The following is a 144,179-nucleotide window of genomic DNA, read 5'->3' as shown; positions in this document are numbered from 1 at the left end:
ATCCATTGTTTGAGGTGGAATTTTTATATAAATTCCATCAAAACACTGTAAATATTTTCATATTTTTTTTATTTTTCAAATATATTTAATATCTAGATGAGTTCATCGATATGATTTTATTGTTGAAATTTTGATATATAAATTAACATGAACTACTAATTTTCTTAATTTATTCTTATAACATAACTGGAAAAAAACATATTAGAGTTGCTTTAAAGGCACAGCTACTGCTCTGTTAGGAGCATTGGTATTTTGTTCTATTTCCCAGATACAGTTTGTCCACTCTTCTACCCAAGTAGATGAAGCTCTAGCTGAAATCTGCTGCTTTGTGTCTGAGAATGGAATTACTGCTGCTCTCTTTCTATAGCTCCAAATTAAAAAATTTAGCTAACTTTTCAGTTCTTATCAAGTTCTCAGACATCTTATAAATCCATAACAAAGAAAAAAGGCTATGATCTCCACCCCACCCCGTGATCACTAGGTGTTTGTTTTCTGTTGTAAGACATTTGTTCCTACTACCTAAGTCAGATAGCTATATACTAGTCATCTATCTTTTACCTCTGTTGAAGTTGAAATAAATGAATAAAAATGTTGACCTTAGTATAATAGAATATTTATATATTCTTTTCTGTTCTTGGAATAGGCTTCAGAAACCTGTTCTGCTTTTTATCTGGTTTTGAGTATTGTCCATTTTCCTCAACTTTTTTTTCTTCTTTATGCTAATTTAGTCTTTTCCACAAAAGATCTATTTCTAGAAAATAAATAAGAGTGCTCTTCATCATATTAATTTTTCATACTAAAGCCTCAGTTCTGTAAGAAGAACTCTTGCCAATGCCATTTAGATTTTTGGTAAGGAGAGCAGCTTATTTAAGTGTAATCTCAGTAGGAACCAAAGACAAAGCATGTATTAGTTTCTTATAAATTAGTTACCTCTACATAAGGAAAGATGGTTTGCTAAGGAAAAGGAGGTAGAAATAGTCAGAGCTGGGACTGAAATCATCTAAGGTGAGAAGGGTTCAAGTGAGCACAAGATCTGAGAATATTTTTAGTAGGAGCAACCAATGATATAAGATATGATTTGTGTGATACCTAGTTAACAGGTAGAGTTTTATGTTGCACTATTTTTTTTAAACTCTCTTTAGAAACACTGGTTAAAATAAGGCATTTTTAGCATATGATTCATGTTATCTACATGTAGATATCTGTTTTTCTCTAGCTACAAGAAAGGTGAGCTGAATCCCACCTGAACTGTCTACTCTTTTAGTGCTGGTTAAAGCTGAAAAAGTTAAGCTATTCTGTCTGTCAGTTGATCTAAAATGTTTGTGAATTTTTTTCATTGGAAAAAAAAAAGTTAATTTGACATTGTAAAACGAACTGACGGCTAGTGAAGTTTTAATGTGTGCATTAACGTAGTCTTTAATTGTACAATCACATGATTTCCCCTCATCCACCCACCCAGCAGTCCTGGCTGTTGTGGATAGGAAATAAGAGTGTAAATTTAGACTGTGTAGTGGAAGAAGGTACTGTTTGACCCTTTGCACTGATGAGGCAAATGAAGAATAGCAATTATCTTAATTAACTGTGCAGGTGCCAAGTGCTAGTTGTATAATAATACCTTTTCTTCGAGCATACACACATGTATGTATGTATTAAATGTGTGGAAATGATAAAGATGTAGATAAGGTCAATGTGTCTGTAGACAGAAAGAACTGAACCTGATTTTCTCAGGGAATTTCAGTCAATCCTTTCACCTGCTTGTTTATCTTGGAGTTCTAGGTTCAGTAGGGTATTTATGGAGCAGATACTCCTCTTTTAATACAATACTTTTCTCTTTTCAGGATATTATTTTGAAAAGTTTAAGTTTAGGATTGAGGAAAATAGAGCAGTTTGGCAAGAAGCATCAGGAGACTTGGCTACAATTACTATGTGCATCTCTGAAACAGAACTCTCCTTCAGTAGTGCTCTCTTCTTACCTCTGGGCAGCTTACAGTAGACTTTATTTTCTTCCCTTTGAACTTCTCATTCTTTTGTGGTTAGGTTGAATTGTGGGGTTTGGAGCAGTGGTACAACAGCATCTTTTTTTTTTTTTGAACTATCCTTTCCAAGATCTGTATGGGTCTTGACTTTTGTACAGAGAGACTTGACATGGTGACTTTTCTTTTGGCCAAGTGCTTACATTGTGCTTAAATTTCTGCAAAGCGTAAATTTTTCTGTTTAATGAAGCTGCAAATCTGATGTGAATTGAATAATCTTTAATCTGTAAAAGTGTGGAATTGCTAAGAATTGTGTGAAAATACTTGGGTTTTACCCAGAAAAAAAAAAAAAGTTTTATGTTAACTTCAAGTTTTCTAAGTTATTTGCAGGAGTCTTGTTCAGCCAGAATAAGCCAAAACAGTAAAGTCCCTGGCCCAGTTCCCTCCATGTAATTTAACTAGAAACAATATCAACAAGCTATTTTTCCTCTGACTCAATTCTTATTCTTACCTAGTTCTACCCAATTATTTTATATGAATGTAGATATGCAGAGTGTCATGTGATGGAGGTTCTCCCAACTACAATTCGAAAATTCATCTTCAGAATTTAATGTGTACAAAATATACCTTTCTCTGAATTTGTAAGGTTACTTTTTAGGATAATTCAGTAGGAGCGTGAAGGACACCAGTAAGCGTAGAGGAAGTTGAAAATGAGTCATTGTGTCAGTCTTGGCTGGGTGACCTGGAGTAATAAAGCCATGGCTTTGGGTTTTTGACAGAACCGTGATTTGCAGCGTTATAGATGTATCTAAAAAATTCAAATGTAAGTGCCAATAGCAGCTCAAGAGGTCAAGATCTGTGAGTAAATATGGAGTTGTTTTGTACTGTCCATAGTGTGGTTAAATCTGTGGTGTCTGAGCTAGATAGACTGATGTTAGGTTACAGTCAACATGCTGCATTGCTGCTTTGATCTGGTTTATAAACCTAACTAAACAACAACAACAAAAAAAACCCAAAACAACAAAAAAAAGCTTTTGGGAAGAGATATGTTCTGATGTAGGAGAGTTGAGTGGTTCTTTTAATGCCTTATTTTCTTTGCCCAAACTCAAGCAATAGTAAAACATACCTAATGCTTTCTGCAGATAATGGACAAAATTATTAAGCTTTTAACTCAGGGGGGTTTATTCTGTCTTTCACGAAGTCTTAATTAGTCAAGACACATTTGCTGAAGAAAGAGATTAACAGAGTGTACCTTTGTAGCAAACAGTGATGTTTATGTGGTCTAATTACTATCTATTTAAATAAAATTGAAAGCAGATTGGAATTTTGAAGCACCTTCACAAAGCACAAAAGACTCAGAAATCTAATAGGCTATTAAATGGGAATGCATGTTTGAGTGAAAAATGTTGTTTATTCTTAACAGTTTATGAGCAAAACAGTAACTGTAGGTTTAAAAAATGTGCTCCTCTTTGAACTTTAAGGAAAAGTTAGTTTTGTGTTGCAGCTCAGAGTATTATTAAATGCTGAATTCATTACCTTATAATCGTTGGGGTTTTTTTATTTCTTAGCGAACTAACATGTTGGACAATACTTCTATACTGCTGTTTGATTTAAAAGATCAAAGCTGTTCTCTTTGATTAACTGTGAAGACTGGCTATGTTCAACATTAATAGGTATACTAAAGTGTTGCCAAGATTAATGTGGAGATGACCCTGTGCCTATTTTCAGAATCGCAGGGGGGCGAATTCTGTCAACAGTGAAGATGCATTTGATAAAAGGCCGAAGCAATGGGGATCCTTTCTGTCAGGCAGTAGAGGAAGTTGTACAAGATTTGGATTTGAAGATTAAAAATATTATCGATTCACAACAGGAAATCTTGACTGCTAGCACTACTGGAGTCAGTCCAACACGGGTAATGGGACTTCTTTTGTTCTTTTAACTATTTACCTTTATAAGAAAGCAAATGTCTTTCGCCTGTTTTGTTTCTTTTTCATTTTTTAAAGGACTATCTATAGCGTATAATCTTTTCCTAACACTACTGAGTAGTGTAATTTCCTCTACACTGTGGTTTTAAACTTGTTGAAACACTTATCCTTGAGGATTACACTGTGGATTTCAAATAGTGGATTTGCTTAAACTGAATTTCTTACCTCAATATTGTAAATAAAATACTCTCCAAGACTTAATTTATTTGTGCAATTATTATAGATGTAAATACTTAGACGTGTTGGGTTTGCCACTAATTTAAAGGCAGTTAATCTCTAACAAATTTCCAAACAAAAGAACCTCATTGAAGTAGAATTAATATTTGAGAACATGTATCAGTAATTTTTGATTAAAATACACTGGTTTTAATTAGTTCAGCATCAAGTATTTCTAAGGGTAAGGCATTCAAAATAAGGTTAAATATGAAAAAGTCTGAAACATGGTGAAATGTGGACTGGGAGGGGAATAAAAATAAAAACCTCAAGCATTTAAAGTATAATTTTTTTGGTGTTTCAAGACACTAATGAAACTATTAATGATTTAAATAATTTTAATGATTTTATTCATTTTAATCATGGAAGGAATCAGGATATTTAAAAATCTATAAGACAAGTGTAGAGAGCACTAAATAAAGGAGTCTGGGAAGAAGGGATGGAGGGGTTCTATTCTGATTAATTGGCACTAAATTACATTAATTTCATAAAGTCAAGTCTGTTTTGCCCATGTTGGTAAGTGGTAAATGAACAACCTGTTCTCATCTCCACCCCATGAGCTTTTTTTCCAGATATTTTCTCTTCCTATTCTGTGTAGCAGGAGGAAGGATAGGAGCAGCTTGGCGAGCAACTGGCAGCTAGTCAGGGTCAACCCACCACAGCCCTTTGGGGTGCCCAGTGCAGGCCTGAGGAATTAGAGATAAGGACATTGGTTGTGAGAGGTAATGGGCAAAATGTGGACTGAACACTGATAGAGAGCAGTGTAAGCATTTTTTTGTAATTGTGGAGGGATGAGAGGTAGAGTGTTTGTAAATTGTTTGCCTTTGTCAGTGTTGTGTTTATGCTATTTTGGTTTTGGTGTAGGAAATTCTTTTTGTTGATGTAAATGAAGTCTTGTGAAGATTTGTGATGAATGCATATTGTAATGATTGTTCTTAAACATGTGATTCCTAGAGACGAGGGGTGGAAAAGGGAGATTAGGCAAATGTTAAGACAGTGATATCAAATGGCATATTTTAGTGGAGCTTGGTGTGGAAGCACATTTTACTAAATATGTAGAGCAGTAGGTTACATTTTGTAATGAAAAAAGAAAGCAAAATTGAAAAAGTCCCATAAGTTTTCCAAATTAATTAGAACTCTTTAAAAAAAAATAGAGCATCTGTATTGTTCCATTAGGATCTCAGGACAGCAAAGATTAACTCTTTGTGCTGAGTTTTACATAGAGCTTGGGGTTTTTGTTTTGATTTTCACTTAATAAAGAAACCCCCAAACCCTGATGCTATATTTTTTCAGAAAAAGTTATTATATTCAGACTAAGTTCTGGTTTTGATAGGATGTTTTGTTTTTTTCATATGTAAGAGATTGAATTATTTCTTTGAGTGCAAATTTACAGTATGATCTTAAATATAGAGGTGAAAATTATGCCTCCACTAGCTCCTGGGAAGGCTGCTTCCTCATAAAATGTACCTGAAAAGAGTTACTTTGTTAGAAAAATATTTGCTTTTCTCCTGGCAGTGGCAGTTTTCTTCCCTCATTGCTCAGTTTTCCTGCAAATACCTGTTTTATGAGAATCTAGAGCTCCAGGAATAGTTATTACTTTATTCAGCAGGAAGCACTCCTTCATGTTGAAACCTGCACGAGTGGAATTATGGATTAATCATGGGAATTATGATTAATTTCTTCCTAAGAAAATCACTACTGTAAATGGAATCTGGCTGGTGTTTCTGGAAGTAACTAGAATAATCTGGAGTAGCCAATGGTCATTAGCCTTGAAAGACTGAGCAACTATTTTATTTAAAAAATAATTTGATTCATGATTTTAAGCTTACTTATTAACGAGGGTTTTTTTTTATTACAGGGTTTGTTGTCTTACCTAGAGTTCTTATTGTGCCTTGGACAATAAGATTATTGTCCATGGTTAATTCAACGAGGCACCGTTGTTGTTGTTGTATTTGAGATTTCTGAAGGTTATTTTTTGGTAGTTAGGAGGTCATGGTATTTTCTAAAGATTATTTTTTCATTTTTTGTATTATCAGTCAAAATGATTCCAGATTTATACTTTTGTCATGAAGACAAGTTTACCATGACACACATGGCATTTAATAAAAATCTATGTTGTGGTGATGTAACGACTGTAAAGGTTCAGAATAAATTTTGAGGAAATTAAGCAGCACCAAAATAGGCCAATTCTGTAAAACCAAGTAACAACCATTTCTGTAATTGCTATTTCTAGCTATTGATTATAACTTATAGTGGCTGACTGACATGTGTTGCTATGGTTTCTTGAAAGCTACATACACTAATTGATGTAATCAAATACAGAGAGAAATAGAATTTTATCTTTTCAAGACTGTGTTTAAAAGCAGTTAACTGATTAGATAAATGCAGTTCGCTGCTTCTCTTGTCCTTCAAAATACAGTCAGAGTATTCAATGTTTCTGTGTATTAGTAAATAAGAAAGCCTATAGTTTTTTAAAAACTACTACTGTGTACTAAGCCCTAAATTTCTCCATGGAATTCCTAGTACCTTTAAAGAAAAATATAGCAAACTTGCAATTCTTATAGTCCCACAGTGGCTATGGATTTCTCCATCTGTACTGCTGACTGTTGCATTGAGCACTTCCAGATGTGGATTATTATTTTCTTTAAGGAATTCTTTATTCTTGTGGAAAATTGTGAGGAATTCACCCTGTTTCAAACAACATGAAATTGTGTCAAAGTACCTCTGTTGTCAAATATTGATGGAAATCTCACTTTTAACCAAGTGCTTTAGCAGATTCAGTTAGTCAGAGGGGTTGGTTTTCAACAGAACGTGTTTGTGTACCAGAGAATAGTATGTTAATTTGTGCTGCACAGTTTCATCACAGATTTGTATATTTTTCTGTGCGAATTGCTCATCAGACTTACTCAGTGTGTAGTTCTAGCTGGTGGTGATCTAAACTCTATGAATTGCATGGGATAAGAAAAACTTTCCCGTGGAGAGGTTTGCCATGTTTACTGCGAAGGGGAAGGAAGGGGTTCTCACACCTTATGCTGATGTGGGCAGCTTTTGGAGCTGAGGTATTGGTCTGACTTGTTGACCTTTCCTGGTTTTTATGTTCCTTCTTGTTTACTTTCAGCCAAAATTGCATGCCATAAATCATGGCACTGCATATTGTGGCAGAGATACTGTAAAGGTCTTACTAGTTCTTCTGGATGAAGAATCCGTCCGTCCTCCTACCCAGAACAAAGCGGATCTGTTATATGACAATGAAAGCTTAGATTTGTTTGGAATCACCTCTGTTTTGACACTCTTCAGGTGAGTATTAAAAGGTTTTTGTGTTTGTGTTGTGCTAGTTTGTTTGGATTTTTTAGAAGATCTAATACTGAGAGTCAAACAAAGTGTTGATGTTTCTCACACAAGGCAAAAGACCAAAGTGCAGGCTACTGTGAAATTAGAGGTAAAAGAAAAATGTTTTTAAAACAGTCTTGAGTTTTCAAAAGTATTCTGCCTCTTAATTTGCATTTTCTGTAACTTCAAGACACTTTTGTAACATGGACTTCTAGTACATTTCTGGGCTTCACAAACCCCATGAAGATAATTCTGTGCAGCAAACATTCCAGGTCCTCATCTCTTGAGTTTGAATGCCTAAGTTCAAATATGGGCTCTCCACTGACAAATTAGATTAATATTCCATTTCAAGATGCCTAAACTGGAAGATGGAGGATCTTAAAAGCTGAAGAATTGAAGAGTTCCACTAGATTTGTTGTTCAACCCCTTTTATGAAATGAAAGGAGCAAGCACATTCTGCTAAAACTTTAAAAGAAATTTTTACTATTAAGAATTCTAAAGAAACCTATAATAATTTTAATACAAAAGACAGTATGTAACACCATACCATGGAATATTCCTTTCACTTCTCAAATACCTGTGGATAGCTTTAGCTATACGTTCCTATTTCATTATGTAACAAGCTTAAAATAACCCTGATTTCAGTCTTTTGTTTTTCCATTGCTTCAGATTCAGGTTAATGCTCTATGTGAATAGAATCAAGACCCACCTGAATTCTTCTGAAATAAACACTGCTATTCAGAGCTAGAATCTTGACTTTTTTTTTCTCTTTAAAGCATCTCTTCAAATTAAAATAGACTTTAAACCATTTATTTCTGGAAAAGATTGCCCAGTGAGTTCTTTGGTTTCACTTACCTTACTTAATTTTTCAGCTGAATTAATTTTCTTTGGATATTGCCCAAAAGGATAAGACATTTGTTTAACTTCTAATCTTCTTGATGTAAGTGCAAGCAGGTACTGCTGTATGGGAATTTATATAATAATCTTGACAATTCTTGTGGTTTTTTTAGTAATTTTTATTGGTCAATTTGGTTTAGATTTTATGTTCCAATATATAACTTCTTAAATATCTTAAATATCTATCTATGTGTTTTTACAAATTGGATTTAGGATTAATTTGCTCTAAGAATTGAAATCTTGATCCTACATAATTACTTCAGGAATAAAAAATGAAACTTGCAAGCAACACCTATCCTCAATTTTTATCAAATCTGTGTTCTTCATCTATCTAGCAGCTGTAAGGTTCCAGTTTCTTTATGAATGCTGAACACTTCAACATTCCACTTGATAGCAGCTAAGGGGTCACTCTGATTTGTGTAACTGTGCAGGCACCCCTACAGTTCACTATCTTGTTAATGCCTGTGTCTCAAGTATTTGATCAAGAATTTCTGCAACTTTTTTTGTCAATCTGTTATTAATAGGAAATCTAGAACATTTTCCCCTGTCTGTGGAAGTATCTTTGGAAATCGACATCACCACAGTTTTCAGATTCTCGCTAATCTGAGTTTGTGCATCAGATGGTTGGTCACCTCATATGATAGTTTTTGGTTTATGCTTCTTGATCATATAATAGTTATTCTTTTGAGGTTTTTCAAAATGCTTTTTTTTGTTTGTTTCTAGAGATTTCATTACTCAAGAATCCCTGAATATATTTAATATGTTGTGAGTAGTTTTGTCTGGATTCTGGTTGGAGAGAGTAACAGTTACTTTTCAGGTGAAGACTGAAATTATATGAGAGCATCTTTTTTCTCAAAATGTCAGCATTGCAGGAAGTTTTTTTCTTTGCTTTACTCTTAGTAAACTTCTAGATAGATTGGGTAGATTTATCTCTCCGCACTGAAATCTTGAAAAAAGCTGCTACTGACAAGCGGCTACTCTGTTTCATATTTTACAGGCTGTAATGACAAATATTTTATGTAGTTTGGAAATGCATGCTTACTTGGAAACTGCAAATATAAGCCCTGCAATACATCCCTTTGTTTTAGAACTTCCTAAACCAAGCTGAAGTTTTTCTTACTTAATCTACCCTTTATATCCTTCACATATTTTCCTTCTGCAAGCACCTCATTCCAATCTGCTGGAAAGTATTCTTCTTAGATATCGTTATAGAAGTTCAAATAAAATTCTGTTAATATTTTTATTTTGTATTTTGAAGCTCTATGCAAGGCAGAAGTGTGCTATTTTTACCATAGTATTTTAAAATTTTTTTAAGCAAATATAAAAATGTAGTGATATTGAAATCAAAGTAAGGAGATTCTGATGTAATTAATGATACTATTTATGTTTTAGAGTTAAGTTTTGCATGACCATGGATTAAATATTTTCATGACTTTTTGCAAAAAAGGTTGTCTCTTTCTATTTTTTTGCAAGTTCAACAGGTATTCAAGATTTGAGGCAACGTCGCATTTGCTGCTGATTTTTATATCCTTCCCATCATCTTTCTGTCCTGCTAATGTTAAAACCAGTAATTTAATCCTGCTCATTTATTTTCTTGCTTTCTTAAAAATTTCCTTTTATTTAAAGAATACCCATGTTGATGTGGTGTTCTAAACTCAGAATCTCTTCAAAACCCATTTCTGTGGGCACTGAGAAGAAACTAACATATCCATGCACTGAAGAAGCAGCGATGACTTAATTAGTCGCTTGTCTTGAGGAAACATCAGTTGTCAGAAAAAAAAAAGATGCTCAGAATTTTTTTCATGGATTGCAAAGAGGATTCAAGAACCAGAACCATAGCATGGACATTAGCGTGATGAAGCTACATCTATCGGCAATTAAAATAGCAGAACCATTGCAGGACCGTGCAGAAGTTCCTCACAACAGACAGCTAGAAATAAACAAATAAAGAAATTTTATTTATGGAAAAATTGGATAAAATTAGCTAAATAAATAAAAAAAAGAATGAATTATTGTTAAAAAACTTGTCCTCGTACTCACACTGGTCTACCATGAGCATTAACAGGGAAGCAGTTATTGACAAATGCACAGATTCGTTCTTTTTTCAAGACCAAAAAAATCCTCCTCTATATGCATCAATAATTTTTTACCTTATATATGCATCAAATATTTTCATTGATGTAACTATTTACATACCGCAACATAAGACGGTGGAAACATTTTGTGCATTTCTATTGAAAAAATCTGTAAATATGAGGAAAGTTTTGTTGAATATCAACAAGATGCTGTTGAAGGGGGTGTAAATAGAATGGTGGCTTGGAAACTCATCACCAGTATGACATATAATAATCCTGTGGCTGCAGAGCTACAATATTGTAAACATACTGCAAAATGGTACCAGAAATTGGAACTGTAGGTTTGGTTTCATTATACTCTCTTCAGTTGTCACAGTACAGGTGGTTACTTAGTAGGGTAGAGAAGATACTTGCCTTCTTGTTCCTGAAGAACTTGGTATGGTAACAGTTTTCCTTAACTAATTGCTTACATGTTCTAAATACTTCCTATCTCCTTTTAATTTAGATCTCCAGCACAATCCAGTGGATCTTCTCCAAAACCTCTTAGGCAACGTATTCAGAAATCTATGGGAGAGAAAGTAATTAAGGTACTGTCCAGAAATTGCTATGCAAATATAAAGGCACTAAAATAATAGAGATAAAATGAAAATAACAGTGTTAAAATACTCAAATACCTGGCTGAAATGTATCCCATAGCTAAAGAAATTGTAATTCTGAATAACTTGTGGTAATTGGCCCAACTTGAACAGTGTTGTAATATGACTGGAAATATCTAAAATTCCAGAAAAGAAAGGCTTTAAACTTACTAACTCTTCCTAATGAAGATTTCTTAATGGAGGTATACTGGTTTAATCTTTATCTCTTAATTTACCCATCTGTGTATTTCAGGACCATAGCAATAAAACAAGCTATCTGAAAACAGAGGTACAATGGAACACAGGCACCTGATTTCAGTTCTGATGATACAGGCATTGCAGAAGTGTAGTAATGACTTTTTCATTGCTTTTTTTTCTTTAGATGCTTTTTGTTTGCACCAATCTGAGGACATTTCCATAACATTGCTCTCTGAACAATAAAATAAAGATGTTAATGTTTGCTATTTTGTAGATGAAATGGAACATTACAAGAATATGTTGGTATTGTGAGAGACACTATTCAAAAGAACAGCTTCAATGTTTGTGAAAATTGCAGTCTTCCAGTATACTGCATTTTACATAGTCTTTTTTCTTCAAAATTGCCAAACTTGCATGTTGTGACTATGAAGGGAGGCACAGCTTGTCTTCCACGTTGTTTCAACAGTGAGCTAAATAAAAGTAGTGACATAATATTTTTTACAAACTGACAACATGTAAAAACACAAACCTAATTAGTATCTAAGGAAAGGGTGTTTTAAGCCATCAGAATTAGGTCCAGAACAATGGAAAATATCTTTCTCTCACTGGACATGAGGTAACCTTGAACACAATAGTACATCTTTAAGAAGTAGATAGACATTAAAATGAAAAGCACTGTCAGTATTTCCAGCATGCATTTTAAATATGCTCGAAATTCATTCTGAGGGATTTTTTTGGGACTGAGTGAATGATGGGCATTTTAGACACATGCACTAATTATGGTGAAATTTAGTTTAAAACCCATAGGCAAATTATGGAAGATTGAATTTTATACAGAATTTTCTTTATATTAATTTTATATGAAAAACATATTTAAATTGCAGCTTTACTTAACAAATAGCAAAAATGTGTTATGGTGTTTGCATAAAATAGATAATTTTCTTATCTAAATTGAGGTTTTGTAACTGGATCCATGAACAGCTGTGTTCAGTATCTAACTGCAAAAATTATTATCTAAAAGTAATTACCTGTCACATTTGAGGCATTTACTGGGAACATATAATTTTTTTAACAGAAACAATCAAAAATATGAGTTTAGAGACTGATTCATATTACAAAATATTTTAACTTTTTTTGAAACAATTTTATTAATTTAAAAATAGATTAACTACTCCAATTTCTGTGCAAATAGTAGTTCTTTCAGAGGTCTCTGAAAGAATAGTCAAATGAGTTCTACGTCAGGAGCAGGAATTGCTTGCATAAGTTCATTATGACAGTCTGCTGTGCTGCTTTTGTGGTGCCTGACTCTGATAAGGGTTCTGTAACTCCTATAATCATTGTTAATTTAATACCTGTCCTAGCCTTGCCTTCACGGTGATTGATGAAATAGAAGTACCTGTAGCAAAATAGAACAAAACACCTAGTTTTAGCCAATAAATTTTGACATTTTCAGTCAACTGTAGAACTGAGTTTGATGCCCACCAGGTGCCTGATATAATCGAGAAAGACTATATTAAAATTACCTTTTGTCTTATGGAAACCAAAATTCAAAGAGAACAAGTGACAGGTCTGAAGTCTGTGGTTCACACTCCTAAACTTAATTTGGCATCTTAGAAGACTGTAAAAGTTGCTTAGTATTATCTTTTCTAGATTAAATTAGTGATGGTGAACTCTCTTTCCTACTTGAGAGCGTGGCTGGTAACGTGATCAACATGTTGAGCTGAATAGCTGCTTGGGGCTATGCAAGTCATATCTTAGAGCAACATGTAGCCTGCTTAACTGCCTCTGGTAATCACAATCAGTCTTCTTGATGGTCTTCTTCCATTGTATCCTATTGTACCAGTGAGACCATGTATAGCATCAAACTGAGAACAGATATCTCAAGATGTTTTTCCATTTAAAAAAGTGAAAATAAAATCGTTCCGGTCGGAGTGTAAATATTCCTCAGTTATACCCTCAGTGTAGGGTCCTCCTACTCAAGATAAGATGTTTGAGTGTTTCACATTATCATTGCAATTCTTTTTAGTATGTATTGGCCAAACATGGTATCTAAATTACACTATATTCCTGTGAAGTACGGAATTATTCTTCTGGTATTCCTGTGCTCACCTTAGTCTTGCTTTTCCTTCTAGTCAACTAAAATGGCTGTAGCCAAAAAATTAGTGGCTTTTGTAACTAAAACTTGCGTAGTTCCCTGCCATTCATATTTGATCTCCATCCTCTCACATAAAATCTTACCTTCTTTCTTGAAATGTTGATCTTCCATTTTGTCTTTTTCTGGTTTTTTCTCTCTCTACGTAACAATTTTTACATTTTCTTTTGCATGTTTCTACCCCTTCCTTTTCTTTCTTTTTTATATGAAGACATTTTTAGGTCCCTGTCTTTATCTTCTCTTTCTTTGTGCCTTCTTTGTGGCTGAATACATCTACAAATGGAAGTTCAGCTATCAACAGTTCACACACCTACATCTGACCTAAGTGTCTCTTGTGTCAAAACTGACATATTTTTTTAATTCTATACCATCTTGTGGATACCCAGCTCTTGATCTTGAGGTGATATGTCTGTCTTTCCTGATATGTTTAACACTGAAGATTGTATCATACATGTTGTATTTCCACTCCATAACACCTCTGGGATATGCCTTTCTCTATCTGTATGGCTGCTCATCTGTAGTTTATTAAGTGCTCATTTTACTTTTTTGAGGTGCTGCTGTGTATTTTTCTTGGACTTGATAGTTGCGGCTTTGACCTACCCTTCTTCACTGAGATTGCCATACAAAAAGTTATAATCAAAGGGATTAGACACTAGATGCCATTTACTGTTTGTATCTCAATCTGTTCCCTGTTGTGGTACATATAAACCTACTTGTTTTAACTTCTCCAAATCCATTGATTACTTCTGATTTGCTGCTTTGAGGTATCTGTTCTTGTATACGTTTGGCCTGCAATACAGGTATTCATTGTTCGTTTGTTAATTTTCCGATGAGCCCTTTTAGCTGTCCTTTATACTGTTTCTTATGGCTGAAGGGATTTCCTATAGTGATCTGCAGAACTCATTATACTCCTTTAAAACTTTTTTCAGTACCTTTAAATCAACCTTTCCCCAAATCTTAGCAGTGCTTTGTGTTGAGATGGATGTCTATTACAGTGACTAATTTCAGTTCCTTACTTTGTGAATCCATATATTTCTTGTCATGAATTGTATTGTCTCTTAGTAGAAATAAATTTTCTTCTGTCCTTACTGTATAGCACATAGCACGAAGAAGTTCTTGTCCATGACCATAGATCTGAAGTCCTGTAGTAATATGTACCACCTTCATACACTGAGTATCAGTCGTCATTATTATTCCATGCAACCCTCTTGAAACGGGTACAGGTTGCTGGTAAAATTCACAGTTATAAATTTTGTTATGCAGAATGCACTTGTGTTAGCAATCAATTCAGAAGAGATACCAGACATTAGTTTTTTGAACGAGAGAATAGCAGTATGATGTTTCTTTTCAAAATCTGTGATTCTTCAGAGAAGTTTCTTTTACTCTATGTGTGATGGTAGCTTTAGTTACAAAAGATTGCCCTAAGGACCTTTTTACCATGCTGCCTCTGATAGGTGTTACATGGTTAGTCTATATTAAGATCTCTCATTAGAACTTGTCCCACGAAAGTTTTGTTTTCCATGATAGTTGAGAGAAGAAGAAAAACACACTTGTGGTGATTAGTTTGCTTGTATGCTGAGTCCTGTCAATATGTATGTGCTGAATAAAGAAATTTAGGAGAATCTAGAAATTAAAGAGAAACAACTAAATTAAAAATAAACTTTTTTAAAAAAAAAAGAGAAAATCGTTATGTCCTCTCCTTCTTTAAGAGGAACTGATCTCTCAACTTCCATAGAATTATGTGGAGGAACGCAGATTGATACTATTTAGACCTAGAGCACACCATCACGCATATGTGTTTTAGTATCTGAAAATATGGGCAGTGGATAAAATAAACAGGTAGTTAGTTATGAACTGGAATTGCTGTTCAAAAAAAAAGAAAAACCAAACCAGTCTGTGGATATTTCCATTGTGCCAAAACAAATGCCTGGCAACAGTTAGTGACAAAGAAATATTTTTGTCTTTGAATCCTCATTAAATACTGGAAGAAATGCAGAAAGATCACCTAACTATAATGGCATTTATTAGGAAGAAAAGCTGTTGCTCTTACTCCTTGATGAGAAAGAAGTCTGGGGAACAACCGTGTTGCATTTTTTCGTTTTCTCTAGCAGAAGTAGGTAAGAAAAGTAATAAAAAACTCCTTTCAAAGTCTACCTTTGGGAGATAATTTAGTTTCAGGTTTGTTATCTATTGTTTAAGTAAAGTGTCTTCAGGTAAATGGTACTTTGTAGAAGGAATCTTTAGTACAGAAAGTTCTGTAGAACATCTATTGAGTTATGTCTTGTCAGCTGTCCTTATCACTCCTTTCTGCTTTACAGAAATATGTAGAAAACTTAATTGTATAGGAGAGAATTAATTTATCTGAAAAGGGTTCATCCAGCCTTATGTCTGCTTCTTTGAATCATACTTCTATTTATATGACATGGGTAGGTACCCCGTTGTCTGACTATTTTGTTGATTTCAATGGGGTTATTAAAGTCCTGCTTAGTGGTGTGAAAGGGGAATGGACAAAGTGCTACAATAAGCTGCTTTATTTTGGTTGAAGAGCAATTTAGGACAACAAAAATATTGCATAATGGGATTTTCATGTTTCTTCTGCACTGCAAAATATGAATGAAACTTTCAAGTTGTAGGTAAAGTGCTGTTACTGAACTAAGGGGATTGGGTGAAACTGAGAACTTCAGGAGTTAAGAAGGGAAAGACAAAAGTTAGTAGGCTGTGAGCATGCAGTATACAAGAGAGTAACAGATCTTTTTTTTGTAAACTCAAGATTGTTTTGGCCTTTTGATATATTGCTTTAGAAATCCTGCTGCATTGTTAACACACTTACCCTGAAACAGCTGCAAGGACTTTCAGTAGTTTGGCTTGTTTTTTTTCTTCATGTAACTGGAGACAACCTTTCCTATATGAGGCACTATTTCCCTCCAGTTGGGAACATAACTGCAGTTTTAGTTTTAAAAAGAATTTGTGGCTTAAGAACTCTAACAAATCTTGGCATGCTTGAAGTTCATTGTAATTTTACTGTGTATAGAAATCCTTCCAAGAAGAAAGCTCCACAAAGCAAAAAATCTCTGTCTGCCTTTCTCATGTGACTTTTTCATGTCTCTATAAAATGACTTAATATCTAGCTTCATGCACTACTCTTATTTTTCATCGCTTAGTTCTCTAAATGCTGTTACTTGAGAGAATTGTTTTGCTTGTTTGTGATTCCAGTACAAATAAACTATGACTTGGAAAACTGTCAACAGGAAGTTTTCAAGAGGTTTCTTTATGCCCACTGTAATTGTGAACAGAAAATTCATAGCAATAGAGAAGACAATCTTCCTCAGGTAGTAGTTTCATCTATTGTAGCAAGAAATATTTATTTCCTAAGTGGACTATAGTTATGGATAACAGAGAACACTAAAGTCACTAGCAGTTTGGTAGAGGATAGAAGGGGAGGAAAAGGTTATGTTCAGCACAGTATCTGAAGAAAGACTTGGTGTCAGTTGATAAACCACATTTATATAGAAAACACCATTTTTTTTTCTACTAGACCCCTAAATTACTTTATTTAGGATCCATGACTGTGAGTTTTGAATACTTTCAAAGGCCAATAATGAAATGATTTGAGATTTATGTTCTCAAAATAGTAGCAGGTTATTTTGGGATAGCACAAGGCTGGTACAATGTCATGCTAAAAAAAAATAAAGTTATAGTTTTGGTACAATTAAAACCTGGGCTATTCAGGATATATTTTGTGTTTGAATAACATGATGTCTTGGTTTGGCAATGATACCATTTATTGTTTTGTTACTCTTCCCCTTGGACCTTCTTCCCTTCTTCAACTTTCTCTTTCAACTTACCTTGAATATTTTTTTTCTAAAAGGACAAGGGTAAGGGTGGAGAAGATAAATTTTCTTTTTATCTCTTTTTCTCATCCAAATAGTGCTCTAGTTGTTTGGCTAGAAAATAAAAACATGTGTTTGTTGTTACTGATGCAGGTTTTCAAATTCTATTATGCCATTCCAGTGTATAAAACCCAAATCTCAACATTCTTAGTGACTAAATATTGGCAGTACTGTCTGCATGCAGATGCTAGAAGGAGATCTGGAATAGATTATAATCTAACTTTCAGAAATAAATAGAGCATGCACCATTAATATTTCATATAAAAATGAATGTTTTATATGGGCATCTCAAACAACTGCAAAATTGCTTTCGATACAGATATCAAGGTGGAATAATGTCCTGCTTTATCTACTCATTAAGACTCCTAATTGACCTACTTGTGCTGAAACGCTGCCTTAAATTCTATTATACTTTCTTCCAGCTGAACAGTGATAACAGTGAACCCTTTTTTTCTTAAATGCAGCAGTATTTCTTTCTTTGTATAGGGATAACAGCAACATCCCACTTGCTTGTAAAGAGGAGGGGGGATACTAAATCTTGAGTTCATTGCATGCCATTTGCGTGCAACTACTCAATTAGCAAACTGATCTCCCAACATTTTTTCTCTCCCAGAGCTGTGGATCGTTGGGGTGGTGCTCTTAAAGCAGTGGATTTCAGAGAATTTAATATAAAAGAACTCTCAGAGCTTTTTCTAAGAGTTTTTTTTGAAGCTTTTTTTTTTTATTCTAAGAGCTTTTTCAAGCTGCTGACTGCCTTCATTATGTGTGCTTCAATCAAGTTTCAGGCTGATCTTTCTTAAAAACATTCCAGTGAAGCTCTATTTCCTAATTCAGTGTTAGGCTTGTGCCCCTTTGTGCTGCCTTCAGGCTGTTAAAATTTGCTTATTGCTAGCTCACCCAGTGTAATACAGTTCTTTTTATTGCTTAATATACATTTCTACACTAGTTAAAAAGTTTGACTCCTTCAACAGATTGTGTCTCACACCCTTTAAATATACCCTCTAGATTAGCATTAGCATCAACAGTCTGATTTTGTAGAGCTTTGTGTACTGTTTGCAAATGACTAAATTGTATGTCATGCAATACAGAGTGAAGTTTTGAGGCATATTTCAAGGTTCAGTGATGTTGAAACACATGGGTTTATGCTGCAAGTTTTCCAGTGACTGAGCTTGACTGCTGTCCTTTGACTCCACATATTCTACCCTTGCAAACTGAATCAGTGAAGTGTCAGATGGGAGTGGTAAAAAGAAACCCTGATGTTCATAAAAAAAAAATAACTGGATTTATTGTTAGTTATAGAATGGTAACTCTCAGGCTTGCTTGCTCATGTTTGGTGTTCTTCATGTTATATTTATTATAGATTCATCAACTCAGCACAAATTGTAGCTTACTTGCCTCTTGGAATGTGAATATGCAGTAGAAATCTGTGCAGGTTATTGTTGCATGATTTTTGATGTGTGTCATTTGATGAACAGTAACTGAAAACTGAGGAATTTTTAAAAGAAACATATCAACATTTCTTCAGAAACATATCAAACATGGTTAAATGTTTTTCATTTATATTACGGTAACCTTAAGCTTAAAGGAAATGTAAGTCCTTTGTAGTCTTAATATTGTAATTGTACAATAGGATGTTGATTAAATTTAGACTAGACAGCTGCCCTATCCTTAAAACACTTTCTGAAAAGAGTATAAAGTTAATGATATATAGAGTCTACATCTTCCTCACAGGGGGAAGCGGAGGGGCAGACACCAATTTCTTCCCTCTGGCAACCAGCAATAAGACCTGAGGGAATGGCATGGAGCTTTTTGAGGGCTTGGATTGGATGTTAGGAAAAAATTTTTTACCTGGACGCTGATTGGGCACTGGAACAACTCCTCAGGAAAGTGATCACAGCACCAAGCTCAACAGAGTTCAAGAAGTGTTTGGACAATGCTCTCTGGCACGTGGTGTGATTGTTGGGGCTGTTCTGTGCAGGTCCAGGGGTTGGACTTGATGATCCTTGATAGTTCCTTCCAACTCAGGATATTCTATGATTCTACTTAAAGAGTCAGTGAGCTGAGGCATGATCTTAAAGCGTATAAAACCTTTTAAATGTATAAGCTATGTACATGGTCTTATTTTTTGCTAAATGTTTTAAGTATAGAGCAGATTAACATTGAAAAAATATTTGATTTGTTGAGAGTCGGGCTAGCTGGCTCACGCTGTTAAATCTGCTTTTCTTTCTCGATCTGTTATCTGGCACAGATAAATTGCAGGTTGGGAGTGATGGACAACGGGGAGAATTGGGATGTTTTAACTCTTGGAGGGAATACCGAGGTGTAAAGTAAAACTACATATGTAGAGACATATTAAACTAGAAAGATCAACTATCTTTCTGTAAATGAATGAAAATATTTTTTGCAAATAGACTAGGTGTGTTCACCCAGCCAACAGCAGTATCGTGAAAAGATAATTAAGTTGCATTTCGGTGATAAACTTGGGTCTATTAGCTTATATGCGTGAAAGCAGTATCTGATGAAAGCGGAATAAATTGTGACTGAATTTTGGGGATGGAATCCTCTGTGAAAGGAGGCTTCTGAGAACACTATTTTCTTTGCTTCTGTCTAAATCCAAGAATCTGAGTTAGAAGAAAATTATATCTCTGAGGGTCAAATCCAAACTGTAAGTTTTAATCATGCTTATGGCTAAGAAGAAAAGTAGACTTGCATAATGCAATCTTTTTAATCAGAAAAGTGGCTATAAACCTCTTATTTAACAAATTACTCCTGCTATCCATTTATATAGCAACATTTCTTCTGTAACAATGTTTCTTGCTTGTTCTTTTTCCCCATGTTTGTATTGTAGCACCTGTTCAGCTCAAATTTATTTGAATTTGCCTGTGCTGTTGTAATGGAAGTATTAGCTAAAAATCAGGATTTATTGTAATTATCTACTCTGTGCTATATGTTTCAACATAATTTGTATAATCCAGTACACTTTCAAACTGAAGTGGGGCAGATTTTGACTTCCGGAATCTGTAGCATTTATGATCAGTTGTACAGAAAGTACAAAGCTTGACCTAAAATTCTAAGCTGATGTGAAGCTGTGACTTAAGTGTAAACTGTGAAAATTTGACCTGTAACCGTTCATTCCATTATATATATGGATATACTGAAAAATTTATTTAATTTTTTTATATTTGAGCCAAATATTTTGATTTATCTGTGCTATGAGACTAGGTTCCCTGCTTCCGAGACTAGGAGGTGGAGATGAGCAAGCAGAATCAGATACAGGTTCTTCTGTACTGTAAATTTCTGGCAACTTAAGCTATTTATTTTAGGTGTGTTCTGACAAACGTGGAGTTAGACACTGGCATTCAGTGTTGAAATGGCTTTGTGAATAAATGGGAATCTGAAATCATACTTTGTGTTCCACTTTTAGATATAATATAGAGAAGCTTAGTTTATATTATCTATAATTCATTTTCTGTGTTATGCTTTCCTCTCTGTATAAATCGGTTAATTGGAGAGACTCATCCTATATTTGGCACCTGTGAACTGACATCTCAAAGATGATGACCTATAGAAATATAAAAATTGACTGTAGTAGCTATGAAACTGAAATAGTTGTCTGCAGCTTGTCAAAAGAAGGGGCTAACTTAAGGCAAAAAGCCTTAAATTGAAGCTCTAAGAGTGTAACTTTCTCAAAGAGCTGAAAAAAAGATTTTTTAATTATTCCAGGACTTTTAATAGCATAATAAATGAGTATTCTTGAAAGCCCTTACCTTTGTAAATGAACACGTAGTTTTTTGTTTTGGTTTTTGTTTTGTTTTGTTTTTTTAATGTAAGCATACTCTGTTTTCTGGTATTTTATGTGAAATGAATGGGAAATCTTATTTTGCTAATCTTGCAGGTGTTGTTTTTTTGCTTTTGTAAATACTTAAAGCTAACAGCAGGTTGCTATTTGCAGATGAAGCAATCTTCAATCAAATCCCAGTTTGCATGTACATATAAAAATGATTTGAGTGAAATGAGTCGCCATCGTTCCCTTGAAATTCCAACCTGCAAACATCCTGCACCAGAGCAACATTTGAAAGCCAGATATGGGACAGGTAGGTTGTGGTAGGATTGATTAAGTAAATGTGGGAGCTAATATTTCAAATGTTATCCAAAAAACCTTTAGTAGAACTCAAGTATAACTACGTTTTCAAGAAAAAAAGTGTATGCTATAATCAGTTAAATCTCTTTGAATTAAAATTGTAATGCTAATGCTTTGAAAATATGAATGTTTCAAAATTGCGTGTTGATGCTATCTTGAGGTAAAAAAGTTGTGTTACATATATTACATAAGGTTTGTTCTTTTTTTAACAAAAGTAAGCCAAAATAAATTTGTACTTTTGCCATTAAAAGGGACGAGAAATTTGTTTTAATCCACTACAAATTATATCGTACATAACATTTCTATGCCCTTAAAGCCTCTTTTCCAATATCCTAAAGTTATGAATTCACTTCCCTAAGTTAGTTGCTATTACATGTTTTTGAGCAATGTCATTTCAAATTGGCAATACGGTTATGAACACATAGCAAATGTAATTGCCGTGGCCAGCATAGCTTTGTTTTATTGAGGGAACATTAGTTTTAGTTAAAAAAAATAACATGGCAGTCTTGGTATAAAAAGGATGTATATTTCCAGGTAACTTTTTATTTCTGCACATATTTTTTTTATATTCTTACATGACAGAAGGTACAAATTCATATCTTGATGTACCAGTGCTTGGAACTATTTCTGAAAGTCTTCACCAAACTAGAAGTTGTACAGAAATGGGAAAGCTGAGTTGTCAGCCAAGGAACAAAAACTCCAAGAATGAACAGATGGATCTGAATCTGAATAATGACAAAGTAATCTGTGACAAGGAAAGTGAACCATCTTTGCAAAAAAATGCTAAAAGACTTAAGACTTCAAACAACTCTCAGAAGAAATTGGACAGTAAAATTAGTGGAAAAAGAAAACAGACCAAAACTTCAAGTAAGAATAAGCTGATTGCTGGTCAGGCAAAATTAACTGAGTTTTTTCGAATATAGGTTTTTGTTTTGACATTCAAGGTATGTCGACAGTTGTAGAATTTTGTGAGAAAAAGGGTGAAATTCATGAATTGTTTCCTTTCATACTGAAATAACTGCAAGTAGCTTGTGTACAATATTAGACAGCTTATTACAAGTCTGGATTATGCTGAAGTCTTTTATTTTATAATAGCAATACATTGATAGTAATTGCAATTTGCTGGTTTTGGTAATGAATTATGTATCCCTCTGCAATGCGATGGGAATTTATTTTTGGATGCATATGTATAGCCACACTAAAACACAGTAATCAAATTACATTAAATTCAAAATAAAATGTGTAATCTTCAAAGATGGTGGTGCAGATCAGTAGTTTTCATGCTTGCCAACAAGGTCGATAGACTCTTCCCAGCATACACCTGAGGACTACAGGAGAAAAAAAAATGGGAAGGTTTCAGTCTTCAAAGAATGAGAGTTCTTATGGCCTCTGAAAACATTAATTTAAAAATGCTCCCTCCCCTGTGCACTGAATCACAACAGACATGGAGTTTCTGCATGAAATTTTATCAAATTGCTATATTGACATTACACTATACTTTACCAGAATGAAATGATTTTTTGAGTAAAAATAGAATTTATTTACTGTCAAAATCTCTTCTTCCTATAGGGAATTTAGCTGAATTTTCTTCATCTGTGGTTTCTCTTTCCTGTATTGACCCAGTATTTCGAATTTCAGCATCAGCTGGAAAAGCCATGGCTCCCTTCAGTAGTTGTTTCCTACCTAAGTTGATTGGCCTAACATGATTTAAGAAATCACGTCTGGAACCTGTGTCCTGTTTTGAGGGAAAACAAGAGTAGTGGTTTATCTTTATTCACAGTCAGCTGTGTTCAAATTTTATACTTTATACTTCACAGTGCAACTACTTGATATTGCAAGATCATATGCTGAAAGTAATGACCTGCATTACATCTTTGGCTGAAAAGGTTTAATGGTAAAGAACATAATGAAATAATGAGCCTCCTGTTTGGTGAAGTTAAAAACCTGTTGCTGCATATAGGGACATGCTGAATCAAACATAAATATAGGCTTTTTTCCCCCACAAGCTTTGGCTACATATAGTTCTGTAAAAATCAGATTTAATTCAACTGTCCAAGTTACACATTCAAAATCCTGGCACTAGATACTTACAGCTGAAAATTTATTCTTGACTATGGTATGTTAAGCTGATATTTTTGTATATTTACCATGTTGTTGCTTTAAATTATTGTGCTTGTTTTCTAAAGGGGTATAAATAAATTTCCTTTTTATAATTAAGCCAAAACGTAAAACTGAACTCACCAAAAACTTCATGTTTCCATCATTCTTTTCATTGAAAACAATGCTGCCTTCTGTCTTGTAATGCTTCAGCAAGGGTATAGCTTCTCTGTTCATAGCTCTAGCTCCATTTTGAAGAGTTTTTCCTAGGTTTAGTGTGGTTAGCAGCATATCTTCATCTTCTACCTCTTGCAGAGATTTTGAAACAGAGAGTAGAAAACCTTGAGAAAAAAGAGAGAGAGAGAGAATTAACATGTATGATGAGATACACATTGTAAGTTATTTAAGGCTTGCATAGAAGTTCAGCAGTTCTCAAATTTTAAGAAAGCTTTTCCAGTTGTAAATTAATACGTTCTCCATTTGTGCCTGCTTTATATATTTTACAGGTTGAATGGAAACTACTTCAGTGGCTGATGAGTTCACCCTTTTAAAATGACTCATATTAAGAAGTAACCTTTTCTATAATCCTCCTAATCCCATCTGTTGTTTAGAACTAAAACTTTTCTTTATCATGGATAATTTGTTTCTTTGTGTGTTTTCAGAACAGCGCAGATTAGTTCCTTTTGATGGGTCAATATAACAAAGGTCACAGAAAAGGTGATGTCCATTTGTGATGTTTTTAAAGCCTTACCTCCATTTAAGGCAGTTCAAGAAAAGGAACTAATCTACTTAAGTAAGGAAGACTATTGTAAAGATGTGATCTATCATAGCTTTTGATCAAAACTTGATTCACTAAAGAGTTGAAAATCTTGAAATTTAATGATAGCTTAGACTGCTGCTTTGTTAGAGCTGAAATCATTAGTTTGTACTTTGATGTCCATTGTATGAGGTTGCATTATTCAGAGTTAATGTCTAGAGATATTTATTAATACATAGTATTGTCTTTGTCTTCATTTACTTACTGAAAGTGGACCTTTCTCATCTACAAATATAACATAGTCAAATATGCTTGCTAAGACTGTAGAAAGAAAAGTAAACTTCAGTTTTTCATTTAAAAAGGTCTTTAAAATGTATCTGTTACCCTGTGGAAGGAAATGTAGAAATTTCCACATGCCGTGTGTGGGGTTTGCTCTTTTTTTTCCCTTATCTGGAAAGCAAGTGGGCCAGCTGAAATGTAGCTAATCTCTTAATGTCAGTGATACAAACCACCTATTCAGTGGCTGTGTGCCTCTTAGCTAGTAATTCATGTTTGTTTTATCTTTTAGCTTAGTGCAGGGTATCAAACATCCTGCTATTCAATGCAAACCACTAGGAAATTGAGCACTGATCACTGGTTACTTCCTGGACAAGCGTCTACCTTGCCAAAGTAACTTCCTGATAAGAAGGAAATGTGTCATCTAATCTCCTTTTGCTGCTTTGTGTTTTTCTCACATTACATATTTGTATAGTTTTGTTCAATTAATAAAGCACTGGAGGAGTGCTTTGGAGCTGTGTTGGCAGCAAACTTTTTACGTTCTGGTATGCATTAGGAGTTGGGGAACAAGCTCTCAAGCCAATAACTGTGTGCGTGAAATGAGCTTATCTGAAGCTATAGCACCCACAGGTAATCAGTGTCTATCACACATTGTTCACTTTCAAATACTTCTCTTATTTAATACAAAAAACAGTTCCAATGAGTACAGGTGGCCTGGATCACCATCGACAGTGTCTGTCTAGTTGTGTAATATGAGATACGAGCCCATGTATGTGAAAGAATATAAGATCAGGGCAGATTTGTGGTATTCCCCCCAGTATACTCTACTGCTTCTTGAACTGGTTGTTAATTTTTAAGTTTTGTGGGATATCTAAGGTGGTTCTAGTGGTACTTAGTAGAACCTTCTGATTAGACTGCTAAGAAATCAAGAGCATATGTCTATAAATTCAATGACATATCTAAACTGCTCTGAGCAGGCATAAAACTTTTGTACAACTGCAGATTCGCAATGTGTGTGGCCATGTACAGCTCTTCATAATGCCTGATACTCTATCTACATATTTTCCTTTTCATCTTGCAACTTTCAATTTTAGTACAAATGTATAATGTTTTAATACATCAGCTTCTATGTTTATCATTGTTTATGAAATCGTTTTTTTAAGATTTTTAAATAGTAAATAGTAATCCAGTACTGCTTCCAGAACAATAACAATTATTTTGAGAAACTCTTCTTGCTTCTACATTACATCTAGTTACAACGAAATAAAAACTCTTAACATCCGAAATCTCACGTTATATGTGAGTAAATAAAATCCAGGTGACAATGTGCCTGGTATTTCTCCCATACTCATTTTGAATTCTTTTAGGAATGGGTTACAAAACAATTGTTATGGTTTCACTTAGTCTTATAACTACTGTAACTGCCATATGCAAGTGTTTAAACCTAATGCCTAGTATTGACTGAACGATAAATAAACCAGGTATGTACTGTATAAAGTCTATTTTGTTTCCACCTATGATCAGAATTGAAAAACTTTGCAATGCGAGAGAGTCTATTAAAGCAACCTTAATAAATCATTTTGGTGAACTGTAAACTAGCACAAAAATACTTGGTCAATATTAATATGCCCAATGGCATACTACTTCTGTTTTTAAAAGGTGGTTTGGGTTTTTTTTGTTTTATTTTTAGTTTGGATCTTGTGCATTTTATGCAAACAGCTGTATTTTAGTCCTTTTAGAGTGCAGTTAGAAGATATTTGACATTTGAAGGAATGCCACACATACTGAAACTTTGGAAGACTAATTTAAAACCAAACCCAAACTCTTCACAGTAGTTGTTCATTTGTGTGACCCTCTAGTAGCAGAGGAGGAAGTGCAGACTCTTTCTTATCCCTGCACAGTGTAAAAACATGGAGTTATGTGCATGATGTGTATTTCCAGGCTACTTAAAACATTTGGTTATTTTTAATAACAGCGTAACATCCTCTTCAGTTGATAAATAACTGAATATATTATATTTTTGTAGCAGAATGAAGAAATCTGTGGCATGCATTTTAGTAAAAGATCAGTTTTAGCAGTAGAGTTATCAGTATACATTCTCTATTGTGTCAGATACGTATGTGACATTGTTTTAATTTGTCAGGCATAGATTTTATTTTTTCCTGATCCTTTTTCTTGTGATATTGGACTCAGTAAAAAGAATAGAATGGTGGTATAAATTGATCTGTGCGTTTTGATTAGCACTGATGCAAATGGAGGTAAAAATGTTCCAGAAAGAATTTATAGAATCTAGCAAGTACATTTGCCAAGAAGCTGGCTATGGCCACTCAGTAGGAAGTAATGAGGTTATGAGTTGTATCTGAAAGCCTAATCCTTTCCTGGGTGTTAGCTGTATCAACTGTATTTGCTCATACATTCGCTCATTTTGGAACCAGATCCTGCAACTTCCTTAAGGAAGTGGGTACTTGCTTTCAGTACCCCCATGATACAGGCTGTCCATCTAAATACCTAAATGTTTTAGTTCCAAACCACTCCCACCCCAAGTCCAACAAGCAGGTGCTGAAGTGGAGATTCTCTGTGCAATAATGGAAAGAACTTACTAGCTGTTCACAGGACATATCAGAGGTAATTAGCATGCTTCATTATATTGACTGTAGGAAATTAAGACTCTTGCCTAGCACCATTTTGTTGTCCCTCCCTGCTGAATTGGTAGTCACCTAGAATCAGCAAGTTAATTTAGTGTAAAGTAGGCACAATGATGCTTATAATAGGACAACTTTGAGCTCATGCAGGGGCACAGCTCCAAATATTTCGAGAACTTAAAGTCATTGTCTGTATATGTGCCTGGAGAATGTACAAGGAAAGAGTGGGGGTAAATCCCCACAGACTAGATGAATTTAAGTGAATTTCTGCCCAAGATCCAGAGTAGCCATTTCAGTTCTCTGTTGAATTATTGTCTATGTGTTTATAGAATGAAATGTTGCATTTGTTTGTGTTAAAAATTAATTTCACTGTTGGAAAAACTTTAAAATATTCTCTGCTGGTTTTTTTTAAAGGCATTTCATAATTTCTTTTGGAGAAACTGCATAGAAATGTACATAATGTCCTTAATAATACATTGAAATGGTCTGATGTTGTAGGAATAATTTGCCAATATGCTGTATTTAGAATTAATTGAGTTGTTCCTTTTACTGTTTAAAAATAATTGAAAAACCTCTAAAACCTGTGTCATCCCCCCCAACAACTGAGTTTCTTATTCTGAAGGACCTTTTGCAAAACAGTCCATATGTAAGTCTAGTAAGGGACTCCCAATTAATCAGTAAAGTGGAAAGAGGAGGAGGGAAGATTCCTCAAGCAATATTAGCTTCTTAATTAAGAAAAAAGCAGTGGTGATAATGCACGTGCTGAGTAAAACTAGACTACTAGGCAGAAATTGAACAGCAGAATTATAAACATTGACCTGTTGGTTACAACAGATAAATTTTTATCTGCTGTTGGCTTCACAATTAATCTGTAAGCAGAAAACCTTATTAGTATCATAACCTAAATAATAACTTTGGACTTTAAAGTATAGATGAAATTGTTATATCATTTTTAAAAGAATTATTAACTTCAGTTTCCCTTTAGAATACTTTGCCCTGATTTTATGTTTATCTTTTTAGACTATTTTGTTTCTCTTCATTCAATTGTACTTCATAAACAAGCTGTATCTTTGTAGTGGTTAACCCTGGCTGGACAGGGGAGAAAAAATATAACTTTAGGCTTGTGGGTTGAGATAAGGGCAGGGAAAGATCTCTCAGCAATTACAGTTGTGAGAAAGACAGACTCAACGAGGGGAAATTAATTTAATTTATTCCCAATAAAGTCAGATTAGGATAATGAGAAAATAAACCCAAATCTAAAAATCACCTTCTCCCCGACCCTCCTTTCTTCCCAGGCTCAACTTCACTCCCCATTTTTTCCCCTTTCTTTCCCCCAGTAGTGTAGAGGGATAGGGAATGGTGGGTTTGGTTGGTTCGTTAAATGTTTTCTCTGCTATTCCTCACTCCTCAGCAGCAGAACTCGGATTCTTCCCCTGCTCCAGGGTGGGGTCCCTCCTATGGGAGACAATACTCCATAAACTTCCCCTTCCAATGGGCTGCAGTTCTTCACAAACTGCTCCAGCATGGGTCCCTTCCATGGTGTGCAGTCCTTTGAGAACAGACTGCTCCAACATGGGTTCCCCGTGGGGTCACAAGTCCTGTCAGCAAACCTGCTCTAGTGAGGGCTTCTGTCTCCATGGACCCACATTTCCTGTCAGAATCCTGTTTCAGACTGAGCTTCCCATGGGGTCACAGCCTCTCAGGCATCAACTTGGTCCATCAGGGGGTCCTCGATCTGAAGGTGAATCTCTGCTGCCCTTTGGACCTCTGTGGGCTGCAGGGGGACATCTCCTTCACCATGGTCTTTACCACGGGCTGCAGAGGAATCTCTGCTCTAGTACCTGGAGCACCTCCTCCACTTCCTTCACTGAACTTGGCGAGTGCAGAGTCGTTTCTCTTACATGTCCTCATTCCTTTCTCCAGCTGCAGTTGTGCAGGGGTTATTTTTCCCTTTCTTAAGAACACTATCAGAGAGACACTGCCACTGTTGCTGGTGGAGTTCAACCTTGGACAGCAGTGGATCTGTCTTGGAGCCAGCTGGCATTGGCTTCAAGGACACATAGGAAGCTTCTGGCAGCTTCTCACAGCAGCCACCCCTGTAGTCCCCTCTGTCCCCACTACCAAAACATGGTCATGGAAACTCAAGTACAATTTTATGTCCCTGTTTGCACTTAAATTTATATTCTCTAAAAAGGTTTTGAAATATTCTAGTTTCATGTAAAAATTTGTGGTTCTGAGAGAAGTCCCTAGTGCACAAAATTATTGTGGATGAGCCACTGTCAATTATCCTGAAACCCATCAACAGCAGAAACTTCTTATGAGAATAATAAAGAGAATAAGAAAGACTGGGCCCCTTTTCTTTGCAGGCAGATGAGAGGATTTCAGCCAAGAAAAAATACAGGAAAAAGCAGGAGGTACAACTGCAATTTTGAACTTTGAGTACAGGATATCTGGGAGAGGCTATGAAGCTGGCTATCTGGTACAAGTCTGCCAACATTCCTGTGATTTCTACTCATCTTTACTGTTCATATGGTTTTGATAGTGCTGAGGTGAGTCTCTTTTTTGCACAACTAACACTAAGGCAGGAGAATTTCTTTAGAAGTATTGTCTCTTGTGTGTTCTTGACTGATGCTACTGGGACTGCTGGTGGATTAAGACCTCTAAAGGGCAGTGAATTCTGTTATTAACAATCATAAGACTGACCATGGCTTGCATTTGAGAGGAGCAACAGTTCTCTTTGCTATTACATGAAAGAAATCCAGATAAGGTAAAAGAATGTTGTTACCAGGGTTGTCACAGGTCTTATCCATAAGTTCTACAGAAGTTGTACTTTTATTCCACGCAGGTCAGTACAGGTTCTCTTACTCAGTTGAATCCTCTGTTTGCATGATGAAAGTTGACATGCTGCTCTCGTGGGCCTATAAGAGGAATGAAACCAAGTCTACCACAATTTTTTTTTCTAAGAGCAACTGTACAGTAAACTGGCTCTTTGTAAAAATCCAAATAACTTGGCAATATTTTTTTATCCAATAATGTTAATTTTTATTTAGTTTTTTTTTTTTTTTACATTTCATTCTCTTTGAAAAATGAATTGCATTTTCATCTAAATTGTTTCTACTAATGTTTTTTTTTCTTATAACAGAGTATAAACCTCAATTGTTAAGAATCTTGTTTCTTGTGTAACAATAACATTACAAGTCCGTGAAGTACTTTTACTCTGCTTTGGATGTGAGGTACGTTTTTGAGATATGCTATTTTGTAAGTAATTCTTTAAATAAACACAAAAGTCAGAGGTGTTTACACACAGAAATGCTCTAGTATTCTTTTAACGTGGCAAACTGAGTCACATACCTAAGGTGTGGTTCTGGGTTTTTCCTCCTGCATTCTGGCACAAGGAATCAGTTTTTTTTAAATTCTGTATTGTGAAGTAAAATTCAAACCTACAAAGGACCCACCAGGTTTTCTCTCTTTGCTTTACCACACTGGTCCTTGACATTGCTAGTCTACTGTTTACTCCACAAGAGGTGTGGAACTAGATGATATTTAAAGTCCTTTGCAACACAAACCATTCTGTGATGTTACTCCTGCCATCCATATGGTATTTAGCACTATGGTGTACAGAATGTTAAAATGTTTGTGTTCTCTTGATTATTGCAATGCTTGTGATTGTTATTCAAGGTGTAGGAGTGATGTTATGATTTAGTGACTATTGTATCCTTGCAACATATTTCTTTTACTGTTGTCTATGCCAGCAATCTAACCAAAATGTATTTGCTTCAGTTATACCAATTACAGTCAGGTCTTTTTCATCCCAAGCATGTGAAGTTTGTATATGATTGAAACATCTGTCTCACAGACTCTTCCTCGAGTAATTGCAGTCTGTTAATCGTGCAGTTTCTGCTCTGTATTACCTTTGTCTACAGATGAGACTGTGCCACCACTGATGCTCAGAAGTTCAGCCAGATACTTATGAAAGTTTTCAAGCGTAACTGCACAGAATGGCAGTCACACTGGAGGTTCTCATGGAAACTGTCCAGGAGAAATCAGCTAAGTTTCTGGACAAATTACATACCTTTATGCCAGCGTGCCTTGTAATTCCCATAAATGAGGGCCTGTTGGAGTCAGCCAAATTACTCTGGCATATGTCAACTTCTTTAGTGTTGACAATTCAGATGGGTGAGTTGTTGCTATCCAGTGCTTTCTGCAAGCTTTGAACAAGTCTATAAACACTGGCGCCAGGATTAACTGTGGCAACAGCCCACTGGACAGATGAGCATAAAGGTCTACAAAGATCAGTGCCACAAGGTCTAATGTTCTTTTAATCAGGGATGTCCTTTATGGAAGATAGCATTGTTAGTGAAATAGCCATTATTATTTGCATTGATCTAGAATCAAAGTTCATCTTATCCAGAGTTGTGTACTTTATAAGACTCAGTCATTTCCAAGCAAAAAATTAAAATGGGTTCGCCTAGTATATCCCTATGTTTAGCATTTGTTTTGCATACTTTGTATTTTGAATATTGAGGGTCATTTTCCCAAAGGCAATCAGCAACAGCTATGTTCTTTGATAAATGTGCTGCTTCAATAACTTTTGCCAGACATTATGACTTCAACTCAGTCATTCACTTAGATGCCGAGTTTTGGTGAGAAGTATTATTTGCAACTGAAATTACTCTGTCTCTCCATTTTGAGGGATGCTGTCTGCCATTTCTGGTTGTATCCACATTGATTCACATTCAAAGAATAATTATTTGCCAATTACTTGTCTGATTCTCTGACGTTACAGCATGCATCCCATATCATACTCTTGTTTTCATTTTTACTGGCACTGCCTGCTATGGACATGGAGTTGTGACTTTTAAGTGAGCAAAGTAAGCAAGGGTTCCTGCCCTCTATGCTGTACATTTGGGCATGAGGCAGCTGAATATACATGATATTTCTATATGAGATCTAATTTTTTTTTTTTAAGTGGAAGTGCTACATATATGCAAAGAACAGAGCCACCATGGATGACAGATCCAACCAGAAGACTCGTTGCTACTTTGCATGGATAGTGGTTCTTTTTGAATACATAGGGATTTGCCAGTGTTGTTCTACTTAGTACCTGAATATTCCTTACCATCTACTGAACCCTTGTTTACTGTATCCCACTGCAAAGCGTCTAGCCCTTTAAAATATTGGGACTATTGGGGGGGAATCCCCACCACTGTCTTTATTGGTATTATGAAGGGATGGTACAATCTGAAATCTCACCTATGTTTTTGACATATAGTTTTCTTGACCAAAATGTGAGACAAAGATTGCATTTACCCATCACTTACCCATGCCTAATTGAAAATATGTGGAAACTTGAGCTACTAATAATTTCACAGATTTCATGAGTAAATACTGCTGTTTATTGAAATTTTAGCCTTTAGCTATTTTTCTGAACTGCTAAAATTGGATTCAGTTGAACTAATTTAAAATTTCTAAGATATTACTAATATGCAGTCATGGTCAAATTTAATGGCCACTACCTGTTGGTTCAGAGTTGCCATCTCTAATAGTAATAATTACTTTTAAATAAACATGTTAGGCAATTTCTGGCAAGGGAAATGCAGACTTTTTTATCATAAAATCTAAAAATTCCTTTCTGCTGGAGGGGCAACACAGCAGGTCACAAGCATTCCAGAAGACATCTGGAGTCAACTAGTGATGCCTTCTTTGACACAGGCTGACTGAGGAGCTGATGAGGTGAAACACTCTAATGGGCCTGGTACCAGTAATTAGGAACTGGATGTGAAGATTGTTATGTCTTTGGCTGAAGTGGCCATAAATTGATGGTGTTCAGGACCCTGAGAAAAGATAGCGGGGCAAATAAGATCACAACTTTGAGTTTCAGAGGAATGAACTTTGTTCTGTTTAGAGTTCTGCTTGGGACAAACCCATGTGATTGTCTAGGAGGGAGGAGGGATCCGTGATTGCTGGGTAACCTCCTCTAAACTCGAGACTTGTCCATCTGAAAATCAGGAGAAGTTGATGGGAGGCCTCTGTTGGTCAGTAAGAAGCTCCTAAGAAAGCTCAGTCAAAACCATACAGGATGTGGAAGTAGGGACTTGGCAGAAGAGAGAAATGCTGCTTGAGTGTGTGTGAACTGGCTTGGAATAAACAAAGACTAGATGGAATTGAAGCTCGTGAGGGGTGTGAAGGGCAAAAATAAATTCTACATCTTTACTGGCAGAAAAAGATAAAGAATTTGGAAAATATGTGTCTACTGCTGAATAGAGAAGGGTGCTGGGCACCAAGGGACACAGAAAAGCTAGGATACTCAGTGCAGACTTTATAGGATTTGCCCTCAAGGGTCCCACGTTCCTGAGTCCAGGGGGAGCATCTGGAGTAGGAAGAACTTTTCTGTAGAGAAGAATCAAGTTGGCTGGGGGGGCCTTTAAAGAGAGAGGACGTACATATGGGGGGGGTGTCTCTGCTTTGAGCAGTGTGTTGGACGGGAAGATAACAAGGTCCAGTCCAACCTCAACTATTTTAAAGTTCTGAATTCACTTTTACATCACAGTGGAATATGTTTGCTAAATTTAGATTTTCCTAAAAAATAGTATGCTAAACATTAGTTTAACTTTTTTTCATTTCTATCTCCTGCTTCAATAGATCTATATTTAACCTGTGTTGTCTACCTGATTTATTAGTTCATCTAGAAAAGAATCTAATATTCAACAAAAATGCTTCATTTAGAATGTAAAAGTGAGTAGAAGCAAGTTCAATAACAACATGATCTGTAAGTGATTAGTGATTGGAGTGAATTGGTTTTCTTTCTGATCTTTTGTAATGAAAATTATTCTCATTTATTTAAGTAATGAATAAATGTCTGAGTTTGACGTTTAGCATAAACACTTTTAACCTGAAGTGATCAACTTTTTCTCTGTCTTGCAAGTAAAAAATATCTCTCTATCAATATTGCTGCTCCCTGCATGAACCATTTTAATAATTAACAACTTTTTTCAGCATTTATACTTGCGAGTTCTACCTTGTACACATTTATCATGATGTTTATGTTAAAATGTAATTTCATTAATGTATTTTATGTCAATATATTTAATAAAGCCATAGAACATTCTAGAAAATGTAACACAAGACTTTTGACTATGGAAATATTATGTTTATTTGTGGGAAATGATGAAGAGCCACATATATAGTCATATATATTCACTAGTGGAAAGTGGCAAAGAGCTTTTTTGTCCCCATATTTAATGAATGTGCAACAAATTCATATTTATTACATTCATGGGATTGTTGAGCATGACTAGAAACAGAATTTGAAGAAAATAAAGAGAAGTTAACTCATGTGGTATAGTTCTATACTTTTTGTCAGTTTTGTACAAAGAATATGACCAACTTGGCTTCTGAATCTGACTCGATTTCTTATTTGTGCATAATGTGTAATATTGGCTCTAAACTGGTGGCAAGATATGAAAGTGTCCAGGTTAAAGGTCAAGATGCTGCATTTGCCTCTTCCTCACACAGAGAAGTTGAAAGAGAAAAAAAAAATGTTTATTAACATTATTGTGATATTTTGATAGTAAACTACTGCTTAAGGGCAATTACGTATTAGTCCTTCTTTGGAACTCTCCCTGCAGCATTATTTCTGATTACATAATCTCTTGAGTATTTTTGTAGATGAAGTCATAGATAATCTAAAAAACCAACAGTGTTTTGGTGTTAGAAAAATGTGTCAATTGCAATCATCTAGATTTTTTCCTGTTGTCGAATTTTCTTTCATAAACAGGCAAACATTTCTAGAATGGTAAGGAAATTGTTTATCATCAGCATACTAAAACGGATGCAAAAAGCTAAACAGTTACATATGACATTGATTATATTGAATAAGATCATCCCTGCAGTATTTTCCACATGATGATTGTGCAAAATCATGCTTCCGATGACTTAATTGCAGTTCTTTACATAATTTTTCATTAGAAATAGTCAAGCTCTACATTTTGCTAGGTATTGTCATTAACTTTACATATTTTTGTGAGAACTGTAGTGCTTAATGAAAAATTGGTTTCAATTACCAAGGGAAGCTGAATAACATTTCCTTCCTATTTTAAACACTCACTTGTTACTTCTTGTAATAATTTAGAGATTAGGTTCATCAAATCAGTAAGCATTTATCAACCAAAAGAGGTCACCGAAGTGAAACTTATAATTAGACATATATCAGTTTTAGAAAACAGCAGAATTTGATCATCAGATATTGAACTAGAATAGTGAAAATGTGGTGAAATAGTAGGGTTTACTAATATAAAATTAATTGTTAATTATAGTTTAAAATATAAATATAAGGCATTTTTTGGATGGGATATTTCGTTGTTTATTTATTTTGATAAGTATGAGAAATAATGAACTAAGCCTGCAAATGAAAATGCAATGTAACCTGTGTGTATGTGCCAAGATTTACAATAATTTGCAAACACAATGGATCTCTGTCATAGAGAAATTCCATGTGTGGGATTCTGAGCTCTTAGGGTCTCAAAGTGTCAAATCTATGACATATGTAAGTAGAGTCATCAAATACATTCTGTACATACCATCTCCTACAGAACAATTGTTTTGAGAATTAAAAGGTCTGAATGCAACTTTCTTACATTCCTAGGTCAAAAGCAGACAGAATATTTAATTAGTATTAGTCCAAAAGACCTCAGATGTAGAAAATTAATATAAATGCAAAATACTTCTGATACTGACCAGCAACAACTTTTCATTAAAGTAAAACTATCTGTGTACACATACACATAATAAAAACTATAGCAAATTTAGTTCTCTTCGAGTAATCTGAGACTGGAAAATGGGTCTCATTGAGACTTTTGCATTGGCCAGACAATGAAATGCCTGATCTTAAATGTTACAATGTCACAAGCTTAGAAAGAAATATGTTGGCATATGACTGCAGAGAACGCAAGCTAGAGGCAGAGTATTTGGTATCTGAGGAGAATTCACAGGGAGAAGTGTAAATATTTCTCTGTCACAGTATTTGATACTAATAACAGCAGTTACTAGCATTACTTATTACCTTACTGAAATTCCCAAATTCTAGGCGTGTTAGTGTTGACAAAGGGTGTCAAAAGGCAGATAATGCAAAGATCAGTAATAAGTTTTGTAATGTTGCATCCTGTTTAAGTGTTTTACAATACTGGATCTTGGAGACAGCTGTCTACTTTTTTAAAAGAGTAAGATATCAGATATGTATGTCAGTATTAATTGTAAGAGTGAGTTTGTAGGAAAAGGTTATATTTATCTGTGGTTATAAGTCCTTTCTTGAAGTGACCCCTGCATGCTGAACAAACAGAAGCTCTCCCTACCTACTGATAGTACCTTGTTACCTGCAGGTCTAACATCATTTTTGCAGCTGTGAAGAGAACCATGGTTTCTTTTTTTCTTGACCCTCTCAAAAATTATAATTCCTTCATTTTTCTGTAATCACTTCTTATAAACATATCTTGTTTTTAAGTTGTATGTTCTTTCCTAAGATTCCTGGTTAGCCTGTAAATTATAATCAAGAATGCTTATTAGCTCCAATATCAATGGAACTATATCTTGTTTAATGCACTTTAGGAAAGAAATGCACTTTTTGAATTAACATTAAGTTGAAAATGCAGGATAACTCTGGAAGTTCATGGAAGATGGCCTTGTTCTTTTGGGAATTGGTGAACTTTCTTTGATAGATCAGTCTCAGTTTAATCAGAGGTTCATATAGACACCTATGGTAAATTATGCACTTGCTGTTCTTGTAAGTTTTCCAGTTAGAAAGGAGATTTAATTGGCAAATCAATTTTAACACCAAAAATAGAAGTAAACACAGAAATATATTTATTTTCTCTGTTTTATCATATAAAGCTTGAGTCAGCAGGAAGTATATTCTATGCAGCTTTTCATATGGTCTTTGATAGTCACAAAACTAATGAGAGATCACCCCTCTTTAATCTTTGCAGTCCCTGTATTTGGAGATGAACTGTCCAAATGGCTGCACTAACAGCAAGAAACTGAACTGCACAGCAGTTACATAAAAATCGTGTTTTAGCATGACTGACTGCATATTCACCCATTGGAAGATGTATCCAATTAACAGAACAAATACCAGCATAGATGATTAGGTGCATATACACATATCTGTGGGCAAGACTGGAGCCCAGTATTTGCTTTTTTCCATGTAAGCAAAAATCTTTGGAGTTAAGAGAATAGAAGGTGTATTTTTGAATGGTAACAGTAACAACCAGAGATCTTCTGTTTTTCATCTGCCACAGGTAGGTATGCAAGAGGTGTTATATTTGATTTTGCATATATTTTTTTGGCATACAGTATACAAAAGTTTGTTTCCAGATATTATGAACCATTCACTCACTTCTACACCTTGATTTTTCTCTATATGTCCTACCATTTCTTCATTAGTGTGACATGGTCCACTTTTTTCTGTATTATATATTCCTAGAATTGGAATGCTCTCTTCAATACAGCATCCTTGCATTTTTTATAAGAAACATTGTAGTTTTAAGGTTTCATGATAGTTTCTGGCAGGATGGTGGGTTTTTTTTTGGTTGATTGGTTTTTGTTTTGGGGGGGGGGTTGTTTGTTGGGGGGAGTTGGTTTGTTTGTGTGGTTTTTGGTTGGTTTTTGTTTGTGTGTAATAAAACTTGTAAAATTCTCCAAATAATTTCTGTATCTGCTCTAGTAATTTGCCATTATTCTAGCATATTTCAAATTCACTTTCAAAAATCTTAAGATATGGATTAGACTGTTTTAACTATAGGATAGTGAAAAACACGGGGGGATTGTAGTTGCCTATGTATACTGTATCTTTTACAGTTATAAGGAGCAGAGGTTACAAATAATAAGGCAATATTAAAATTATAGATTGAAATAGGTTAAAAAGGGATTTGGGGCAATAATTCTGACCAAAAAAAAGAAGTTAGGAAATTATAGAACACATTTTATTCTTTTTTTTAAGTCATTTGTTTACCACATAATGTATTTGCAGTCCTTGAAAATTCTCTGAGTTTGGAGCGTTAGGTCCTCTAAAGTAATAAGGCAATGAGTAATTCAGTGGTAGGTGTTTAAACTATGAATGGCAAAGTTTAAAAGAGGAACTGGACCTGTAGTTAGCTAATAAGAGAAGCTTCGAGCTATATCCTATAACTTCATTCTTTTATTCTTGACCTCCCTGATGTGTATGGTGGTTTTGGCAAGGTAAATAAGATAACTAGATGTTTTGTAATTTATTCATAGGGTTCATTTCTCACTTTCAGAAGTGAAATGAGTTAGTTAAGCACTGAGCAGAAGAGTCAAAATAAGGTCTGTCTGAAGCATTCACAGATATACAGTTATCTTCTTTTAACAAGAACACTTGTTGTAGTGTGACCTTTCATGTGAAAAAGAATTACGAATTTATTCTGTTGAAGTGTATTTGTGCTAAGTGCTTCTGAAAGTGCGAAACTACTGGTAGCAGGAATACTATTTATGAAAGGGATGACAAAGAACTGCTGCAAATGAGATGGTAAATAATCACTTTTACTTCATCCTGTTTAGAGAATAAAAAGCAAAATGGATTTATATCAACAAAGCACTTAACCCCATTTCTAAGTTATTCGTGTCAGTAGCATAACCAGTGATTAATTCTTATAACTCCTGCATTCTACAGTGGTAGTGCTGTTTAAACACTCCATTTACAATGATTACACTGTTCTATTGCCATCAAATTTCCTAAAAATGTTTTTTTAATGTCACTGTATATCTGCTATAGTATAGCTGGGGCCAGTAGTGTACTACAGTAGGATTGCCAGCAACGCTGTAACAGTCCTTTCCCTGTTCCATTTGATGATTTCATACCTAATCAGAGAAATATAAGTAAAATGATGGTGAATATTATTTCTTGTCACTGACATTTAATTTTATCCTTAAAAGAAAAATGTTAATGTAATACTATCCTACGCTGATTTGAAAAAAAAGTGTAGTTTAGCAAAAAGCTGGGGAACAATACTTCTCTCTGACATGCAACATCCTGTTCAATTCTTAGATTTATATCTATCTGGCTCCAGAAACTGATAGGAAGTAAGAGCATTTACACTACATGCTTTAGATATGCTTCACTAGACCTAGGTGATTATTCACCTGTAGATTATTCACTGAGAAATGTACTTGTGGTTTAACATTGTATCTGAATAGAAACTGAATTTATTAACTAACCTTGTCTGATCTGCAAACAGGGGGGAAAAGGCACAAAATTAACATGATGCTATTCCCTTTCTACCCGTGGCTCAATGGTCAGGCAATTTGCATGTTGTTTGGTTTTGATGGAACATATTTTACTTCTCACTGAGTGAAAAGAGTACAGATGATCACAGCTCGTGTTCTACCTGATGCAGAAGGTCTCGTCCACTAGTTCTTCCTTGCCAGGTTGCTTAGAGCAGATATTCAATATCACTCACATAGATCTGATCTTTAATTCTAATTGTTAAACTCTTAGTTGCCTCCATGCATAGAGGTCAACTCCACTGCCTCATCTTCCTGGCTTGTCCTTCCTAAAGAGCCTGTTTCCATCCATTGAAACACTTTGGATACACAATCCATCATACCATGGTCATAACAAGATCACAGTCCTGCAACTGCACACAGATCTCTTAATTCCTCATATTCATTACCCATTCATCAGGCATTAGTGAACAGTCTGATTTCCCAGAAAGGGTTTGAACTTTTTTCCATACTATTGCTTTACAAGCACTTCCCTGCTTACATACAAATTATTTAGGTGATTCTACTATTTTGTGGTCATTCACAACACTTCAGACCCTTTGCCAGATGGGCCCCTCAGTCCCTCACACACCAGCTGGTAACTCTCTCCCTCCCCTGTCAAGATCTAAGAGCCTGAATCTCTCCTGAAAATGGGTCTTCATTTTCTGTATTGCTCAGGTGCTTTTGGAAGTTTTACAGAGGAGATGTTATAAACTCACTAGTAAAAATCATGCATGTCACATTTGTTGAATTCATGTCTGTATCTGGAAGACTGGGGAGAGTGAAGTTCAGCATCTAAAATGCTTTCCATGTTAATTTCAAAATTGTTTGTAAACATTTAAAGCCACAGTAGTTCATACGTATCCTAGGTGATAGAACTCCACTTACTGATTTGTGCCAGACGTATCTGTAAATAACCTTCAGTAAGGATCTTAAACATCTCCTACATCCTTGTTTGAAGATTCAGTTTAAAGAAGAAGCCCCACTCTGAAAGTGTGTTCCTTAATTCTCATATGAGTTTATTCAGTTTCTGATCATTAATTTAAATCTCTTTGTTGGCTAACTACTCTGGAGAAAAAAAATTGTATTAAACCCTTTATCTTCCTATACTTGAAAAAACTACATCATCTTTTAACATTTATTACATTATATAAGTTGAGTTTCTATAGTTCAGTGTCTAACGAAAAATCTTGATTTAACTGCATAAGTTGCAAAGTTTATTGTCATAATTAAGCCTCCAAAACAGCAGTTGAGATTCCTTTGCTGTAAGTAGTGAAGTGTAAGCTTCAAAACCTTGCTAAACCACCTAAATATACAGTGAAATTAAGAACTTAGAGAAATTTTGCTCATTTTATAACTTGTTGTCATCCTGTTGTTTTCATGTAATAACATGCATAGACTTAATATACCTGGAACTTTAAACCTGCAAATTGAAATATTACATTTTGCTGTTGCTCACAATAAGGCAAATATTGTAAAACGGTAGAGTCATAAAAGTAATAGAAATGTATTTTAAGAAGGAAAGCATTTATTGTGTTCTATTGATACACATTCAAATCTGTGAAGTAGTGTACCATATGCAAGAATGCCACAGTTTTCCAAATATTAAATCATAACTATTCACTATGACAATAACTTTAGGGACAAAATAAAACTTTGAGTGTCATTAGTTTAAACTTATGTGGAAAGATGTTTATGGTACTACTGGAAATACTCCACTGAATTGCTCTTATTTCCTAGGTTTATAGTGGGCTAAAAGAAGTCATTAGCAATCTGCATTTTGAGAGCATTGTTGGTACAATATGGTGGTGTGAGTCACTAGAGCCTTAGTGTCGTAAAAATTGCAGCCTGAAGGAAAAATAATAATAGTTTGGCCAGAGTAGTGCATCTCATTTAGTGTATTATACTCATTGCCTTTTTATGTCTTTTTTTTTTTTTTTTTTTTTCCAAAATATGAATTTAGTGCTGGTAAAAGGTACTGACTCAGAGTTTTGCAACTTTTCCCCTGCCCTTGAACAGACACAGCACAGGCAGCAGCAATTTGTGTCTGTATATAGGCAGCAGAATTGCAGTCTTCCCCACATGATTGAATGGTATGCCTTGACCATGACTCTAGATCAGTGATGGTGAGCTTCTGGGCTGCATGCTGAAGCTGTCATGCTTTCCTATTGTCAATAGGACACAGTGGTACCTCTGCTGCTGCTGTGTCTGAGTTCACTTTTCCATTTCCTGCTGCTTTAATGGGTGAGAGGAACTGATGTGATGAGGATGATGGCAATATTAGCAGGTGATTAAGAAAAGTTAGTCTTCAGTTAAACCTTAGTTCCTTTAAGGGGCAAGATAACCCCTAAGAAGACTGGGCATATCTTCATTTCTGACTTACTGTTTGCTTTTTAGACAGTCTATAAATGTAACCTCCAATGCTTTCTGATATACACAGATCTTTCCCTTTGTGATTTAATTTGTGGGGAGCAAAAAGAAAATCAATTTAGGGTCCATCCCATGGTAAATATAGTATCTGTTAATTGAATAAGTTACAATATTTTGGCCAAATACAGATAAAATAAATTATTTTGGCAAAGTAATAAGCTTTGATTATCATACACTAGAATTGACACAACAGTCCCCAATAGGATGATTTTTATGTAGATGGGGAATGTTCAGTATAACTAGATGTAAACCTGTAGCAATAGATTGTTTAGTTGCATCTTGAGATGTGTTTACTGATAGGTATTATTTATGAATATATTTCTTATTCATGTCTTGTGGAAAACTGAGAGGATATCCCCCACACCTATTTTAACCTCTCAGTTATTTCTACTCCAGACTTCATGAACTCTTACTGTACCCAGTGTTCATAACACTGCTATGGCTAATTCTTTTTTCCTGGAGACTTCTTCTGTTTGCAGCCATGTAGAGAATGAAAAAGAAGGGATAGTATGAGCTTTTTTAGCACAGGCTCCCCAGACTGCACAGTAATAGGAAAGGCTGCTGCTAAAAATCTCTGCTGCTGGGAGGCCTCATGTACCAAAAGTAGCACTGTTGGAAGTCCATCACTGACTTTGTAGATTCAGTGATATGAACAGCATTGAAGATACATATTTTTGATGGTTTTGTGTTCTATAATCATGTTACGTACTGATGATGTTATTTCATGTTTCACGACAGTTCTTGATTTAATGCTTTATGAGTAATTTTTATAAGCACGGATACTTTAAAATACATTTAATGGAAGGGGAATGTTCTCTGGATAGCTTTATTTCTTTAATGTTAAGCTGCACTTTTGCAAAGTGGGATTTTTATTTTTCCCTTACACATAAGTAGCACACCAGAGAGCAACTTCTTTTTCTTTCAAGGCAAGTTATAATAGAGCATAAAGCATGGCAAAAGCTTGTTCCTCACCATAAATATTTCCACAGTTTCTCTCTCTAAGAGAGGATTTATAGCACCAGCTGCCTAAAGGAGACAAGCAGATAACTTCATATATTTGTGCAAGGTCCTAACACCTCACAAAATTGTGCTTACCATAAGCACTTAAAACATTTATTAGAATTTATACTATTCTAGCATCTCTTACAATGTGCTTATGTGCTGGTTTATTTTAAAAATGTTTTTTTATTTCTTATAACACCAAAACCAACCAAAATCATACTCCAACCCCAAAAATCCTGATCAGTGTGCATCGGGTAGGCCAGAGCTGCTTAAAGTTAAATTTAGACTTGATTGAAACTGGGCTCCAAATCTTGTTTAAAAGTGCTCAAGTATGGCCCAAAAATACATCTTTGGAATATGTCTAGTTGCTTAAACTACAGTATTTGGAAGCACAAATAATTACTCCTATTGGAGTTATTATGACTTTTAAATATATTATTTTACAAGTAAAGATAATAACTTTGCTGTAGCTACTTCCTGCTGCTATGTACTAGTGAACCTGGATGACTATCAAAAAATCTAGAAAGTTACCAGAAGTCTAAGAAGGCGAAAGGCATACTTAAACTACAGCTGAGTTTTTCAGGTTAATAGCTGCATGAATGGAAAATCCTCATCAGTTCTTTATGGTAAGCTCTGTGTAAGAATTGTGCCTGTGAGACTTGATCTGGGAGATGAAGTAATTGTTGGGGTTTTTGCTTTTTATCACTTAAGTTTGCTATTGATTATGATAGCATTTTGATAGCAACAAAAATGAGCATCTTATTTCTTTTATTTGGCAATTAAGAGAGTCTCATTTTTCTTCCTTTTCATTTTTTTAAGGAGATCTTAACTTTTTTCTATTTAACACCAAAAAGCTAGTCAGAAGAGCATTTGCACTGTTTGGCTATTTTGTAATTAGTAGAATAATATATTTGTTTTCTTGGAGTACATTGTGGATTTCAGTGTGATGCAAAAACACTGAAAAAGATTGTAAGAGAAGGTCACAGAATTGCTGTCTGTAGCAATCTCTTAAGTCAGTCATGGCTATGTTCATCAATGTCTTTTAATTTTACATGTCACTGCTTTAATGAAATAAACATCTGACCCCAGGATTTTAGATTTTAAATTGTTTTGTGCCAGAGACCTTTCTGTCGCTTTTTCACATGAATGCATAGTTAGGCCAATTCATTAATAAATAATATAGTTAGCCATATTTTGTGCCAAAAATAATTAAAGGAATTCAAGTTTAGAACACGGATCCAACAACTAGATTTAGTTTCTTCCATTTTTTTTCGTATTTCTGACTCATATGTCTTCCTTTCTTTAATTTTTGAATACAGTCATTAGAGGTCTATCTCTCTTGTCTGCCCATAATAATGTTTATTAAGGAAATTTCCTAAAATTTGAAGAATCAATTAAAGCACTAAAAATTTCAGATGTGGTAAGAATTAGTCATACATATATATATATATGTATATAAATAACAGAATTTTTAAAATTAAAATCTTGACTTGTATGAAAATGTAGTTTCCTCCTTGTGGTTGGAGGAAATACATTGAAACACTTGAAAATTGGCCATAATAAAGGAAAAACTATCTTTAACAGTTTTTCTCCTACAGTTACTATGTAGAACTTTGTCAGAGACCTAAGTAGTTCTTTATTTCTTTGGATAGTCACCTAGCTTCTACTGCATTGTCTGGTTTCGGAGGTTAGCGTGGGCTTTTGGGTCCCCAGGCAGAGGGCAGGATCTGCAGTCATAATAAATTTAAGAAAGAATTCCATGAAAATGCTAATTAAATAATGGAAAGCAGGTTTAAAAATCCATGTTCGGTTTTCTAATCAGCTCTTTCAGAATTTAGGAACCAGCCCAACTGTGAACAGCAAAGTCAGAAAAATGGAGCTTGTACTTCGAAAACCTTCAGCTGTGAATACCAAGGTGGAATTTTCCTGAAGCAAAACTATTTAAGATCACTGAGGTTTTATTGCATCTCCTATACCATGAGCAAATGGAAAAGATTGTCAGGAAAAGTGGACTATAAGGTTAAGTGAGTCCTATCAAAAAGTATCTAGTTCAGATAAAGTCCTTACAACTCAGAAATAGAAGTAAGTTGTAAGACCTTAAATCAAGACTCAGGTTCTGTCTGCCTCTGTCAGGATCCATATAAAGTCTGGCAGCACTTTTGGCCTTTCGGAAAATACACCTGCTGACCTACCAAAACTGATCTTATTTTGGAAGACTCATATAATATCATCTGTCCAAAACCAGGCATAGACAGCACAGTGAGGTGATTTTTCTGTCAGAGATAGATAGTAGAGTTGTTGCTTCTTATTTCACCCTGAAGGGCTTTTGACCTCTTTAGCTGTTGTCAGTGAGTTAAGTGTTTATAGATTGAACTTGCCCCAGCTGTGACATAATTCAGTCAAAGTAAAGTTGAAGAGTTCTTTTCTTGATTCAACTATTACAGAAACTGCATCTTGGACTTTAAAAAGTTTTAAAGACTATCTGTCAGGTTTGTCAGTAATCCCAAAGAGGCTTTTTTTGACAGAAAATGTTGCTCTCCCCTTCTTATCTGATCGATTTCCCTTAAGAAGTTTAGACACAGTGATGATACTGCTCAGTCATCTCATTGGTTTAGAGTAATATCGACTGGGTTAAATGTATGTTCAGAAATGAAAAATTCCAGCTGTAGTTTATATCAGAGTTCTAGGAGCCTATGTGATAGGCAGATAAATTCTTTAGGATTTAAATGTCTTTCATGACATCATTTTGTTCTTGGTGACCTGAGTTTGTCTAAAGTGTTCACTTATTCCCATTTTTTGCCCTCCCTTTTTTTATTAAATGAGTTTCTCTCTAGTTTAGCCAATGTTCCTTGACTATTCAGAGATGATCCAAACTTTGTAATGCTCTCTCACCAAGAAATCTAAATTTCTCTTCTATAAAACTATCTACCCAGTAATTTTTCTTTGTGTAGAGTATAAAATCTATGTTTGAAAATAATTCATCATTCCTAGCTTGTAAGTTATATATTTCTTTAGAGAACTGTCACTTACAGCAGCCATTGTAATAACTATCTGCAGATTTATCTTCATTGTACAAATCTGATAAATTTTGAAAACTGCACAAAGGAGTTTACTTCAGTACAACTACTGTTTTTTTAAAAGATGTTAAGTGCTACAATCAATGTCAGTATTTCCAAATGTGTAAAAATTTGCGACAAGATTCAATTAATTATTTCTCTTAAGATGGCTAACGTCCTGTATTTCCTCCAAGATTTTAGTATGACTTCATCCTGCACCATGTCAAATTATGTTTCAAGTCTAGGCCGACAAACACTGTGTAAGAACACATGTTCTTGACTAATTAATTCTTGATTGATATTTATTTTGCTTTTACTTTTTTTTTTTTTTGGTGTTGGCATTTTCTCTGCCGCAAAAAAACTCCAGTTTTCAATCAAATATACTTGTGTGTTTTAAGAAAAATTGATATTTCTTTTAGAACAGAGGAAATTAGCTTTATTCAAAAGATTTGTAGCTGTCAGTGGAAATTAGTCTCAAGCAGAAGAAGTTAAGGAAAATAAATTAACATTAGTAAATTAACTTAAATTTAAGAAATCTCTACTTGGATGTTGTCTGATTGCAATTCCTATTTCCTACCAGTTAACTGAAAGCTTTATATAATTTCCACTAACACGGGAGTCTCAGCTCGTATTGTTTGGCCCTTAGCTGGATTTCTTCTAATTTCTTTTCAATTTTAGTCAGAAACCCTGTTGGCTTTTTAAGAGATTTGCAATCTGTAGCAGTCATATTATACAGAACAAGAGGAAGAGTCTGTGCTTGGTCTTCTGTTTAACAGGAAGGCTGTCTTCAACAGAAGTGCTCCACTGCTGTTGCTTCTGCAACATATCATTACAATCAGTATCATTTGTTCCATGATTTTTCAGCATCTGTGAAGCAGCAGCTGGTTACTGCTTTCTTCATCATCAAAGTGCTTTCAAGGACGTTGGACTAGAAACTTCTAGGAGAATTTTATTAATTTGCAAACACGGGAATGTGAGTATTTCAATGTTGGTTTCAAATGTAGGTCAAGTAAGATCTTAAAAAATACTGGGGAAGGCTCATCCACCATGGGAATGTGTGTATTGACCAAATATGAAAAATCTTCTTGGAAGCAATGGAATATTCTTCTTATAATTTTGATGACTCTCCATTATTTTGATGGATTTAATTTTCTTCTTTATGACTTCATTTTATTTTGCTGGGGAAACCAGAAATAAAACTGGTCCCTTTAAATTTTCATGTCGACATAAAATGTCTACATTTGATACACGTCACTCCTGCGATTTACACAGGTCTGACACAAATGAATTTTCTTCAGAGGCATCTTGGCACATTCTAGCCACCTGTAATTCTTCTGCAACGTTGAACATCTACAAATTGCACCTAATTGATAACAACCAGTCTACATTTAACTTATGTGAAGTTTGGCAGTAAACCCAAAAAGATTTGCGCATTTCAGCTTAGAAGGCATCTTGCTATTGGCATCTCCTTTGCCTATTTGTTCTCACATGGAAGTGGAATTCCATTTTTTATGGCAAAGCTATCAAGATATATATCAAGAAAAGGCAATTTCTGTCTCAGCTAATTGGCAACTTCTTTTTAATTCAACATAAATTTGGGGAAGTTCAGATACAGAATGAGAATGATCAACACTGAAATTCTTTAAATAGGTAAGAAAAGGTAGTAGAAGCCCTATGGGACAGAAGAATATTAGATCATAGTGCTCTGTTACATTCTTCATTTAGTAAAGGCCAACCCACTGCAGATGGTGTTAACAATAGCTAAAGTTGGATACCATCAAATATACGGCTAAATTGCTTTGAACATACTTTAAGATGACATGTGTGTGCTACTTGTTAGACCTAGAAATTAAAATTAATTCTTGTTCTTTTAGAATGGCTGAGACTGATTGTTTTGGAAAGAGACACAGTAAATTTGCTGTTCAGATTTGTCGACCTACCAAACTTTTTGCTAGTGTCCATAATTCCACTGCACTTCCTTATTAAGTATAAATTCAAGTAATTGATTAGCTACTATAAAATCCTAGAGTATTGAGGTGGTAAGGGAGCAACCTCCCTGCTCAAAGCATGGTCAACTACAGCACATTGTTCATGTCCGTGTGTAGGTAGGTTTGAACATCTTCAAGAGTGAAGACTTCAAAATTTCTCTGGGCAACCTGTTCTGGTGTTCTTCTCTGCTATTAAAAAAGGGGTTTTTTTTACATGTGAGTGCATTTGCATTATTTTATGATCCACTATCCTCTTTAACTTTCACTGTTACTATTGGAAATCGTCTGGCTCTGTCCTTCTCTACTGTTTTGCGTTTGATATTTATACAATTTCATAAAATCTCCCCTGAATCTTTCTTCTCATGGCTAAGTGGTACTAGCTCTCTCTCTCTCTCCTCATATATAAAAAATTGGAAATTATTCTGGTAGGTGAGGAAACTATATTTTATATCTATCTAGTACAATTTTAAAGTTGATCCCAACTCCTTATTGATGTATTTTTGTTATTCCTAATAATTTTATTGTAGATGTGTTGATCCTAACAACATCACATTCTTCTTTCCTCCCCACTTATTAAAATATCTCCTATTAACTCTGCATGTCTCTTTACTGTGTAAAGTGAAAGAATATGTATAATCATAAAATGTATCTTGTTACAGTAAAAAAAAAAAAAAGAAAAAAATTATAGCAAGTGTCTGCAGTTGTATTACACTTAAGTTGCTGTAATTGGAACTAATACTGTGGAATACTAAAGTACATTTACTTAAAAGGTATTTTGATTTCTGCCACTAGGAGGTATGTGTCCTTTCCCATAATCAGCTCTAGAAAAATCTTGTTTTGGTTCACCCTGTTCATAAGACCATTTCCCCTTGGTTCAATACTCTGTTCTTCACTCCCTCAAAATGGCCTAAAAACATTTCCTCGCTCTGGCTTTTCTTGCATTTCTGCATTACTTTAGAAAATAAAATTAATAATTAAATCTCCAGTCTAACCTTTCTAAATTACAAAATCACTGACAGAAGCTATCTATGTTTTTCCCTAACCTTTTTTTCCAGTAACGCCTATCATATTTCTGACTAGCCCTCCTTATTCAAAATTTCATTCCCCTGAATTAATTTGCAACTTTTAAGGATAAATATTCTCTAATTGCAAGTTTGCACTGATATCTAGTCTCCTCTATGTACTATCTTTCAACAGATGAAGTTCAGTGAGGGGCAAGAAATGTGATCTCGAAATAGATCAGGCAAAAGACTTTCATGGGACTTGAATGCAGTAACAAGTGCTAAATGTTAAGACTTTTTAATGCTAATTCAGTTTCTTACAAAAAGGCATCTCCCTCTGGTCATGCATCTTAAAATCTCATTCTGAAGAAATTTGTAAAAGACTTTCAGTCCCTTTCTTGCAAATCTTTGTACCTACGAATGAAACAAAAAAAATCAATAGTTGAACACTTAATTTCTTTTTTATTTCAATATGACTTAAAAAACAATCACTATTTCATACAAATTGCAGGATATAAAAATAAGTAATAAACACATTACTCTGAAATAAATCAAGGTGTTGATCAAATACTCAGGATTAAGGATACCCCATCTCCCGTTCTTTCCACATTGATTTCAAAATGTCTCTGAACTCCATTTAGATGTTAAGAAGAAATTTTTCACCGTGAGGGTGGTGAGGCACTGGAACAGGTTGTCCAGAGGCGCTGTGGATGTTGCACACCTGGAAGTGTTCAAGGCAAAGTTGGATGAGCCCCTGATAAACATGGTCTAGTGGAAAGTATCCCTGCTCATTGCAGGGGGGTTGGAACTAGATCATCCTTAAGGTTCATTCCAATTTAAGCTTTTCAATGTTTAGCTGTGGAATTAGAGGGGGTTTTTTTCTATCTTACTGGTTTGTCCCATGTGCTGTTCTTCATGTTAACCTTTTCATTTATCAAATAGAGCTTCATTTAGAAACTCTCTGAAGATAATGATTAAAATCCTAATATCCTTTATTCCCCCCTTTCCCTTTTCCCCTTCCCTATGTGTTTATGAGCTTTGCTGTTGTGGGGAATGTTACATTATCCTTACAACATTTTTCAGTAACTGCACGATACTGCAGATCTTGTCTTGCATCAATCATATCAAGCCAAAATCTATGATTTATAATCAATAAATTTCTTGACTATAGTGGGAGTTTTGCTCAATTTAAGACCTGCAGCATTTGGTCTGTAGTTTTTCCTGTACTAAAAGAACTTGATCATGTTTTCATGAAATAAACCTTGTGTTCTTTTCTATTGGTTTTTCCTTTCCAGGATCTCGTTTCCTCTAAGACATCTGGCATGTAAAATTGGCTGACAGGAATGTTGCCTGGTGCATGAGCCTTGGAATGTTAGCACTCTAAAGCTCGGTGCCATATCATGAGCATGTTTTTCATAATGTTGGGGAGGATAAGTTTCCAGTTTATTCTTGTGCACAGACTCAGGATTTTTCTTTTAACAGTGTCTTCACCAGTTATATGTAGGAGCTAAACCTGTAGTTGGTAATGTACAGAGAGCCACTATGTGCTCAATTAGCCACTCTCAAGACACCAGAGCTGAAAGGCTTGATTTCTTATCTGAACTGAATCCCATGAATACATTCAAAATTATTTTAGATGATTTTCCCCCAACTTGTGTTTTTACTTATCTGTTACAAAGTTGATGGACTGTAAAAATATTTGCTTTGCAGAATAGTCATGCTCTATGTCTTTCTAGCAAAACAAATGAAACCCAACACCAGTTGACCTAAAATCATTCTTTGCTTCCATTAATATGAGAGATTTCCATTGGTCATACTACGTCTTGGATGGGACTCTTAGGCAGGCTTATAGCTGACCTATTTTTAGTTTTCTAATATATAAGAATATATCATTGAAATATTCTGAGCTGCTGTCATCTGCTGCACATATATGAGTGGTATTCCATTAGTCAGACTTACACCGTATTTGAGTTGTAATACATTCAGATATACTGAAGTCAGAGAGCTGCAGCTTCTCTCAAAACCCTCTAAAGGTTCTGTGTCTGTCATATTAGCTGGTCAAGTGAGTGCCAAGTTCGCTGAAGCTCACTGAAATGAGTACACTCAGGTTAAAACGACTGTGAAAAGTTAGAAAAGTAAAGCTACGGAGCAAACAGGCACAGTGTGAGGTGGCGGAGGAATAAAAAAGCAGGGCTGAAAGCAAGCAAACAGAAAAGGACTTGCTAAAATCAAGGAGGAGAGAAACCAAATGTGCACTGCTTAAGCTTCCTCAGAGGTAGTCTGGTCAGTCATCCCTGGTATACCTTCTTATGCACCAATTTCTCAGGCTCTTCTCTCCTTGGTATCACCGCTCTTCTGTCTTGCTTGTAGCTGGCTGATGCTTTCTCATGTGTAGGTTCCCACTCTGTTGGCATATTTGATTTTCCTTTCCTGTATGGCTTTCCTTGATTCTGCATCATGCAAAGATTTTCACTTTTGACTGCTTTACATCTGTGGAATTACAAGGGGAGAAGTCAGATTTTTTTTTTTTTTTTCCAGTCAACAACAAATATAACAGTGAAGCATACTCTACTAACTGTAAATATCTTCACACTGCCTCTGCAATAAGTGTTTAAACTTCTGGTATTTCCATTGCTATGAAGGTAGGGGGCTTGATATGTGTGTTAATGAAAGATAGCAAGTCACCAAATTATACACTTTTTAAAAAAGTCTTATTTTAGAGAGCTGAACATTTTGCATGTCGAGCGTAGCCCTGAGTCTCTGCTGAGAATTTGCTCCAGAGACAGAACCTAAAATAATATAGCCACAGAAAGGATACTGCATGAATCTGATATCTCTGTCTGCTTCATATTTCAGCTACTGGTTTTACGCAAAGGAAATAGTTTCCCGTTTGTCAGATGTAAAATAAGGCTTACTATATTACAGATGTGTACAGTTTAGTGGAACATCTTTTAAAAATTTGAAGGTAGGTTATTTATAATTTCCAGTAAATTACATAGTTTTTCAGAGTGCTGTGTACATAATGGATTTCCAAATTTACAGTAAAAGCAGATTTCAACAACTTCTCTGTAGAATGAAAAAGAAATGTGAAGAATATGAATTTTGACCTCAAGTACTCATATCTATAATATTCTGCTAAATTTTTAATGTTTCTTTTGCAGTGTTCATTTTTATCATTCATTAATGCCACTTGCCTGTCAGACAGTGCAGTTAATGGGATGCAACAATCTTTTTAATGTGTTTTATTTCCTCTACCATGTCTTTCCAAGACTAAAGAAACCCCAAGCTGTTCATGTTTTCTTGTATGTCATGTTTCCTAGACCAACAGTCATTTTTGCATCCGTTTGGTATTTTCCGTTCAACACCGTATATGGACCTTGATGCAAAAACTGAGTACAGCACTCCAGTGGAAGCCTCATGCTTCTGAAATTGCTATATTTTCTTTCCATCTTCCACTCCTCCCCTACTTTCAAAGATGCATTTTACTATGAACCAGCTCCATCGGAAATGAAAAAAATAGTTAAGTAAATTTAATTTGTTAAAGATGGTTATTTCTTCTCATACAATTAAATTTATGTGCTTTCTTTTTCTTTTTTTTAGTGTTTTCTTCACTGTGATCTTTTAGTATTAGAATGTGAGAAATTCATCACACAGGGGTTGTAATTTTGAATCTAGACCATGATGTTACATGAGTGAAAGTTGTTCTTTGAAGTTGCTAAATGAGAAGGCTTATTAAAATTTCTCAGTCCTTGATTTTGGGCTGGTAGAGAGGTGAAGCATTAATATTTAAAATGGCTCATCCTCGGTATAGCAGGATAAATTTATGACACTTTCAGAGGACAATTTTCTCCACTGTTTAAGAGTAAGGCTTGAAAACTAAAATTTTCAGTAGTTGCAAGTAGTTGTGATGAATGAGTGCAAATTCACCGTGGAGAAAGATAGAAATTTCTTGGAAATTTCTCTTGCTTTTTTTCTCTAGTGAATCAAGCAGATGCTAAGCTAAAGTTGGAAGTTAAAGTTAGCAGAAGTGACATGTAATAAAGAAATCAGAAATCACTTTTTCGGTGTTTCTCTATGTCTAGATATCTACAGAGAGATAGGTGTTCATTTGTTTATATGGATGACCAAATTTAGTACTTTAACCCCAAAGATGTAACTGGGTAAGCTGGCATTCTTTTTCAAGTTTCTCCTGTGGATTAACTCCTCTGTATGCCCTAGAACAACAAAATGAGAATGCTGAAACAAATGTTTTCACCTCAAAATGCTACTTCGCCAATACAGCATAAGCTACGCACATAATCTTCTATATCAAAACTTTTTTTCAAAGACAAGTTTAAATTCTTGAAATGTTCCATAGTGTATTTTCCAAATATAAGTTTGAGGCAGTCATCTGAAAACCTGGACTATAATTTCTTTTGCCTTCAGATCCTGAACTAAAGTGAGATGAATGGCTTTAAACTGAAAGAGGGTAGGTTTAGATTAGATATTAGGAAGCAATTCTTTAGTTGAGGGTGGTGAAGCACTGGAAGAGGCTGCCCAGAGAAGCTGTGGATAACCCATCCCCTGGAAGTGTCCGAGGCCAGGTTGGATGCAATTTTGAGCAACTTGGTCTACTGAAAGGTGTCCCTGCCCATGACATAGTATATAAACAGAGATGTCATTACTATGCCTTTAAAACAACCAAAACCTTAGTCCTCTCCAGAGCAAAGAGCATGACAAATAATTGGTATGTGAATTTAATGTATTGAAATTTCTATATTTAAAAACTTCCTAAATCTCATTTGATTAAGCACAAAAAACCTCTGTGAATTCTATAATGGTGTTAATGAATATTTAAATCTTTGTTGTCTCCATTTGGTTTTGATAAGTCATTTTTAAGTTGCATGTTAGTCTTTCCTCTTATAGGAATACATTTTTATTCTCCAGAGACTGAAGACATTGCATTCACGGTGAGATTTTATTTAAGTACTCCCTTTTTCAACTGAAGGTGAAAGCTTTAATCACCTAGTAAATGAGAGAGTACTGTGACAGCTTGTTTGTCTGAAGACCATGGATCCCTCATAAGTACATTACAAGACCCTTAAATCTTGCTGGGGTCTCAGTATTGATTCAAAACATATTGGTTGAGTATTTTCTTGAACTAGCTCATTTTTCTTATTTGTCTGTTTTGAAGCTTTTGCCCTTTTGACAAAGAGTAATGTCTGTTGTGCAGCCCTATGACAAAGCAAGGGTTGAAACATATGTACCCATTGCTGATTTCTTCTAATTCAATATCACTTAATTCCTGACATGATTTAAGTTCTTGTTTTGATCTCAAAGATTTCTCAAGAGATTTTTAGGGAGAGAGACAAAATCCCCTCACTATCTCTTTTGACAGCTGAATTTGTATCTGTGTTTTTTCAGGAGACCATCGAGACTATGTTTTGACAGAAGAATAACAAAAATAAACCTGTTATGGGTACATATATAGTTCAGATTGTAATTGAAACTGGTACATGGTAAGTGTTTACACTGACTGTAGAAAACTATATCTGTTTTTGTTTACAATCCTATTCAGAAGTCTATGAGATCCAGTTGGAGGACTGTACTATAAAGTATTTTCAGTAAGATTTCTATGTTGATGTCAGGATGCCTTGCTGTCTTTTGCCTTCTTAATTTGCAACCTGGTAGATTCTGATGTCTGAGACTTAACTTTTAGGATGTTGTGTTACAAGTGGGATAAACATATTCCTCATATATATACATATATATTCCTTATAAATATATATAGACACCTTTTTATATTTACCTAAAACTATGTTCAAATGAATGCAATAGCTTAATTTTTCTTCCAAGTTACTCTGAAAAGTCTGGGTTTACTTCATGTATATATTTTACCACACAATTAATTTTTTCAACAAATAAAGAATTTGAAACAGAGATTAGGAATGATTAAAAGGCAAACTTAAAGACATAGGCAACAAACTTAAACATATGATGTAACATTGTACCATGACATAAAGATAGATAATATTTTGTAACTGGGTAAGGACATCATAAAAATGTTGAAGGCCTTGACAGTACTTCCTCTTGGTTTCAGTACCTTTCTCATCAAGTCTATCCTATACTGATCCTCTACCAAATCCAGAATAATAGAATGGCTGCAGCAAAATATTTGATTTTAAGAGTGAATATGAAACCAGAGTTGGACTTCTTGAGTGCTGCTCTTGGTTTTCTTATGGTTTACTGTGTATTTTTTAGCAAGTTAGCTATAAGAATTTGGTCTTTCCATTTTGTCGGATGCAAAATGAAGATAATTCGGCTTCATTTTCTTCTGAAAAACAGTGTGAGATGTTCCAGAAGTAGAAAGAATTATTCATTCATGATCTCATAACATAATTACCTGTTCTAGTGACTGTCAACTTTTTTGTTATGTTCAAATTATCTGGTACACCACCTTGACAATGTGTTCAGGCTTCCGTAATCTGTGGTACCACATGACACATTTCTAAACCGAGAGTTTTAGAGGAGCCTTCACCACTGAGGATTATATATTAACTGTTATATTTCAACTTTTACATTTTTACTTCTGCCTTTCAGTTTCCTTAAACTTTTTAGATTATAATTTTGCAGATTTATTTTCCTGAGTAGTATTATCTGTAATTGTATGAACACTCTGAAATTGGGCAAGTAATAGACATTTCTGCATAAGGGGGCAAGCTGGGTAGGAAAGAATCCACTGTATTATTATAAACTGTTGAGGATTGTTTTTAGCCAAATATTGAACAAAATTTTTTTGAATGGAAGAGGCATTCCAAATAAAAATTGCCTTTGTTTGTTCCATTGTTTGTGTTGAGAGATTGGTAACACTTTTAAAATTGTATATTGTGGTTGAGAGAGTTTAAGAAATGAATGTAACAAGTCAGGAAGAAATCACAAGATACTGGAGAAACACTGTGATGTCATTGGTTAAATTCTGATTTTTTTAATCAGGGTGCCAGGGAGAATTTACCTCTATCTGGCACTAGTGTGCTGAATGATATTGGAACTTATTCTATCCAATCCATAATAAAATGAAAACATTGTGATTAATCTTCTACATTTCGGGATGTGAGACGCATAATGAAGGTGGTTTTGTAATGTTCTTTGGAACTTTATCTGCTTACTGTGAAAGATGAAGGAGTAAAAAGCACTGCAAAGAGGAAGACAAAAGTTCTTCCTTGTGGCCTAGAGTTACTCTCACATGGAAGAGAGATAACATGGAAAATGCTTTCTAAGGTATTCTCTGGATGTGTAATTACTAGAACATGAGGGATAGGGAACGAATATTTAGCACCAATATTTTTGTACAAAGGAACTTGTTCACACAGAACACAAGAGTATGTATCTATGTACTGATTCAAATACCTTACTGAGTCTTGGCCAAAGACTTGAATGGCATTTTAGTACTGCTAACTCTGCTGCTAAACTGCGCTGGTGCTTAAAACAAATAAGTTTTAATATTAACTGGAACAGTTGTTCTGGCTGGCATGGCAGAGAACTTGTAGCATTTGAATGAAGATTGAAAGATGGGTAAAAAATTATAAATACCGTTTAAACAGGATAAGAACAGCAGGAATTATGTTTGATAGTAAGTTTTATTTGCAGAAAAGGCTACTTGAAGTGATTTGTCTGAAGTCAATTGCTTATTTATTGATTACTAAAACAACAAGGAAATGTGCTTGAAGCAGTACAGGGTTGTTTTTCAGCATGTTAAACTACCAAGAAATTTACTGACTGATTTGGCTCTAGGATTGTACAAAAAATATTTGAAGCTGGGAAATACCAACAATGAAAACAATATCCAGATGAAGATCTGCAGAAAAGGCAATAATATGAAGCATTTTTTGAAAAGCAGGGATTTGAAGAATTTAAAATGGAAAAAACTCTGCCTTGCACAGTATGAATACTCATTCTGGTAGGGATTCTGCAGTCAGGTAATTTTAATAAAATCTATATGAATCCAGACACAGGTAACAAATTGGCTATCTGTAATGTGTACTAGAGTGCAAATTATGGATGTGACAGAAACATAAATTATTTGAAAGAGTTAAGGACAGTGATACCTGAAATATCAATGCCTAGGCCAAAATAGAACAAAAATTGGCAACTTCTCTGTGGTCTGTTAATGGTGGAAATAACTGATTTTCCCTGCTCCGTCTGCTTGTGAACGTAAAAGATCTTCAAGTGATAACAGTTGTGTAGCATGTTTCGTGCCCAGAGCCATACCATGAGAGGCTGAGAACACGCCTCATGGTGTAGTACTGGACACCCAAAAAATGCTGGTGCTGTGGCTATCACCTTCTCCTCCCCCCCCCTCCCCATTTTAAGCTAATTGCATACTAATTATGTGTAGAATCAGTGGGAGATCTGGTTTGATTTTCATGTTTAACCTGATGGCATTCAAACCTTTTTCTCTCACTTCTTGACAGCGTGCCCAAATAAGTAGACTTGCCAGCTTTTTTTGTTGCAAGGACTGGGAAGGCATTTGCTGCTTTTCCGACGGCACTGGGTTGCGATGTAGCAATAGTAGGTGATATATGGAACAGAAGGAAAAAGCAAACAAAAAGAGTAAAAACATTACTTAGTAGAGAGAGCACACGCTGAGAAGTGAGTCCTGGAGAGCTTGGAGTCTGATCCAAAGACAGTGCATTTTAATCTACATGGTCCAAGTGCTCCCCAAACAAACAAAGCCAGCCCAGTGGTAATCTAGAAATCCCGCTTTAATCTTTGTTTTATCTCAGTTTGACTAACACTTTTCTTCCTGTTCTGTTCAATTTCTTCTCAGCATTTTGGTTGTCAAAATACAGAGATGACAAATGACTTCTTTGCAGAAAGCCAGCAGAAAATCTGTGTACTTCCGATGCATTGCACAACATGTGAAAACTGTTATGAATGTTAATAGCTCTGTCACACTCTCACTTGGTAAAACATACTTCTCAGAGGTAACTCCTTTTAGCAGAGATGAAAGACTGGCTTAAAATCAGCACTAATTGACTTTATCTAAAAAGTATGTACAAAACATAAAATTAAAAATGTAAGGTTGTAATCCAAAATTAAGGCAATAATGTGTGAATAAGGGTATTTTTAACCAAGTGTAAAGCAGTATGAAAATACAGGACAAAACCACACATAGCTAAATGAAGTTACCCATGTAAAAAAAAAAAAAAATCAATTTAGTTCTCCACACACAGCGTAAACTTTGCACTAATAAAATAAGAACACCTTCCGTGACATAATTAACATCTTATGTTGATAGTCCTCATTTTTACTAAATTCCTACAAGTCCTCTGGCTTTCAAGTAGCAATGGATTTCTAGACTGATTTTTGTCTTTAGTTGTGATCCAAAAACTGTTCCAACTTAGGGCAATAAAGACTATTATTTCCAAGTAAGTCAACATCCAGACTTGGTTAATCTGCAACAGCTCTTTGATCAAAAGCTCCTATAAATTAAATTCTCTGTATCTGAGGAAGTGCACAGTTGAAGAAAGAAGGTGACCACTGAAGTTTTTATTTTTTCTTAACTATTAATAATTTCTTCGATATTTCCTCAATCTCTGTGGAGTGTTTTTATTTTGGTTGTGCTACCATAGCTTACCGTACAGACTTACACATTTATTAAGAAGTAGATGTTCTTCATGCAGAATTAAAAACTTGTTGTAATGTATTCAGTGATGATAAAATGCAATAAGATAATGTATACAGTATGATAAAAACTTTAAAAAGTTGTGATTAAGATTACAAATGACTGTTTTTTTAAAATTTTCTTTGGCCATATTGCCAAAACCACAAGTTGTGGTCTCTGTTAACTGCATCTCATGAGAAAGTAAGAATGAAAATATGTTCATTATTGCTGAGTGATTATTTTTAAATGAAAATCTCCATAAATTGCTCAAGCAGTATGATAAGACGGTGTGGGTTTATGCATTATTGCCTGTGAATTTTTAAATACAGAGAATTTTGTGTGAAGGGTGTTGCTTCAAGGACTGTGCTCTTAGGGATTGTGCATTTGGAGTCTAGAAGGTCTACTGTGCCAGCAGGATAAAAACACAAGAATGTAGAGTAAAGATAAGGTGGGGAAACCAGTCCAGGCAACTGTTTTGCCCTGTAGCCAAAATCAATATCTAAGGAACAATGCCAGAACAAAGCAACATGTAATAAAACTCCTACCCTCCCCTGATGTACAATTTAGGGGCTTCCTCAGCTAGAGACCTTTTTTTGTCTGTTTTTTTCAGTGCTAAGGGTATCCTCAAGCCTCCCAGAACCACGAGTTCACTGGCAGAGAGGAGCATTTCCCACAACAAAAGGAGATGGAATTATGGAGCACTTCAGACAAGTGTTTAGGACCACGTGGGATACACAGGAAGCTGGTAAGGGAGCTATGCACTGTTGTGAGGCTGTTCTCTATCATATTAGAAAGATTGTGACAAGTATGTGAGTTTAATGACTGAAAAAGGGAAATACTGCACCCATAAGGGAGGGCCAGGTTCTATGGAGATGTAAGCTGGCCTCAGTACCTGGAAAATTGTAGAAAAAATCTTCCTGGAAGTTATCTTGAAGCACACGAAGGACAACGTGACAAAAGGGAAGAGTCAGCATAGATTTACCAAGGCAACATCATGCCTGATCAATCTGATTGCTTTAATATCACCTATAAACTTTGTGTTCTTATCTTCCACTCCTTCTCCTGCTCATTTAAGAAAAGATGTATGGGTGCTAGAACAGACTAAAGCAAGATTTCACATACAGTGCCCCTCCACTATCAACTGACCATTCTTGTTGGTTTATCTCTTCTGCTTTTTAATCAGCAGTGTGGAGGTATGAAGAACTTGCCTCTCATTACATGACAGTTTAGTTTTTTAAAGAACTTAAAGAACTTTGGGTGGGGGGCCTAATTTACAAGAATTTATGAAATCCAAGGTCACCCTGATCTTCCTTTTGCTATGTGCTTATCCCTTCTTCCAAAGAACTCCCAACACGTTTCTGAGGCTTGACTTCACAACAACCATCTGCCTTTTCCTGCAAGATACCATATTCATCATATAATATTTATTGACATACACACCTATTTTGTTCTTGAGAACAGAATAGAAGAGATCAAAGGCATAGCAGTTTGTAGTTCCTTCAGTGTTCCTTGAATATTTTTGAAATAGTCTGTATACATTAGCTACCATCTAGTTCTAATTGAGAAAGGAGATTTTGGGTGAGTGGCTGTATACCAGAGTTCAGTTATCTTCACCTGTGGGTGAACACAGTTGGCTCCTGGTCATTCATTTCTATTAATTTTATCTATAGGTTCCACAATTTCATCTGGTGATACTTCATTTCACTGAGGCTCTGGAGCCACTAGTTAACTTTCTATGTCAGTTTCTATTTTAGGATGAATGAAGCCTGCTCATCCTGTTAAGGTATGTCCTGATTTTGGGGTATTCTGAGAATTGAAATGTATATGCCAGGGGAGAGAAAGGAAGAAGGCAAACTGCTGCAAAATCTATGTGGATGAGGAATTTTCAACGCATTTTTTATTAACCATAATCCTTTATTAGACCTCACAGAGGTGTAAACTATACATACAAATACATTAGAAAGATACCCTCTTAACAGTAATGCTTCACATTTTGGACCTGATACCAAGAGGGTTGCAAACATTTCAGTACATTCTACAAACCAAAGGGTGCATTAGCCTTTATGTATACAGAGTGACAAAGCCCTTTACTGAAATCAAAGTAGATAAAAGTGAAAATCAGTCAACTACCTCTTCCAACCTTTACCTACCATAAATGCATATAAAAGCCTTTAAAAGCATGAATACACTATTATTTATGGAGCAAAGTTTACTGTTCTAGACAGCTCATAGAGAGAGGGGAAGAGAATGGTCAAGATGGCATTACATGAACTGCAAACTATCAAAACTTCTTGATTTTTTTTTAATATATTTGTACATATCAGCTCCATTTTTGTGATTTATTAGTTGTTACTAGAAAAGCTTATAAGAGCTAAATGGGGACAATAGCGCAACAAAGACATTGTTGAGGTATTTGGGGGATTCTGCAACACAATGATGTTACATACACAGTATGAAATATTATTTGTCATCAAGTAGTGACATTGTATTATGAGTAAGCACAAGAAAATAAAAAAGAAAGAATAAATCCAGTTAGAACTTTAATAGAGAGTTCAAATGGTTTTTAGCAAATGAACATTTAACACTTGTCACTGTTCGGTTATAATGACTTGAAATGTTAATAGTAGCATTATTCAGTAGTGAAATCAGAAATTCATGTATCCACATTCATGCTTTGCATCATGAACTCTAACACTGAAGAAAGGGAGGACAGTTATTCCTATTGGAAAGGCTGTCCTCCTGAAAACCAAGTGCTGTTGATCTCTTCATTTAGCATTCTGAGTGGCTTTGCAGATAATTTTGAAAGAGAGAAAGATCATATATGATTTGATCCCCGAATCACAGAATATGCTGACTTGGAAGGGACCTGCAAGGTTCAGAGTCCCACTCTTAGCCCTGCACAGGGCCATCCCCAAGAGTCACACCATGATTATCGGCAGCAGGTGGTGCTGCTTCTTCTACTTTACCTTTGTTTCCTATAATCCTTAGGCTTAATAAGTATGTTTAATATTCAACCCAAAGACTCTAAGGATTAAGAAACTACGAAACAGAACTATCAAATTTTGATAAATGCAACATGAAGTGACAGACTATAGGTGAAGCTGTTCAGATGCTTTCAGTGGAGCGTTTTATGACTCATGTTTGATGAGGCTCAGTTTAATCAGGCAACTATTATCATTATACACTTTTGACAATTATTTTTTCACCTTGCACAGAATTTCTATAGAATTCTGTTGAATTAATTCCTTAGAAATGGCAATAAATGAAAAAGTACGATTTATGTACTATATCGTGCAGTTTTGTTTCCATGTGCTTTTTTTGAACTTGTCGGTGAGTGAAAATAATAGAGTATCGTCATTCTTCTGCAGTAGTTATACCAATTTTGTTTGAAATTCTAAACTGAAAATAAAAATTAAGCTAGAATTCGTCTCTGTGCACAAAATAAGGAGATTTCACCTCTTTATTGGTAACACTTTAGTCTATTGGTCTTGGATCCTTTGTCTTTGACCATTGTTAAAGTGAGCTTTTTTTCAGGTTAATGGTGGTAAACCAGGAAGCGTGAAACATTATTTTGATTTTAGATTTTACAAAGTTAAATATTTCACTAAAAAATATGAATTTCATCTAATCAGTTGTATATATAGCTATCTGATTAAGCCTTTTTCTTTAACATGAGTACATGAAGCATGATCCTATTTGTCATGATAGAGTCCTTTTTGTTCCGTAGGTATTTTGATGTTGTTTTAGAGGAACGAGATGATACTAATGAATGGAAAATACAGTAAGATGAAATGTCTCTGATTTAGTAAAAAAATGGATCATATGTTTAAAATACCAACTGTATTTGTTTTGTTTCTTTAGAGCATTAATCAAGTGTGAATATGTAAGTATTTCAGGTAGGTGTAAGTATGTTAAATACTTGTGGGAAAGAATGTTCAGCAGCAGAAGTCTCATGTTGATGCTTTGTATGACTTAAGTGAGCCAAGCTGGCAAAATTAAAAGTTACTGAAGAGCACAGAAAAATCAAGAATTATCATAAATAATTTGGGATATAAGAATTTACAGTGCTAAGTCTTTTCCACTTCTGAAATACATAAGGGTACCATAGAGAAATATGAATTATTCTTGCAAAACCCATATAATTAACAAATTGCTAGTTGAGGTGATGACAGAAATTTTCATTCTGCTCTGTTTATATTACCCATTATTCTTTCCTTGAAGAGATGCTTACACTTAAAAAATCTCACTTAACAGAAGTTATCTGGAGAAAAATGAAATAAAAGATACAAATTTAATCTATGTTTTCAAAATGTGGCTCTCAGAGTTAGTATTTTATATCTGTACTTAAACAGACAAACATGTTTGCCTGATGATGGCAAAGAAGTGTCTAAGGGTTCAAATATCAGGTCATTTCTTTAGGTGTGAAAAACAAAGACAGGATCTAAATTGTGACTCCCATATTATACAATGTTCTTCTAAAATTAGATTCCAGTTGGATTACTGAATATAATCCATGAGATTTGAAGAGTAAAAAGCAAGAATTTTAAATTTTACTTGACAGGAAAAAGAAGAAAAGCATAATATACACGTGCACACACACACATGCACATAGGCATGCACACATTATAACAATATGCATATATATACACATATATATGTACATATATCTATATATGTGTGTATATATATACATTTACACACATACACACACCCTTTATGCAACTAGTATAAGATTTCCTAATGTAAGCATCAGGGAGGTCCTCATTTTGGTTTCTGCTAGAATGGTATCTCTATACTGTACTACATGTAATCAAGCTTCAGACATTCCCATAACACCCTTCATGTAAAAAATCAAAAGTTTATATATATCAGATACTGTGTGTTTGGACACTTATAGTCCAGTACAATATTCCAATGCTGTGAGAAGCAAAATGTGTAGTGTAGGATTAGAATGGGTAAAAACTTAGTGTTAATTTTTTTTTCCCCTTCTTTCAAGATAATTTTAATCTAGTTGCTTTACTGAAGGCTACTTCCACACAGGAATTAGATAATTAGTAATCTCATTAAGAAAAATTCTTTATTTTACGTGGATTGTGCCCGAGAGGAAAAAAATCTCAATCACTTGAAAACCTCATCTCCTCCTGCTTACCCCTCCCCCCTGGAATCAAAACAAAGTGAATCAACACAAAACATCCCCCCCAAACAAAGAGACAAACAATAAAATTATATTGCAATAGTGTTTTAACTCGGTTTGCTGGGGGGAGGGAGGAATAAATATAGGTTTGAATAGAAGTTGAGTGTTTGGAAGACTTATTTGCACTGAACAGTATCCTTAAAAGAGGGACTAGTATAGGTAGAGTCCCCAAATAAATTATCACTATTCCTTTTCAGACTAAAAATAAAACATTTTAAATATATTGATTATACCTTCATCAGAACGTAAGTATTCTATCTGGCCTATAGGTTCCAAGAATCTCTATTTGGGCTTAACTTACCATAATTTCAAAACAAAACAATGAAATGTGAAATTTTGCACATTAGGATGTTCATAGTGACCACATAAAGTAATAAAAAAAAAATAATTCACAGACTCTTAGCCATATATTTCAACTTTTTCTCACAGTTTGAAACTGATGAAAATAATTAAAAAAAAAACAAAAACAAAAAACAAAAACAAAAAAAAAAACCATCAGTTTCCTGTTAGGAATATATATTTTTTTAATTATTATTATTCCCTGTTAAAATCAGATGTGTTTATGTCCTTTGGGGCTTTTTAAAGAATGTTAACTTTTAGGGAGCATGTCATGAGTGAGAAAGTAATCAGACAAAAATTAAAATGTATTCTCAATGAATATCTCAATCATATCATGCCACTGACTAAGCCACACTCTCTACTGATTTCAGGCTAGAGTGGGGCTTGAAAATCTCTGGTATGATATAGGACTCTCATTGATCTGAACAGGCTTTCAGTCATATCCATTGTTCCCTGACTTCTGATGCTTTTCTTCATCTGTATTTCTTTCTTGTAATAAAGATTTAGAATTGCATTTAAAGTCTATGAATTTTTGGGTCATTTTGACTCTTATTTCAGCCCCACCTCCATAGATACAAGATTTTTTTTGCTGTTTTCCAAGTGACAAAAAGTTGAAAAGTTATGGCTAGTTTTATTTCAATTTTAATAACCATACCTATATAATTGTCATTTTCATACATTAAAAAAATATTTATGCTTTCTTTTATATTTTAGTCAAGTACTTTCTTAAACAAAACAATAGCACCACTTTGGCATTGTTGGCCAAATCAGTAACAGGTAAAGCAAATATGTGTACACTTTTCTGTTCTTGTCATTTCCTGAACTTGATAATTAAAGGGAGAACCAAGAACACACAGTGCTTGGCCTAAAGTCCCCATTAATCAGTTTTAAATATTGATACTGAGAGAACAACAAGCTCATGGGGCAACTGAACATAGCCACTAGTTGTGTATGAAATTCACTTCTGGAAAGAAAGTCCACCACTAATTTATTTACTCTTTAATCTTACAGAAAGAATTGACACTGTTAGCTGACTTGGAAAAAAGGTGCCTATTTTGATGTGTCTGCAAGGACTGGATGCAATAACCCATAGTTTGATTTTCTTCTCTCTCTTGTCTGAATGGCACAATTGAGCCTCATACAACTCTTTCACAGAAATGTAAGTGTAGGTTTGTAAGTACATTTTGAGCAAAATAAAGAATTTATTCATTTTCTATTTAAACTCTTAATGATTAATTATGTTTACTGTGGAGATAAGGCTCAACTTTTGCCACCTTGATGAAAGAGATATATTAACTTCAGTGGGTTTAAATCTGCAATGCTTTTTGAACTGACTGAAAATAATGAGGCTGAATTACCTTTTTTTTCTTATGCATTTCAGTGACATTCCATGTAATAATTGGAGTTTAAAGTCTACTCTAGAATGCAAAAATCTGTTACCTCTCTCATGTGACTTAGATGATAGGAAAGGATGGGGAGTGGGCTTTACCATTTAAGTGATTTATGAGAATCAATGGCATCCAGTGGGAGCCTTGTTCCTAAATATCTGGAGTGCTTTTGAAAATCCAGCTGAACCTTTCAATTTCTCTAATTAGAAGTTTTTCAAGTCAGACTGCTTTGTACTTTTGGGAGGGAGATGTTTTGGCTCATGCTTCAACTTCTTTAAGTAGAGGATTTATTAAGATTATTAAGCTAATACAACCCTTTATCTTTCACACTAACTGGTACATCATGTGCTCCTGGCCGTATGACTGGATATTTCTTACTTAAAATGCATCTCCCATCCATGTATTTCTCACCTCTGTGGGGCTGCAGCTACTTTCCATTTTGTGATACCATTTATTTGCTAGTAAAGCGAAATGTTGCCTTTGAAGTTTGTAGCTCTTCATTATTTATTTTAGTTTCTTCCAAGAATTGTTTTAATTTGTTTAGACAGTTGTCGGGCTGTGATGTTAGATAATGCTGTGTCTGAGTGACATTTTCTAATTATGATTTCTCAAAAGGAGAAATATGGTGGCATGAATGTGTGTGAATCTCAAGATAAGACAAAAAATTTGAATTAATTCACAGGAATTAATGCAAAATGATGTATAATTATTCAGTTATGTTAACAGTGCATCAGTAAAAAAGTTATCTGCAAAGAAACTTGCCACTACAGCTATCTGCAAATTGCTTTCTACATTCACATCTTTCTTCCTTCCTCCCCTTAGAACTTCAGAGGATATAGGGGACAGAAAGGGTCGTGGGACATGAAATGGAAATATGTATTATGCCTGTGACATCAAAATAATGGCTTATTCTTCGACTGTATTTCAGAATTCTTACAGCCATTAAAGTAAAAGTACTTCCCTCTCCATCCCCCAGCCAAAAAAAATGCCTGTAGGAGCTGTGGCAGGTATCAGAATTGCTAACTCTGTCTATTGAATTGGTGGTAAATAATTCAGGTTAGTTTTCACACCTGTTTCTCTGCACTCACTTCCTTTTTCAACATAACTATCTCAGTCAGTGTCAGCTGTGACATATTCTTTTTATTCATTTACTGTTCTACTTTTACATTGCTATGGCAGCTTATTGTGTATATAGACATCCATCTCACAGAAAGCCGAGGGTTTAAGGAATTGCATAGGAATACATTGCACTTGTTAAAAATACAAACCACAAATTTTCTATGGGAATAAAAAAGGAACTATAATAATTTGTTAGACTTTAAAGACCTACCTTGTTTCACAAGGAACTATTGAGGAGCTGTATGTATGCAGTCTGCAGAGAACCTTTTCTTGTGTTTTAGTCAATACTTCAGTTATCTACTCCCCTGGATGTGGTAGAAAGGAAGGCAGATTTGAGCCTTGTAAAAAGGGATGCTTCCTTTACATATCTAATCTATCATCTCCCTAACTGCTCACTTCAAACAGTATTGTCCAGGTTCTGAGTTTACCACATGCAGGAAGGTGAGGAGAAGTCAAGTGGAACCACATTAGAGTTCTTGGACAGGATGGGACAGTGCATTCTCCCCCAGGCCCCTTTCCCTCCACCCATCTAGTCTTCCATTCTCTCACAGAGAAGTTTATTGCTCACCTTGGTCACCTTTGGCTACCCATCCCCCTTCACTGCATGGCCAATCTGGCATTCAGTTGATGTACAAAAATGGAGCATAGGACACAGTGTTATTCAAGGTAGAACCAGTGCAGTGCCTATCAAAGTTATGTAACAGGGGATTGTAAGGAAGGAAGTAAGGATTTTATGGTTAATCTCTTCTTGGGGACTCTTTCTACACTGCAATTTGGTGATTAGATCAGCTTTTCTGATTTGCAGGGAGATGCAGAAGCCCAATGAAGAGTCATTTAAGTCACATCTGATTGTGAGAAGAATTAAAATGGAGGGGAACTTGAGTACCTCTCTATTATGTTTGAATAGAATGATGACATTTCAGGAAGTTTCAGGCACTGATGGACTAACCCTTGAAATCATTTGAGGGCTGTTTTTCAAATTGTTTTCTCTGGGCCTAGACATCTATGAATTTGTGTTCCACATAACCGTAAGTGAAAACACGGTTTTCTTTTGGAGATGGGAAAGTTATTACCATATTGAAATCTGAAGCCATTTCAGTTGGTTTAAGCTGAATAGTTTTGAAACTATTTTGTTATTTAATCTTTGGCTTGGTCCTTCCACATTTGCTTTTACCTATTACTGTTTTGGCCAGACCCTTTCATGTAACAAACTATAAAATAGCACCGTTGTACTACAAAACAGAGATTTTTACATACTGTTTGATATATGTGTATTATTGATATGCTAAATTTTACATACTGCATTATATGGAGGAAGAAAGAAGTTGCCTATACTGTTGCAAAATAATTACCTGGAAGAATCATTACTGGTTTGAGAGCCTATGTATGCTTTAACTGCTTTAAAAAATCTTTTGTCTCACAAATTGCAATAAATTGCATGTTTGTAAGAGAAGGAAGAATAAAACTGTTTTAAAACAAATGCATCTATAACCCATATTCTGCTGAAATGCCACAGGTGGAATTAATGGATGTTTAAAACTGTATATGTTACCTTACTGCTGCTGTTACTGGGAATGCCAAACTGTGCAAATATGAAGGGGTAGACAAACAATGTTATCAGACACTGTAAAACAAACAGCTTGTTGCTTGTATAGAAGTGCAAATAAAAAAAACACCACTTAGACAAGGCTGATGAATGACTCCAGCAGCCAGTGTTCATAGGTTAATTTAGTGCAATTGGATCCATCAAAGGCCCATAAATTTGTAAGCATTTGAGGGGCACAAGACTTTAGGAGTTTTTGTGCAGGACATTTAAAACAGGTTAACAAACAGTAATATATCAACCACAGAAATTTTAGCTCTGGGCTGGTTAAAATGTTCTGTTCTCTAAAGACTTAATATTGGAATGTTTAGTTGCATTGTTCACTGGGAGAATGCCCATTGGTTGAGATTGCATCAAGCTTTTTAAAACAAAGGTTTTTTTAAGTCTTCCAATGTTTAACAAATAATTTATTTACAGCAAAGTATCCTGCAGATGGCACATTCATTCTTCATTCTTCTGGATGGCATGTTCTTACATTCTGTAGTTTCTGTTTCCTGTGTTCCCTCTACTTGTATTCTTCAAATGCACTTCCTGAGGGTTTAGAAAGAAAAATTTATTACAGATAGGTTTCAATACTTTGTATGACCACAAAACTTATAATAGTGGGAAAACAGTTACCCAGAATGCTGGAATTGTTAAGACCCCTTTCTGCCAGTTCACAAGGAATAGTCTGCAGAGAATCTTCTCCTGTGCTTTTTTTAATCAATAGTTCAATTATCTACAGGGATAACAATATAGAAATTCTGAACCCTAAATTTTCCAGTTCTCTTAGACATAAATGATTGCTGTCGTTTTTGATTCTGGCAGAGGAAGCATCTGTATACTGTAACCTGGATGGGCTTAGCCATATAGTAGGTACCAAAGATTTTCTTTCACAAGTACATTTGCAAAAGCAGGATGTTTAGGGGCCAAGGAACTACGGAGTTGTAACTGCAGGATTTACAGAGTCTCTTGGGCTTTGGTATCCAGTGTTTTCAAAATTGCTCTGCTAACTGCATATTGCGTAAATGGCTTATTAGATATGTTGGATTTTGCTGGATAAGACCTTGAGGAGGATAAAAAGTGTTTCTTCAGTGTAGGAGCTACAGTCAAATAATTTGTATTTTAAAAACAGACAGGGTGACATGCCAGGCAAATCAAGAGAGCACTGGAATGAATAATGCCCTGAGTTCACTGTCAGTACAAGCACAGGCCAGTTTCCAGCAGCAGTGATGGGTGTGACATATACACTTGAGTTTGATTTCCTTATTTACCATGCTGGTATTTGCTGGGCCCAAAGCTTTGTCCATTCTGTATCAGAGTAAAGGCAGAATTTTTAAGTGACTCTCCATATTTATAATCCTCATCAGAAGTCAGATTCTTAGTTAACTGAAATCTATCTGTTCTAAGAAAAGTCAAAAAGAAAAAACTATCTGTGAAATGTGTAGCATGTTCATGCAGCTCTACCACTGCATTAGTTGCTATTAAAGCCCTAAAAATAAGGAAATGTAGCCTCTAAAATTTAAAAAGTAATAAGATTTGTCTGCTTTTCTGATGGACAGAAAAAAAAAAAGGAAACTAATTTGGAGCATTACAGTTTTGTGGGGTTTTTTAGAGATTTCCCAGATAACAACCTATTCTAAATATAACTTTTCCATTTCCTTTCAGTATCTATTAAACATAAAATAAATCAGAAACTGGCAAAGGATCACAAAACTTGAGCTCACTTGAGCTTATTAATTTTCTCTGGATTTGGATTGGATTCTCATGGATATGAGTTGAATTATTATTTTAAATATATAAAATAAAAATTAAGCAGTACTAGTAATTGTTAAATTAATTATACCATTATCAAGTAAAAAAAAAAAAAAAATTAAGCCAAACTAGAGCTTATCATCACTGACAAACCAAACTTGTTGATAGCAAAGGATTCATAATAAGAAATGTCTCTTTTAGGAATGTGCCATTCTAGACTAGATTAATCATCTAGTCACTTTTCCTGTGAAAAGTTCAGAAGGATACTGGCTTGTCTTCATCCAGTTTTGCCAATACTGCTGTAGAATGGCTTCCTTAGCATCAAATCAAATACAGAAACAAAAATGTCAACAGAATTCTGCTTATCCATACGCTAACATATTTTTTGCTTTTCATTGCCTATTTCTGTTCCAGCTTTTCCAAAACTACCTTTGCTGTCTTCAGTCTTACCTAAGTTGTATGTTAGTTTTCACCCTGAAGTACTCATTCATTGATTTTCACAAAGATCATCATTACAGCGTTTCTCAGGAATCTGCCAATGTTAAGGATCCTGCTTTATTCTGCAAAGGCTTATATCAGTTACAATGAACTAGGAAAATGGGAATTTCTTTACTCATCTGCCCAGCTTTTTTCTGCACAGCCATAAAACAAAATATTGTCCTCAGTGCTGACCCTAGGTGCTCCTCTTTGAAGATAGTTTATCAGCATTTAGGAAAAGTTATATTTTACATTATATTTCCAAAAAGTCATACATTCTTAGGGACTGGAAATCTGTGATCTATAAAATGGACAGTGAGAGTCTTATAATGAAAGAACAGCCACTTTGCATTGCAGTGACTTTCAAAGTGTATTTAGATTGAAAATTACCTATATTTTTCTCAAACGAAAATACAAATTATCTCCACCACTCTTTTTGTCTGACTTTAAAATGGATTTATCAACCAAATAAAGCAGATACTAAGATGCAACAGGGTTTCAGTTACAGCTTTTAATGCTGACATGTAGGTAAAAAAAAGAAAAAACAAAACTGCCATGATGCACAAACTAGCTTTGAAATTGAAGGAAGAGGGCAGGTTACTTTTAGAACATTTTCTTCTTCAGATTCAGCATTTTAATGAATAACTACAAATAAATTCCATTGGTGGTAGTAGCAGTAACACGCATGCCAGAAAATGCTTTGACCCACATAACACACTTTTTCATGTATGTAATGCTGAGACTGCTGGGAAAAACAAAACAAAACAACAAAGTTATGAATGTTTGAATCAGGTTCTCAGACCTGCATTTGTACTGGTATATCAAAGTTTGCCTCATTTCTCAAGTCTTGGAGGACAGGATAGTTAGAGATAAAATTCCACCTATGATGCTTGTTTTATTGTCAAATGCTCTGAACTGATATTCAGACCTAGATGAATAAAATCATCATTTTAAGATGAGAGACGCAAAATGTGAACTTTATATAAGTCAGCTCATGAAAAGAGAAGCACAAACTTCTAACCCTTCACCTACAGCATGGATCTTTGGAGAAAAGAAAAAAGGATAACAACTACCTCAGTCATAGTAATAGTCATTTAACTGAGATGGAAGGATATTGGGAAGCACACAGCAGCATTCTTATCCTATTAGGACAGACATTTAAACCTCATATTGGCATTGAAAGTTCTCTTGCTCTACTGGTAATAAATGGAAAGTCTAGTGTTTGTAGTAACAGGCATGATACCTTAGCTATGAACTCTCTGGAGGCTCTTTGAAATCTTTTCGGTTCTGTGGGCAATGTGATCAGTAATATAAAAACAGAGTTGGAAAGTAAACAGTGGGAGAAAATAACTATCTGAAGAGTCCAAGTCCTTCTATCTGTTACACCTAAAAGTTCCCTCATTGGCTTAGTAATGTGGCATGGCTGCAACAGAAATTAGGATTGGTGCCGTTGTGCATACTTTGGCCTGTAAACGTATCTGTGAGTTGATACTGAGCCAATTACAGAAGAATCTGCCAGTCTTAGAAAAATTAACAAGAAATAATGCAATACTTTTCCTGTTTTCTTAAAGGCATTTTCTTAAACTAAAAATTTTAATATCTTTTCCCTTTCTCTTTCGGTCTCACTCAGTATTTATTTCAATTTTGAAGAGTAGATAAAATCAGAAGAGTATTTTTGTGAGAATCTGCTTCCTATTCATACTTTGTTGGTATATATATTCATATATATTTTCCACATGTAGGCCTAAATAAGAATAAGGACTGAAAATCTGAGGAAGAGCAAAATTATATCCAGATGTGCACCTCTTTTCCCCTTTTCCTTAGGATGCAAGGGAATGGATGGCATGGCACTGTGTTCATGAACAAGTTCAAATTATGCCAGGAATGGTTTAGATTGGATGACAGGAAAAATTTCTTCACCATAAAGGTTGTCAAGCACTGAAACAGGCTGCCTAAGGAAGTCCTGGAGGTATTTAAAAGATGTGTAGATGTGGCACTTAGAGACATGGTTTAGTGGTGGAGTTGTCAGTGCTGTGTTAATGGTTGAACTCAATGATCCTAGAGGTCTTTTCCAACCTAAATCATTGTATGATTCTCTTTTACTAAATTTTAAAATCAGCCTTACCAGTGTTTACATTCATGTAGTAATTTTCAAAGTAAATTAATAAGAACTTTGTAACATTGATTCTGTGACACTGCTTCATTTAGAAAGGTCGCAGTCTTCCCTCTCATGTATAGTTGTGGAAATTGCTCAGTTAGTTCTTTTCTAGGAGAGTTGTTTTTCAAAGTTCTACTCACTAATTTTCCAAATTGCTGTTAATATTTAGTTCACTTTTTGACTAAATTTTTATTCTCATTTTTCAGAAGAGAAAGATAAATGGAAGAAAAGCTAGATAGGGCCATGACATGAAACTCAGGATTTAACTTCCCTTCTTGCTCTTGTTTTGCACTTTAAAACTCTAAATATGAACTTAGTGTAAAAATAGGTGAAAGCATTACTTTGCTTAAACGAAAACACAAATGCTGGATTTGTCATTTAAAAAGTTATGAGGAGATTCTGAATAAAGACTATATCAGATATATGAAAGGCATATGAAACTGATTGTCTATGAAGTCTGAGAGTAACTGCATAGTACTTTACACTTAATCCTACCTTAAAGCTTGCATTTGATAAGAAAAATTTAAAGAAGTCATATATAGTATCTCACATACATATGTTCACTTCCTATGTATAAGATATATATCTCATATACAACATATAGTATGAAGAGAAAAAAATATTCTAAAGCAGAAAAAATTGCTTAACTGAAAAATAATTTTACTATAGCATAACTTTTTTAATTATGATCAGTGACACTATGAACTACCTAAATACATTCATATTGGGAGAGCCTATTTAAAGAAAGTATGAACATAATTGCCTTTCTTAATGGAGGCATGTACAATTGTATGCAAAAAGAAAAGAGAAAGAAAAAATCACAGGGGAATATGTACCTGACTTTTTCCTAATGAAGTCTGCTTCCTTTCCTTTCCCTGTATTTTCCTGTCATCTATCAAAAATATGAATAATAGTTTCTCCTACTCTTTCTGTATTTTTTTCCTCAATCTAGTTTTCTCCATCCACAAATAATAATGAAAATTTCAGTTTGTTTTCCCCATCAGATTTCTGTTATTTTATTGCCAAGTTCCTATCAAGAGACATTTATGATTCTTTTTCTTCTGTTCAACTTTCTCCTCGTTTTCACATACAGTTTCTCTAAAGGTGTTATTTTCCTTAATATTAATTTTCCTCTAATTTTATTTTTTCTCCCTTTTTCTCAAAGTCTTGTATTTTTTTTGTGATGATCTTGGTTCATTCAGTTTTTCAATATTTTACATCTTCTCAAACTCTTTGATCTAATTCCCTCCCCCTTCTTTTCTTATGCTCCTTATTGTCCCTTTATTGCTCTTCTCACCTCTTGATTCTTTCACTTTTTAATTTCCTGGATGGTTTCTTCTGCAGCTAGGCTCTCTCAATTACTCAGTTACATACTCTATTTTTTTTCTACTTCCAGTACCCCTCTGGAGCACCACCTCCCCTGACTCTGGAGGAAGATGCAAGGCCTTTTTTCTGGTCCTTCCTGTTTGTAAGAAAAGTGTTCTCCTGCCTGAGTTTTGAACTGGGAAGAGGACGGCTGCCTAAAGTATGACATCATCATTCCTTAGTCCTCCAAGGAAAGTGGTGTGGAGATCCATCAGAGAGCTGGCAGGTATCTTGTCTCCTTTACTTGAATGTTTTACCAATCACCCTAGCAACAAGTATGGGAAGGAGAACACGGATAACTGGCCAAAACTGTTTTCTTCTTTTCCAGCAAGCCTTAAGTTTATGCGTGCCCAGATAGGAACAAACCACAGCATTTTCTTGTTTACAGCTGAGCTCTACTTGAAGAGCTCGTCACTCATTGCCCTGTGTGCCCTTTGAGATATTAAGGGCTAAGGTGATACTTCCCAGGAAATATCACACAGACACTGCTTTAAAAGTTTGAAAACTCTTGAGGAAGAGGTGAAAGGATTCCATTCTGTGGATTGATTTATGGAAAAAAATGGATGCTGGAATGATTGCAATTGTTCTTTTCATAAAAATGTTATTAAGGAAATTATTTTACAGTACTGGTTTCCTTACTTCCTATGAAACATTAGGTTTTCATGCAGTTCCATTTCTTATAAGCAAAAATTTTCAGATAACTGCAGGAGTGGGGCCAACATATGTGTAGGACAGACAGGGTCAACAGCAATAAAATAAATCAATAGAGACTTAGAGCAGAAGACAAATAACATGTAAAACAGATGTTCAGAACTCAAACAGGAGAGAGGGTTGTACATGAAATCAATTGTAGCCTAGTTTAAGATGGGTTTTCTGAACTATAGGCTCTGTTGATACATATATATATATATATATACAGTATATCTAGTAGTGTAGGAACAAAAATCTGGATATTCTGAACTCCACAATTATATGAAAAAACCCCCCAATATTTAAAGTGCTTGAAGAATATATGTATTAAACTTTAAATACTTAAAATGAAGTATGTACTGAATTGCAGTGAGTATCCATTTAATTTAGTTCTGATAAATAAAAAAAAATTCCAAAATAATGAAGAAAGAAAAAAAATTTTTCATTACATGCAAAATGAATAGCAGAAGAGCTGTATTTTCCTTCTTGAGCACTCACTCTACCTCTGCCTGAAAGGGAAGGGTGAGTGAAGAGATTATGGATAGATGAGTTGTTAAACATTCAGTGTTTGGTTTCTCTTTTGAAAGCCTTAGGTGCTATTTATGATTGGATGACGTGAGTACTTATCACTTACTACTCTATAGCAGGATAAAGCCTCACAACTACTAGCTTAGCAATTCCATGTTTTATTCAGTGTTTTAAGAGATGAGATGAAATACACCATTTCCTACTCATTTCCTACCATGGAAACTATTTTCCAAAACTCCACTAAATCTAGTAGGCAGAACACATCAGTTGTCTTCTATGCTACCATCCTCGATAGAATTTTCCTTCCCTAAAATACATAGGGTTTTCTTCGTCGATATTTTTTTGGTTTGATGGTGGGTTTTTTTGTTTGTTTGTTTTTGTTTTGTTTTTGTTTGTTTGCTTGCTTGTTTGTCTTGGGGTTTTGTTTGTTTGTTTTTGTTTGTTTTTGTTTTGGATTTTTTTGGTTTTTTTGTGGTTTTGGGTGTTTTTTTTGTTTGTTTGGTTTTGTTTTTTGTTTTGTTTTGTTTTTTTTTTTGTTAGTTGTTGTGAATTTTTCCCAGCCTGGCCTACCTTTTGTGCTTTTGGCATATCAGTGTGGCGCTGAGCACGTACAGACCGTGCAGACTTGGGTGGCTTTATTGGAGCACAATACATCTCCAGCCTCCTCAGGTCACAACTCTGGAAGCAGCATTCATCCACTATTCCCTTGTGGTGTAAGCGTCTACTGCTGGATCCATACCCTGTAGGCTTACCTATTCAAAACACAAATGGAAAGTTTTTTCATTAGAAAGAAAATGCAAAGGTCTCAGAAGCAGTCATAGCATCAAGTTGCATTATTTTAAGTAAATCACCAATGACCATTGTGGAGCCTGTCTGTAGGCATCTCTTCTAAGACCCTGTTCTCAGACACACTTTTTAAAGAAATTCTAGCTTTTATCTTTGTCTATGGGTGTTCACTATTTAAGCATTTGAGCAAATATATGCATTCTTGGAAAAAGCTTATTAAAATATTTTCCTGAGCTGTCTTAGCATTGAAAATGGAGAGGGAGGAATCTGAAATCTGGCATTCAGAAGCCTTATAAAGGAAATTTGCCCTTTAGCTTTAGGATGAAAACTGATTGTTGAGCCAACTGAGGCAGCTGGTGTGTAAAGATCATAGATCATGACTGTGTTGTAGACAAATATTTCCTAGTAAAAAAGGCTGCACCGAGGTACTGTGTGAAGTCAGAATGTGTTCCAAAGGGGAAATAAATACTGCATACAACTACATAGGCTGTAAGATCTGCAAGCTCAAAAGCTAGTGGGAAGCAGGAAATAAGGTAACAAAGTAACAGATGAAATGCAGCAAAAATAGGAAGGTGGGCGATGGAACAGATAAAAGCAGGAGATTTTATATTCCACAGATTTGTACAAGATAGGAAATGGGGCTGACATAACATGGTTTTCCTCTGTTTTGCACCAGGCATCTGTAGAAACTACTTAATTGGCAAATATTTTCCATTTTTTACTCGGCTCCAATGAAGGGCAACATTTTCATTCACACAACTCTTACACACATATTTTTGTCTTTTTTTCCCCAATGGTTTTTGATTTCCTTAGTAACTGCTAATTTCTCTGCTATAATATACAGAGATTAAAGACCCACTATTTCCTGGGCTTGTTTGTGTGCAACCCAGTTGGATATGTAGTTGCCTTGTTATGACTAACTAGAAATGAAAGATAGTAAATTCACAAAAAGTAAGTACCTGCTTACTTTCTATATCTATTTTAAATTCTGATAGAATTTGATTTCACACACTGAAATTCTGAAAAGATTGTTTTGTTTTGACATTTTTCAGCATTAAATATTTCCATTTACAGAATGATCCACATTAGTTAAGAACTGAAAAATATGGGGGGAGGAAGGAAAAAAAATTACACCAAGAGCCAAAAAATGAAGTAACTCAGCTCTACCAATTTCTTTTCATGCCTTTATTTTTTTTTTTCCCTTCAGTTTTATCACTGAGACCAAAAATCTGTTATTCACAGAGTTTGGCAGGAGTTTACGTTTTAAGAATTACTCAAGCTAGATAAAGGATAAGGGTATCAAAAATTCAATTTCTTTTTGAGAAATTATTGCACCAAATGCTTACACAGCAAATTCTAGGTTGATGTCCAGGTTGTCAATTTGAGAAGACGACACTGCATATTGTAGTACTCTGTGATTAAAAAATGTATCCACTGATGAAGAACCCTTGAGGCCTTAGAACATCAGTAAATGAAAAGACCTCTAGTGGTAAATTATGTCACATTTTAGCCAGCAATACAACTAGCTAAGAACTAACTATCCCTATGAGCTTTGTAAACTCAGACAACAGGTTTTTAAATGTCTTTTTTTTTTTTTTCTTTCCTGGGACTATAAATTAAATGAAAAGAAAAACATGCTTTCTTAGTATATTACAATCCACTGAGGGCCTCTATATTGTACATTGCCTGCTAAATCATTTGTTTCATAAGACTAAAGAGAAGAACAAGCCAGGAACAGATTACAGTAATATTTTGGTTTGTTTGTGTGTGTGTGTGTTGTTTTATGTGTATCATTGAAAAGTATTATAAATATTAGGATGTAGAGTTCTGGGTTTTTTTTCCAAACTATTTTCCCTCACTGACTTATATTATAAATAACAAGCTTTCTGCTGAAGATTTTTCCTGAATTCTGTTAATCCAGTTGTTTTAGCCTACTATTTTTAAAATTTAGCAGTCAAGATAATGTGTGGAGTGCAATTAATTTGCAGTATACCCAGAGCTGTGCCACATTTTGTCTTGCTCCCATTTAAAGAAAGGTAGGGCAAATTCTGTTCCTGGATATGCAGGTGTAACTCTTGCTAATAGATCTAGCTGAGCTACAGGTACAAACAACTCATTAGTTAAACTTCCCTTCCTTTTCTTAGTCTGTCAATTTTTCATAATCAAACACACCTTAAAAACTTCTGTTCAAGTTATTTTATCCTTCAGTGTCTGAACTTAACCATTAATAAATATGTAGGATCTTTGTAATTCGTAAAGTTGATAAAGTACCTTTAATAAGCACTGCCTGCCTTATTTAGTAATCAGTGGCAACATTTCTCCTCGCTATCACATTCATAAATATTAATACAAATCCTAAATCCTGGAATCTTTCTGGTGCAAATCTCAGTGCACTTCAAAATCATTTTTAGTGTAGCCAGACCAAAGACATCTATGAGTTACTTTTCTTTCTGACAGAACAATAATTTTATGAAGGATTATATAAAGTCTAATAGCCCTTTAGAAAGCCTATATGGCACATGTTACAGCACTGGAATGGAACCACTAACACATCACTGATGTGATCAGCTATGAAACTTAACATTTATTTATTTATTTATAAGCTTAAATATTCATGTATCACATAGTACACTAAATGCTCATCCTTCATAGAAAGATAACATTAGTACTGTGAAGTTAGACTTTTTCTCTTTAAAAATGTTTTCCCAAGGTTTTTGAAAGACCTAACCAATCAAATGTACTTAAGATTTGGGTGATATAGAAAGTGCTGTACAACAGAGAGAACAAATTAGTCGAAAAAATATTCTTTTTCAATAATCATGATTCTCAATCATGATTGAGAAGTATCTGATGTCTAATGTAATTTTAAAGCAATAGATTTTAAATTGCTCGTGTCCTCTTAAATGCTGCAGTTTACAAAGTACAGCTATTACAGAGAAAGCTGAGATAAAGAATTTCAAGGAGATACTACCACTTCTACAGATGTTATCATTATTTGGCCCATCTGCTTCTGGAAGGACTGCAGGACCAGATGGTCCCAGTTCATCAAATTACCAAAATATGCATTTAGATCTAGGTAAATGTTCAAGCTCCTTTATAGTGTATTGGACAAAAACACATATTAAACAGTGAGCACACGCCTGAGTGCTCTCCTACACAGGGAGCTCTGATGTAGCTTAGCACTTACGATAACTTCTAGACCGAAATCCATGTTGGTAAATAAATGGCTGGTGGTTCTGCATTTTTAGTAAGATTTTTATTCCCCCCCTTTTTCTTTATTTTTTTTATATAATATTGCCTGCAGTATGGACTGGACCTTATGTGTCACTATACTGTGAACCCATATAGTTCTTTCTCCTCTTTCTGATATAATATGAATGCTGCCTTCCAACTGTTATCAAAAAGTTCCCTATATTTACTCAACCTTCAAAGTGCTGCCTGTGGACATACAACAGTCTTAGGCATTCCTTTTTGCTAACGTACACTGATTTTCTTGGAGGTTTCTTTCCTTTTTTGTCAGTTGCCAGCTCAAGAGAATTTCATATCACATAGGTCAAAGTTTACTTAATAGAATATTTGGCACTGGTTTAATCTACTCTATCAAATATGTGAATGTTTCTTCCAGTGTGCGACAAGCAGATACAAAGTCTAGTCACACTATTCTGAAGTCCCCTGAAAGGAGGCCAAGGTATAGAACTGCAGCAGTTAAACAGCTGACTTCTGTACTAGCAGCACTTCCCTCTAAATAATGCAAAGTCAGTGGAGTAATTCAACAGGACTTGTTTACACTTGATTTCTCTGTTTCTCCCCATCCCTCCAAAATACCTTACTGGTATAGGTGGACTATAGAAGTAACATATATCAAGTTATCTAGGCGTTCTGTGTAGAATCATAATCCACTATTGTAGTATTAACATTAGAAATTAGATAAGAAATAGCCCAGGATAAACACAAAGCTAATCTACTCTTTAGGGGACTTTAGGAAGAGTTGGGGATATGTGTCCTGGAACTTATATGTGGCTCTTTAAATTTGTTGTACATAGTGTCTTTTTTTAGCCAAGCATAGAATGCCATGTAGAACGTAATTCAGAAATAGACTGTAATTCAGAAATACATCATAAATCTGAAAAACAGTGACCTTATTCCTAACCTTCTAACAGAGTCAATCTTCAGCTGTAACTGCAGCTTTTGAAGTATTGTGAAAGGCCTTTAGTTTTGCTCTACTCTTGTAGCAAGACACTCACAATGTTTCCATCAAAACATCAGGGTAATATAACTTGTACAATTTTGAAACACTGATAGCAGCTTACAGTATTGGAATGTATGTGAGCATGCTATAAGGCAGCAGGTTGATCAAACAGAATTTTTCTGTGGTCTGAACAACAAGATTGAGAGTTTGTGGGGCTATGTTATAAGTCAGTAGCTGAACAAACTCATCCTGTCTCCTAGATCCAGACTGGGAGCTGGTGTTTAGCATGTTTTTGAGTTGCTTGTGCTGTCTGCCTTGTAGTGGCACAGGCACCAAGGATATTGAGTTTGAGATTCATCTAGCTCATCTTTGCTACCTGAAAATTAGGGATCTAGTTCCAGATAGTGAACTCAACAAGGAGGTGTGCATACAGAGTGGCTGATCCCTGTATTGAATGCTTTACTTATAATTAAACTCATCCTTGTCCTCTGAAAGAGGCAGTGTTCTTTCATGGACTACAGTTAAAGCTACTTGACTGAGTCTTAGCAAACTCCTTCTAGGAGTTCTTCTTGAAAGAAAATAAATTCTGCTCAAAATGATTCGTCCCAAATCACAAACTATATGCCCCGGGTGGAGTACAAAGCCATTCTCTTTCATTTCCAATTTAACAATTAAATGTAATGACAAATTGTTCTAAAAAGCACATCAGCCAGTGTACTGTTTAATTATATATCTCCATACCTCTTTAACTGTATTCTGTATGTTGGGCTACTATTTCTGTGTATTTTTGCATTATAAATGCATGCATATGCAAAACAAGAGATTGTTGATGTCACTTTTCATCTCCTTGTAATCTTAGACAAATGATTTAATGTTATATTGGTGATACTTCTTGAGGGTGCTCTGAAATTTCTAATCTGTATTTGGAAAATTATGAGTCAATGTTCAATCAGCAGGAAATGCCTGGGTTTTGATACTTCTATGAACTGTTAAAACAAACAAACAAACAAGAAAGTAACAAATCTTGCAGTCTGTTGTAAAGTCGCTTAACAGAAATACCTCAAGGTTTAAATGTGCAAAGTAGGCAATCTGATTTTCATGTAAATAAGTTGCATGCATTTTGAAGCGACAATATTTAATATTTAGTTTCCGTATTCCTTCAATGTTTTGTTAATACCAAAAAATAATTATGCTTAGACTGATTTTTGTTTGTATTCATCAAAATGAGCATATATTAGCATTTATAAATGCTCAATGAATGGATGCCCTAGCTCTGAAATCTAATTTAATATGCATGAGAATAGAGGATAAGCTTTATCAGTATTCACAAGTAAAATCTGTATGAAAGCATATGCATTTGTTAATATTGAGATATTGCAGTAGAGCTACTGCTTTGTGGAATACTGGATTGCATTAATTACTGAGTCCAAAGCACGAAGAAGTTTGCTCATTGCTCTGAAATCATAAGCAAGTAAGACTGGGAAAACATAGGCACTCAGTATTGATCTATAAGAGAAACCTATCAAGAATTCACAGAGGGTTTTGCCTGAATAAGTATGATTTCTAAGCTTCCCCTTATGAAGAAATGATAACCCTTTCATGTTTCAAATGGAGAGTAAAATAACTATTTCACTTCTTTAAAGTCAGTGAGACGAGTGTAGCTTTATTCCAGGTATCTTAATTTGTAATTTGTATGTCTGTGTTTATTTAGTCTGTCACATAGTTGAATAAGGTATTTTTTTCTCCTAGAAATATGCTTTCAGAAGCATTCTTTTTCTTCATTGTGTATTTAATTGGGAAAAAATTCTCCTCTTCCCCTAACTTATTTCCAAAATACAGCACTTGTAACAATTTCCTCTCACGTATAGGTGTGCTGTACTCCACCTTTTTAATGGAATGGCTGCTTTGGAGGCTGTCAAGCACACTAAGCATATGATAGAGCCATTATGCTTCACACAGTAGTTCCTAAGCTATTTGCAATGTGTGAAGAGAAAGACCTATAGTTTTGAGTGTTGCACTGGGATATGAAACAGGGATTTCAGAGTTTAGAATTTTTTGAGGGAAAAAAAAAATTGGACAAAGAATGGGAAACAATATAATGTATTATTTTACACAAATTCCGTGCTCTAGAGGGTGAAAACCTTGCCGACCTAGCACAATTTACAAGCCTACGTCAGATTCCAGGGCTGGAAAGTGCCAGATGCTGCCAAAAAATATATACTTTGGCAAGGGAAATGCTTTGCTGAAAGGAAATTCACTATTGCAAGAATAGCCAGGTTTATCAGGGTTTAGGACAAGATAATTAGAAGCCAGGTCATTGTTACATTTGAATATTGCCCCATATAGTGCATCAAGGAGGACAGTGTTAATACAGACATCTGTCCATAATGAGAATACATCCTCTCTTCTTCTTGTATATGCTCTCATAGTAAATAATTACTGTTTACCTTTGATTGTGTCTTGACAAGACCTTTCATATCCTTCTTATCCCATAGCCAATGCAAAGCTGCCTTTTATTTGGATTACCAAATAAACAGCAATGTAAACCCCATAACTGAGTGAAGTCACTAGCATCCCTGAAGTCACTGGGAAATCTTTCAGTGCAGTCAGGATAATGGCTTGATGAATCAGGTGCCAGAAGTTACTTATAAATAACCTCAAGCAAGGTGTATTAAAATAAATGGTAAGCCTTTTATTGACCTTAGTAGGCTTTGCAACATGCTGATAAAGAATGAACACTTGCTTTTTCTTCCAGCCTTAAGGTTCAGTGAGTAAAATGCCATCTTACTGGCATCTAGAGAGATTGCAGGGAATGGATGTGATGAGATTCCTTGAAGGAGATAAGAAGAGAAGAATACTGATGTACAAATAGAATGACTGCTATGCAGTTGATACCACTGACTGTATAAGAGGTGGTACTTTGCTTTGCGCTGTGAATTTTAGCTCTATAGTTACTCTTTCTCGGCTGTACACTGAGAAATTAAAGCAAACAAGAAATAACAACCACGGTTTGTAAACTCTTGCTCCTGCATTTTGACATAATCATCTGATTAAAGGCAGAAGATGTGAATGCCCATTGTAAGTTCTCTCTAATACCTTTCACACTACCCAGGAGTGCACATATTGACACACATTACAAATTTTATTTTTATTTATACAGCTGTAGCCCTTACAGGACAATAAGCAGGTGAACAAAGGCTCCTGTCACCTACTATTGCAGTAGACGATTTTCATTCCTGTATTAGAAATGAGTACTGGCTGACGGATGGCTGAAAACAAGCCCAGGTGTGCCCAGGTGGACAAGAAGGCCAATAGCATCCTGCCCTGTATCAGAAGTAGTGTGGCCAGCAGGACCAGGACAATGACAGTCCCCCAGTACTTTGTTTTGGTGAGGTCACACCTGGAATACTGTGTTCAGTTTTGGGCCCCTCACTACTAGAAAAACATTGAGGTCCAGAAACATGTCCAGAGAGGGGCAATGGAGCCGGTGAAGAGTCTGGAGCACAAGTTTGATGAGGAGTCACTGAGAGAGCTATTCAGTCTGGAGAAAAGGAGGCTCAGACGAGACCTCATTGCTCTCTAAAACTACCCGAAAGGAGGTTGTGGTGAGATGGGGCTCAGTCTCTTCTTCCAAGTAAAAAGTGACAGGAAAAGGCCTCAAGTTGTACCAGGGGAGGTTCGGGTTGGCTTTTAGGAAAAATTTCTTCACTGAAAGAGTGGTTAAACATTGAACAGGCTGCCCAGGAAAGTGGTGGAATCACCATCCCTGGATGACACTACTTTAATTACTTAAAAAATTACTTTAAGCATGGTAAGATGACTTAATGCTTTTGGTGAAAGTTCAGCATGTAGTTTTCTTAAGGCAAACATTTTAGAACTGAATTATTTCCCAGAAAAAATATTTTTGATTGTCTGTTACTTTTGCCATATTGGGATACTTTTACTTGTGAAGATTGACTTGCAAGATTCCTGATTAGAAAGGACAAATTAACCACTACATTCAGAAAGGGAATTACGATAGAAAGTAAAGAAACAAATTCTTTTATCTTCTCTGATGTTAAACAGTACAGTCTCCAAAATTACAAGAGGTCTTTGCAGATTAAGATAGTATTAATTTAAGTAATGTTTATGGAATCTAGCTATCAATTATTTGCACAGAAGAAGGCTGTGTCAGTGCCAGGAACTGAACCTACATTAACATAAACACTAGACCAATGCTTTAACCATGTACCTGTCTTTCCTTAACCTTATATTTGAGTCAGTACAGCATGTAAAAATCTAATCTTGAAATGAAACATTCATTTGAGGTCATGATGCTCTTGTTAAATTTGTCAAAGGAGATAAAGGAAAAGTGAAGCTTTCCAGTGGAGTACATAGTCATTAGGGAGTGAGGATGAGGTCATTGAGATGAGAGACAGTGAATTGTGCCTGGAAATAAATCCAGAACTAACCTAGCTAAAATATACTGTTACGATTGATTCATCTTTCACTTACACTGGTTCTCTACCAGTTTTAGCCCCATTCTTTAGTGATTTAATATTACAATAGGAACTAGAAAAGTCAACTCTAGTGACAGGAACATAAAGAAAAATATGTATGTGCTGAATAACAAATGAAACTGCACTTTCTCTCCTTGTCCTTCCAGTTCACCTTGTTGTCACTGAAGACATACAGGGGATTATAAAGGAATACTGGTTTAGTGCAGGGAGAAATCAGTTCCAGTATAACACTTAAATACCGAAACTACAGTTTCTGTAGGATCCTTGAGAATGGAAGTGCTTGTAGGCAGTAGAGTTCATCTATGAAGCAAATAGGAAGAAACCCCTTTATGGGGCTGACAATGCCCTCTGCAGTCACAGTTTTTAAAAGGGAATGTGGTTTCTGAGTAGTTTGGTTTTTTTTTTTTTTTTTTTAAATTTCGCACTTGCTAAGTTTCAATGGCTTTTCAGGGAAGTTCAAAGGTTTTAAAAGTTCATTTCCATTGAAAGAGAAGTTTTTCCTAAGTGACCAGAATTATTTCTTTCTTTTATTATTTCCTTTCCAACTCATTTAGGCTTGATTAATGATTAAAACCTCTGCATCAGTTAAAGATGTTTTTCAATGGCTTCTTTTGTTTTGCAATCTTGCCGTTCTTCTGTTTCACCTGGCTTCTTCTGTGGGTCATACAGGAATACTGTAAATGTTAAAAGGGCTATGGCAATGTTGAAGTTGATCTGACCTTTAAATTACAGGTGCTCACTGACTTTTTGAGCCGCAACATCCACAATTATTTAAGCAAAGGAATCCAGTTCAGCAGAAAAGCAGGAGGATGAATAAATATGCTTGCAATGGTGTAGATTTTTTCATTTTTCTTATTGGTGTAATATGTAAGCCCAATGGTGACTCTGTAAAATGTAACTGTTAGATGCACTTTGTCTGCAAAATCATTGTTCCCAATACTGGGACAATGGTTTTGCACATCATGTCATCCATTTCATCAGTCTAAGCCTATGCCTGCTCAGGATCTATGGTGGTTATTAAAGAAAACAAAGAAAAAAAGTATTGTAGAAAAAAGTACTTAAGTGTCCTTGGCCAGTGGAGGGCTTACATGGTATCACAGAAAATGAGAAAGATGAACTAAGTAATTTGTATGAAATACATTTCTAAAGAATCTCTTTTAGTCCTGTGTTGGTTATTAGAAATCACAGCCATTTTTAGTTCTCAAGTCTTCAATACTTATCATTCAATTTTTGTTCCTTTAAATGATAATAAATCTCATACCCTGGAGGACTTTGAAGAAATCTTTTGATCATCTAAAAGCATAGATTCTGAGTTGTGTCTTGGACATATTAATATTAAAGCCTTTTCAAATATCTTAGCTGTGAGTCTTTAGACATTTAGTTCTGTAGTTATAAGTTACTTAAATATTTGAAATTAAGAATTGGGTATTTAAATTAAGAGTCAAGATGTAAAAAGGAAAATGACATTCTGGCATACTCTGTTGGTACCCAAAATGTGACTTAATAAAATCATAAATATTTTCCAATAACTATCCTTATGTAGTTATTTGTAGTTAATTCTACTATTAAATCTGATATTGATACACACAAACTGAATCAAATAGGTTAGAAAACTATATTTCTGCACAAGAAAATCTAGAAATCCTTGTAATTTTTCCTTGTAATGTAACCAAAATCCTTGTAATTTTTCTTCTTTGCTTCTTCTGTATAATTTGGTAGAACTAAAAGAGGATGAAAATGTCCAGGCAAAGTTAAGTAATTTTCAGATATTATAGATGTGCTGTTAAAGAGCTTTTCTTTTAATAGCATATCCCAATTAACTTTTTCATTATCCACTCAAATGTTCTTGAAAAAATAAAGAAAATAATACTTGCAGCCTCCTGCACTATTAGTATTTATACACTTTCAGTGTGGAGTAGATGTTAGCAGTACAATGTTGCTTTCTCTTAGACCTTCTGGAGCAAAATGTCTTGGAGTTCTTTCCATTGAGAATGACTTTTTGGATAAAATACCTCTTCTTGAACAAAACATTGCTCTCACTGAACCTTTGGACAAAATGTATACCAAATGAAATTGAATTTTCTGTGGTTTGGGAAAGCTGGATTAATTTTTTTTCCGTTGTTTTTTTGTTTTACATTCCTCTGAACTCCTCTTTCCTGGCAGAACAGGAGGTGCCAAAATAATCCGAGGAGGCTGTGCAACCTCTCCGGAAGTGAGAATTTCAAGTTTAGTGAGAGTGATTGTTCATGTAAGATTTCCAATCTAAGGGCCTTAACCAGGATAATGCTTTAATTTTGCCGAACTCTTTTTTCCCATTTTTGAAATTCAGAAAAGTTCCTGGTCTGCACCCAGGATAAAATCCTGAATGGAAGTACAATGAAGTCACTTTCACAATTCTGCTTGTCTAAAATGGGTCTGAGTTTCCAATTCTGTGTTTCTAAATGATTACCTAAACTGCATCTCTTGTGATTTGGCTTAATGATTTGCAATTTCTCGTCATCTGTCAGTTGCTTATGCCTCTCATAGATTCCTTCTTGACTTCTTCTGATGCTACTTCATAACTTCTCTAATGAATTTTCTAAACTCATTTCAGCATTCTAGTTATTCTTTGTTTATCCCTCTAGCAGTTAGACAGCAGGGCATTAAACAAGTTGTTGTCAATTTAAACAATAATTGTGTTGACTTTCCATTCAGCATCACAAAATTGCTATGCAATCAGCCGTGATCACTCTAAAGATACAAAACACAAAAAATAAACTATTGCGTATCATTTTCTTTATGCAACTTCAGAACAGTATCGGTGTAGATTAGATAAATTCAATGTAGCTCTCGTTTAGAATTGGTGACAATAAAATAAAATACATCCTTGCTATTTTTTTTTTCCCAATCTTAGTGATACAAAGCATGAAACAAAAGTTTCTTATGCAGGAAATAGCTTCGTATTATGGATCTATGTGGGATGGAATATCTTTCTCTTTTTATGTGTGTGTCTCTCTTTACTTGTATGTAGATTTTTTGCTAGCAGCTAATCTGCAGCGAGTTCGTAGCAAACTACAGGTACCACAGAGGCATATACTGCCTCTCCAATGGCTTCTTGTCTCATCAACAGTATATATTATGTGAATATTACATGAATTACAAGCTGTTGTGAAACACAAGATTTTTTTTTTTTTCCCCCTGTATTATATGAAATAGAGTGGTGGAGCTGTTGTAGTGAAGTTCTATCACTAGCAATTAGATTTGAGCACTGGAATTTCCTGGATATGTTTATATTATAGGGCAAACCAGCTATGTCTCTGGAATATTTGAGTGATTCCGGAATAATTGATAAAATTTACCATAATACATAAGGTTTACAAAAAGGCTTTCTGTCCTTTAAATGTATCTTATCAGTTGTTCTTAAGGTCAAGGTCTATTGAAAAATTTAAACATAATATTTATCTGACAGGGGCTACCGTTTATTTCTACATCATTCTCAAGTTTTTGGATTCCTTTTTCAATAACAACTGTCTTTATGGCTGGTCGTCCATTAGCCTTGAAATCACATCGTCACATATATAATACACACACATATTTTTTTGCTTTGGAGTTGAGATCCAGGAGATTTTATGGTTGTTGAATCTCCTGGGCAGTGTGTGCTGCTGAAGTGCCTGGAGACTGGCAGCGGCATTGTTTGTAGTTATTGTTTTCCTGTGTTATTTTTATGCAAAACATGGGTAGTAGGTCCATTTCTTCTTCACGCTAGAGGGCTCCTTCACACTTGGTTAGCAGTGTGGCAGCACCTACAAATCTGAGCAGCAGAAACAGGCTGCAGTGCAAGGGTTTGCCTGCATTATGGGACATAACAGGCTCACTGTGTCTTCCCTTCCCAGAAATTGCTTCTGTGTATTGTAATACTGTCACCTCATGAACAGCATCAGAGTGGCCTGTGATAATTTTCCCTCCCTCTTATCACATAAAGTGGGAAAAACAGAAACACTGCGGAACTGTTTCTGAACTAAGAGAGGTTGAGATATGCTCCCTGATCAGTTTAAAGATACTCATGAGAATAACAAATGTCGTAATCAAGCCATCTTACCTTGAATGTTTCCTAAAATTATGGTCACTAGGTAAGATAGTTGGAGGCTATTGAAAATAATGTCGGCTCGTCTTTCTGCTGTTGGAGTGGCTGAGTTGATTTAATTTCGGTAGTGGGACTGGTGTTTTTACGGGTTGAAGAAAATGCTTGTGCTAACTCTGCATGTTGCAGTAGTTTTTCCTGTCAGTATTTGGATCTTGGACTATAGTGGCACAAATGACAGACAAGAACTAGAAAATAAGAAAAAAGCTTAATTGTTGGAAGAAGGCCATCGCCAGGTTTTACTCCTCTTGACCATTTTTTTGACCAGAATAACAGGTCATTTTGACCTCTAGATAGAGCTCTGAAATTGGAAAGATAAATTGATAAAGAAGATGTGCAAATCAGGAAGTAAAACACTTCTCAAATATCTGTCTTGTTCTCTCTACTTTGTCCTCTTTTTCACAACAGTAACAGTTTTCTTAATTCCCTATACAGAAATTTCTCATTATTAATCAGAGTAGGCTTTTTAAATGTCTAGTTTAAATGAAGTATTAGGGTAGAAAAATCATGAAATTTACTGACAAAACAGCTGCAGTTCAGTAACCTTTCAATTTTCTAAAATAACTGAACTTTCTTCAGTGTGAGAGATTGTATAGCAAACAGTGTCAATTCAAGTAACAATGTAAGAAATTGTTCCCAAAACACTGAGTTATGTTGATATTTTAAAGTATTGCTACTGTTCTCACAGCTTCAGCACTTCAGCTCTGCCCTGCTCCTTGTCAGCTTCACGCTTGGGAAATGTCACTTGAGTGACTTCTGGTAAAGGCAAAGAGCAGAGAGGAAGCACTGAAAAATGCTTGGGACGTGTTCCTGTGTTGCAGGGAGAAAAGATATCAGAAATATAGAAAGCAATACATGGCTTTTTAAATCCACAACATGTTCCATCCTATGTAAAAGGCTGTTCAGTACTGGTTGTATTTAAACATACATGCATGATGGGCAGCATATTTATTACAACTCTTTGCCATTCTTCAATAATGCAGCAACAAGGAAGATTATCCTTCCTCCTACTCCAGGATGACGTCATTGAACTGATAAGTAGGACTTAGGAAAGGTTTATGTTCTTAGCACTAGATTTAAAGAATATAATACTCCTTTTAATATAGTAATTTCCAGCTCTATTAATTTTCAACGTTTATCTTGCAAGATCATTAGGAAATTCAGAAATCATTTCTCTTGTTTGAGAGAAAAAGGAGCGGGGTGATTTAAGGATAAATAAGCTCACTGCTGTAGAGCTCCTCTACCACTGTATCACATCTGGCAAGTATCCACAAGGTCTTTCAAAGTGATATGCTGTAAAATTGCTAAAATATGCAGTCTTAAAAAATTCAAACATATTGTTAAAATTTTAGTGTTGAAGCTGGTAGTAATTATTGAGTACTTGATTTGTTCCCTAATAGAGCAGATGTTTTTAATTTATTATTTCATTCACACTGTATATTTTCACATTAGATACTATGCTGGATCAAGATAAAATATCAATGACAGGACACTTGTTCTTTCCTTTAAATCAGAAGAAAAAAGATATTATTGTACCATATTCTGCATCTTGCTCAGATTAATTTTGACTCATTTCCTTACAGAAATTGCTGAAACCTCTCCAGAGTTCTTCACGGACCATTCATTCTTTATTGTCTCAGTGCTCTGGCACAATTCTATGAAGTTGTATTCAGTGGATGTAGAAGAAGAAAGATTAAGAGTTAGCTCTTCTGGATGGGCTTTATGGCATCTGGTATAGCTCAGGCTGGAATCAATAGGAGGCAGCCCAATCCCTAAAGAACAATTCGTCCTGACTTATTGCACAAAGTTCAATACAAGTGTTTGAGAATTAAATACTTCTGCAAAAGCAAACTAAATATCCCATAACAGTATCATCAACAGAGCAGCAGAACACAAAGTTTGGTAATCACACGTATAAATTCTGATTGTTTGGCACAGTAATATTGCCACTAATTGTTGGAACAGGTAATGACACCTTATCTTCCGATTGCCTGACACTTTCTAATATTAATCTTTGCCTTAATGCTGCTATAACTTAACCAAACCTTAACTGTTTGGGCTTCAGGTTTTGTGAATTGTGCATATTTGACAAGTTCTTAAGTTTTTTGTTTTCTCCTTGTACAGGAGGTGGATAGAGAAAGGTGTAGCTAAAACCATTGAGTCATTTTCAATAATAAGATTAGAAGCCATGTGGTTTTGCCCCTCTTAAAATGTAACCCTCTCTTCTCTGAAGCGTATGCCTGTTTTACTGAATAACCCTTGTGATTCCATCATGTGAAGGTGGAATTTGGGGAGGAGGCAAAAAGGAATCACAGAATTGTAGAATGGCTTGGGTTGGAAGGGACGTTAAAGATCATCTAGTTCCACCCCCCACCCTCCCCCCCGAAATTACTTTGTTCAGATATGTACCCTTGTGTTCTGCATGTAGAAAGTCACCTAAAGATTGCAAATTTCCAAATTTCCAAGTCAGTTAAAGTAGGTATAGGTATTTATCAGTCTACCATAAGTATTTACTGGTGCAGTTTTCTGAAGAGTTGGGCTGCTGCTAGTGTTTTTCTTGTTATGCTCCACTCATGATAATTTCAAGGAGTTGTCACTATGCTATCTAACTCTCCTGCTCTTTAGAACAGCTGCTATCATTTGTTACTGCTGCCATAACTGAACCTGCTGCCTGATATTGCTATTTCCCCATGAAAACATTGAAGCGAGGTTTCTCTTGAAAGCATTTTTTTCTTGGACTCTACTGAGATTGAAGTTAAACTAGATGTGGCTGCTTTGTGGTTTGGTGAGCTGGTGTGGGTATTTCTCTAGAGATGCTTCACAGTCTGCTCTAACCAAGACTGCAGAATTGATATCTCTGTAGCTCTCCACTGACATGCAATTGCTACCACACAGTGCGGTCACTGCCCAGCCCAGACCTGGTGAGAAAAGTTTGATAAAGCTGCGTGTGCTGTGCGTTTGTGAGAGGACAACTGTCCTTGAAACCTGGTTCAAAGATGATCCACCCTCAAAGGAGTCAAAGTCCTAGTTCAGGTAAGGTAGCTGCCAAACACAGAGCTCTGTTAGCAACTTTTAAAGGCTCCTCTGCCTTAAATAACTTTTTCTTCTGATTCATCGTTTTCACCCCTTTCCAGATGAAATTTTTTCTGCCTTTCTTGTAGCACCTTTCTCTTACTGCTAATTCTCACCTCCCTTTCTTCTGTGTGCAATTCTGTTGTGTAATGACTGTTTTTAAAAGAAATATACTGTATTGACTCTTTTAGCTTCCTGATGAATATCTCAAAGATCAGACTAAAGGATTTGGTTTTTATTGTTTCTGCATTAAGAATACTGGAAACTTTTGGACAGAATTTCAAATACATTTTAAAAAATAAGACTTTTCTCAACTGATTTTTACTTAGCACTTCTGAAAAATAATGCCTTCATCACTCCCCAGCACAGTATTGACCCAGAACTGAGAGATAGCCTACCTACAGGGAAGCCAATAACTTCAGGAAATTAACTTTGTGGGAATATTGATAGAAATGAGGCTAGGAAAAGAGCATGCAAGGCAGGTATCTTTTCAGTCTTTTAACTTATTAGCAGAATGTTGTGAAGAAAAAAAGAAATTGCCTACTAGGCTCTACCACTTTATTGAAAGGATGCAAAGGAAGTGTGAAAAGTGGAATGTGTGGGGAATTAGAGTGAGAGCACAGTATTTTGTTGCTGGCAGATGTGTGCTAGGCTTTACCATTTTACTGGGGTGGTACAATTCAGTTGTTATGACACATCCAGGAAGAAAAACAGAAAACACGAGCTGGAGGCTTGGAGAAAATTAAATGGTGATGACTCAGAATTTACACTCCAAAGTAAAATGAGGATTAAACCACTGCATCAATTTGTTTAGCAAAGGAATATGAAGCACATATGAAGAAATGGGCTTCCAATTTATCGAAGCTTTGCACTGATCCTCAGATGAAAAGGGTAATATTAGAGAGCTACTGTCAAGGTGAAAGGCAAATATGATTACAGATAAACTGCAAGCTGAGCTTATGTTTTTGCTGTCACGCTCTTTTCAAAGTATTCTTTTTGTTCATTGTCAACTCTACATCTGCTTCTGCTGAAAAGCAAAGAAAAGTGTTTCAGTGCCTAAAAGTGTTATTGTTTGACTTGTTTGGCTGGGAGAATGAGTCTCAAGTAACCTATGAACTCTGTGCCATATCCTTGCAGTAAGCAGAGGGCCTGCTGGGGTGATCTATTTAACTTGCCATTAAGTTTTATGTAACTGTTATAGTATTGTTTAAAAACGGTTTGCGGGATTCTCTGCAGTAATATGGCATATATTAACTTCTAGTTTGAAAGTAGTAGCCAATTTTTATTCCTTATGTAAACAGATCTATTTTTATTGTATTTACCGAACTGTCTTCCTCAGTTTGGTAGACTATCACCTTTAATTTATCATCCTTACTGCAATGTGGCATTTTGCTTAAAACTTTAACCCTTGCAGTGGCTGAGTTATATGTGGGTAAGCTTCTAAAAAATAATAATTAGTTGGAAGTGAATTGTTACCTAAATCAGAGGATTTCAAAAGCATTTTTAAAAGGTGAACAAATATCATTGCCTCATTTTCACACATGGTGAAAGTAAGACAAATACAGATAAAATTAGTTGGTTCAAGGTTATGTAAACAAGTTAGTCCCACGGCCAGAAATAGTCATAGCCCTCCCAGCTGCTTTACTCTCTACCCATTGTCTATCTAGAGAAACACTTGGTCTCTTCTCTGAAATCTAAAAGATGAGAGATGGGTTCCACCAATTAGGCTTCTCATATTAGAAAGTCTAATTTCTGGATTTCAACATCTCACCATTTCTTTTTCTGGATGCAAAATTTATAATTAAATTTTCTGTATGTATGAGGAATTGGTTAGCAACAAGATCCTCTTATACAGCATATCAAGAAATCAAGTGACTGTGGCTTTGGTTCTGGAAATAATCTGTGTCAGGAATTCTTATGCACGTAAAGCAGTTATAATTGCCATGTGTTGAAAGGCAAGATGGTGGTCTTGTTATTTGGTACCAGAGAAATGCAGGTCTTTTTTGTCGTTGCCAAAGAAGCTGTAATACTGACTACCCCAGAGGATGATGTTTTATGGAGCCTTATCTTCTAAATGCAGAGCCTCAAAACTCACTGAATACAGGGCAGCCTATGGGGCACAGTGAGCCTTTATTTCACATTTTTATGCATTGTAGTGACAGTGCTAGTCTCCTTGGTGGGTTATCAAGAGGGCAAAGGCTACATTACACCACTGCTGATGACTGTGATCACATAAACGCACAGTCAGTCCAACATTAGTGCCTCTGGCTTACAGCTCCAACATACTGATATTCTAAAAGGACAGGTAATAGATAACAGCAGCTACTCCGTACCGCGTGTCACCTGAGGCAAAGGGTACGTGTCATTCCCTTTACTAGTACCTGGCAATACTGAACTCTGTTTATCAGCAGCCGCTTGGCAACAAGAACTACTCTTGGTCAGTGTTTTGCTGCTGCCCTGCTCAGCAGCTGCTCTGGAATTTCTGCAGCTTGCAAGAATGAGGCAATTTCTGTGGCTCCAGTGAGAGCAGGAAGAGGCAAATGATTCTCTGGAAGGGCACTTAGGGTTTAAAAACAACAAATGGAGGATTACATTCCCAATTTCTCTTACATGTTGTTCTCCATTGCTTATAGTTGTTGGGCCCAACCTGTACTAAGTTAACTTGGGCTGGTAACTAGACCATTTACTCAGCAATTTGTTTTTTTTTTTTTTTTTTTTTATTGACCACCTACATTCTGGTGCATTTTGGCCCATTTGTAATGTAAAAGCTCAAGTTTATTCTTGCCCATTAAAATTATCAGTATAAGCTCTCTTACTAAACTATATCACTGTGAAGTAGATTGGTGATGAAACATGTTCTTACTGTGTCTGTTGTCTGAATCCAAACTTCCAGTGCTAACATTGGCTTAACAAGCTTTACATTTTCTGTTAAAAAAAAAAATACAAAGAGCTCATATTTCAAAATAAATCTCCTGATTTGTACTTTATTTAACAGCTGACACAGCTGAGATTTTAAGCAGCTGAATGCACATATAATGCATTTTAAGAAGTGACATTGCTATGGTTATGAGTTACACAACAATATGATGTCAGCCCTCTGATTGGTGCCATGGTATTTAGCAATGCCACTTGGACAGGAAAGTTCACACACAGAAGCCTGTCCAACAGTTCTAAGAATTTTATATCTTTTGAAGTATTCAGTATATTTCTTTATGTGTTGAAGCGCTGGCCTTCCAAATCCCCTGTTTTCATTTTCCAGCAATCCCAGTGAACTGGGGGTCATTGGATTGTTTGCTTTCTCACTGGCTGCACTGAAATCAAGCAGCCGTCAGCTGAATTACTATAGTTTAAATGGGTCTAAAAAGAATTCAAAGTGGTACTTTAAAACAGCATTATGACTGTGCTTTCAACACAGTATGAGGATATAACACAAACCTAAGAGGTAGAGGTGGTTCAAAGAAAAGGTGAATTTTCAGTACTGGCTCAAAGTAAGAAATGATGGGACTTCCAGTTTTCAGCTGCCTGCTTCAGCCAGAAGTTTTCTGTGATTATAATTGTTTCAGCAATAAAACAATCTGCTTTTGGTACACATTAGGTTTTAGTTTTCCAAGACATCTTTCCATCTCCTGAGAACATAGGGAAACACCAAAACAAAAACTTTATCAAAATATTACCATTCTATACTGGCATTATGGCAATGATGGCCTATCAATTCCTTTGTCTAAAAAAAAAGACAAAGTGAGGCCGGTTAGGATGGACTTAACCAACAAAATCATATTTATCTGTTTAGATTGTGCAGAAACAACAGTTTTCTAAATGTTATGTACAATGTAGTGATGCAGAATGGGGAAAGGAAGAAGGAAACCAAGTGACATATAAAGTGGCTTTTTATTTAGTAGATTACTATCCATTGCAAAAGCTTGTTGTGTGATAAACATTATAGTTTTATAGTGACTGTTTAGAAATGCTCTGGTAGTCTCTGCTAGCACTCAGATCATAAAATCACTTGAAAGAATTCTCATCCAGCTGGTAGTTTAACTGACTACCCATGGATGGATAAGCCTAATTCAGAAGACAGGAAATTGCTGAAGGTTTTACATGCAACTCTGGCAGAGTGCCCTTTCAGCCAGGAAGGCCATTCAGGCAAATAATATCCTGGGATCCATTGGGAAGAGTGTGGCAAACAGGTCAAGGGTTTTTACTCAGCCCTAGTGAGGCCACAGATGCAGTGCTGTCTCCAGTTCTGGGCTCTTAGTACAAGGAAGAAAAGTGCCTGTTGGAGAGGCTCCAGTGGAGGGCAACAAATATGATTAGAGGTCTGGAGCATCTCTCTTATGAAGAGAGACTGGAGGAGCTGGGCCTGTTTAGTGTAGAGAAGAGACATCTTAATGAGAGGGATCTCATTAATGCATATAAATATCTCAAAGGTGGGTGCCAAGAGGATGGTACCAGACTCTTTTTGGTAATGCCCAGTGACAGGATGAGCAGCAATGGCTGTAAACTAAAGCACAGGAAGTTTGATCTCAACATGAGGAAGAACTTCTTTACCTTGAGGGTGTCAGAGCACTGGAACAGGCTGCCCAAGGAGGTTGTGGATTTTCCCTCTCTGGAAACCTTCAAAACCCAGCTGGATGTGTTCCTGTGCCACCTGCTCTAGGTGTCCCTGCCTTGGCATGGGGGTTCGACTGGATGATCTCCAGAGATCCCTTCCATTCTGTGATTCTCTGAACTCTGAGAGGTGTTAACACAATTACAGTACTTGATGAACTTTTTGTGAACTGATTTAAGGTTTTTGTGTACTGCCTTTTATGGGTTCCTTCATTAGCTGAAAAGGAAAAATTAATGTTTTTATCTTCTTTCTTAATTGTTTTTAACCTTTTCATCTAAAATCAGATCTCTTGACCAAGAGATTTCTAGAATTTAAAACTTTAAAATTTTCTGCACTGAATACTGTTTATCATGAGCCATTTGACAACAAACTATATTCTCAGTCAGTGCTTTGTTGCTGTCCTGCACAGCAACTGCTCTGGAATTTGTGCAGCTCACAAGAAGGATGCAATTTCTGTTGCTCCAATGAGAGCAGAAAGAGGCTAATGATCCTTTGGAAAGGTGTTTGGATTTGAACAAAAAGAGAGGAGGATGACACTGCTTTTGTTTCCAGCTCTTTTGGCAAAAGTGCTTTGTTAGTTCAGGTAGGATAGGATATATGCTGAAGCTGCTTTTGAGGTAGGGGAACACTTACAGCTGCATGCTTTGGAGCTGGTTTTGCCTTTTTCCTTAAGTTTTGCCTATATAAAGGGAAGGTACTACTTTACTGTATCTCTAGGTTAAATTAATTGACGTTTGTATTCTATTTTGAACCTGCAAAGTACTAGAAGAAATGTTAAAATTATTTTGGAGAAAAAAGTCCTTGCCATCTCCAGTTGGATATGAAATCATTAGGACAAAAAAATTACAAATGCTCAGAGAAACAGATGATTTTCTGGGATATTGTAAAGTATAATGCATTTGCCCAAAGACTGGAATCAAATACTTCTGTGATGAGCACTTTAGAGGAGTTTATGTGGAAAATATTAATTCTTATTATCTGTAGTGCTTGGATCTTGGAAGTCAACAGGGTATGAGACCACCCATTACATAGTGAAGGCAGAATAAATATTAGAATGATTATTATTCCTTCTCCCAAAGGTGTGTATTCTGCATAACTATTGATATCAATTTTTTTAAAGACTTTACTCATTTACTGATGGACTTTATTATAACATAAAACTCATTGACCTGTGACCAAAATTAAGGCTAAAAGTCCCTGACTTTAAGGAGTTCTTCAGACACATCTTCTGTCACTGGTTCTTTCATTAAGCTCTTCTATTTGCATTGCAATGCATTTTAAAAAAAAGTTTAATTCATATATTCCTACGTTATTTGTTGTTACACTAAGTAATACCTTTCAATAAAATGTACTCTCTATATTGCAATGTATTCTGAATTATTGCAGTAAATTTAAGTGCTGTCAGATAGTCATTGCAGGGGAGACAAGGTCTAAGTCATAAGTACATGAAACTCCAAAATAAGACATCGTAAAGGAATTTGAGAGAATTTAAATTAAATTTTCATGGTTAGAAGACAAAGAAAACGATGAGATATGCATTGTCTCCAACTTCCTGCCATGATTATAATTTTCCTCATGTTCGATATTCATCCAGTACTGTTTGTAGTGCATGCTTATGCTTTGGCATGTTGCAAATGAGGTTAGTAGAAAGGTAGCATTTACAGTACTTATTAACCACTGTCTGTTCCAGAATGCCTCTTAGAATATTTATTCAAATTCAGCCATCATTATTTTTAGCTCACTTGGGAAATTATTAGCTTTCATCTGATGCCTCACATATTTATGCTAGAAATAAGAAGATTTCATACTAAGCGTATTAGTATGTTTAACGTCAGAGAGGAAGCCAACTCATTATGCCAATTCTTATTTTGAAGAGCTTTTAATAGTGATAGCTTTTTCACAAGTAGTCAATAAGGTCCATAAGCAAAATTTAGACAAGTAGCTAAGGACCCTGACTGGTATTTCCAAAGATGCTGAGGCAACTAAAAACACAAGCATATGCCTAGAAGGATTAGAGTAACAAAACAAAACACCTGCCTGGGATCACCTATCATAGATTTTAATGGAAATTAGATACATGACTGCTTTTGAAAAATCTCTTGAGTGTCCATCTGCCTCACTAGTGCCAAAAAACATTGGAAATCTGACTCATATGCCTTTAGGAGCCTCCAAGGTCTCACTGGCTATTCATGAGATTTGTGCTAATTTTTGAAAATACAGTAACACTTCTAAACAGTTAGTTTTCAATTTCTTAGATGTAGTCATCTACCTACCACAAAACCTAGACTCATTTAGGCACTTCAGCAAACAATTATGTATGAACCTCAGCAAATTACAGAGATGGCCAATCACCAACCACATGAAGTTTAATGAGGGTAAGTGGCAGATTCTGCGCCTGGTGTTGGAGTAACCCTGGTTGTGTGAGTATAGACTGAGGAATGAGAGGCTGGAAAGCAGCACTGTGGGAAAGGACCTGGGGGTCCTGGTCAGTGGGAAGTTGAATATGAGTCAGCAGTGCCCTGGCAGCCAGGAGGGCCAATTGTGTCCTGAGGGGCATCAGGCAAAGCATCACCAGCTGGTCGAGCAAGAGGATTGTCCCACTCTGCATTGGTGTGGCCTCCCCTTGAATATTGTGTGCAGTTTTGAGCACCACAAAAACTAAAAGAAACCTTAAGCTATTAAAGAGCATCCAAAAGAGGGCTATGAAGATGGTCTGGAGGGGAAGCTGTATGAGGAGCAGCTGAGGACATTTGGTTTGTTCAGTCTGGAGAAGAGGAGATTGAGGGGAGACCTCACTGTAGTCTTCAATATCCTCATGAGGGGAACCAGAGGGGCAGGCACTGATTGTTCCACTCTTGTGACTTGAGCAAATGGCATGAAGCTGTGTCAAGGGATGTTTAGGCCAGATATTAGGGAAAGGTTTTTCACTCAGGGAGTGGCTGAGCACTGCAATGAGCCCTCCCCAGGCACATGGTGTGATTCTTGGGCTATTCTGTGCAGGCTCAGGAGTTGGGCTCGATGACAATTTTGTCCCATGAATAGTAGCTGAACTTTAAAATTACACTACAGACCTTTCAGGTTGGTTTGAGTAATGTTAAAAATGAGGAGTTTTTTGATGTGCAAGTACCCTTTTCAAATCAGAAACAAATAGTATCTATTGATTGCTCAAAAGAGCCTTTTTTTGGCTATATTTATAATGCAGAAAGAAAAATATCAGAAGTTCAGCTGGTATTTCTTAGGAAAAACAGGTGACTAGTTAGAAAACAGTGGGAATCCAGTCAAGGGAAAATATTTGTGGTGCAATGACACTTATGGCCAAAAGACCTAGGAAAATCAATGATCAATGTTTTCTTTAGTGAGCGTAGAGAACTCATGGAATAGATTTCCTCAGACTAACTCCCGCTATCCTCAGTGAACTGAGCCAAAGCCAATAGAAGTTTACAGATAACCTTAAGTGAGTATCCATGGACTCCCAATTTGGGATTATGAAGTGAATAAACTGCTGGACGGGGCCAGCCTGGATTATTAACATTACTATTTTCCCCTCCTTTGGCATCTTCTTTGTCCTTTCTTCATTATACTACGTATCAACTTTTCCGTGTCATTGTCTCTATCCTCTGCCCTATGAGAGTATAGAGACACATTCTAAAAAAATATTACATCCTAAAAAAAGAAAAAAATCAACAAGGCATTCCCACCTGTTTTGTAATTCAAATATGATTATTTTACACTTGAAATAATTCACAGGTTATTTGATTCTTGATTGGGAGAGGAGATGTCAAGCCTTATTTATTAAAAAAAAATTGTTCTTTTTTCACTGCTCTGAACTTCATCTGTTTCATATCAAAATATAAATTTCTATTTGAAAAGACTAGCAGACAAAAGGAATATCGCCAGTTATGAATTTTGCTCATTTTATTAGTCTTCATCTTAGTGATAACAGGAAATAGTTGTATTTTATTTCATCAAGACCTGTTGCTTTCAAAATAGAAATAAAATGACTTTGAAAGAAAAATTAGGGTAGCTGACTTAATGCCATTAGAGATGTAGTTGTAAAATTTCATTCCATTGTTTAAAAAAAGAAAGATAAGAATTAAATTCTACAAAATATCTTCCTATTTTCTTGAATGAACAGTTTGTCTTGACCATACCATTTTTTTAAATTTTTTTTTCTTGGGATAGCTATATTAAGTCTGCTGCATGTAATTCCTGAAATAGTGGTGGAACTCCTTAAGTGTATGAAAATCATTCATGCATCTCATATGAGATCATCCTTCATGCATTTTAAATGCAGAAGTTAATAACTGTGAAGTGAGAGGATGTTGTGGAAACACTAGCCTCATTTCTATCCCATTTCCCTCAAACCAAACCAAATGGGAATGGTACAGTGCACAACATTAAGAGTACCTTGAAATGATCTAAATTATATACATATTTATTCATTATAAACATAGATAATCCTTTCTTGTTTTTAGTGCTGTACTCTGCTTCAAAACAATACAGTTATTGAAAAGATTTATCAATATCTGAACTACCTAAAGTACAGTTCCTCCCCCTGTAGATGGTTTGGAAATTTTAACTACTGTGATTACTGTTCCTTGCAAAGGGATCACATTGGAGAAGACCATAAAATGTGGTTATCTTTGAAGTGGATGTGTGCTTTTTCTATGTTGCCTTGGGTGAAAGGGGGAGCTGAAGTGAGGAGTTAGAGGTGCTTTGTTTTATCAATGCATTGAATGGCTTACAACCATAGATGGTGTTCTTTCTTAATTCAGTCGGATTATTGCTTTTATGGATGAGCTCTTTAGGTCAGCAGCCACTACTTTTTAAATCTTTGGATTCATAGAATAGTTTGGGTTGGAAGATACCTCTAAAGATCATCTAGTGCAACCCCCTGCAGTGAGCAAGGGCATCTTAAACTAGTTATGGTTGCTCAGAGCCCCGTCCAAATTGACCTTGAATGTTTCATTGCCTTAGTATCTGAAAACACTCATTGTTTTAATGAGTGTCTCAAAACTGTACTTGAGCATCATCTTGTGTCCTTTCTCCATGATGATACCATGATAGAATGCACAGCATTCTAACAGAAAATGTTTCTCTAATAACGTCTTTAGTAACATTTAGATGCCACTCTAGGTTTTAAATGTTATTATTTTGTCTCAATTTCTTAAAAAACTGTTGGGAGATGAATATTATTAAGGAATAGAAATGAACCTGTGTGGGCAGGAGTGTAAAAAATTGCTTCCTTATTTATGCATGAATAAGTGCACCTTGTCTTATTATGCAGGAATAAAACATGAAGGAGTTTTACTTATTATGGCATGTAAGGGTATATTCAATCTATTATATCAAGAATGAAAAGATAGATAAGCTTTTCCCTTGTACTTTTACTGTCTCAGGGTAGAATGTGCTCTCCAACAGGATTTATACTTAGACTAAGGCCTGGGAGTTCTTAAAGACCAAAGGAGCAGCTCCAGCTGGTGTTACCTGGACAAGGCATATTCTGGGTTTTGCTTAACTGTATAATACCATAGCAGCTAAAATAAGCGTGGTTTTGCTTTGATCTGAAATGTGGTCTGTATGAGTACATCCTACAGTGAAGTTCATTTTGTGGCTTTAAATAGATTTATCTCACCAAAATTTAGGCTCTTAATGGAGGATCCTTACTCGACTGAATTAAGAAGCATAAGGATGCGATTGCCATAGCTTCCTTGCTTAATTTAGTGGAGAGGGAAAAGTATCCCCTACTGGATATTCATAACTTAGTGAGAGCTCTGAAAGTTTGTTAGTCCTCTCACTGACTGCAGGATGAGCTTGAGTAGGTTGCTAATTCAGAATCTTCATTTGAGAGTCCAGAAGTAGATGGAATTAATATGAACCAGAACCTCCTTGTTTTGGATCAAACTCTGTTTAGTCTTTATCATTCAGAAGGTTCATTCTGTATGTAGATAAATGAAAAAGATGTATGTCTAGAAAGATCTGAATTTAAAAATTTGTCTGAAAAGATGTGAAGGAAACAATATAGTCAATAATGTAAAATACAGAGGAGAACTTTTCTAATACATGTCTCTTTCTCTATCTGAATCATGGAGGTATAGGAACATCCTATTCTTCCTACACCCCTATCCTTCCTTGGAAAAAGGAGAAAAAAATCCAACAAAACCCCACAAAAAACATCATAAGGAACACCTTCATATTACTGAATTCCAAAATATAAGTAAGGTTGTAATACAAATTGTTTCCCTAGTACCTCTGTTTTTCATTCGGGGCCATTGATTTAGAGTAAAATGCCAGAAACTATTAGAAAAAACCCCAGAAATGTTCTAAAAGCAAATATAGAGTGGCTTTGCATTTAATCTTAGCTATATATTTCAGAAATAAACATGGCTTTTATTCAGGACATGTATTTGCCAATAACACATCTGATTAAACTAGGAAAATTAGCCATACTATCAGTAGCTTGCTCCCAAATTACACAAGAAGAAATTAGATACATTTTCAGTAGCTTGCTCTCAAATTTCTTCAGTCTATGAGTCACCAGATTCTTCCTGCCAAACTAAATATGCCTGTGAAAGGCTGGAAACTTTAATGGAAAGAAACATAAAACTTGAAATACGTAGGAAAAACTAAGTTTTTTTTCATGGAAGACCTGTTGACTAGTAATTCAGGAATTCAGGGGATGCAGAAACAAATTATTACATCTTAGTTGTCCACAGAAGTTTCAAGGTATGAAATGTATTCAGCTTAGATCTACTGTGGTAACTTAAAATAGACGTCCTTATTAGCTTTTATGTAACCTGAAGTAATTAATAAGGACTTATAAAAGGAAGCTGCAAAAATTTCATAATAAGAGTAGGAACTCATGCCTAGTCATTTTGATGGGGCTAAGTTAAAAGAAACCTTCAGTATAGTTAGGGTAAGTCTGAAAAAAAATCCCTTTTTTGTAAATTGAGTTTATTATATGTGATCTAACATAATTAGCAATGTACTCATCTTTTCAGATCCTCAAGCAGAATTGCATCTTCTCTATGATTTTCCCCACAACACTTAACCTTTTTATAGCTTTGCATAAGCCATACATTTCAAAATAATCTTTAGAATACAACTCATGAAATACAGAGTTTCTGTATGTAACTTAAGTTTTATCCATTGCCTCGGTAGGATATGGCTGTTAATTAATATTCTTTTGAAGTCAAAACAGTTTTCAGTAGTATTTACTTTACTTACAACTTGCTGTTTGTGGGATTTGGGTGTATTAAGTGTTTACTTTTTTGGAGATAGAAATAGTAAATAAGTATTCCTAGAATATTTATTTTAAGAAAGAAAACATGCTTAAGTTTTGTTCACTGAGCTGGGTTGAGTCAGAATGGTTTGAGACAACCCCTTTTTTTATAGCAGATTCAGCCTTGTGTAAATTTCTGCCCAGCATACAAAGACACAGGCATCATAAACAATCAGTTCTGTATAAAAAAAAGTAAAATAATTTCAGGTTTGTGTGCGAGTCATAACTTCCTAAAAGAAGTCCTTTTAACAGGGCACTCCTTCCCTACTTCCATAGTTTTATGGGCATATAAGGAAGCAGAAGGTTCTGCTGTCTGGAAGCATCCTATCACTCTAGAAGACTTAATTTACATAAATAGGAAGACTGGGATCCCAGCTGAATTTCAGAAGTAAGATGGGAAATATAGAAAAAAAAAAAAGGAAAGAGAGAGGTGAACTCTAAATGATTTCTTTGATGAAAGGAGGCTATTCTAGGAAAGAATTTACCATGAGGTAAGCAAACACCTTTCGTTCTATCTTGTATGAGCAAGTACACTGAAAATATTTGAAATTTGTCTGCACATGGGATTCAGTCAGAAAACACAGTAAGTATCTCAGACTTGAATCTGATTTTTGTAGGAATTTAAGAAACTGTCCGTAAGTTGGAGTGACCCTCTGGCCCCTCCAAATACTACAGATGTATTAAAATTCCTATTTTCAGAACCTCATTCACTGATGCAAATATGAAATATGCCTGTCATTACTTAACAATTAGACCCAGTACTTTGGCTTTATCTTTCATAGTGGTTTTGCATTGAATGCACTACAAAGAAAGTATGCATTAATGGCTTTTTCCTCCTCTTGTCAATGAAGTTCCTGTGGTTATTACCAGAGATAAACTTAGCATAAATTCTTCAGTAAGTATACATTAGTGATATTTCTTTTGTCTTGATTTCTAGACTGAGGAATTACCTAACTGTTGGTTACCCCCTTGCATTTGTTGTCATATTTTTTAACAATTAAGCTTGTAGCACAGGGAAATAGTGGCATTTGGGTCTGGTTTAGTAAACAAGTTCAGATCCATCCTTTTTTTAAGCAAAGCTCTGAGAAGAAAATGGCTCTATTAGATTTTCAGTGGTCTGAGAGGTTTGAAGCATGCATGAGAGCTAAAGTGCTGAATAAGCCCTAGAGAAATGGCTGTACGAACTTCCGTCTTTGGACGAGCACTCTGTGTAGATCGCCATCGATGCACAAGTAGTCAGTGCGAAAGGTTTTAATTAAGAGGGTGTGTAGTTCTGCTAAGCTGGATAATTTGCTTTGTGACTTTTGCTGCTGTTGATCTAGCATTGCAAATGCTTTATTAATACCAGAACAAATGCAGAGGTCTATATGCAAAGGTTTTGGCCAATGGCATAAAGCGTATGAACTGAAGTCAGAGAAGGGTTTTTCTTGGTATTTAAGATTCAGTGGAAAAGTAAGAGGGGTAGCTATGCCAAGAATTCATGCTGATCTTGCCAAGTGCTTCTTTGAGTGACTTTATCCAACATGAGACTAAACAATGTATTAAATACACATATAGCAGTTAGGGAATCAAAAGTCAAATAACAGCTCCCGTCATTTGAAACCAAATCTGAAACTTGGTCTGGTGCATAAAAAAAAAAAAGGTAAACATTATAAAAAGCACTAGCATCTCTAACATCTAACAGCTAATAAAGACACATATAAATCGAACTTCTGGAGAAACTGTACTGCTTTGGTTTTGGTAGCAGACACTTTTTGCAGAGCTGTTTCTTGCTGAAATTTTGATCAATTATTTGCTTCCAGTCACTTCATTGAAATTATCATCACCACTACAGTCGCTCTTAATGAAAAGGTTGAAAAATTATTAAATCCTTGGTGATCTGCGGAACTAGCTGCAGAGAAGACCTGTTAGCAGGGTCTAAATTTAGTGTGTTTTAGAGCATAAATCCTCCTAGACTCACTCTGCGATCCATGGAGAAAGAAGGTAGAACCTCTCTGTTGTTAAAGAGGTAGCTTAAGTAGATTAACCTTAAGGTTAGCCTTTATGAACACTCCCTATCCTTTGTTAATGTTGTAAAAAATTAGAAAATTCTTTCAAAGACTGGCGTATTTTCAGAGAACTTCTTCAGTGTTTACTACCGAGGACAACAAAGCACATCATCAAACTTATGTGTCAGCTATTTGGCTATAGAGTGATACCATTCCAGAAAACAGAGCTGTCTTTCTGACAGAGGTATGTATCAGTAAATGTGCCTGTAGTTCTGGTTCTCTGAGCACTAACTCTGCAGACTTGTCTAGAGCTTCTTTCCAGGTTAGTTTTCCTGTAAGGAAAGTAAGGAACCTGGGGATAAAGATTGACACACCCAAATCTTCCATGGATACAGTATTTGGACATGAATAGGGCATGTAGCCAGACCAAGGAACTTAAAAACACTCTCAGATCTTACTGTGTGAACATAGCCAAGATGACCGGCATTTGTTTGCAAAGATTTGTAAGACGGTCAGTGACACCACAGTCTGTGTGTGTCCGTGGCAGCTTTTCAGCGTGCCTCTGCTGGGCTTCTAACATTAATGCTCCTTTCAATCAGGGATGCAGAGAGGAGCTAATGACTCATAGCTCCTACAGGTATGGAGTACTTAAAGAACTGAGTGCCATGCCATCTCTTGTAATTATGTTGATAGGTTTGACAGGCCTAGAAACTTTAATAGCATCTTAAAAGCAGATTTTCTGAAGTAAACAAGGAGCTCTTAACTAAAGGGAAATGGAAGAAGCAAAACGTAATTGCCCATTGCTATACCACTTATTTCCTCTTCTCTAAGGCAGCAATTCCTCCACATATACCTTAGTGCTACAAAGCAGTGAGATCTGATGACATCTCAGTTATGTTCCCGTGCTTATCCTGATTTTCTGATGATTATAAACTAATAGTCTTACACTGCGCGCATCTGGGGATTTTCCAAAGGACAACACACAATTTTTGTTGTCTTATTGGACAAAAAAATGTAGTAAAAATCCGCAGTGATTCTCCATAAAGAAGTTGACACAGGGAACATTAAGCTGTATACCAGAAAAGCCCCATCTTTTATGGTGTTCAATGTTTCACATACAGAAGCATGTGCTAGATCATTCTCCATTCTCTGAAGAATATCAGAGGAACTCCATTGTCTCAAGTATCTAAATTCTGCTCCTTCTTTTCTATGCAAGTGATACTTTAGAAGATTCAACATAAGACCAAAGCAGTTTTTTTAACAGAAAAAAAAAAAGGTGGAGTTTTAGCTCATTAAGTCGATTGTTGTGATTTCAAATAGATGTTGCCATCTAACTGGGCTTTTAGCATTTTCTTCTTAGAGCAAACTACATGAGCTTTCCTTTCTCATGGTAATAATAGTCCTCAGGAAACAGTATGAGCAAGAATTAAATGATTGTCCAGCAGATTCAACACATACAAAGAAATAAATAATTTTTTTGTCTAATCTACAAAGTAAATTCCTGTAATAAGACTAGACTATTTCAAGCAAAATTTACCCCCTCCTACGTTATCACATCTGTAAGTTTTCTGTAATTTGTCCTTTTAATTTTTCCAACATTCTTTGCTCTCAGCAGTGTTTTGTAATAAGAGTATCACGGTAGACCTTCCTAGACATTAAAATTCAAGTGAATGTTGAAGTCATCCCATCATCACACTTTGCTTCATGACTGTTGAATCCAGAGGTTTTGAGACTAGAGAAACATTAATTGAGAAAAGCTGTGTTTAAGTGTAGCCACTCTCTGTAGCCAGGCTCTCTGTTGGCTTCTCCTAACAAAACCTACCACACAGGAACTTGAGTGGAAGAAGTTCTCCTAGAGAGATGTTCCTAGACAAAAGGTGGCAACAAACTGCTTTTCTCTGGTGAATCACGGGCAAAAAAACCGCTATCTGAGGAGTAACCAGTGCCTGTTGAAATTAAATGTGACCAAGGAAAAAAGCAAATGCTCTGTTTTGGGGTTTGTTTGTGCAGTGTGCCCCCTTAAAATATCTTAGAAATGCTCCTTGAGAGTCCATCTCATGAAGAAAGAAAGTGGTAGAAACCACATTTGACTTCCTCTCGAAGTCAATACTTTTCTTTGTGTGTGGTAAGCAGCTGGGGCATCTCCTGAGAAGCTGTAAAGAGTTTCCTTTTGTAGCTAGAAAGTTTTGCAAAGTAGACTACATAGAGGAAATTTTTGTCTTACAGTCCTAGCCATAGATATAGCCTTGTGGTTGTGAAGTACAGAGTTTCAACAAAAAGTAAGACAGTTATTTCTATCTTCATTTCCACCCGCAGCTCCCAAGAAATAGTCAGAAGCTTTGACCTTGACTCTGAACCAGGAGTTCCACCTCAGCCAAAAGGTATTCTTTATATTTGGAGTCTCTAGTGAAATATAGAATGATGGAAGAAAAACCTTCCCTCATAGCTATTTCCTGTGCAAGTTAAAGGCAAATACTACCATTGATTATACTTTATTTAAAGGAACCAGAATATGAGAATAAAAAGCTTAAAATGTTACTTTAATTGACATACTCTTTACAACAAAAGAAAAATATTCACTAGATTTTTACCTCTGTAAATGATGTGTCATTCTTCAAAAGTCCCAAGAAATGGATGGACATTTTTAGCTTCCAACAGTATGCTGCATTCAGTAGTACATTTGATATTTTTTTTACCAGTGTTACTGGGCTTAATTTTCTCTAGTTATGTATTTTAGATTGAACTCTAACAAGAAGGAAAAGGCTAAAAGAAATTAAATTGCTTCCTTGTGAATCAAAATAGTCAGGTAGAGGACACACATTACTTAGCATTCAAGGGGCCACATACATATCAGCTTCATAAAATTCCTATTGAATGATGCAACTGCAATATGTTGATTACAGCTTTGCAAGACTTTCCTAAAACAGGATGGTCATTCATAAGTGAAATCTTCCACAATTTTTCATATAAAACAAGGTTGACATTTATGGTGTGAGCAGTTATATTATTTCAAGTGAAAACTCAGAATGGGAGAAAATTTAAGAGAAAATCTTAGCTGACAGCAGATAAAAAAAATCAAGATTGCAAGAATAACGATCTCCTTTGAAACTCTGGAAACCCATCCAGGTATTTCAAAGTAAGGATGACCTAGCTTAGGGCAGAGATTTGAAACAGATTGTGAAACCTTAGAATAACTGAGATTGAAAACAAAGAGATTTATAGCTAATGGTTAGAATTTCACATAACCTCTTACCTTGAGGAACACAAAGTACACATAACAGTAGGTCTGATAGCTTGGCAGTAACAGCTACTCTTGTGGTAAGCAAGCATGATAGCTCTCTGAACAAGCAACAAAGACTTTGCTGGGAGAGAAACATCTAAGATACATCCACAATAAAAGAAAAAATGCCATGCTGTTCTGAGAATGTAGTATACTATCTTATTGTTTTCTAGTGCAGAAACAGGAGTGGGAGATGCCAGCCTTCCTTTACATTCATTCTGGCCACTAAGTATTTGTATGGCACTCAAATAACCCCTTACTTGTAACTGAGCTGCTGATAAATAAAACAGATTTTGGTGTATGAATGAACACCTAAAGAGTTGGTAGAAAAATATATACTCCTTTATGAGAGATTCCAGTAGTTTCAATATTGCACTGAGCACCAGAATACTAAATTCAGCAGCACCTTAGAATAGATGCTCATTAACAATAACTAAAATGTTAAATACAGAAGGGTTCTTTTGTGAATAGCGACTTATAAGGTGCCCAGTTTCAAAAGTGAACTTTAATAAAATTTACCAAGAAGATACTGAAAATGTGAAAATGTCTACAGTTTATATGTTGAAGAAATTAGGATTTTTTATAATTTAGAAGTGCAAGGATCTGAACTTCTGCTTTTATAGCAAGCAAGGAGAAAATATGGAAAACAATAACTTCACGAATAGAAATTAATAGAGATAGGGTGGATAAGATCAAAAACCCCAAAATGATAGCTTAGAAGACAAGAATTATTGTTAGACATGAAGGATGGGTAACTTAGAAAAGAACATCAGAAAAGCACATACTGTTATTAGAAGTAAATGCTAGCTTCAGAGGCTATAAGAACACAATTTCTAGTATGTTTTGAACAAACATGTTAGTGAACCCATTCAGAATGAGTATATATTCCTAGCTGAAAGTTTCATTAATTTTGTTATTTGAATAGCAAATAGCTGAAAATCAGAAATAGATTTCTATTACTTACAAAGGTGAGTATTTCTTGATCCACACTATTGCAGAGTTAATTTTATCTGTTGCCTGTACTGGTGTTAGTCTTTATTATCTCACCACGCATGAATTTTCCTCCACCTGTATTTAACTGATGAAGCATGTGGATCCTTGGACGTGGGAACTTTCTGCTTGCTGCCCTCCAACTTTTCTTTTTTTTCGAACCAGGTGTTGAAGCTTAGTGTGTTTTTAATATGAAACAGTGTGTATTTAAATTGTTTACTAGTAGTCTGACGTAACAGGTACATGTACCTCTGCCTCATAAATGCCTTGGGTCTAGTATGTGCTTTCAGTAATTTAATTTCAGTGACAGGTCAGTGGAAAACAGTAATATAGCAGGTGGAATAGCAGCAGCTGGAAAGTGGTTAAAAACAATAACAAGTCTGGAAAGCAAAGTTTGTCAGAAACTCAGAGAGGTTGAACACAGGCACAACTTTATTCTTTTTCGAGGCTTCACGGTAACTGAAGTCTTGAGTGTCTCTGAGATAAAGGAGACTAGTCATAGTCGGCAGCCTCGATGATCATAGCTAAGCTCATTTAGAGGAGTACCAGACTCCAATGAATTACATGGAAAGATTTGGCAGTTGAATGAAAGAAAGGACTGACTTACTGAAGTAAAAGCCTCTGTCTCCACACACGAACTGAAGAGCATCAACCAGCTCAGCACCACAGAGTGTCTCTGGGCCAGCAGCAACAGAACTGGTTAAGGTAAGCAAACACAGCCCAAGGTAGAAGAAATGGGTGTAGGACACAGTGTGCATCTTCACCTGCCAAGGAAGCAAAAGCAGTGTTAGAATTTGCCAACAGAGTCTTAAACAAAATGACTTCTGCACTATAATTTCTTGGACGATAAACGTACTATCAGGAAATGTCTCACCATAATTTTGTAATGGTCTACATATTCTAGTCCATGTATTTTGTGAACTGGATATTTCCTCTGGTGAATATTCTTGGTTCACATTCACATGTAAGTTAGGGAAGTTAGGAATCATAGTGACTACGATTTATGGTTGCTCCTGCAATAGGAGAATATGGGGGAGTGCAATAGACAGGCAGAGGGAAGCCTGGAATGAGAAGAGTAAGGAAGGCAACATGGAACTGGTTTGTCTTAGACCAGATAAGCTGAGGGAATACAAGAGTTGTCTGCCAATGTACTGTGGGAAATGGGGGTGGCATATGATTGAGAAGAGCTGTTTAAACTAAAAGCCAACACTGGCACAGGAATAAATGGCTGTAAACTGAATGCAAGGAGATTTGGCCTAATAGGAAGAGAGCTTTTATTAGGACTCTATTACTCTCCAGCTACCTTAAAAAGGAAAATACCAGGACAAACCAAAAAAAGTTTCAAGGTACAGCTTGCCAGTGTTACTAGAATTGATGTGGGACCTTCCATAGTAGAGGACCACAACCAGTGACTCTTACAGTCTCCTGCTACTAACAGGCAAACATCTGGAACATGTGAGAAATGCAGCTATGCCTCATTGACCTCCATTATATCCTCTTAGTCAGGTATGGCTATGAGGTATACACAGAGGTGATAATTCTTTTCTCATTTACATTTGGTTACAAACTATCTTTTTTCTGTACTTATGATTGAAGAAAGGCCAATCCTCAATGGGAGTAAACTTGCACCATTCCATTTATCCACTTCCTTTAGTATCAATTTATGTCCACCAAAGATCTTACCCAAAATATCAAAGAAGATAGCTTTTGTTTTTTGTTTTTTTGTTTTTTTTTTTTTTTTAATATTAGGAGGAGCTATTTACCTATAGTAGCATGACACTGAAGAATGTGCTTAATGCATACTCTGAACTTACTCAGATCACTTGCCAAAAATGCTAGTTTCAAAAGGTGTGAATCTGAATTTAATTTCATTGTCTTTCAAGGTTAACATTAGTATTACAGTCAGGTAAGAAGTTACAAACCTGTCTTCCACATACAGTTAAACTTGGCTTAAAACTGCTTTGTATTAGCAAACTAGTACAAAGCAATTGGAGTAAAATGATTAATCTTCCCCAAAGTTTCTTTCAGGGACCATTTAATCTTATTTCTTCACTGAACTTTTGAAAAACTGAAGAAATTATCTATTGTCTGATCAACTGGGATCTGTTCCAGTGGGGTATTGATTCTTCTCTAGTCAATAACTTTTAAGAATTCTTATTTTCTTGGCAAGAGATCTTAGTACCTTGCTAGATGAATCCCCTATTTCCACTATAAAAATAATGAATAAATCTAGATCCCATGATGCATTATAAAAAAGAGTGAATAATTATTTTCCCATTCACAAGAGTCTTTAACCAACTTTGCCATGCAAAACCCAACAAGCTTGAATGCACAGACATGACTTCAATGGCAGATGGAAAAAGATCAGATTATAAATGAATGATGATAACATGAGGCATTATTTCCTGTAGTGATTCCGTATCTTAACAACAACAATTCCTTTTTTCCTTTGCCATATTTTTGAATTTATAAGATAAATGTGATGCACCTGCAGTTTAAGATGGTTCCCAGTTCTGAGGAGGTAAAGCAGAAAGCTGTTTAGCACACTGCCTCAGAAAGCTGAAAGACATTACAAATACAAGAACATTATGTATTTAGCAATTTGTTCTCGTATAACATTTGGTCCAGAAATAAACATAAATTTTAGACATTTAACAATTTTTTATTTTTCAAGACTTCTCAGCTGGCTTGCATTTTCAGATAAATATCAGCACTGAACTACGACAAAACAGATTATCTACTGTTTTTCCTTTAGTGGAAGCCAAAAAGGCTGCACAGTATAAACCACAGAGAATTTCTAACTTTATCTCCAAATTTAACAACAGTCAAGAACTTTCAAACACGTAAAAACTTTGCAGAAAAGAAAGCAGACTCACATGTTTCTGGGGTTCAATCAATTAATTAAGTACTGTTTCATTAAAACTACTTCCAAAACATAGTTTAAAACTTTACCTCATCATTTTAATTAAACACAACATTAATTGATTCAATATGTTTGTGATAAAATCAAAGTTCCTCTCTATGTCTGAGGGGAATATTCTTAAGAAAATACAGAGTTGTAATCCAATATTGCTTCAGGTTCTCTACAATCAAGCAGGATACTTACATTATCCCCAATTTGACTAGAAAGTTGAGACCTTAAAAGAAAAAGCTTTGCCATGTGGGTGGGGTTTACTGAAGCATCTAATTACATTAGGAAATTGAATACAGGTTCAAGATGAGCCTGGTTAAGCACTTCTTTTAGTTGCATAGAATGACCATATTTTCACAGCTGGAATTTCCTTTTTTTTTTTTTTTTTTTTTTTTCTGCATTCCTCTTTTAACAGTCCAGAAGAGTGGCACCACAAAGGAATGTCATATATGAACACTCTACATCTCATTTACTTCTTAATTCTTCTATGTAAGTTCTCTTTACCTAAAAAACTATTAGTTGACAAAAGTTGTGCATAAGAATTCTTCACATGCTTGGTAATTTTAGTAACATGTAAGAACATCTGCAATAATTAAAAATACCTGGAGTGGGGCAACATATTTATGGACAGTATATTCTATAGAAAGAAATCAAAAAATATATATTCAAAATTACATTTTACCACAGGGAGGGTGGGCCTGATTATCAAATCATAGTAGAAATAAGCAGTTATTGTGCAATAACAGTATTTATTAGTAATTATTATAGAAATAAAGACTGTATACTCTAGAGTGGATCAAGGTTTAAATACTGTTAACTTTGAGTAGAGAATCTGGGCTACATGCTAACTTAAATCAATATGTTCCATTGATTCCAAGGAAGCTTGGCAGGATGCACAGCTGAGGAACTAACACATTACTTTTATGTTTGTGAGTGCCTTGCTCAATACTTTAAAAAAAATCATCTTTCAAGTATATTGGAAGGGATGCCCACTTATACATTAAGGGAATGATTTCATCCATTACAATTACACACCTGTAATTAGGTCATTAAGGAATGAGAGAAGAGTGTTTTGAGTCCCTCTAAAAAAAATAATTAGGCCTTAAACAATTAAAACAGGATAATTCTTTCAACTGCATAAATTTCCTTGCAAAATATTAAAAAAAAAAAGTTCTTAAAGGATATAAATTTGCTGATAATGAAAGGTTGAACTGGAGCCAACTGACAGAAACAGAGGTCAATGCACCTATTGAAGTCAAATTTACTTAAGACAGCTTATATTATTGTGCAGAAATTATAGGGTCATAACATGAAACTTCACATGCAAACTTTCCTGAAACAGCCCTCCCTAGAAGGGAAAACTTGGAGATGAACATGTAAGGGAATTTCCATTTTCTTTATGTACAATTGCTTAAGCTGTACAAATATGCAAGGTCAGCAAGAGTCGCAGCTGGTTTCTAATGTAGAAAACAAACTGAAGTTCTCATTTACTTTTAATTTATGAAAGCAAAAAACAGGCAAATGCTACGATGCTGCCAGAAAATTGCTGCAGTGACAACATCCCTTAAAAGTTTCCTTGTGAAAGCATGAACATTTTCTCAGTAACTGTGCATAATAAAACTGCAGAAACTTAACATGTGAATAATACCTTTTTTCCTATAAAACCCTGCACCTGCAGAAAACAGCTAAAAGTTCTTGTTTTCAGAAGCATTCATTAACAATATAGACAATGATGTAATTGGACCTTTTAATAATGACATAACTGAAATATTACAAAGTTCTCTGAATAGAAGTGAAATTTAAGGCACGTATCTGCAATAGTTTACCCTTACAGTTATCTATGTAATTGCAACTATTATATACAGCCATTTTCCAGATCACATAAAATTGCATGTTCAGCAATTTATAAATAATTCTCAGTTCTAAAATAATGTTATTGAAAAGTGCACAATACTCTTCAAACCAGAAGCAGACAATACACAGCAAAATAAAACCAAAAAATTATTTGAAATAGTAATAAAGATTTACCTTCAAGAAATCACACAAGCAGCACTTAACTAATTGTGTTGAAAGACTGTTGATTTTTTCCATTGCTTCTTAAAAGTGCAAAGTCTGGAAATGAATTTGTTAGCAGTAATGATGAGAAAAAAGAAATCCAGAGAGATGTGAGATGTTGAGAGCAATGTCACATTTCAATATTGAGGACTTTATTCCATTGCGCAGGCTCTATCTGCTCTGATTTTAGCAGTGACAGTGAGATTTAGCAAACAGAAGAGGGATTTAGAGAAAATCCTCACATTTATCTACATTACACAGACACTGTAGACAGGAAACAGCTGGGGGAGCATTTGCCTTCTCTCTCTCTCCCTCTTCTGGCAAAGTTACCGAGTAAGGACTTTTTTGGGCATGGTGACAAATAACATCATACCTTTGCATTTTAAAACTAGAGCACAGAAGCATATTTTTTTCCCTTTAAAAAAATGTGAATTAGTGACTGAGGGGTTAGCAGACAAAACGAGCTTGTGCTGCCATGAAAAATAAGAAAATGTATTCTAGCTAACTTTTAGATAGCTATGTGCATTTGTATTTATGTGTGTCTGCATTTCAAATACATAAAAACTTATATACCTAGGGGCAATGTTTGTATATATGCATACCTTTCTGTATGTACACACATTTTATTTTTGCATAGAGGCATAGGTATTTTATGTGTATGGTACAGAAAGACAGGCAGTCAGTTATCTATGTTTTTCTTAATGCGTCTTTACGTTATTAAACTTGGCATGCCTATATGCTGAGTAACAATTAAAACCTCCAACTCTCTGTGTGATTAACCCTAAAATAGCAGTTTGTAATTTGCTAAAAATAACAGAACTGTTAAACACTACTTGTAAATAGGGCAAAATAGCTTTGTGATCTTTCAGCAACCACACAGGGGAAATCGTATAATTTCCTAGAATTTACAGTATTATGAATATAGTAGCAAAAGTAGCCCAGTTTGGGGGGCTTCCATGATGTGTATATTAAATCTGTTGTTGTAATTATAGTGTGAGTTTCCCCCTTTTGAGTAGTAATCTTCAAATTACTCTTGATAACAATTTACTTGACACCGGGAAAGAGAGAATTCCACTTCATTAGTTCTGCAATACCTAAGTTTTGCCTTTTTTATTTTTCCTCAATTATGAGTATATTATAAATAACACCAGCTGGCCAGCAACATGCTCTCACGGGTTATGATGTCATTCAAATCCCTCAACTGTGTTAGTGGCTTGCAATGTGCTCCAAGCCAGCTGTTTTTCTATTTATAATGTATGCTTGCGTTTCAATACTTAGCTATTGAGAATAAAGTTGGGATGTTGTTTTATAGATACAGTTTGTACTTGTTACCCTTTGGGTTTGGAAGATGGCATTTAAAAGTAGAGGACTAAACAAGAATGCATCTCCAGAGACCAAATACATGTCACAAACAGTGCATGATTTCCATAAAAGCTGTTTCAGAACATTGCATTTTGTCCCAGTTCGCTTCCACTCAGAGTTGCATACTGAGGTGCTAGCTGTACTTTATGATTGAAAATAACAATTGAGATCATGTTGGCCCAGATCTGTACTCAGTTTTCAGATCCACCTTGAACTATATGGTGCTTGCCAGGCAGAAAGGACACATTTAGTTATTTGTATCCTCTATGAATGGCTAATACTCTGCTCTGTGCAGTTTTAAACAGTGTGTGGTTAGCTAAGCTGATTAATCTTTGGAAGGGATTTCTTCTAATGTAACATAATGGCAGAATCAGGGGGCTTTGAGGTAAGTTTGCTTAGGTCAGGTAATGCTAATAGTTCAAGTATTCTAATACACATTTGTACTGCAGGTGATGTATTTTAATATTCTGGTCAGTTTTATTCTTCCCTCTGCATTTCAGAGGTCACTACATAGTGGTATTCTACACATAGCTTGATAAAGCCTGATACTTCTCATAGCACATGTATCACCTCTTTGACAAGCCTTGTGGAAGAATGTGGGATGACAAATTAGCAAAGGTCTGATAATCTTTTTTTTTTTTTTTTTTTGCTTTTACTGTACTACAGATGGGTGCACACACTTCTGCCTTTTTCCTCCTGAATAACAGAAGGAATACGTTCATTCATAACTTCCCTGCTGCCTGAGCTGCAAACCCTTGTCTCACTCGGCACTGCTTTCTTTCTCCTAGGTTTCACCAGGCCTTTCTCAGCATGAGAGCAGGATGCAGTAGAAGATGCAACTTTTGGCTCTCAGGGTAACCAGAGAATCATAGTGTCTCTAATCAACTGATAACTGTCTTTGCCGTTCTGAACACTTTTCCTCTATGCACCTCACCAGCCTGAGGTTCTGATATACTTCTCTTATTTCTTTTTTGTCTTGTTTAAAAGTGCTTATTCAGTTACATACATTCCCTTGAATAAAATGCACCTGTAAACTACAGAGTTTATGGTAGTCATCAAAATACTCACAAAAGCTGTCCAGGTTAAAAAAAAAATATATATATATAATTGGAATGTATATAGCTATTTTGCATTAAAAGAATATAGCACATATATTTTTGTTTGCCTTCTTAAATATGACCTGCAGTGATATAATAATCACAAAGACATACTAAATGAGTGAGAGATGGAACTAGGTATTTAGGAATCTGTGTCCTGATTCTCATCTTTTGTACTTTAATACTCACATGGCATCACTAATATGCTCTAAAGCTTTAGAGTTCCTGAGTCAGTTTTCCAGGGACAACTCCATTTTGTAGAAGATAGCAAAACTAGAAATAATCATTTATGCAAATTAATATATTGTCCCTCCTTAAACCGTTTTTAAAAGGGTAGGAGCATTGCCACAATGCCTGAAAAAAGTCTGAACTGTACGAAGGCAACCAGTGTGCATGCCTCTTGCATTCTTCTGTATTAGATCAATCTTACCTATATGCAGTTATTTGTTATTTGTAGCTGTTGTTTGTTTTTTACATTGGGATTACAAGTTTTCTGGAACCAAGATAGAACCCCTATAATAGATATCACCTGAGAAGGTGATAGGGTGGAGAGCATGGAGGGATAAAGGATGGAAGAAGACAATAAAGACAGTGGCTGGTGAACAGCTGTTTTTCATTATATGAAAATAGCAGAGACAAAATTGTCTTTGGAGAAAGACTTGAAGGGGAGTATTTTATTAATATGAAATCTGTGTTGAAGTTAGTGATTAGTCAGGTATATGGTGGAAAATTCCTTTCAAATTAAAAGTTGGGAAGTGGAGAACATGCTAATTCATTTGGGTTTTTTTAAAAAAAACAACCTCAAACACCTTTTTTTCATGGTGACCTAAGTAGTGTTGTCACTAGATGAAATCCAAGTAACAAATTTGATGGGAAGGATGAGGGCATGCAATTTGAGCTGTCATTACATTGCCAGCATTGAAGAGACACTAAGGAGAGAGCATTGCCATGAAAAACAGTTTCCCACTTGGGTGAACAGGGAAAGTGCAATCTTCATGATTGAATTTTAGAGAGGATCATGTAAATTGAAACCTTTCATATTCGCCGATGAATTAAAACATGAGTGTTTCAAGGGCAGGATGGATGTGTAAGAAACTCAGCCCAAAACTACTGCTTGTAGGTAGTAGTGGCAGAAAGAATCGATGTTAGTAACAGCTCAGAATTAGTCCATAGACTTGTAAACTAAAATTACTGAGTATTTCACATTTTGTGGAGTAAGAATAATGGCTTTGCGGAGATCAAAAGGCAGCAAGGACTTTACTGCTTGCAGCTAGGATGCAGAGTGTATGGTGAGAATGCTCTGATGTAATAAAGTACTGCATAGTTTTATTTTATAGTATAAATGAAAGTAGCTACTGTTTTGAATAACTCCATATTAATATAGTTTTCCCCCTAGTTTTAGAAACAAATGCTGCTAAAAATGATAAACAGCCAAATATTGAACTTATTTTCCTACTCAAATGAGATATTCATCAACTACTGGATATATTTTATCACAATTTAAACAAATTTAAAAAATGATAATATATTATGGTAATTACTCATTAAGTGGCATGAAATGAGGTGTAGTTATGAATGTGATACAAAAATACAAAATATGAGAAGTAATTTTAAATAAACAAAACTAAAAAGCTCAAACAAATGTTTCAACATTTCTGAAAGCATTTTTAAGTGTGCTTTTTTTTTTTAAATTTCTGCTTTGTGGGAAATTTTGAAATAGTTTGTTCTGATTCAGAATAATCAAAATACCAGAATTTTCCATTAAACTGGAAATTCCCAGTTTTAGCTGTTTGTAGTCTTGCTCTCACTTTCCCAATGTTAAGCCCTGAATAGATGATCTTTGGTCCAAAAAAAGTTGCTTTCTTTCTTATTCCTAAAAGCAGTAAAAAAGTCAGAATTAATAAAGGAGGAAATTTAGGCGATATGACTGCATAAGCTCTATGTTTGCATGCATAGAAAGAAGGTAAAATAAGTGGAAATTGTGATCGGGAGCAATCTGCATATATGTGCATATCTTCCCAGTAGATGAGGAAGTTCACAGGAAGTGAAATGTATGGCCTTAGATATTCCTTTAATTTCCTAAACTGTTTCTTCCACATTTAGGTGAAATGCAGAGAATTTCTTTTTTTTTCCCTGAGTCATCTCAAGGCTAAATCTGTGATCATAGATTTTTATAAAATAGGGTCTGGCAGATATGTTTAACGGTACTTTGCTTTTTCTATGAATTAGACACAGAAATGCCAATGTCTTTGTGTGATTTTTTTTAATTGATAGCCCAAAAAACCCTGTAAAGACAACTGAATACTGTGAATTTTATCACAAGCAGGATGTATACAAAGCAAACAGTGTGAGCACATGGCAGAAATGCCTATCTGTTTTATCTTGGTCTGAAGAGTTCTTTCATGAGTTACAGACTTCAGAAAGTATTCCTTATTATACTTATATGCAAACTCTATTTGGAGATGAAATAAGATGTTTTTAAACAAAATAGAAACTCTGCCTCAACCATTTTTAATTTCTTTAATTTACAATTAATCTACTTCTTACTGTGTGTCTTAGGACTATTTCTTCTGGTTTCATTGCACTCTCATGATTTACTACACAGAAGGGGCTTATCTCATAAAATTTATGCAGTGTTTAATGGACTGAAACTGATTCTGCACCTTCAAATACTGAGCTCTCTCATTGACATTTTCCTGTATATTTTCTTCAAATAGAAGTTACAGATAAGTCAGTCACCTCTGGTTTGGCCTATTGATACAGTGATACTCTGGATTATTTGAACAAAACATTAAAATGGGGAACAAATTAGCCCAAACCCATAAACAAGATCACCTAATTATGATTCTTAGACTTTGGTCAACTATGCTTTCATTAAGAAAATACTGAATAATTTAAGTCCTAAAAAGAACCCACAGAATTACAAAGTTGCCCCAAATGAAAGCTATATGACTCTGATTCATGAGTGCTTTTCTGTAATAGACTTCACTTTGTCAATCAAAGCTCAGACTTCAATCCATACTGTAGCCCTAGAACACAGCAACCATCTCTTCAACTGTCATTTTAAACATATCATCTGATCAAATGACCAAATCTGATTTCCTTTCCCTATTTTCATCTCAAAATACAAAATTGTTGAACTATAGCAGAACGAGACTCCACATCTAGCAAAGTAGAAGGACTTATGCATGAACTTTGTGGTTCTGAATGATATCTGCTTAGTAAGCTTGATGTATTTTACACCTTTTATTTTTATCTCTTTGCTTTGATAATGTTATTTTGTTATTAGATATGTTTTTGGATTGCGATGGCAGTTTAGGCCATTGAGACCGATTTTGCAAATCTGTGGTTCTGGGTTTCAGAACACTCCATGTCAGTGCATTAGAACAAGCAAAAATGTATCTTTGGTCTCTAACAGAACTTATATACAATTGCATTGGACTTGGGTCTTATTGTAATTTCTCCCTCTGAATTACTGTATTACCTTGAGCCACTTGAGTAATTTCTCCAATCAGTTCCATATTTTCGTGTCTGTGAAATAGGAATAGTAGTTCCTTTAGGTACTTTGAGATTCATAGAGGAAAAGCAGAGCAAGCCATATCATGTATTTTTTTGAAAACATTATCATGGCCCAAAAAGCACCTCGCTATGTTTATAAGAAGTGACAAGCTACTGTGTTAGCCTTGCGCATATTATGTCTCTGTCATCTTCCAAATGTGTTAAGCATAGCTGAAAGAATTCCCAACAGATGCTTCCTCTTACTTATTTTCTTATTTTTTTTTCTATTACAGCATTCTCAAGTGTTCCTGTCGAAGACCTTCTTCACAAAACTGTTTCTGGAATGATTGTTCTTTGTACAATACTAATATTGTAGTACGATCAAAGTTTATGTGTCGTTACTTTGCTGCTTATTTAAACTTGGGTAAGTGAGGAGTAACATCTCTGAAAACAGTGAAATATAACAGTTAAAGGAATTGCATCCCATCAAGTCAGAGACACCAGTGGCTAGCTGTGTATTACTGGGAATGTAAGGGAACTTTTTTTATAAATAATCCTTAGTTTGAATATGTACACATGGCTCGTTCATAGAATAGGGTCCTGGTTCTACAAGCAGACCCGTTAACATGACATTTTTTCCAGTCTCTGAACCTGCCTATGGGTTGAGCCATGCCTCTGTGCAGAAAAAAACCTGCTGGCAAAGAGGCTGCTGTCTGGGTTGCTTTTCAGAGTGCTGACTTGACTTCTTTTGGTGCTAATAGGTGGTAAATACCATTTAAGATTGGCAAGAACATTTTGAATCTTTGTACGCTTTCTATAATAGCTCCATCTCTTTTCCTTTGGTGTTGTATAGAATCTTTTTAAAGATGAAATAAAATGTCATGAATATGAAATGATTTGTCACATGAAAAAGACAATAAGAAGTAAGAAAACATGCTTTATCTTTATTAAGGAGGGGCAAGTCCTGTGAGAAGTGTCATGGACTGGAAGTATAGGTGATGAAGAGAAATAAAAGTCTCAAGCTATTTTATTTCATTGTTTAGAATTTTAGGTTCTCTCAGAAAAGATTAGGAGAAGGAGAACACATTTACTTCATATTTTGTATTATATATTTAAACAGGACCCTCCTGTTCCTATGCCTGCTTTTACAGCTATCATATCTTTAGTTTGCTAGATCTTTATTTTTCTTGTAAGCTTTTTTGTTCCATAGGACATATTCTATAAAAAAGATTACTATTGCTTTTTTAGAAAAATGTTACCATCTAAAAGCTTTCTTTTTTTATGGGCAACAGCATCAGCATTATGGTAAAGAACTGAATATTTGTGCTGTTTTGAGATGGTTCCAAACATCATCACTGTTTTAAAACACTGAAATTTGAAAAGCATAGCAGGCTGTGGAGCAGATTTTATCAGTGGAGAAAAAAAATCTTTGCTTAGTGTTCGATTTTAAAGGTTTCTCATTCTTTATAAATTTCTGTTTCTATTCTTTTGTCTTTTGACTTAAAGTATATACGCAAACATGGTATCTACCTATACTTTGTAATCCTTGTATTTGCTTGGCGTTTTTTTGTGCTTTTCTGTCTTTTTGTGAATGATTCATATTTTTAAGGGATCTGGTTTATGTGTCTATAATCATTAATATTGGAGCTGCATTGTACTAGGTCATTCAGAAGCACAAGTCTGAGCCAGATCAGCTGTGAACACAAGATCACATTTCAGCTAATAATGCAGAGAAGAATTCAGTGTTGATGTGGTTTTTTGCTGGATGCAGAAGGATGTTTTTTTATTCTTCATTCCATTATAGGGGTGAAAGCAACTGTTATGTGAGATGGCATAAAGACTGCAGGTACAAAATTAACCTGTCAAAACTTCAGCAAATTTTAACAGGTGCAGTGAATTTTGTTTGAAGCTTTGTGTCATGCGTTCTTGGAATATTTATCTCTACCATTAAAAGCCCTAAAATTCAGTACTAATCAGTACTGTCAAGTCCGTGAAACACACTGGCTTAGAACCAGTTGCACTTTTTAAATTCTAAAATGATCTTTGAATCTCTTTATAGAAGATTACAGTACTCTGATAGGTGCATTAAGTTTCTGTTTCTTTTATTCCAGTCATTACTGATAATTTTTGTAATTTTCTTCTTATTCTATAAACATATATTGTTTACATGAAAATAAAAAGGTTCTTTTTGTTGTGATAGGTATATATTATTCTAGTCATATTGAAATACATGTAAACTTACTGTTCAGTTTATTACTTGAACAGCATTTGTTTATTTTGCCAGTATTTCTTTAATCAGAAGAATCTGTAACATTGCTACTGTATAAAAATAACATCCTCTTCCCTCTAAATCAAAGAAAGGGATTTTATGGTTGAAAAATCAAGCATATGGTATGATAAGATACATTTGCACCTGAACTCTGTTATCAGCCCCCACTGTGCCTTCAGTTTCTTTCCTGAAGGAAAAAGAAATTTTTTGAGGGAAATACTCTGTGGTCACGTAATTACAGGTTAACAAAATGATGGACACAAGGCTACTTGAGTGACCACATATTTGGCATCTCTAAGACCGCTTTCCAGTCTTGCAAAAGATCCATTTGAATAGCAAAGATGCCATTTCTTGGGCTTTGAGCATGGAAATCACTCTTTTTTCTTCATACTTTACTCCTCCTGCCACAAAAGTGGTATCTCATTAAATATTTGGTAAAAATATTATTGCTGCTCTGTGGCTGCACATGGCATGCAGTGCCCAAAGATTGGAAAACTGACCTGTATTGTTGTGCTCAGTGCCTTGCTTACCAGCAATGCTGATTTTGAAGTCTGTGTCTATACTTCATTGAACAAGTAACCTAGGCACTACCTTTCTTTGGAAATACAGCAGAGAAGGGTGAATGCTCAGGTCCTGAGCTCAAAATGTGCATCTCAGCTGGGGAACTCAGATGTGCTTCTTGGTTTCCCTGTCCATATGTAGTCAGAGGGACCTCATTGACTAAATATTGCCTGTGAAACAGCCTCCTGTAATTTTTATGTGGCTTAGTCTTCCTGGAGGCAACCATTATAAGACCTTGTATGTAAGATCTGATATGATGCAGATGCATTGTGTACTGATTACTTGTACTTAACAATTACTACTAGATTTTCTTGACTGTCAGGTGAGTTGGGAAGTCTGGAGCAATCTTCATTCCAAACTCATGAAATCCTTTCATAGCTCAGCAAGCACATAGCCTTTGGCTATCACACTACTATATAGAACAAATTGACAAAGGTGTTCTCAGGATTTAGGTGAGAAGCTCTGTCAAGAAGGTTTGTCTGCAAAAAAAAATGGCTTAACCAATAGTGTTACTCTTCCAAAAGGTGTGAAGGCATACATTGATGGCAAAAGAGAAGGCTTTAGCAGGTGTTAGTGACTGTCTTGCACTGGTACACCTAATGAAAAGAGAGCTGTCATGTTCTACTTGGATTCTATATTGGTAGATATTTTTAACACACACACATACTGTTTATGACTATTAATTAATTGATTTAGAAACTAATGAAGTCTGTATTTGATTTTAATCATGTGTGCCTCTTTTTTTAAGGATGTTGTTTGAATAACAGATGAGACAGAATGGTTTGATAGAAAGAAAAAAAAAAGTTTTGTCTTTTCTGTCCAAACTGGTTGCTATTTTCCTTACTACCTACAGAATTGTAAACACATTTACATTTGTACTTAAATACCGTTCGGTGCATCATGGGTAGTGAAATCTGTCCTCAAAATAACTGCTTGAACTGGTAAGTAATCCCAATAATAATGAAAATGTTCTCAAAATCATATTTTACAATACAGTATTTTAAATATGCATTATGTGAACATGTCTGTTTTGAGTTGATTATGTGTTATAAGAACCAGCTGAAGTTCATGATGTAACCATGTTAACACGTTTTAATAGCTTTTCGAGAACACAACACAACTGTGTTAATGATAATCAGTTAAAGACTCTATTTGTTCCAGATGTTACTTTCCTAGGAAAAAAGGAAAAAAAAATTAATTAAAAAATTTCCTCTATACCTCTGTTTAATGTCAAGTACTCAGAAAAGTCCTAATGTAAACCTAATCTCTTTCTTTAGATAACATACTAGTGAGCCATAGGTTGAATGTAAAATGTGAATACAATCGTGAAAGAAACATAGATGCCTAGAAAAGCTTTTTTTTTTTTCTTTTTTTTTTTTTTTTTCCTGGCATGGGTCTTTAGTTCCCAGTGGCTTAAAGTCCCACACCACAAAATCACTATAATTGGCATGGCTGGCAACTTCTTCTCTCATTGTCAAACAGATCTTTTACAGTAAATTTGTAGGAACTCTGAAATTGAGCTAATACCAAAAGTATCAAAAGAAAAAAAGAAAGCAAACCACACACAGATTCAAGCATACCATTACACGACTGACTTTTGATAAACCGTAAGATTAAGTGGCCTATATTAACACAAAAAAGTATTTATTAGTTGCTTACATTTCAAAGTTTCCTCCAAGATAAACTTAACATTGAATGCCTCATCGATAAGGTGGGTACGTTTTACTAGACTTATATTAGACATGTCCAGGCTTGTTACTGATGTTAAATAAACATTGACCTTGAGGGTCAGGAAAGAAAATAATCTGAAACTTTGAAAGTGGTGAAACCTTCACATGTATCTCTGTGTTGCAGTAGTAGCTGGAAAATATCTTTAGTCATTACAGTAGGCTGTAAGAAGTACCTTTTTCTAAGACTTTTCCTTCCTACTTAAATTAAGAAACAGTATGATGGCCCAGAAATTCTCCTGCACTAGGACAAGCTCAAGAAATGAAGGAAGTTCTTTATGGGTCCTAGATTCCTACAGTTATGTACTCTTCTACATTGCTCCAGAGGATCTCCCCAGTAACGATATCTCAGGCAGAAGACATATACAAGCCCACAATGAATATCCCATGATTTTCAACCACACCATTCATTCATGTTCACAGGATATCCTCGGGATACAGTCACCTCTTGTAAGGATATTTACTCCCTTCTTCGCTCTATACCATAAACACTCTGCAACTCATCATGCTGCTTTTCATAAAGGAGCCTTCTCACTGCTGCCCTCCAACACTGCCATCGATCTTTCTGTGACTGTATGTTCTTATTAGTCATGACTAACAGCATTGGAGAGGAATGAGGAAGGAAGAAGGAGGCTCCAAGGAAGGATGTGAACCTACTGCCCAGAAGTAATTATTCTGCCCTGTCACTGGTCACCCCAGGCATGGTTTGTGAGTATCCTTGATACTACCAGATGAGGTGACTACAAGAAGTTTAGCTAGGTGGAACAGATGCGACATAGCTGCTGAGGTTTCCTCTGGTTCAGTCAAAGCACAAAGGCATTGCCTGCGAAGCAGGTGGATTGACAGAGTGCTATAAGGACCACTCAGGATTATAGAGCTCTTCAAAATGCCTGTAGGGAGAGCATGGATTGTCACTGTTTATACGAATGCAGACAAGATTTTGACCTTGGTGGATACTGCTCTTGCGAGGTAAGAGAAATATACCATCTGTATCAACATATATTGGGCATTAGGCCAAAGCGATAGTCTCTCTACAAATAGAAAAGTCTTTTTTTTTTTTTTTTTTGTTTAAGTGTAAAAGTGTCTTCTGCTTCCTAATTTCACTTCTGTTTTACAATTTCAGATGATCTCATTAGCCTTACATGGAGAAAAGAATCATAAAAACTAGTAAAACCTGAATCAGACCTATTTTTCTCTATTGGTAAATACAAATGCTCTCCCCCAAAAGGCAGAGAATTATTTTTGCCAGTACAGTCAGAATCTATATAAAAAGGCTACCCATATTAATCACAGTCAGATTAAGCACTGACTTTTTTTAGAAGCACTATAACATATTCATGCCCTTGATGGGCTGCCTTATTTGGATGTTTTCATAGTGTTAGCAAATTTTTCAGTTTGATCTGGGAAAACCAGAAAATTTAAATACCAGTCATGTAGTGACAAGGTTTGGGGTTTTTTTCAAAGTATTTAAGGAAAAAAACATCCCCTAACAACCATATGTGTTTGTGAAAGATTAATGGGCAAAGAGTGTCAGTAACCTTCTCTGTCATACAGAATTCTCCACTGAGTTGTTGAATTCTCCACTGAGTGTGCATTAAAAATGTCAATTATCACAGTTTCTGTATATGGCTATGAGCAGAACATACTGCCTTACAAAAAACAGTCAAGAGTCAAGAAGAGTGCCTTCTCCATGTCTGTCAATAATCCTTTGGGAAACCTGTATCAAGCAGTCATTTTACTATCCAGCGTTGAGTGTATTCTGGATGCCCCCTCTGTACTTCTTTCTTGCTCGTGTGGGTAAAATCACTTGCCCGGACTCCCTGGTGCTGTACATGTATAAAACTAAAGTTAACAAACAGGTGAGCTGAGCTGTGCTACCCTGAGTTTAATACTATTGACAGTTCAGTTTACACTGACTGAGTTTGCTGAATGGGGATCCCTTCTGTGTGCCTGTGGCCATATAGACAGGAGATGTGGCCATATAGACAGGATACCCTGCCCTTATCTGCATCCTCATGACTGTAGAGCTGGGTATTGGCTTCACTGAATTTCATCTTCCAAAGAATTATGTGCTCCACTTCCTCTTGCTTGTCCCTGAGATCACAGTCACCCCCTTCTCCCAGTTTTGAACACCTTGTCTCTAAAGGAAAAAATGCCTGCCTATGAGTTTGGTCTGTTCAGCAAGGTTTTGGAAGGGACATATCTTGTGTAGAGATATAGGAGTTAAGCAGTCTGATATGAGATTGGGGCAGGATGGGCTATGCTGTGTTAGGCGTGATGTTTTGGAATACTGGGGTGGGCTGGTAAGAATGCAGATTATCTGAATTGTGTAAGAAATTCAGAGCATGCTGGAGAACAACTCTCTTAAGGTTTATTTCTTGACATTAAATCTGCAATGCTCTCAATTTCACATAAAGGAGATGTGAAGTGCTAGACAATGTGGGCAGTCAGAGAATCTGGTCTTGAGTGTGTTGCTGAAACTGTAACAAGGCAACACAGCAGTTGACTTGACTTGTTCTGGGCATAGCCCTGGCATGGGTGTTTTAACATGTGCCAAGCTGATTATAGTCTGCAGGAAACTATGTGCCAACTGAGAATTGCTGGAAGGCAGGCCAACATCAAAACAGTTAGAGGGTAAACTGCTTGTTGACTTTGTGAGTGACTTCTGGGAAGAGGGGCTGCCTCTGGCAGCCTCTGAAATTGCTGAGAATGGAAGGAAGTAGCGTCCTCTCAGAAATGCAGTTTGGGGTGGTTATGAGAAAAAATAACCCTTGTGCTTCTTTGAGACAAGAGTTGTGGGAAAAATAGGGTGAGTACATGGACTTAGTGTGGGGGGAAGGGAATGAAGAAACTTGCTGGTTTTGTTGGGAAATTGGTTAGTTTTGCCTTGCTCACTCCAGTTCAATCCAGAGGATTGGGACCCAACATATAAGCCAGTGAAGTCAGGAGGGTTTGGGATACAGTGGTCCTTATTTGTCACAAAAGTCAAAGAAGAAACATATATAAGTACAGCCTTTTAATGAAAATGGGCACAAATCATGCAGATACCTTCAGACTTTATTTTTTCTGCTGGTAATAGGTTGGCCAACACCCCCCAGTCGATCCTTGCCAGTTTCTTAATAGAGACTGAAATTCATAAGTCATAACTGAGTTTCTTGCCTTTTCTCTGTGCTTAAAATCATTACAGATGGAGCAGGAATTGATAGGTAAACCTGTGGCGCTTAAATCCAGGCACTTATTAATGATAAATTGCATTTAGTTCATTAAATCAATCTCTCTGAGCATTTTTTATTTCTGCCCTCAATTCCCTGTCTCACTACGACCAAAGGGAGTAGTAGTGTCTGCATGTTTTTAAAATAAACAGAAAAATCCTTGATGGTGCTGGACTAGATGTTCCTGATAACATGTTGCCAACAGAAAAGTTCTCATCCTTGAAGAAAGTTTTTCAAGTGGTCATGACACTCTCAATCACGTAAGCCTCTCTTCAGAACAGACATTCGGTGCCCTCAAATGACTCTTCAGACTTGGCTCAGAAACAGGCTGACACAAAAGGGGCTAATTAACACACACATTTTCATGTGGAGGAATCTGGTTTCCAAACAGATTTTTACCAGTAATATAGCTGACAAGCTGAATCTGCTAGGACTGTTTCTTCCGTCCAATTTGAATGAAAATGGAAACAAGGGATAGGAGAAAGAGGCATTTCATTCCAGTGACGATACAGACATGATGAATTTCTTTGAGCTCAACCTCTGTCACGTTATATTTCTTCTTAAAGTAAGCAATGCACAAAATATCAGAGGAAGTAAATCAAAATATAAATGTGGCATGTACCATCCACAGTACATGTGTGTATATACATTTCAGGAGTATGTTTGCATTTATAGAGAAGAGAGAAAGGGGGTAAAAAAATGGTTCTGCATTTATAGCAGTGGCACATTTTAAACTTGATTTTTCACTTCTGCTACAGACTTGATATCTTGTAATTCTCTTGTAATGGTTGCAGCAGTACAGCCCTACTCTGCATAAAGGTTTTAAGGCTGTATGTGGATCTGTCCAGACAATTGTGACTGAATATTGAGTCAAAAGCACTGAATTTAACAGAACCCAGAAATCAAACACCACTGCCTCTACTCCCTCACACTCCCCCAACGTTCATTAGGAGAACACATCCTTAATGTGCAGGGCCTTGGGTTCTCTTACTTACTGTCATATTCTCCCCGTTCTACCTATATTGATTCTAAACTAATTATTATTTTACTGTCACCTTTATGAGAAGTCATATGTACCTCTCTCCTTACCATAGCAACCACTACCAAGTGTTGTTAGCTAATTGCTCCAGACTAATCCACTGCGTGTACTCCTGTATCTGGCAGGGTATTGTAGTGGCTGCTAGTAAAGGGCTCTGAAGATAAGAACAGATTTTCACATGTTTTAGTGTATCACAAGGAGTCCATTGTAACATTGTGCCCTTTGGATTAAGATTAAAGAAACAATTTTTTTGTCAGTTTATCAAAGGAAAATTAAAGTTCCTTAGACATCAGTTACGTTGAATCTGAGCCTTTAATCATACTGACAAAAGATAGAGAATTTGAGCTAAAGAATGTGTTCATAGCCTTAATGTTGGATGTTTGGTATTTAACTCTGTGTAAGCTACTGATTTTTACTGGGAAGAGTTTTATCTTGCTGAAGCTATATACTTCTGTATCACTTCAGTTTAAATATTCTACCCTATATCACTCTATACATTCACCAGTAGGGTAGACTGGATCATTCCAAAGACTATTAGACAAAATTCTGGAAACGCTCAGAAATCTGTTTGCTTTCCATCCAGCAACACAAGCAACTCAAATAGAAGTTTAGGGGGAAAAAAAAAGTCATGTTTCTCAATGACACTGCCTGGGCAGTTTTTATTCCATGTGAAATTCTATTCGCAGTATTACCAAATATTAATGTACCGAAAGCTGTTATAAATGGGTGCTGGACCAACTCCCAGAAAAACCTTTAGGAAATGCTTAGTGAAAAAAAGTGCTGAACTTGAAACTTATCTTCAAGAAAGTAAGAGATTGTTAAGTGAAAATCATATGCAAACAGAATGTGATCTGGGTAATACATGAATAACTATACAACTATTTCAGATTACAGGCTTTTCCACATCTGACCAATAGAAAAGTGTACAAGCAATTTATAGTTCTAGAAAGAAAGCTTCCTGGACAAACAGCTGGGGGTAATTATAAGACCATGATCAAGCCATCAACAACGTAGGTATTACTTTCAGTTTAGAGTCAAAGGAAAAAGGAGGCGATTAAAAAATGCTCTGAGGAGGAGTAGGATAGAGCTGTAAATACAATAACATAAAGGACCACCTTAAAATAAATAGCAGGAGTAGAGAGCATACAAGGAATAGAAAAGATACATGTTAAAAAGAAAAACACACTATTAGAAGCAAAAAAGTGTAGAAATATCTTAGAAGTTGTCCAAAGTCAAGCTGAATCAGATGTCACAAAAGGTCTGCACAAAACCTAAATAAAATACTTATCTGGTTTTCTCTTCTACTTTTCCTTATAGAAGGCTTGTGGTTTTTTATCTCTTGCCATACAATTATCTGCTTTCTCCTTCTATATATTTTGCAATGCACAGTGTGTTTTGTTATTCCCCTATTTTGTGTACTATTCTTCACTTTTATTAATGTGCACTTCCAAGAGTTGTCTGCCTCCTCTAGCAATAATTCTCCTTTTCACTGCTATTTACTAACTGTACCATGATGAGGATTTGGGATAATGCAGTTCAGGTGGAATTAGGTATACAAAGGATTTTTCTTAGAAAAGCTTTACTTATAATTAATTTTTTTTTTTTTTTTTTTTGCTATAAGGCTGTCCAGACCATTGGTGCCATATAACATGTAACGTGAATAGACATTCACTGAAAGTCTAACATCTACATTTTGTACAGATAGTCATCCATTTAACATTTCTCATGGTCTTTACTCAACAGAATAGGATTATTAAATAGCTGAAGGGACTGGAATTGTCAGTTCTGCAGTGATGTTTCAGGTTCTGGAGGAACTATGAGATGAAATTCAGTCTCTCATTCAGAGCCAAGGAAAACAATTATGAGAGAAAGTCGATATGCATCCATACACAGAATTGTGTAATGAGACTGAAAGAGGCTAAGTCCTGTCACTAAGTCTCATCTGAAACGTGGTGAAGGCAGACATCTAACTCCCTAGTTTTCTTACAGTTTGATTAAATTTTAGTTGATTTTGAATTTACAGACTATTTTTCTACCTTTAAACTAGTTCATTTTTTTTCCATTCCACAGATTGCTTGCCTGTTCATATTTGCAACTTGCTTTTTGTCTTTGGAACTACTGGTTAATGGTCTGAAATTCTGATTTATGATTTAATGGACTCTAGAAGGAATCAGGTACATCAGGTATGGACTTGAGTGTTTCTTAGCATAAGGTCTTGTGGAGAGCACCATACAAACACCAGGAAAGCTTTTGACAATAAATCTTGAAGGCTGTTGAAAGTAAATGTTGAGCTACAGAGAAAAATGAAAAAAAAAAAAAAAGGTTATAACTTTAACTTGTTGTGTTTGTGTGGACTTAGCGTGTATTCCACTGTTTGGGAGGTGTCAAGTTGAGCATGCTATCTAACCACAGCCCTTTGTAGTGGCTGAGGTCTAAACTTGACCCAAGTGCATGTTTAGCCAGATGTCATTTGCGATTACAGGAATTTCAACTGACTTTCAGCTAAACCACAAACCTGGATGAACGAATGTTGTTCCAGATGCATTATCTCATAATCCTAAAGAAAATAAGATCTCAGATGAAAGGACTATAGAACTTTTCTTTGTATGAGCTTTGAAAGCTAAGGCTAATCCTGAGATCATTGAAAAGGTTTAACCTACCACTGTGTGAAATTTTAGCTAAACAGAACTTAAGAGCTTTAATACTTTTAGAATCCCCTCAAATTAGTAAAGGAATATTCAAAATTATTTGAACTGGTTCAGTGATCTTGAAACTTGTAACAATTTCTCACTTTAAAACATTTCTAGATATTTTTAGGTGTTTGTTATCTTACATTGTTCTAGAAACATCTTGATCATATATGGGATATGATTCATTGTGGGAAACTCTTTAGAGATAATATTATCCAGAAAGACCTCAGAGATAATATAATTCAATAATCATAGAATCTTTTAGGTTGGAAAAGATCTTTAAGATCATCAAGTCCAACAATTAACCTAGCACTGCCAAGTCAAAATACATTGATGTAAAGACTTGTATTGAATCTGGAGAAAAAGAGACTGGGAGACCCAGTTAGTGTTTTGGGGGGCTCCAATCAAATAAATAGCTACTGTACATTTCTAGGAGTATATATATGTATTATGTACTGTCACTCTCCATCTTATTCATATGTGCTTCAGAAGACAGTCCAGGTTACCAGTTTAGTTACTAGCTTTTAGCTAAAGACCTTGGATGAAATTGTCCCTCACACAAAGTATTTCAGGAGACACAAAAATCAGCAGGGCTTTCAAACAGAATTATAAGACCTATATGCTCAGTGCACAGCTAAAGGTGCTATATTGTTAGTGCTACTCTATCAACCTCGATTTCAGATGAGTTTATGGTGTGTTATTGTCTGTCAGTTGAACTATGGCAAATATAAGTGGGTCTCCCTCAACCTGTAGCATAAGCAGAAATTAGTCTCAGTTTTAGTTGTTTTCTTTGTGGACTGAGCTAAGTCACAGTAATTTGCCTTTGTTTCTGGCTGAGCGAATTGGCAAACAAAGATCATGTGTTGTACAATAATTTGTAAAGCAACTTGATGGTATGTCTGAGTCTTTATTGAGCGATATCCTAAATATTCTAAAAAAATTTTATTCCTGGTAATACTTACAAAGCAAGCTGATTTACATGGAGATGTAATAATTAACAAATGAAGGCATATTTGTTGGATTACTAGAATAACAGAATTAAACCAGGAAAAATAATATATATTTCCCTAGAAGACTATGAGTATAATTGTTGGTTTCTGTGGTGTGACCAGAGTGGGTAATAGTTTTTAACCTCAATTGTGGAATCAGCCAGAAAATGGACAGATACAGAGGTATGTGAATCAGTGTCAGGGGCTAAACATACAAGAACTGGAAATCAGTTATGCTGAAGATATTACTGTTAATATCTTACAAAAAAATATTTGGCTTTGCTCACACTACATATATCTTTGAGATGCATGCATTCATCTAATGATAAAAGATTAGGCAGGTAATTAAGGTAACCAGTTCATACAGGTTTGTGACAAAAAATAATTATATTCTTTTGGTTTGGGAATTTGACACCTTGTTATAGATAATTTAGAGTGTATGAGAGAACTATCTTTTTGATGCCAAATGGAAATCTACAATAATGACCAACATTGTTATAATGAGCATCACAGATTTGAGTACTTACTCCTTCCAAGTATACTCTTTTGGAGGACAAATGAGAGTCTGCTAACATGATATTCAATTATTTCCTTATCCTCTTAACAGTTCATCTGCAGCAGCCAAAGTGGTTTTCTCTCTTGTTGACCATTTACAGAGCTAATCCTTTCCTACCATGGACAATTTAAAGTAAATAACAGCTATTTAGTGAGATATACTTTCTTCTGTTTTTGTTTCAGGATTTATTTGAACTCAGGTGAGACTCTCATTATCTTGGGAAACACAGGAAGAATAAATAATTACTGGCTTCGCTGAGAATAGCTAGTGAAAGAATCAGCTGAAGTAGATTTAAATTCTTTACCTGTGCAACATAAATCAGAAACCATAGCTGTCACACAATTAAAGGTTTCTTTTCCATGTATACATATAAATTAGTTACAGGAATGCTTTGATAGTGTTTTCTAAATGTGTTGTAATACTGTTAAGGAAATAATCATTTAAAAGTGCTGAGGTAGCCATCCAATGTCATTGCAAGGCTGATCAAAAAATCTCTGAAAAGTCATGGCAGTTGGGCAAGATTCTCAAGGACTGTCAGATAGCAAAGACACTCCTGTTTTCGAGATGGACCAAAAAAAAAAAAGAAAAGCAGCTGATACTGTTTATTTTGACTTTTTCAAGACTTTCAACACTGTCCTGTATAATATCTGCATAGACAAACTGATGAAGTTTGGATGACATAAACAGAAAGGGAGGTGGATTGAAGACTGGCTAAACTGCTGGGATCAAAGGGAAACAGCATAAAGTTGTACTGGAGGGGAGTCACGATTTGTATTCTTCAAAACCAGATACTGGAGCTGATACTATTTAACATTTTCACTTATGATATGGATTAAGGGGCATAATGCACACACAGCAAGTTTGTGGATGATCGACACACTAAATGGTTATGCCTTTCTTTCAGAGAGATCTTGAAAGGCTGGAGGAATGAATCCACAGGATTTCTAACAGAGGCAAATGTAGAGTCCTGTGTCTGTGAAGTGTCATGGTTTAGGAATGGTATTCTCCAATTTAGTCTTCCCGCTGAAACCACTCTAAGCCACAAACCACTCACTTGCTCCCCTCTCTCCCTGCCCCTCTCAATGGCAGCCCAGAGAGGAGAACTGAAGGCACAAAAGGTAAAGATCATGGGCTGAGATAAAAACAATTTACTGGAAACAGCAAGGAGATAAGGAAAGAAACAGCATCAACAATGATACTAATGACAGAGTGTAAGAGAAAAGAAAATGTTATTCCTCACCATGGAACCCCCCCCAGCAATAGGCAATACTGGAGGGCTCCCCCCACCACATTACTCAACCGCTCCCTCTGGATCGGATCCGGCATTTCCCATCCACTCCCTCTGCCACACTTGCTCAACCAGAAGGAACCCCTTCTCCTCAGAAGAGTCTCCCTTCCTCCTGCCCCAACAATGACATGAGGTGATATAGAATAACCTCCGCATCCTGGCCATGGCCTTTCCTGGCTACTGCAAAAATTAACCCCATCGTGACTGGAACCAGAATAAGCCCATTCATCAACATAGGTTGGAGGCCAATCAGCTGGAAATCAGATTTGCAGAAAAGACCTTTGTGACCTGGGGATTCTGGTGGACAAATGGACCATGGGCTAAGATTTCTGACTTTGTGTCAAAGAAGGCCTGCAGAGTTCTGGGCTGTATTACCCAAATAATTGGGTAATATAATGGCCAGTCTCCATCTGCCCGGGGAGTGTCCTAACCGGGAATCGAACCCAGATCTCAGCGTTGACAACGCTGTGGTTTAGCCACTGCACCACCAGGGACACTCAATTGGGTAATAAAGGTGGAGGGAAGTGACCCTTTCCCTTTTTGCACTCCAGGCCTGGACTCCCCCATATACAAAAAGGATATTGTCGAACTGGAATGAGTCCAGTGACAAGGTGTGAAGATGGTTTAGGGATTGGAGCATCTGACATGTCAATGAGACATAGAAAGCTGGAATCATTAAATCTGGAGATGTTTTAGGGGGATCTTTCAAAGTGGAAAGGGGAAGAAGGAGCAAAAAAGGAGAAGCTGGATTCTTTTCAGTGACGTTCTGTGAAAGAATAAGAAACTATGGAAACAAACTGAAACACAGCGTGTTTAGTTCAAATGTAAGAGAAAATTTTTCATAGTGAGTGTGTTCAAAGGCTGAAAGAAGCTGCCCACAGAGATTGCTGAGTCTTCATCTTTGGAGATATTCAAACCCCAAATGGATATAGTACTGAACAACCAGCTTTAGTTGGCCCTGCTCAGATCAAAAGAGGGATGGATAAGGGGAGAACAGCTGATATTTTTAGAGGATTGATAGAAAATATCCAGGGGTCTCTTCCAATCCCTATGATTCCATCACTCTGTGAGATGACTTTGCACACACTCTCCACAATGTAGGCTAGTATGTTGGCATACAAATGTCATGACTTACATGATTGAAACTGTCAGAAAATGTGTTTGTTTAGGCAAAATGTTGTTTTGTGAACCACGGTGCACAAGAATTTAACCTTCTTCCTGAGGTTGTGACAAACTGGTTGTGTACACAGGCAGCAGAGAAGTATGCTAGGGCAGCTCTTTGGAAGAAGCTCATTTGTCTCCTCTTCTAGCTTGTGAGAAAATTTTGACACTTGTGCTGGCATTCAGTTTTTTGTAGGAAACAATATGCAGGGCGTGTAAACAAAAGTCTGAAACTCAAGCATTCTTCAGTTTTCCTGAGCCCACAGTCCTACAGAAAAGGCAGACCACATTTATTGACTAATTAATAAATAAGGTAGAGAATATTTTGTCTCTTCAGAAATAGGGTTTCTGCTAAAGTGATATCTCCCATTCCCTGTGAAATGCGTAACAGGGCATTTAAAAAAAATTGAGAAGATCTATATTTCTAGTTCTCAGTATTAACTTTTTTGGGATAACATATTTTTCTTGTATTATTACAAATAGCTGGGAAAAAACCTATTATTATTATTATTATTAACTTGGCTCAAGTCACAATTTTGATGTTCAAAACTAGACAGTACTTCTACAAATATCTTGCTTTTTTCACTGTCTGAAGTTTTATGTGTTTTAACTTTCAGCAGTTAATGTGTCACTCATCCTGAAGCTTCATCCAAAAGTTGTAGTTGGCACACACTCCATTATACCAAATAATACGAAATAATGAAGAAGAATGGAGACTGATTATTAATGCAAAATGACTTGAATAAGCGAATGAATAGAATGACAAAAATAGATTAAATAATTGAGTCTCAGAAAGGATTTTAAAATGTACGTCTTACATAAATCAAAAATGAAGTGTGTACGACACAGAATGAGTCATCCTGTGAATAAGGGGAAGATGAATTCAAATGTTACTTGCCAGTAGTAATAGATGGTACCACTCTGGTTCCATCAATCTGCTAAATAATAAAGAGGGACCTAATACAGGAAGTCAATAGGAGTTTTGCTTGGCTAAGGAATGTTGCATAGAACACTAGGAAAGTAATGTATTTAAATACAAAATATCTGTTGTGTTGGCCTACATTCTAATCCTGTCTCTAGTGAATTAACTAGCAAAATATTTATTAGCATCACTGAGAACAGGGAAGGATCCCCTCTCCTCTGATACAAATTAATTTCTTTGTTAGCAGCAAAGTACAATATAAAGTAATCTGCAAAGAGCCTGTAACATGCTATTTTTGCTCATAATGGTAAAATCATTTTTTTTTAAAGTAATGTGCAAGGTAGAAATATTGTTAGTTTTACAGACAACAGAAATTTAAATTTTTATCATATGTCACAGTATACATAAAAGAAACAGCAAATCTGTAGAACAAGAGACTTTTAAGAGGTAGCCTTCAGATAATATTACATTAACAATATCAATTATCTGAATTATATAAATAAGTATTATTACATTCAGCACTGAACATTTCATTATTGAATTAGAAAATGTAAGTTTCATAACAAATGGCACTTCCATATGGATTTCTGACTATGCATAAGGTATCACAGATGAGGCTTGAAAGTTGCAATTGTTTTTAGCGATATCTATATTGCATCAGTTTTTAAGAGCCTCCCTCTTTGTTGTACATACTAGTCCGAAAAAAAAATGTGACAATGACTGCTATTTTATTGTTCTTACTAATCTGAATTCTCAAGTTTTCGTTTGTCATTGCTAAAGGGAAAATAAAAGAAGAAATGGGTTTAGTGCACTGAGAGTAGAAAAAAATCAAGAAGTAGAAAGAGTCTAGAGAGACAAAGGGGAAATAAACTTGGCAAAAAAAAGTCTTGAAGTGCAGGAAGGTCAGAACAGGAGAGAAAGCTTGGAGGAGACAGATGTGCTTGGGAACAAAAAGGGTAGATGCAATTTCTGGAGTAGAGTGAAGCCTTGCATTCATTAAAGCAGAGCAAAACAATCAAGAAGGAGACTTTGGGGAGCAAAGAGAGCAATCTCACCTTGGAAGGAAAAAGAGAAAGAAACTGGGAAGTGGGCCTGAAAGAGGAGAGCAGGGGAGAGTTGAAAAATGAGGTTTTGGGAGAAGAGATAGGGCTTTGCTAGGATGGAGTTAAGAAAAAAATATTGCTAAAGGCTCCAGCTCACTGAAATGTCAGCCAAGGTGGCTGTCTGTAAATCTCTGGGTTTATTTATTTGTCTTGCCACAATATATGAAGGAATTTATTTAGTTAGTGAAACAGATTTTTCTTGTATTCTGCAGAGCCTATTCTCGCTTCAGTGTACATGCTAACAAGAGATTGTTGGGGAGATTGTCGATGGGAGAACAGATGTCTCTGAGTAGTTTTCCATTGACAATTTTTTCTTGCTATTTAGAATTTTTAAGGATATGCAAACTTTTGGAAAAGTTCACATAGAATGTGCCGAATTCATGCAGGCTAGAAACTCAGACATTTATACCTAATTGAGAAATATGGAGGGCTGACAAATGGCAAGATGATATAACCCTGAATCACTTAATCACTAACATGGTTATATTGTCAGTGATGTTACTCCAACAGAAAGTGCTCCCCTACGTGAAAAACAGTTGTACACTGTATTCCCAAAGACCTTCTTGGACAGTGAATTAAGCAGTCTGAGTGATTAATGGATTTGGTGAATGCCGGAATACATTAATCAGTCTTTGATTATGGTGTTCAGAGAAGTAAAGAAGTTATGAAAAAAAAGAGTTCTGTGAACAGAACAGATCTGTTCTTCCATTTAAATTTATAGTTTTATAGAATTTGTTCAATTATGCAATCAGATATGTCACATTAGGAAAAGAGTCTGCTGCTTTGCTCATAGCAATTAGTATGTCACTCTTCAGATGGGATACCTGAAGGCAGCAGAAGGCCTTGAGAAGTAATGTACTGTTCTTGATATAAAGATGAGGAGGAAATAAGGAGCTTAAAAGCTTCTCTCAGTATTTCCCTTTTTTAAACTGTATATCATCACAGTGCTTTGGAAAGCTTTCTTCCTTGTTTAAACTGAGTGTTAGTTTACGTGGCTGCTGCAGCCATGTGAACCACATTGAGTCTGCAGTGTCTCATCTACTAATACCCGCATTTTTTTCAGAGGTTTTGTAGTTAAGTATGTAAGAATGTTGCTTGTACCTGTTAACAGATCTATAGCTGATCTATTCTGAAGACAAAAATGAGGAATGCAAAATATTTTCACAGCAATTACCAAAATACTATTTTTCTTCTAATATGATGTGACAATTGTTGTTTGTTTTAAACAAGGATATTAAGAACCAAAGATTTAAGTCCTTCTTGTACATAGGAATCATACCTTGTTTGGGATCCTTTTTTGATCTCATTCTGTTCCATTTAGTAAAAATATACATACATATATATATACACAAAGTTCTTTCCCTTGTTTAGTGTTACACTGACACACATGTGCATCAGTTAGTATAAAAGGAAGAAGGTGGATGGGTTGCACAACTTCTTTTAGTTTGCTGTGATGTGGGTAGAGATGACAAGCCATACCCAAAAATTAGAAGCGTAAGGGTTCTTTGCCATGTCACTGAGTAGAGGAAAGGATGGACTTAGATATGCCAGGTGCAGTAATTGTCAGGTTCTGTGTTTTGAACCAGCTGCCATGAACAGAGCGCTTTCTGGTGTCTGGTAAGAATCATTTGCTCATGACTGATACATGGAACCATAACTGTCATGTCAAAAAGAGAGAAACTTGTCTGAAGTCCATTTGAATGCTGACTGCTATAAAGGGTTTTTGTGTTTAGCAGGGATTGCAACCCAGGACAGAATCTTGAACTGTTAATTTAAATCTTGACCACAAGAAAGATTTTTTTTCTTTTTTTTCATTATTTTGACTAGTCTCGTAAAGGTGAATACAATCCTTGTTTTAAATTTTTTCATTTTGGGGTACCCATCTCAAAACCAGACTGAGCAGCTTGCACATGGTATGCATAAGAGTAAGTGACTGATGCACAGAAGAGGCCGGTATCACAAGACTTGCCTTGCAATTGACCTCTATGAGGCTGCATCCACAGCCTCCCATAGGGATCTGAGTGAATGCTAGACCCCCGACAGGTCAGAGAGTTCTGCCAACTTGCATCAAGTTTACATTAAAACAAGAAAGGAAACATAAATTCTCAAACCTTTCAAATGGAGAAACATTTTTTGAGTTAAGATTTATTACCAGGTTTCATAATCTGTTACTTGACAGTGGCTGACTCTACAAAGTGTGGAGTCTGTTGGATTAGTTTATATAACAGATGGTTCTGTTTTCAAATTTACCCCAAATGTTCAGATGCTTTAGTAAATTAATATTTCCCATCTGATAATAGCTCATAGGCTCATCTTTAATCCTTGGTCTTCCAAAAAAAAAAAAAAAAAAACCAACAAAAAACATCTAATAAAGACCACTGGGAATCATTGACAGTCAATTTGAAAATAATAGCCTGGGGAGTGACAGGATGGGGGTAAAATGCATGACCAGTGACAGTAGAGTATTGTACCGAGGCTTAAGCTAAAATCACAGTGTATACAGTGTTGCAGTTTACTTCTCAAAATAATTTTATCCAAAGAATTCAAAACCTGTTTCATGTCTTAGACAGTTGTGTATGTTTCTTGCACTATTCGTAAGTTCCATTTGTGTAAAAATTAGTCTTGAAAGAGTATAAAAAACACCAGACCAGGAAAATAAACTCATGAAGCTTCATGAAAGCTCTGTTAAATAGAAGAAATTGTCACTGTAGTGCAACACCCAGTTTCAGTGTATTAATTGTAATAAATGGATCATCTTACATGTTTTTGAATTATTGGAAGGAAAAGAAAAAAAAGAAACACAAGACAGCTTTTAAAGACCTACAGGCCTTTTTAAAGACCTACCCTGTTTTCTGGGTTTTAATCAGTAGACATATGGAGATGTTCTATATCTGCAAGTTAACTTTTAAATTTCAAAAACTTTCTTTCTTTGTCTAAACTGACATCTAAAAAAACCTTACTAAAGGATGTTAAGAAAATAGGAACTGCAAAGAGTGGAGTTGCTGTTCCAACATATATTTGCTCTCTGCACATACATGCAATATGATACCAGTTTATATTGCATAGTACTTTTAACTAGACAGCCACAACCCACTTTTCTACAGAACTCCAACTTCATTAATGACTATGACAAATGGTGCTCATTGAAAATTGGTCTTTATTTGGCCGTTCTTCACAGTCTCATTTTTCAATATATGGTTGTATAAATTATTTAATGTGCCATCCAAACCCTGTTCTGAATATAGAACTTTCACTGTGTACAGAAATATTTCTACTGGGCTCTTGCATTAGTGCCAGTGGATCAGTTCAAAAGGAATATGTGACTGTAGACAGGATTTCAGAACCCTGGCGTTATGCGATCAGACTCTATACATGCTATAAAGGGAGAGCAAAGATATTGCAGAGGGCTATGTGGGTTGAGTACACTGCTGTCCAGGGATGACACACAGAGGGTTGCTTAAAAGAAGAAATGCAGTTAAAGACTTTTCAGCTATGGAAACTTAAAAATCTTACTCAAGGATACAGGATTGCACATCCTTGCACTTTGGACAAAAGTCTACCTCTCGAGTTGGCGAAGTATCTAAGTTCTTGCTTCCAGTAAAGAGTAGGGAACATTATTATTTCAAAATTTTACTAGAGGAGGAGGCAGCAAAGGATTTGATGTTGCTCTTACCGTGATGTTGGTTTTGCAATAGTTTACTAGTTAAGCATTCACTTGGCATGTTAAAAATCCTCTCTGATAGAGGAGTAAAATGTGTTCTCAACAGCCACTCCACTGTGCAAAAAAGCAAATTCTACATGATCAGGCAAGAAAGAGAAAAAGGTTGAACCATTTTTTCTTAATTTAATGCCTAGAACATACAGCTGAGAATGAGGGAGGAAAAGAATGAGCAGCTGCTACTCAAGATAGGGAATATCTATTTTGCTGTTTTTCTTTAAAAAATATGAAAAACCTACAGTGGTATGCAGGGCTTTCTGATCCAGTCCTGCTGTTGCCTGGATCTTAAAGCTTGCCCAGAAAATTTATACACATCGTCCTTTCATGTTGTGGCACAGCTTCAAAAGGAACCAGTGTTTCTACCCTCCCTTCCTTGCAATCCCCAAAGCCTATTGTGTGGAAGCTCTGAGTATGACTCACTTCAGAAGAGAGGGGAAATTGAGCCTGTACCTCCCACATCCCTGAGAAATGCCATACTGACTAGACTATTACCTAACAGCAGGCACCACCTTCTTGGCCAGTTAGGTTTTAACAAAAATCAGCCGGCAGTAAGCCTTTTAAAGACATAGATGGGAGTTTCTGGAGTTAAATCAGGCTGAAGAAAGCAGGTAATATTGAAATAGACTCCATTTACAGTTACATACCTCTCTGTGAATATGCAGAACTAGAATTTTAGATACTTGCTACACTGGGAAGTAATTGAGGCTCTTATGGAGATGAGGTGTTTCCAAGATTGGGTGAAAACAGAAATGGGTCTTAGAGGAGCTCAGAATCAGAAATAGGCTCTGGCTTAAGTTCACATGTAGATCTACTCTCGTTATTGTAGTCCTTCCAATCTCTCCATAGTACTTTGAGATAACTCTTTGGTCTCACTGACCTCAGTTACAGGAGTAAGAACTTGCTGTGTGGTTTCATACTGCACAACAAACAAACAGCAACCACGTGTACTTCAGAAAATTTCAGATTCTTTGTCTTTCCCAGCAGCAACTATGAGGTCCAATAGAAGCTGAGACAGAAGCAATTTACCTAGGGAAGCTTTAACTTCTCTAGTTTGATTATTACCTCTGGCATGTTTCAGTCTCAATGTTAGGTTTTATGGCAAGACTCTGGTAGCTCTCCTCATTCAACAAAGAACATTGAGCAAAATGTTCATGCATTAAATAAGGCCTGGTTTCACTTGGAAGAACTGTATTGTCATGGACTTTGATTGTATCTACATATGCACAAGGGAGGTACAACACAAATTCCTAAAGCAATTTATGTTGCAGCAACACAGGAACAAAAATAAGACCAAAAAACCACTGAACATTCAATCCTGAAATATATTATGGATTCTCACATGGGTCATCAGTGGGTCCAGATTCTTCTAATTTGTAATACAGCTGTTTAGCCCTTGAGCTGACAAAGTAATTTGTAGTAGCAGAAGACTTTTATCTTCCACTAGGGGGGAATGGATACACATTCTTTGCTGGTGAATTTAACAAATCTTTGCTAGCTCATAAAGAAATTATGAGACTTAGGGGTAGTAGGTTAACTGGTCCTAAAGCAAAGATTAAGAAAATCATAGTCTGAAAATAGAAACACACTCCAAGAATGATGCTTAATTTCCTTATCTGCCTGGATTTCTGTGAGCTTTTGGAAATGCTTTCAAACTGTTTTTCTACAGCTAAAGAGGGGAAAAAAAAAAAAAAAAAAAAAAAAAAAAAAAAAAAAAAAAAAAAAAAAAAAAAAAAAAAAAAAAAAGAAAAATTAGGACTTTAAGAAGAACAGCAGGTATTGCAAGATGCACAGTAAAAGTGTCTGAATAGGAGAAATAGATAATTTATTTGGTGACTGAAAGCAGGGTCATCAGTTCAAAAACGCTGAACTGCCTCCACTGTAGACATTGGTCTCTGTGTTACACAAAATGGCTCGAAGCCTCCTGGTGCTCCATCAGTCAATTCCCTACAGTCAAGAG

The 144,179-nt window shown here is 35.5% G+C and overlaps 3 protein-coding genes across 4 annotated transcripts in view; 1 reads left to right on the top strand and 2 right to left on the bottom strand.

Moving 5' to 3' along the window:
* The window catches only part of PARPBP (PARP1 binding protein), a 41,200-nt gene extending 18,623 nt beyond the window's left edge, over positions 1-22,577 (top strand). The window contains exons 7-11 of the mRNA XM_027881129.1: positions 3,702-3,885; positions 7,290-7,468; positions 10,979-11,060; positions 21,301-21,442; positions 22,072-22,577. Of these exons, the coding sequence (XP_027736930.1) occupies positions 3,702-3,885; positions 7,290-7,468; positions 10,979-11,060; positions 21,301-21,442; positions 22,072-22,412 (928 nt within the window). The 3' untranslated portion in view covers positions 22,413-22,577. The remainder of the gene's footprint in view (positions 1-3,701; positions 3,886-7,289; positions 7,469-10,978; positions 11,061-21,300; positions 21,443-22,071) is intronic.
* A 7-nt stretch (positions 22,578-22,584) lies between these two features.
* PMCH (pro-melanin concentrating hormone) lies at positions 22,585-24,037 on the bottom strand. Its single transcript, XM_027881131.1, has 3 exons — positions 23,731-24,037; positions 23,035-23,224; positions 22,585-22,817 (listed from the first exon to the last, which is right to left on the bottom strand). The coding sequence occupies exons 1-3, from the start codon at positions 23,977-23,979 to the stop codon at positions 22,768-22,770; spliced, it is 489 nt and encodes a 162-aa protein (XP_027736932.1). The 5' UTR covers positions 23,980-24,037; the 3' UTR covers positions 22,585-22,767.
* Positions 24,038-68,409: 44,372 nt separating this feature from the next.
* Positions 68,410-115,329, bottom strand: IGF1 (insulin like growth factor 1). 2 transcript variants are annotated; one of them, XM_027881128.1, is made up of 5 exons: positions 115,004-115,329; positions 112,553-112,623; positions 110,672-110,828; positions 75,820-76,001; positions 68,688-68,828 (listed from the first exon to the last, which is right to left on the bottom strand). In XM_027881128.1, exons 3-5 carry the CDS (start codon positions 110,820-110,822, stop codon positions 68,769-68,771), a joined length of 393 nt encoding a protein of 130 aa, XP_027736929.1. In that variant the 5' UTR covers positions 110,823-110,828; positions 112,553-112,623; positions 115,004-115,329; the 3' UTR covers positions 68,688-68,768. The 2 variants fall into 2 exon arrangements, with proteins under 2 accessions (XP_027736928.1, XP_027736929.1); XM_027881127.1 differs by lacking the exon at positions 112,553-112,623 and having other exon boundaries at positions 68,410-68,828; positions 115,004-115,312.
* Between the last annotated feature and the right edge of the window lie 28,850 nt (positions 115,330-144,179).

Source organism: Empidonax traillii, unplaced genomic scaffold, assembly GCF_003031625.1.
Source record: "Empidonax traillii isolate 1590-97213 ecotype Southwest subspecies unplaced genomic scaffold, ASM303162v1 scaffold84:size2688230, whole genome shotgun sequence".
Taxonomy (NCBI): domain Eukaryota; kingdom Metazoa; phylum Chordata; class Aves; order Passeriformes; family Tyrannidae; genus Empidonax; species Empidonax traillii.
Note: the sequence above shows the minus strand (reverse complement) of the source record. Positions and strands in the feature narration are given on the sequence as shown.

Coding starts and splice junctions, on each gene's coding strand:
- PMCH (XM_027881131.1), bottom strand. CDS start 23,979: ATGTGTATCTCATCATACATGTTAATTCTCTCTCTCTCTCTTTTTTCT. Junction 23,225..23,730: donor ATGGAAACATGAAGTTTTTG/GTGAGTTCAGTT, acceptor CCCTCAAAACAG/GACACAGGTTCCAGACGTGA. Junction 22,818..23,034: donor AGGAAGAAGAGATTTTGACA/GTAAATAAATTC, acceptor TTTCTCCTGTAG/TCCTCAGGTGTATGCTGGGA.
- IGF1 (XM_027881127.1), bottom strand. CDS start 115,066: ATGGAAAAAATCAACAGTCTTTCAACACAATTAGTTAAGTGCTGCTTG. Junction 110,829..115,003: donor GCTTGTGTGATTTCTTGAAG/GTAAATCTTTAT, acceptor CTTCCTTGGCAG/GTGAAGATGCACACTGTGTC. Junction 76,002..110,671: donor AGACAGAGGCTTTTACTTCA/GTAAGTCAGTCC, acceptor TGTTTTGAATAG/GTAAGCCTACAGGGTATGGA.